The sequence below is a fragment of the Globicephala melas genome, chromosome 1 (genome assembly GCF_963455315.2).
Source record: "Globicephala melas chromosome 1, mGloMel1.2, whole genome shotgun sequence".
NCBI classification, from domain to species: domain Eukaryota; kingdom Metazoa; phylum Chordata; class Mammalia; order Artiodactyla; family Delphinidae; genus Globicephala; species Globicephala melas.
Window position 1 is genome coordinate 22,620,358 of NC_083314.1, and position 134,809 is coordinate 22,755,166.

Consider the following 134,809-nt stretch of genomic DNA (forward strand, 5'->3'; position numbering starts at 1 on the left):
GCGCGTCCGGAGCCTGTGCTCCGCAACGGGAGAGGCCATGACAGTGAGAGGCCCGTGTACCGCCAAAAAAACCCCTAAAATTATTTTCTATTTGAGGTGACTCAGTACATATTACTTTATTTTGTCATTCTTGATAATCTCCCAAAAGATATCCTTGTAAATTATCTTGTCTATTGTACACGGGCAAGTTTCTAGAAACTGGGGGTTCCATTTGTGTTTCTTTATTGGTTGTTTGGTTGTGTTGACGGAAAAAATCAATAAACCAATCTACAATAGGAGTAGAAAAGAGTTTTATTTGAGCCAAACTGAAGATTACAGCCCAGGAGACACAGATTCAAGTAGCGCTTGAATTGTGTTCTGCCATACTACAAAATGGAGGAGGCTTATGGAGGCAAAGACTGCAAAATTACAGGAGCTGTTTGTCAAGAATTATAATTGGAGCTGGCAAGAAGCAAGGTTGCCTGCCAAGGAAGGATTGGTTGTTGTCCCAAATGGTTGCATAGTTACAAGGGGAGACCTTGAGACCGTGAGGTTGCAGCTGGCAGCTATCAGATATTGTTTTGAGAACGGATGGTTGTGTCCTTGAGTCTGATACATTTCAGAAAATTTAATTCTTAGTAATCCAGGAACGTGTCTGAAACAGTGTCCAAAATGGCCACTCAGCTCCATTTTGAAGGCTTGAACCACAGTTACTCCATTTTGATTTTTTAAACTGCATTCTTTGTGTTAATGGTTAAAGCAGATGTACAATGAATGTTTAATAGGCCACAAACAAGCTGTCCTTGTTAGGCTAAAGTTCAAGTTAAATCATGTATAAGCCAGAATAAGTTCTTACACCTCACTATGTGAAAATCTCTTCCATTAGTTGGGGTAGCACCGTATGCTAACAGATGACTGTTAAGTATACTTGATTATAAAAATGATGAGAAATACAGATATGAAATAATTCTGTGTAATTGATTTTCTTACAAAATGCTCTCTCTTTAGGGCATTTTGTAAAATAGCCATTTGGTATCCTCACCTCCACTCTAAAGTCCCAGGGGATCTGTAATCTGTTCATTTTGAGGTAGATAACACTTTTGTGATGAGTAGCAGGTGATATGAGAATCTAACTCTAATAAAATACATACAGGGTCTGATGCAATCAATAATCTTTCAGTTGGCATCGGAAAAGGAACTTACTGGTAAGCATCCAGAGAGCAGAGAGTGCAAGGCAGGAGCCCCATGGTGAATAAATGTGAAGGAAAAGTTTGAGTAGAAGCAGAAGTAAACAGCAGTTTATTGGAACTGATATGAGCCTGGAATTGGGAAGAGTGCAAGTCATGCTTTAGAAATCTAGGGAGAAATGCAACGAATCTGGAGTGTCCGATGGCCTTAGAAAATAATATTTTTAAATGAATTTCTATTTTTATCTGTACATGGTTATTGAGAAATCAAATAATCAAGGCTTAGAATAAAATATAACAATCCCCTTCCCTCACTTTTCTCATTCTACTTTCAAGTCTTTTGGCATTTACCTCTGAATATCTAAATAATATGCCTATAATGCATATTTCTTGGTTTGTCAATTTTAGACATGACCTATTGATTTTTTCTTATAATAAAGACTTAAGTATTATACACCTGGCCCTACTGCTCCCACTGCATCCTCCCAAGATAGTAACAATAACTTTGTGTTAAATCATTAGTGGTTACCTAATGATGACTATGTAAATATGCCCACTACCCAGCCAAGCAGTGTACCATGATTAGATTTGCTTTCTTGAACAACTTTCTGTTTTTCCTGTTGTTAATCATTTTCCTCCTTCACTTATTTTTCTATCTACCTATCCTTAGTTTTTTTCCCATCTTCCTATCCTTAGTTTTTTTCCCCCTAAATAAGCCATCAGATCTGACAAATATCTGTTCATGTTATTTCCCAAAAAGTTAACTCAGTTAGTATATAATTTCATTTCTCCCCTGGAGACCTGCCTCCTAGCCATTTGTCTTCCTCTTTCAATCTGGACAGGTTGCTTTCTAAGCCTGCTGCACAGTTGTCAGCCCAGGACTCCTATTGCTGCTCCTTTATTAGATGCCCTGTTTCCCAAATACCATGTCTTCCCCTGTCATATTTGACCCCCTTGTTTTGCTGGAGCACATCCTCTAGTAATATCCCTAGAAATGGGTGCATGAGAAGTAAAAATATATTTAGTCCTTATATGTATGAGAATGTCCTTAATTTGCCCTCACACTTTATTATATAATTCTTCTTTGGAAATAATTTTCCCACAACTTTTGAAGGCCTGGCTTCACTATTTTATGGCATCCAATGTTATTGCTAAGAAGTCTGAGGATATTCTGATTATTGAGTCTTTGTGTTGACTATTTTTGGTTTTTTGGGTCCCCCCCCAACCAAAGCTTTTAGGATCTTCTCTTTTTCTTTAGTATTCTGAAATTTCACAGTGACTTGCATTGGTGTGTTCTTCTTGCTTTTTATTGTGTCTTTTTAATCTGGAGACTCCTGTGCTTTGGTTTGGGAAATATTCTTGGATTATTTCTTTAATAATTTCCTTCTGTCTATATTCTCTTTTCTCTCTTATGGAGCTCTTATTAGTCTGGTGACTTCCTGGATCGATCTTCTGATTTTTCTTTTCCTTTTTTTTTTTTCTTCCACTGTCTATCTCTTTGATTTGTGTTCTGTTTTTCTGGGAGAATTCCTCAACTCTATCCTCTGACCTTTCTCTTAAATTTTTAATTTCAAAAAGTGCATTCTAATTCTCTGCATGCTTCTTTTTTAATTGTGTCCTGTTCCTGCTTCAATTCATTTTTTATCTCTTTGAGGATATTATAGTTTCTTCTGTTACCTGTGAGCACTTTCTCTCTCTAGTTTGGACTCTGCCTTTTATGTGGGAGACTTTTGCCAGTGTCTGGTGATCTTTTAACGTTTAGGAGTGAGGCACTAAAACACCATTTGGAAGTTCTGTGTGCGTGGGGGGCAGTAGCCTGATTGACCTCAATGGAGGGTGGTCAGATGGGGAGCCAGCTGTTTTGTTATGAGGCCCCCAGATGTCACTATCTGTGGCTCTTTCTATCTGTAGCTATTTTCTCCAGGACGGCTCATTTAGTTCAAAGGCAGATCCTCTGCTTCCTGCCTTGGGATTATTACTTGGAGACAGTGTTCTGTGAACTCAAGTGGGAAGGGGCTGAGGAGGGACTCACAGGTTAATGGGAAGACTTTCACTTGGTTCTACTGTTTTCAGTCGGTGCCTCATCCCTGTTCTACTTGGGCCTAGTGCCCCTGGGGTGGAAGCCTTTCAGTTCAGTCTCCAGAAAATAACCCCCTGGTCAGCCACAATGAGGGAGGACTGGTCGCTGGCTTAGACTATGAACAAGGGACAGGAGATATAAATTCTCCTTATACAAATTTTAAATTAATCCTCCTAGGGTTTTTTTCCCCCCAATGTGTGTGTGTGTGTGTGTGTGTGTGTGTGTGTGTGTGTGTGTGTGTGTGTGGTAAAATACACATAATATAAAATTTATCATCTTAACCATTTTTAAGTGTACAGTTAAGTAGCATTAAGGACATTCATTTATATTGTCATGCAACCATCACCACTACCCATTTCCAGAACTCTTTTCATCTTGCAGAACTGAACTTCTATACCCATTAAACAGCAATGCTCCACTATTGAGTCTTTGCCTTGCGTTCTCGGCACACCCAGCAGGAACATGCAGGGACACTCAAGGTCTATGGCAGATGACCATTTCCCACACCATCACACCCCTGCCTTCAGAGACTCCCCATACCTCTAGCTCCTAAGACTTTGCAGGGCTCTAAGGTAGGGATTGGCAAATGTTTTCTGTATAAGGGTCAGATAATAAATATTTTAGGCTTTACAGGTAACTACTCAACTCAGCTATTGTATGAAATCAGCCATAGACAGTATGCAAACAAATGAGTATGACTGTACTCCAATAAAACTTTATTTACAAAAACAATTTACAAAAATAAGTTGTGGGTCCTGTGTGGCCCATGGGCTATAGCTGAATGATCTCTGCAAGACTAGGGCAGGAATCTGCTTGCTTCTGATTGTAAAAACCTTTTTAGCTTTATCTGTTCTGCTAAGTCAATCATCTGACTTTTCATCTTACAAAAATCTGTTGCCATTTCTCCTCTGCTGTTATCTTTTCTCCCAATCACTTTCTCCTGGTGGAATTTATAGCTTTTCTACCCCTCTGTAGTTATTTCCACGGCGTTTTCAGTAGGGAACTGAGATAAATGTATATGTTTATTTAACCCACATTTTTTAAAACTTTTAATTTCAAAATAATTTCAAACTTACAGCAAAGTTGTTGCAAGAATAGTATAAGGAATTGCCATATATGCTTTACCCAGAGTTACTAGTTGTTAACATTTTGTTGCATTTGCTTTGTAATTCTCTCTCTCCATATATATATATATATATATATATATATATATATATATAGAGAGAGAGAGAGAGAGAGAGAGAGAGAGAGAGAGAGTGTATCTATAGTGTATGAAATGAAAGGACATTTCAGCCCTGACTCCTTAAATAATTCAGTGTGTATTTTCTGAGATCAAGGATATTCACTTAGAAAGAATTCATTCTCAAAATCAAGATATTTAACATTAATATAATACTATTATTTAATTTATAGATTTTCTTCAAGTGTCCCCAGTAGTCCCAATAATATTCTTCATAGAAATGGTGTCTGGTCCAGGATCCAGTCTAGGATAGAGCGTTGCGATTTGTTTTTATGACTCTTTAGTCTCCTTTCATCATGAACGTTTTTATCTGCCTTTCCTTTCCTTTCATGACATTGACTTTTCTGACATTGACATCTTTGAAAAGTACAGGCCAGTTATTTTGTAGAATGTTACTTAATCTGGTGTGTTTTTTTTCCTGATGTTTCCTCATGATTAGATTTATATTATGCATTTTTGGCATAAAAGATGTTTCCTTCCAGTGAATCAGGAATTGATCTACAATTTTTAGCCAAGATTGTTCCCCCCAACACATTATTCTTCATTCTCCCTGATGTACCTGGAAACTCTCCAGAAGTTTGTACAGAAGAACAGCCTTTGTTCTGACTTTTAAAAATACATAATTTATTCTAGAGATCACTTTATACCCATTCTTTCACTCCATAAACCTTTCAACAGCTTTTGACCAAAAGCTGAAATCTGATTGCCTAAATTTTGCCCTGCTGAGTTGGACTCAGTGCCTTATTTATTTACTGACTGTGTATATATAGACTGTACTTCGAAATATCTTGCACTGTCCTGGATTCCATATTCTAATACTGGAGGAATATCTAACCAAGGAGGAGGATATTAAGATACAGGAGTGAGGAGTGAGGTTACAACCTCAGTGCAGTTTTTTTATATAAAAATAACAGTTTTCTTGAGATATAATTCACATACCATAAAATTCAATAATTCACATACCATAAAATTCATCCTTTTAAAGTGAACAGTTCAGGGCTTCCCCGGTGGCGCTGTGCTTAAGAATCTGCCTGCCAATGAAGGGGACACGGGTTCGAGCTCGGGAAGATCCCACATGCCACGGAGCAACTAAGCCCATGAGCCCGCGAGCCACAACTACTGAAGTCTGCCCACCTAGAGCCGGTGCTCCGCAACAAGAGAAGCCACTGCAATGAGAAGCCCGCGCCCCGCAAGGAAGAGTAGCCCCCGCCTTCCGCAACTAGAGAAAGCCCGCGCGCAGCAACAAAGACCCAACGCAGCCAAAAATAAATTTTTAAATTTATATAAAAAACTAAAGTGTACAATTCAGTAGTTTTTAGTATATTAACAGAGTTATGGTGATACACCATCACCAATATCTAATTTTAGAATGTTTTCATCATCACTGCAGTTTGAAGAGTAACAAATTTGAGTCCCTTGGTAAAATGGCCAGAGGCAGAGCAGCTTCTGTCTGAAAGATGTGGGGGAGGGATGGAGGGATCTCACAGGCTGCACGTTTTCAAGAAGCACAGAGATGCCAGACACTGCAGGGATAAGAGAAGGCTTTTGTAGGAGGGTGTGGAATTAAAGAACAGTAGGATTTCATGTTTGGATGCAGGAGAGCATCCTTTCCAGGCATGCTGCACGAGCAAAGGTTGGAGATGTGATTGAATTGAGTGTGTTTGTTAGCCAGGAACAGCCTCTCTTCACTGAAATGGAGAGTTCTTGGGCCAGGGTGAGCAGTAAGGTTGGAGGCCAAGGGGGTGAACTTTATCCTGAAGTTGTATACAGGGTGACAGTGAGAAGTTTAATATCCCTGTAACAGGCCCTGGTTCTGGTCTGCTGGCTGTGATCTTGAGGACGCCGGGTGTTGAAACGGCATCTGTGAGCACATAAAAACGGTGTCGGAGGAGTTGTGAGGCGGTGACGAGGAGCGATGACAGAGGTGACAGGGTAGGTTTTCTAAGGATGAAGGTCTGGGGATTAAACGCTTGTTGCAGAAGTCAAGAGCCAAGCATCCACTGGCCTGAGCGCCCAGCTTCTGCTGAACTGAAGTGGATTGATTAAGCGCTACTGTCCAGGGGTTGAACTACCCGTTGTAGACCTAATCCTCACCACGAAGACCTCTTTGGGTTTTGTTTGTTTTTGGTTTTTTTTTTTTTTTTTTTAATTTTTTTAAAATTTATTTATTTATTATTATTTTGCGGTATGCGGGCCTCTCACTGTTGTGGCCTCTCCCGTTGTGGAGCACAGGCTCCGGACGCGCAGGCTCAGCGGCCATGGCTCACGGGCCCAGCCGCTCCACGGCATGTGGGATCCTCCCAGACCGGGGCACGAACCCGGGTCTCCTGCATAGGCAGGCGGACTCTCAACCACTGCGCCACCAGGGAAGCCCCTTTGGTTTTGTTTTTACATCTTTATTGGAGTATAATGGCTTTACAATGTTGTGTTAGTTTCTGCTGCACAACAAAGTGAATCAGCTATATGTATACATGTATCCCCATATCCTCTCCCTCTTGAACCTCCCTCCCACCCTCCCTATCCCACCCCTCTAGGTGCTCACAAAGCACCGAGCTGATCTCCCTGTGCTATGCGGCTGCTTCCCACTAGCCATCCATTTTACATTTGGTAGTGTATATATGCCCATGTTACTCTCTCACTTCGTCCCAGCTTACCCTTCGCCCCATCCGTGCCCTCACGTCCGTTCTCTACGAGTGCGATGAAGACCACTTTGAATGGGTCGTACTTTCACCCAGACTAATGCTTCTCAGACTCTGTGTGTTGAAAGACAAATTTGTTTGTTTTTAAATTTCCCAATCTGTCCTGGACCAATACATGTGTAAAATACAATAGCAATGAACGGCTAGAAATATGAAACAAGTCATACAACGTGCAACCTTCGGGTTTGTTTTCTGATTCAGTGGACAAAGTTACTGCCTGAGTTACTAAACACTTCGGCTTCGTTTCTGTCCTCGGGTCCGCGGGCAGCACTTTGAGAGCCCTCTTCCAAAGCAGAGGCGGAGCTTCGGCAGGTGCAGAGATTCGCCCGGGTCGCTCAGGTTCCAGGGGCGGAGCGCGACTGAACCCGGGTAGCCTCGCCGCCCTGGGCCCGGCCCCGGCCCGCCCCTCTGGGAGGCCGAGCCGGGGCGGGGTCAGCGTGGTGTTGGCAGGGGACGCGCGGATAGGGAGCAGGGGAACCCGGGGAGCCAGAGCCGGAGGGACCGCGTACCTGCTGCCGCCGAGCCCGGGAGCCAGGAGCAGACGACCGTAAGCGCCCGGGGGCGTCGTGCGCAGTTTCCGGGGCCCGGGCGGCCGTGACCGCGCTCCCGGGGTGCAGGGGCGGATCGCGATCCCGCGGGCTTGGGGACGCTGTCGGCCGGCGCCGTCCGGCCAGGGCTCCAGGGAGACTTCCAGACAGGCCTCCGCTCCCGCCCGCTTCCCCGCAGCCCGCAGCTCCGTCGAGACCTAGGCTCCGAGCGCGCCGCTCGGCCCCCGCCCCCTCTGGCCCGCAAGCGCTCCGGGCTCCGGGAGAGGCCCGCGTGAGCCCTGCGAGCGGGCTCGGGCCAGCGGGGGAGAGCAGCGGGACCCCGTTGCTTGGCTCTCCTGGAGAGTACCGCTTCCACGTTGCGTCTGGGTCACGCAGTGCAACTGCACTTGTTTGTCACCGGAGTCCTAAAACCGATCTCAGGTCTCTTAGCTGAGACGTGCTCTCTCGCCATCTCCGTGCGCCGCTCCAGTGTTTCTCTCCCTCCCCTTGCTCTTCTTTCGGGAGAGAAGGCCAACCTGCTCAGCTCAGCGCAAGGGAGAGGAAACCTGGGCCCGGGGTTAAGAGTTCACCATGTAGCAGGAGCCCAGGGATGTGATCAGTGTAAGCGCAGCAGAGGCCCGAGTCTCCTTTAGCCTCCCTCCCCGCAGGAAGCTGGGGAATTTAAACCTCCGGCCCCTCACTTGCCCGGCCCTTCTGACGCCTAAGGGGTGGAGGCGCGGTCAGACTCTAACAATGTTGTGATCCTAGTTTTGACTTATTTTGAAGCTTCGTCCCCCACCCTCTTCGCTCTCCTCCACTATATAAACTTCAGGCTCCACAAAGCCTGGGTGGGCCCCTGGCGCCCGGATGCGCAGACAGCCTTCTCTCTGCCCTGCCCCACCTCCCCGCGCTGTAGCTCCGTGCCGGCTCCGCCGTGGAGTAGGGGGGACTTCTGCATTCGGCACCTCAGCACCCAGTACATCGGATTCACGAGCTGTTGCGGGAAATTGCTGAGAGCATTGGGATTTATGCCTGTCTCAGTGCCGCTCCGCAGACTCCTCTGAATTCAGCGTTAAAAATAAACTTCGGCAAGAAGCGGCACCGCTCCGGGAAGTAGCATTGTCTTCTGGCATGGTGGTTGCTTCCTTCAGGGAGTGGGGGCTTGGGGATGTTGTAGGAGCCTTTCACTAGCCCCAGCAGGTCTGATTTAGCAAAAAGCAGTTTTTCCTTCCCACATGTCCACACCTAGGCGTGGGCAGTGCGAGCGTGCTGACCACTGTGTGTAGGCTCTGCCCCTGCACCGGGGCTCAGCAGGGAGCATGCCTTCACGGAGTCTACCGTTCTGCTGGGGGAAAGATGGACGATACGCACAATAGATTTGTAAAATATAAACTATGTTAGAAAGCGATGTGGGAGCAAAATACAGCACTGAAAAGAGAAGTGGGGGGGCGGGTAAAAGAAGGCCCCCCTGAGGGGATATTTGAATAATACTGAGGAGTAAGGGGGTGGCAGACTGCTATCTGGAGTGATGGTGCACAGGTCAAGCAAGTGCAAAGGCCCCATGGCAGGCGTGTGGCTGGCATGGATGAACTTTATATCTGTGTTTGCTGAGTGTGGGCCAAGCTGCCACCAGGGTCCTTTGGTGTGAGTGGGCTACTGGATAAACTTAACTGGCTCAGCCTGAGAACAAGAGGCTCCCCCCACCTCCAGTTCCAGGAAAGGAAAGTCTTGCATGGGAAATAACTGCTCAGCAAGGCCGCCAGGGTGAACTTCAACACCACCTGCTCCCACCACATGCTCCCTGTGTAATCCCACCTGCCTCCCGGCTATCCCTTAAGTGCATGGGCTGGTACAGACTTATGGGAGTGGGATGTCCGTGGTAAGAGACTGAATGGGGCCTCTTTGGGCAGAGGGACCTTTAGAGAAAGGGCATCGGATCACTGGAGGAAGTGGAGTGCCTCCCCCAGCCCCCTCCTGTAGTGTCCTCGTTCATGTCTGAGGTCTAAATCCAGCACCAGCTGGAGGGCACAGGGGGCCCCCATGTTATCAATACACGGTGACCCTCCCATCGACATAACCTGACATGCCCAGGCTTAGTGATTGCTGACTTGCACCTTGACTTTCCTTCCAGCATCCTGGCCTAGCCCAGACATGGGAAGGCAGGGGCTGCCCAGATTCCAGTTTTCCATCCTTGAGCTGAGTTACTCAAAGACATGGAACCCAGCTGGGCTTACAAAATAAGGCAGGGCTCAGTGTGAGCTGCTCACTACTGCCGAAGAAGGAGCCCAGAGCATACCCACTCAGGCTGGAGTGGACACAGACAGAACAGGCCTGTGGTGACTTGAGGGGTCTCTAGGATCCCATGCTCAAAACCCACCTCTGATAGGACCCTACATCCCATCATAGTGATTCATTCCTTTGAGAGGTGATACAGTGATGTGGAAAGAGAATTGGCATAGGAAGACTATCTGGCTGGTATCCCAGCTCTGCCAGTAAGTTCCCCTCTGGGGACCTCATCCATGAAATGAGGTTGGGGTATATAATCTGCAAGGCTTCTTACAGATCTAATATGTGATGATTCTGTGGTTAAGAATCCAAAGGGATCTTCAGAAAAGGAAAGAGTTTACTGGGAAGCTGTCAGTTTTGATGGGGCCTAGGTGGTCCTGCAGCCTACGCCGGGTTCGCTGCGGGCCGCGTCAAATAAGAGTGAAGGGCCTGGCCAGGGTGTAGGAGGCAAGACCCCAGGCAGAGGTCGAGGGCCCAGGGTGGAGGCAGAAGAGTCACTACCCAGGTCAGCTGGCCCCACGGGTCACCTGTGGGCTGCTGGTGGGTGGTTCTTGGCCCGAGCCTAGTGGTTTAGGAGCAGAGGCTCCAGGGGCCGTACGGTCAGGTGGGGAAGTTGCAGCAGGGAGATGGCACCGCAGCATTTCCCCCAAGAGGGAACCAAAGCTTTGCCAAGGATCCCCTTCCCTGAGGAGGGAGTGCTGGACGCTCTCTTATCAAGGAGAGAACGGCACGATCCTGCCCTTGGTTGCCTAAGTGAACACGCCATTGTGCAAACCAGGTTCAAACCGAAACTGCCTCTTCTGCCAACAAGGTTACAGTTGGCCCTCCGTATGCCTAGGCTTTGAGGCCGTGGATGTGGAACCCAGCCGTACGGAGGGCAGACTGTACTCTGCCATTTTATATATGGGACCCGAGCATCCACCGATTTTGGTATCCGGAGGGTGCTGGGACCAATCCCCCACGGATACTGAGGAATGACTCTATGTTTACTTCCTGAGGGAGGTCATTGTTCATCCTTTGTCACCAGAGAGCAGCTATTTTCACTGTCTGAAGTCTAGCCTGTGAACATTCCTTTAGACAGGCTCAAGGACCTGCAGTGGAGTCTTCCTGTCCACTGGACCCCATGGTCTGTCTTGGCTTTGCTGTCAGGCAGCGGATACCGTTCTCATGAGGAGCCATTTGAATGCACAGTCCAACTACTGCTAAGCCACACCTGTTAGGCTCAACTGAAAGTGCTTGCGGTAGGAAAAAAAAATGCTCTTCTATTTGGGGATTTCAAGGACTTTCTGGAGGAATCTATAGCTAATGGGAACCATGGGTCTTGTTCCGAGTCAAGAGCAGGAGTTTTTACTACCTTTAGCGTTTGGGAAGATTGATAAACAGACTGAATCGAAATATCTTCTTGGCACTTGCAAGCTGGGTTAACTTGGGCAAACTGTTTAGCCTCTTGGAGCTTCATTTTTCAATCTCTTTAAAACAGAAAACAATTACGCCTTACTTCTTAGGGTTATCGTAGCATGGGAGATGCTGTGCTTACGGAGTCTTCCCACCACCATGTCCAAGTCCAGGGCTTCTTTGGGCTTCCTCAGAGGAGGTGGTGCTGCCCAGACGCGTCCTCATGTTCTGGAAGGGTTCTGAGCGTCCCCGCCGTGGGCCTATCGGGCTGGCTGTAGCCAGGGTGTGGCCTGCGCTGTGAGCCGTGAGGGCTGCAGGAAGCCAGTGACCAGCAGCGGGAGGCCAGGTGCCTCTGAGTCAGAGACCCGTGTGGTGCTTCTCAGTGGCTGGGCGTGGGCCTTCCCCGAGGACCACCATCTCAGGGTGTCCCCCGGCGGCTCAGCCTGCCACTTGGCTTTCCAGGTGGCATGAGTGGCCTTTGCGATACTGGGTGCGACTTTCTGATTGTACTACCCTTCTTGTTAGAACTGGAGAGACTTGGACCTTTTGGAAAGTAAGAGAAACACTGATTCCAGCACCAAGCTCCATGATTAACCCCTGAGTGCCAAGGGGTCAGGGAAATCTGACGCTCTTACCAACTCTTTAGGAGAAAATGGATGTATTTTCCTGCTTTCCGGGTTTTCTGCCTGTGAACCAAGTTGTCGCTGTGAGGACGCAGGAGCCGGCAGGCTGGCCACCAGGTGGGGGAAGGCGGCCCCCTGCCCTCGGCCGGGTCTGTGCCCCCTTCCCACAGGTGGGTCTCAGGGTCACAGTGATACTGTCAAGATGGAACACCTTAATTTCAGAGTTGCCCCCTGGACCTTTGGTTGAACTTCAGAAGTACTTTTAGCCTTTTTTGACTTTTTATTTCTTTTTGCAACCTAGACATTTCCACAAGCAAACTGACCTCACCAAGACACCAGCAACCCAGAATATTCCTCTGAGCTCAGACTCTAGTCCTTAGGGCTGCAGTACGTGAGGCACAGGGACCCTTTCAGTGCGTTTCAGACAATAAAGCCAGCTCAAATGACTGTGCTGTGGCCCAGCTCGAAGTGCTATCCTGTTACACACTATTGAGGAAGCTTCCAGACCGGGAGCACGTCGCTGAGGAAAAGCAGACTTGGGGAGGGGAGGGAGGAGAGAGAGTGTGGTTAGTGGTGGAAAGGAAATCAAATCGGTGTATTATACACCTATATAATAGGCCCACGCCTATTATCTCCTGAAATAGGAGTCTTTCTCTCCTCAAATAGAGAATGTCACGTATTGAAATTCCAGGAAGGTAATGTTTTTTCCTCATAGGCAGTGAACTGTGTTCCACTTGGGTTTTTTCTCTGGTAATTTAAACCAGTGGACAACTTGACAGAATGCAAGATGGAAAGGATTCAAATGAAACTCCCAGAGCATGAGTGTGTGAACCCTGCAGGGTGGAGAGAGTCTGCTCCCCACTTGTGTTGTTTAACTAAAAGTCTGCATGGCAGCTTGTGTAAATGAGTTTGTGGTGGCCCCTGCTCCCCCAGCTCAGGGGCGTTTAAAATCTGTGGAGGTCAGCATCCCCTCTCTGAAGGTGCTCTGGGCCAGGCAGCCCACCCATATGATTCCCCCCCTTCACCCATCCAGACCCTCCTGGCAGGTGCTGAGGCTGCCTTCACTCAGGCCCCAGAGCCGAGAGCCCCCTCCTTATCCTAGGCCGTGCTTCCCTCACTTTCTGCCTTCCAGCCACACTGGCCTTCAGGCATCCTATCCGCCCTGGAACCCTCTGCCTTTCTGTCTTTCAAGGATCGCTCCTAACTTCCCTTCTTGGTTCAGATAACACTTCCTCAGGGAAGGTTCCCTCAGCTTCAGGGTAGGCCTCTCTCCCCGACCTTTAGTGTCCTCAGGATTTAAAAACAAAAAGCAAATGCCTGTGACAGCTGTTCCCTGTGCGGCCACTTTCCCTGTGTTCATTCAGTAAGGGATGTACTTTATTCCACCCATTTTGCAGGTGTGGAGACTGAGGCTCGGAGAAATGAAGACACTGGCCTAAGTTTACCTAGGCTATGGCTGGTAAGGGATAGAGCCAGGATTCAAAGCAGGCCCTGAGTGCCTGACCACCAGCTGAGCTGGCTCCTGAGTCCATAAAGATTTTCGTCAGATCAGATCAGCAGTCAGTAATTGTATTCTTTTTGTCTGTCTATACAGGTGTGTGTATGTGTGTGTGTGTGTGTGTGTGTGTGTGTGTATATATATTATATATATATATATATATATAATCGTTGGGGGCATGGGGATGGGGGCAGGGGGCGGGGGTGACCCTCCAGGGCATACAGTGATGTGCCTTCACTCAGGCCCCAGAACAGGGTTCCCCATAATAAGGCTGCCCCCCAACACTGTTTTTACTTTTTTACTTCCCCTTGTTTTTGCCTACAAACGACGTGTTTCTTTTCCTGCCAGGCTGCTCTCCCGGGGCTTGGTTCCAGATCTTTCAGGGAGATAAACATGGCCCTTGTCCCAAGTGCGGAGCGTTCTAATCTGTCCAGCCCAGCTGACCTTGCCCATGGGCCTGGCCCACCCCAGCACCGCTGGCCACTGGGGTTCCGAGAAAAGCCTGTGGGTGGAGAGGCTGGTCACGTGCTGGGCTGTGCAGAGTTGGGGAGGCCCTTCACGTAGGGTATTCCCCCATCTATCCTGGGCCAGAGCGGTCTCCGCTACAGTGAGCTTGCCTGGGAGTTTTGGGCATCGCTGTTGGGGAGCCCCTGGGAGCCCCAGGCTTTGGCCAGCCTTTGGTGCACGTTGCTTGGAGGGACGTTCCTGGTCTGGGTGGCCTTCCTTGACAGGCCCACCTGGAGTGGAAGGGAAGCCATCTGTTTTCCCCTTTCTGCTGGATATGTCTCTCCCCAGGGAGGAGCAGCAAGGCTGGGTAGGGCGGCGAGGGGCCGAGGCCGAGGAAGCACACAGACCCCCAGCCCTGCCTTTCTCTGGCCTGGAATCTGGGGGCACACAGTGTACCCCTCTGCCCTGCGCTTGTGGACCACTGGCCGACTACTTCCCCAGAAGGAACACAAGGTTATTACGCTCCTGAGTCTGAATCCCTGTCAGGAAGACATCAGACAACAGGCTGGAGGGAGGAATCCCCCGTGCAGTCCACAGCTGGGCCTTCTCCTGGGGCTCAGGTCTGTGTCCACCCTCTCGGCCTCTTCTCTCTCTTTTTTTTTTTTTTGCTGTATGCGGGCCTCTCACTCTTGTGGCCTCTCCCATTGCGGAGCACAGGCTCCGGATGCGCAGGCTCAGCGGCCATGGCTCACGGGCCCAGCCGCTCCGCGGCATGTGGGATCTTCCCGGACCGGGGCACGAACCCGCGTCCCCTGCATCGGCAGGCAGACTCTCAACCACTGCGCCACCAGGGAAGCCCTCGGCCTCTTCTCTTGAAGGACATTTGGGCATCCAGCCCAAGGCCAGGTACATGGTAGGAGTTGGAGTTAGCTAGTAGCTTTCTATGACTTGGGGAGCATTTTCAGATTGTGAGTTTCTCACCACCTGCCTGGGTCCGAGGGAGGAGACTCTCCGAGGGCAGGCTGGCTGGCCCACCCCTCCCCCCATCGTGGTCAGCAGGATCCTGAGGCTGAGCCTCATCTTTCTAGATCCCAAACCCTGACATTTACAGTGCGCCTGGGATACCGGCCCATCTCTACAAACTAGGCTCAGAAGTAGGTCGTCTATAATTCCTCAAGGAGAATTCAGCCATCTTTTTGCTCAAAAGGTCTGATCATTTTCAACGCTGTCATTCAAAGAACTTTTAAATTCATTCATTCAACAAATTTTTTTTTTATCACAAGTTGTCAACAGCACTTCATTTTGTTCGAATGCTTCTTGTTGGCAGCTGCCACCCGTCCAGCGATTCTGTCCAGATCTCTCTGTCCCTGAGGTGTCAGTTTGTAGCCCCCATCTTGGTCCTTTCCCACCTTTTTCAGCCCCTCCAGGGCTTGGAGAACCCGACAGACCATGCTCTTGGAGCCTCTGCCGAAGTGGCTGGGCATGACACCGTTTCCCTGACACCCACCATAGATCTTGGTCACGGAGCCCCCGCCCCAGCCCCGGGGCTGCCCCAGAGATACAGGTGCCTTGCTGTGGAAGCAGCTCATGTGTAGAGCCCGTTCTTATCGTAGGGAGTGAGCTCTTTATGCTTGGCCGGCTTGACAGTGTCCACCCATTCAGGGGCTTTCAACTTCCTGGACTTTCGGAGGAAGGCTGCCAGCACTCTGACGAACTCCCGCTGGTTCACGTCTTTTACAGTAACTCCAGGCATCATGCAGCCTCCGAGCTGCCAGCCAGGGGAAAAGGCCATTCAACAAATATTTACCGAGCATCCAGTAAGTGCCAGGCACTGGGGACACAGGGGAGCCAAAGCAGCCCTAGTCTCTACCCTCAAAGAGCTTCCTTCCAGTGGGGGAGACCCCTACCAGTCACATAACGTCATGGACAAATGTGACAGTGACGAGGGGTAGGAAGGAGAGGTGCGTGGTGCTGAAATAGGCTTGGAGGAGGGACACGATCTGAAATCGGAAGGATGAACGCAAGTTAAGGAGCTGAGAAGGGACGGGAAGAGCGTTGCAGACAGAGGGAACCAGCATTTCCGCGAAGCCCTGCAGCTGGAGGGAGCAGGTGAGCACACACGCCTGAAAGGACATGGGGGTCAGGGCTGAAGCCTGGGAGGGGTGTGGGCAGGTCAGACCACACAGGCCTTTAAGGTCACCTTAACCAGCGTTGCTTTGTCCCCAAAGTAGCAGGAAGCTATTTAAGAGTTTTAGCAGGGGGTGCGACAGAGTCAGATTTGCATTGCCAAAAGATTGCTCTGGCTACAGAGTGTATTGTGGGGGCAGAGCAGGGGTGAGTGGACCGGCTGTAGTCCAGGGAGAGACGGGCACCTGGGCACCTGGGCGGGGTGGTGGTGGTGGAGAAGGATTGGGGATATAAGTTGGGAGGTAGAGCTGCTGGAACTTGCCGAGAGATTGGATGTGGATGAAATGGAGGAGGGGGCTTTCAAGGACATCGCCTGGGTTTTTGGCTTGGCAGGTGGAAGGTGGCTACTGCCAGCTACAGTGAGAGGGAACCCCAGAGGAAGACAAAGTTTAGGGAGACAAGTGCAACTTCAGATGCACTGGAGGAGGTTTTGAGACATTGAGGAACTATCGACTTGGCAGGTGGGTGCCTGGGTCTGGAGCTCAGAGGGGGTCTGGGTTAGAGATGCTCATGTCTGTCATCTGTCCAGAGGTGGCAGTGGGAGCCATGTGCACAGAAAGGACAGCCCCGTTTGGACACCAGTTCTTCGGCAGCCAGTGTTTCTCCCACAGCCCAGCCAGCTTTCTTCACCCTATTTCACATGTTCGCCAGGCCCCCGGCCCTCAGATGCCCGTGGGTTTCTGAGTTTCCGGATTCACCTTTGTCTCCAGGCCTTCTTGGCCACTGGGAAGTCACACCTCAGCTGCTGAGTGCGTTTGCGCAGTTCTGGTGCTGCGAGGTGTCTGACTCACTGTTGGAGCTGGATTACAGGGAAGACTCACTCTTGTGGTTGTCCATATTTTTTAAATGTATAATTATTTTGTTTTGGGGTAGATAGTACATGCATTTGGTAAAAAGAATTTTTTTTTTCAACATGCAAAAGCGTATTCAGTGAAAGTTTGTTTCCTCTTTGCTGTCTTTTGAGAACATACCTTTATGTGATTGGGGCAGCAGGAAAATGTTTATTTATCATATAAATGTTCCAGAGATGGAACAGTAATAGAGCACTGAAAATTTTGAAGACTGGGCATTTGTTCTTAAGAGTGTGCGCCCTGGGGGAACTTGATATATTTTCTTTCCGCCCTGACTTTCTCAATTAGTTGGGATTATGTTAGGCTTTATATAATAGAAAACTCAAGATAACAATGGATTAAACAATATAGAAGTTTATTTTCCTGTCATACAAAGGAAGTTTGGGAGTAAGCAGTCCAGGCCTGGGCTGGTGGCCCCATGGTGAATACAGGATCCTTCCATCATCTCTGATTTCCATCATCAAGATCACTTCATGGTCCAAAATGGCTACCAGAGTCCAGCCATCATGTCTGAGTCCCAGGAGGCATGAAAAGAAAGGGGAAGGGCAAAAGGGTGTGCTTCCCAGCTGAGTCAGGGCTCTCTACATAGTCTTCCACACACATGCAGGACCCATGTACTCTTGTGTAGGTTGTTCACTGGACAATTCATATCATCAACATCAAGGATTTATATTTTATTTACAAGTGCTTTCTAGCATATGGCAAAGCAGTATATTAGGTTCATCTTGTGATAGTATTTTGAGGAATGGATGCCTTTTCCTAATTCACACAAAGGTACTGTCTGGATCACAGATGGCTCTGCCTCAAATACACTTCCAGCTCTTTGTCAGCACCTAATCACCCTGTCATACTGAGCTGCAAAGAGGGCCAAGAAATGTAGTGTTTAGCTGCGCTTCTCCAACTAAAATAAAAATTGCAGTGCTGAGAACGAAGAGGAAAACATAGCTGGCAGTCTGCCACACTATCAGTCTCAGGGCATATTTGCTGAAGCAGCCCAATCACTAAGGGCAGCTGGGGTGGAATGTTGGTTTTGAGTAATCTCTTGCCCTGGCCACCTTTTTCTCATGCAACCATGAAATACTCACCTCCCAAGTATATTTCCTTTCCTCACTCCCCTTGGCATCTAATTTACAGAAGCGTCATCTGAATTGCAAACACAATTTCTAAGTTAAACTCCTGAGTCAGCTTCAACATGATGAAGTAACAATTCATAAAAGAGATAAGGCAGGGACTCCTTTCAGCTAATATAGAAATTAAATGACTGCACTCCAAAGTTTGTAATCGTCAGCTCTACACTGAACATGGATATAGATTCTTGTGGTTCTTTGCTTACACCATGCACTTTCTTACTTCCATGCCTTTGCACATGCTCTCTTTTCTCCCTAGATTTATCCCCATTCCACCATTATTTTCTGCCTGGTAAACTCCTATTCATCCTTAAAAACCCTACTCAGTGACCCCCTCCTCTGTGAAACCTTTGTGGCAGACTTACCACTCTAACTTTGCACACTTCTCTTCCATCTGTGCAGATATATTGTATCTATCATTAGAAAGGTGTTATTTGTTCATCTGTTTGTTTGTCCTACTAGAGCATGCACTTCAGCAGGTACAGGACTCTGTCTTGTTCCTTGTGCCTGCAAAGACCCCAGCTCATAGTCATAGGTAGCGTCTACTAAACCGCCCTTTGATCCAAAAGCAAGTTTATACTTACTTTTCCAGCACCAATACAAATCTCTTATTTACTTTAAAAGAACAAAATGACTTCTTGATACTTTACATATTCAAATTACAAGAAAAGAGTTTTCACTTGAACTTTCAGTATCAATCTAAAAGTGAATTGTGGGCTTCCCTGGTGGCGCAGTGTTTAAGAATCCGCCTGCCAATGCAGGGGACACAGGTTCGAGCCCTGGTCCGGGAAGATCCCGCATGCCACAGAACAGCTAAGCCGGTGCGCCACAACTACTGAGCCTCCACTCTAGAGCCCACGTGCCACAGCTATTGAGCCCGTGCGCCTAGAGCCCATGCTCCGCAACAAGAGTAGCCCCTGCTCGTCGCAATTAGAGAAAGCCTGTGCACAGCAACAAAGACCCAACACAGCCAAAAATAAATAAGGTAAAGGAATCGTATGTTTTTCTTTTTAATTCCATCGGTATTTTTATTTATTTATTTATTTATTTATTTATTTATTATTGTTGGCTGCGTTGGGTCTTCGTTGCTGCAGGCGGGCTTTCTCTAGTTGCGGCAAGCGGGGGCTACTCTTCATTTTGGTGTGCGGGCTTCTCACTGCAGTGGCTTCTCTCGTTGTGGAGCATGGGCTCTAGGTGTGTGGGCTTCAGTAGTTGTGGCATGTGAGCTCAGTAGTTGGGGCTTGTGGGCTCTGGAGCACAGGCTCAGTAGTTGTGGTACACGGGCTTGGACCAGGACTCGAACCCATGTCCCCTGCATTGGCAGGTGGATTCTTAACCACTGTGCCACCAGGGAAGTCCCAATCGTATGCTTTAAAACTTGTGTTTTTGCCCCAAGCATAACAGAAACACTATACATTCAGTGAAATTATTAGACTGGGTTTCCTTTTAGCAATCCTAGAGAACTAAGCACCCTTTTTACTTGATCTCCTATAGTTAAAATTGTCCTTTTCGAGTAAGACCCAGAAAGACAAAAGAAAAGTAAAATAATAAATTGCTCTATTTGCCTCTTTTAAGGGTAAAGGTCACCATATTGCACAACTGACTTCTTCAACTTGAACTAATTCCTAATTTTTTCCCAAGTTTCAGAAGCGCATGCTCAAAGCTTCAGTATAGAATGTGGGGACTTAAACTTCATATAATCCCATTTCTTATGAGTAGCCAACTGCTGCTCAGATTTACTTCTCAGCTCAACATTTTAGAACTAAATGACCACTGTCCTCCAGTTACTGTGTCTTTAAAAAAATTAGGCTAGTTTACAACAAAAGCTGCATTTTCCTTACTAGACAAACTAATCATTTTTTAAGGAAGGGTACTGTGGCTTCAAGAAAAAAATTGCTTTCATTCTGAAAGGCTACCACCCACTCTCCCGTTCTCTCAGCAAAGTGTTTTGCCAGTATTCTGGAAAAGTGCATTACAAACAAAACAAAACAACAACTTAATCAGATAAAATATATTCTCTGAACTTTTGGAGTAGATGAATTACCTTCCAGTTTCGGGTGCTAGCATAATAAAGCAGGCACTCTCGTTTTGCATTGTATTACTTCTGAATTTTTCATGGTGTCTCCTAAATATTGATGTTTTGAAGTAGATAGAATATTTTCTACACCAGCAGGAGCTGACCACACAGAAGAGATAAATATAGCTTTCCTTGGAAACGGGGAGGCTTAGTAAACAGAATTCTGCTCCCTTACACTGAGAATGTAACTTCTCAGAAGAGTGGGGACTACCCAGGTGCACGGACTGCAAAACACTGGTAGCCAAGATGTACGTGACCTTGTGCTTTCCTTATCCTTCAAGTCCGTCCTTGGTGAGGGCACATGGGGAGGCCAGCAGATGCCCACGCCATGCACTTTCCTGCTCCCAGCCTGCTTATCCCTAAGTCATCTCATAGGGATAGGGGTCCTCTGGGGTCTCTTCCTGCATGAAGATTCGGCACAGTAATAAGGGCTTTGGGAGAAGGGGAAGGAACACACATCGGTAGAGTACCTGTTTTGAGCCTATGAGATTGGCGTTATCCCCATTTTAGAGAGGAGTCCACAGATGCTCAGAGCAGTTTGGTAACTTGTCCAAAGCCCCCCAGCTGGTAAAATGGCAGAGCTGGGCTTTGAACTACTCAAACAGGGAAGCAAGCTAGAAGATCCTTTACTGTAAACTCCAGAATGTTCCCGGTTCTTAAAGTCAAAGGTAGTCCGAGTTGCTGTTGATGGGACGATGTCTCATGGAACAGGGGTTCTACCAGGAAAGCCAGGCTGGCTCTTCAAATGGGAACACCCAAGTGGGCCACCAGGCTTCCCCAAACTCACAGGGTGTTTGCATTTCCTCGATGTATGGCAGGACGGGGTGACACTTTGTTCCCAGGGACCCAGTGACTAGGTCTGCCCTCTAATGTCCCACCCTCCTCCAGGAATCAGGCTTACCCGCGGCTGACTTCTGAGTCAGTAGTTCTCACTGAGTAGAGAATCAGAGCCCGGGTGGGGTGCCACAGTGGAGGGGCAGCACACAGGCTTATAGGGAGGCCTGCGACCGTGGTCACCCCACACTCGTGACTGCTCAGCGCACCCCTGCATTGTTAAGTCACACGCCCCAGTCTCGCTCTTGAGGCCTCTCTTTTCTGGGCTACATGCGGACCTGTCCCCTGTCTGCACACTGTATTCACTGGGGAGTTGACAACATAGCGCTTGGGCTCCAGCCCCCATACCAAAGGAAAGCGCTATCCTCAAGTCTCTTACTACAGATTCGGTTTGCTTGTCTATGTCCTTTATATAAGTGGAGTCATGCGGTGTGTGCTCTTTTGTGTCTGGCATCTTTGGCCCAGCACTGTTCGTGGGATTGATCCCTGTCACTGTGTGTAGTTACAGATCGTCTGTTCTCATTGTATGGTGTTCCCTTGTGTCAAGAGACCATCATCTGTGGTGGAAGGACATCTGGATTGTTTCTAGTTTTTGGCTTCTACAGATCGGATCGGATCGTGCTGTTACGGACATTTCTCATTTGTGACTTTTGGTAAACACGTGGACACACCTTGGTTGGATCTATACCTAGGAATGAATTGCTGAGTCATAGCGTTTGTATCTGCCCAGTTTTAGGAGATTCTGCCAAACAGTCTTCCAGAGGGATTTTACGAAAGTCTCCTGTTACATTTTGATTCATCCTAGTTTCTCTCTAGCACTGTTACCTCAATTCCAGTTTTGAGGGGACCCTCCACAGACCCTTCCATCTTAAAGGTCAACATCTTACCTGAGTCCAGTGGTAGGACTGAGGCCCACCAGCCAGAGGTGGGCCTGAAACCCCAGCCCTGCAGCTTCAAGTGTGTGCCTGCACTGACACTGAGCGCCTCCGTGGGCAGAGCCCCGTGCTTGGAGCCACGGGGAAGACAGAAGAAACAGAAGATCTCAGTCTAGCTGGAGGGGGCGGAGGGGTTGGGGCAAGATAGGAAAGACGCCTGCAAGGAAGGTGACTTGGATGGCGTCTCCCCAGCTTCCTTCCAAGCTCTCGGCAGTCCCCCTGCCCCAAGCAGCCCTGGTGACCTTGAGCAGAGCCATGTGGTCTCCCTGAGCCTCCGCCAGCTCTCTGTCACGACGGGCTTGGCTATTACAATATTCAGTTCTGTGGTTGTTCGGCCACCTGTTACAAACAAGCCATGGTGGGTGGGGGTTTGGGGCTGAAAAGGACAGAAGCCTTTGAGAAGCACACAGTTTCATCGTACAGAAAAATCCTCCCCAAGTAACAAAGCATAAGGAATAGAGGCGGTCTGGGGAAGGGGGGGTTGTGGGTCTGGCTGTCATTATTAGAATCCTGCCACATTTCCTCTCCAACCCCACCCCCTTCACTGGCTGTGATCTCAGACGAGTTACACAACCTTGGTTTTCTCATCTGTAAAGTGGGACTGTTGTGAGGATTAATGGGTCCAATGATACAAAGTGCTCACAGCAGTGTCCGAGGAAGCCCTCCCTAAGATGCCTGTTACCCTCAGGCCTTGAGCCCACTGGGGTGAGAGTTCAGGGGTGAACATAAATACACACTGCCATGGGGTCAAGGGCGGCTCACGGACAAGAGATTTTGCGGGCTCCTGAGGGAGGAAGAGCAGGGTTCTGATGGGGGAAATGGAGGGTTGTCCCAGGATTTGGAGGTCTGTTTGTGGGGGACAGAGAAACTGCCTTGCATGGCTTCAGGCTCCAGAGTCGGGGTGCCTCCTGGGGCTGGCTAGGAGTTTAGCCTGTAGCTTGCAGGCTGTGAGAAGGACAGATTATGGAATTTCTCCTCCCTAGGAAAAGAGGGTTGGTAAAATGTGATAGTTAGGCTGCTGAGACTTTCACAGGCCTGGCTGTGGGGGCAGCAGGCCCCCCTGGAACTGTAGCATTTTCTTCAAATTTCTAACTGGGATCTTGGACACCATGGATGTGGAGTCATGGGTCCACCCTTCCCCCTGAGAGTTACAACCAGGAGGGCAGCTTGGGGAATCCAGCTTTCTGCACGGGACCAACTTACCAGTCTGTGTGCAGAGAGAGGCTCTGGGATTGTCTGCTCACCTTGGAGATAGCATTTTCTCTTTGCTTCTTGATCCTATAGAAGGGCCACAGTCCCTCCCACCTCGGTCAGGCCCAAGTGTTTATTCAACAACTGTTGGTGAGATTCCTGCATCTGCCAGAACTGGGCTCGGTGCACACTGGGATACCTTGGGGAGCAAGACAGATAGCCAGCCTTCTTAGAGTTTATAATTCAGTCTAGAGCAAAGGTTCTCAGAGTGTGGTCCCCGGACCACCAGCAGCAGCATTACCTGGGAACTAGTTAGAAATGCAGATTCTCCGGCCATACCCCAGATCCCTTGAATCGTTTAACAGCTTCTCAGGTGATTCTAACACATCCTGAAGTTGGAACCGCTGATCTGCAGCATGGGTTCTGCACTGAGGGCAATTTCCCTCCCAGGGAACATTCGGCCATATCTGGAGATATGTTTGGTTGTCACACGGGGCGTGGTGGGGTGGGGGTGGGGGTAGGGGAGGAGGTGGAGCTGGTATTACTGGGTAGAGGCCAGGAATGCTGTTAACACCCTACAATGCACAGGACAGGCCTCATAACAAAGAACTATCTGGTCCAAAATGTCAGTTGTGCTGAGGTTGAGAAGCCCTGCCCTAGAGCAGTTACAGTAGAGGGCAGCGAGGGCAGTGGTCCTTTTCTCCCTTTGTTCCAGATGTGTTGCTCCCTGGCCACATGACCTGGGGTGAGTCACGGCCACCCCTGGCCTCAGTTTCCCCAGCTATGAAGTGAGGGGGGTGAACTCACGTTGCTGAGTTCCTCTTTAGCTTGGAGGTTCAGTGGTTCCAACCTAGCAACTGGCCGACCCAGGGAGGTTGGGCTGATGCAGCCCTACTCTTCGTCTCAGGTGCCAACTGGCCTAGAGAGGCCTTGGGGGAGGGGAGGCAGGTAAGGGCTCTGTCATCTGCCTAGTGCTACCGCCTCCGCAACCCAGGCTGCGGCAGCCAGAGTGCAGCTGGCCTTGGGTTTCCCGGTGAACGGTGCTTCTCCCCACTGGGGGAGATGGGGAGTCCAACCCCAAGGAGCCCGCCCTGGGGAGGAGAGTCACCAGCTGGCTCCACGCCCTGGCCTGCACTGTGCAGGGAGCTGGGCAGGCAGAGCGGCGCCTTCCCTCCTGAGCCTCAAACTTCCACTTTCCTCATACTCTAAGTAAACCAGCAGTCCTGGCCAAGGAGGGCCGGAGGCCTAAGGGCAGCCGCGGCACCCGGGTAGCCGGCCCGCCGGCGCCCGGCACGCCCAGACTCTTCACGCCCCGGGGGTGGGCGTCTCGGCTCTCCCTCCCTACCAGGGAGCGTGGGGGCGGAGTTAAACCTGAGGACGCAGGGGGCCCCTGAACTCTGATTGGTCGGACTCTGAGGCCCCGCCTCTTCTCGGAGCTCGCTGACCTCCTTCCTCATGGATCCCCAGCTCCTGTGCACCAGCAAGGGGAAGGTCTTGTTTATTATTTAATTTTTCGGAAAAAACATGTGCAGGCCTGAGAGACCCACTCGGGTAGACGGCCGCGGCCCGCGTGCAGTCGTGGCTCCTGTGCTCTGAGGGTCCCAAAGAGCAGGTATGAAGGCTTGAGGCTGAAAACATGCTGAAGGGAGACAAGATGGGATGGGGGCGGGGTTGGCAGGAGCAACATGCCCAATGACAGACAGGGAATGAATGCTTTGACTACAAATTCTAATCCTCACAAGTGCGATGCGATTTGGGGCAAGTCCCTTGCCTGCTCTGACTCTTACCTTAAGTGAAAAGGAAAGTCAAGTTCAATGAATTTTGACTCCTTAGTGGGTGGATTTGTATGGGCCATGGTTTATCACATCCCTGGAAAACCCACCTGCAGACAGTCAATACCTGTTACACCTGGCTAACCTAGAGCGCCTTACTTCGTGTGCGTTAGTACCCACCATTAAATAAAGGGCGGTTAATAGGTGGCAGATTAACACACTGCAGTAAAGCTCGCTTTGTAATCCGAGATCAGTGGCTCTAAAGCGCCCTCCTTGAACCAAGGACTAATATTCTTATTATCTTAATTAGGATGCAAGAGAAAGGGCTTTAAACTTTCTCCTTGAATCTGTTATGTTGCCCTGGGCTGTGGCCCATCATGGTGACCCTTGTCCTGGTTCCCTGAATTTAGATGCAGTGCTTGAACACTGATCATTTCAACATTCTCTCTCGTGGTTCTGTTTGCTGTCGAAGTCCGGGGACATAACTACGCTGCACACACATCAGATCTGCTAAGTTGGTAGGACCCAGTAATTGTTAAAAGGCAGTGGGGGGGCTTCCCTGGTGGTGCAGTGGTTAAGAATCTGCCTGCCAATGCAGGGAACATGGGTTCGATCCCTGGTCCGGGAAGATCCCACATGCCGCGGAGCAACTAAGCCCGTGTGCCACAACTACTGAGCCTGTGCTCTAGAGCCCGTGAGCCACAACTACTGAGCCCACATGCCACAACTACTGAAGCCCGCATGCCTAGAGCCCGTGCTCCGCATCAAGAGAAGCCACCTCAATGAGAAGCCCACGCACCGCAACAAAGTGTAGCCCCCGCTCACTGCAACTAGATAAAGCCCACGCGCAGCAACGAAGATCCAATGCAGCCAAAAAAACCCCTAAAAAACAAATAAATTAAAAATTAAAAAAAGGCAGTGGGGAGTGAGGGTGGCGCCTGCAGCCGCCCCACCTCTCCTGCAGGCCCCTAACTCCACAGCTCTGCTTCCCTGGCTGCTTCCCAAGTAGCTGATCAAAGGGTGAGAACTCAGAGCTCATGTGGACAAGTGAAAGCACTGGGATAATTCTATGCAGAAAAGGGAAAGTTGGGCATTTATATCCCAGCAGCAAGTGACAACTGTGCTCTTGGCCTCTCTGTGCTTGACAACATCCTGCAAAATTTATCTTATTTGCTTTTACCGTGTATGCTGATTTCACAGATATTGGCAAAGTGCCTTTCTGGGCAGGCATTATGCTGGGCACTGGGGTCAGGGCAGGGACCAGGATAGACACAGTCCTTGCCTTCCCAGCTCCAGACTATTGTGTCGTGACCCTCCCACTGGGTGAACTGTGTCCATCTGCTCCTGCTGCTGGGGGCAGCTGTGCTCTCTGCCTTCTGCCTTTTCCCACATGCTCCCCAGTGCCCCACAATCCCTAAGCCTAGTCCTGCCTTCGAATACCACAGAGACTAGCAGCTGGCTTTTCTCCCTGTTCTCAAAGGGTAGGATTTCCTGGGAGGGACAGAGCGTCTCTCTGTGGGAGGCGGGAGAAGCCTGTGCATGTTTTCTTTTCTTGGCAGGAGCAAACCTCAGAGCCTCAGCAAGCCCCCAGCAGAGTCCTGTGGCAGATAGAGGGCACCCTAGGGTGGGTTTGCTAGCAGCGTCCTCCTCCTGCCCCAGTTTTCCAAGGCAGAGTCCGGATGGGCCTGGGAAGTGGGTCTGCTGAGGCCTCACCTGAGATCCATGCTTTCTCCTCCGGTGGGGTCCTGACTGCCCTGCATCCAGCAGACCCTCTGCTGGCTCAGGCCCGAGGACGGTGCCCGTATTCACGCACATTTCTCTGAATGTGAACCTTCGGGGGGTTACTTCCCCTGGGAATGTGCAAGATGAGGAGCTAGATAATAATGCTGGGCCAGTGTCAGCCTGGTATTGGTTTGCAGGAACTAAGTTCTTTCTTCCCCTTCTGAGAAAGAAGCAGGGGAATCAGACTAATGAGGGTTAAAAGAGCTGAGCTGATATGAAATGTAATAGGCAAGTCTGTAGAGGCAGAAGGTAGATTAGTGGTTGCTTGGGGCCTTGGGTGGTATGAGGGACAAAGCAGGGTGATAGCTAAAGGGTACAGGGTTCCTCTTTGTGGTAGTGAAAATGTTCTAAAATTGTGGTCATGGTTGCACATATCTGTGAATATACTAAAAACCACTGGGTTGTACACCTTAAACAAGTGAATTACATGGTATATGAATTATATCTCAATAAAGCTGTTGACAATCAACTGAGATATGTAGCCATGTTTGGGCCACTGAACACTCCCCCACCCCGAATGAACTTAACTTCCCAGCTCTTCACACCTCCCCTCTTACCCCTATGGGTACCCTGAGGACAGACCCCCCCTCAGAGAGAGACAGCAAGGGGCAAGCATGGCTCTATCTCCTCTCCTGAGCCCACCACTCAGAGAAGTCCCTGCGCCTCCCGTTGGGGAGGGTGTCACGAGGGTGGAGAGAAGCTTCTCTGAAGCGTCTGGAGCCAGAGGCCCTTCAGAGAACCATGAGGCCTCAGAAATGCAGGCCCACCACCCAGGGCTGTGCGGAAGCCAACACAGCTTCACCTTTTCCAAATTTGACTCATGAATTTCATAGCTCAGTAGGATTATGGGTGATTTTTGTGTCTTTTCCTGTTGTTTTCCAATTTTTCCATACTATGCTTATAATATTATTTTTTTCAGGTCAAAAGTCGAGGGTTGGGTGGGAAAGAAGTCGGGGATCTGGCGTTTCCGGCCAGAGGTCAAGGTGATTCTATCCCCCTTGCAGGAGTCATGTGGCTGGAAATACTCCTCGCCTCAGTGCTGGGCTTTGTCATCTACTGGTTCGTCTCCAAGGACAAGGAGGAAACTTTGCCACTTGAAGATGGATGGTGGGGGCCCGGGGTGAGGCCCACAGCTGGGGAGGACGAGAGCATCCGCCCATTCAAGGTGGAAACGTCAGATGAGGAGATCAATGTAAGGCACCTCTTTCCAGACGAGGCAGCAGTGGGGAGGGCGGGGAGGTCCCTTCTGGGGCTGCGCCTCAGGCTGGGGCTGGGATGGGGAGGGGCTTGGGAAGTGCTCCTCTGGGGCGGGGGGTGTTTTTTCACCTACTCTTCTCCCACTGGGCTCTCCCGCTCTGCCCACCCATCCCTTCTCCTCCTTCCCTCCCCTGTTTCCGCCTTCCCCTTCCCAAGGCCCCAGCAGTACCCAGGCCGGCAAGTGGGTGCCAGCTGGACCCAAGGGTCACAGAAAGCAGCTGGTTTTGCCTCCTTGGTGCCCCACCTGAAACCCTGGGAGTGAGCTTGTCGGCTCAGGGCCTGGGTGGAGATCGTGAGTGAAAAGCAAGGCCGTGGTGACATAAATGCTGCTGCACAGAGAACCTGGCACAGGGCCAGCCGTGGCCAGGCACCTACTGTGTGTCAGCCCCCTTGTAGTCACGTGCAGTCCCTGCGGTCATGCAGAAAGTGAAGCTCAGAGAGGCAAAGCAACTGACCCAAGGCGACCGAGATAATAAGCAGAGGGTTTAAACTCAGATCTGTCTAACTCCAAAGCCTAGGCCCGTCCTCTGCACGGGGCTGGAATCAGGATGGATGGACATGATCGTGGGGTGGGCTGATCTGAGAGCGAGGCTTGAGCAGGGCCAGGAGGGTGGGTGGGACCTGCGATGTCCCTACTCATCCTTTTTTCACTTTGTGGGTGTGGGAGCACCTACTGTGTGCAGGCCCTGTGCTGGGTGCTTAGAAGAAGAGGGAGAGCCTTCCCTCAAAGAGCTCCTAGTCAAGCAGTTGAGAAATGTGGACAGAGAAACATTAATGATTAATAGAGATAAATGCGGTAAGAGGTGCCGATAAAAAGTCATGGGAGCGCTCAGGAGGATGGGATTAAAGAGCAGAGACAGCTGTACCCAAGAGAAGCCAGACTGAGGCTCCCTTGGTAGCACTTGACGAGGTGTCGCTATTGAGGACAGAGGCTGAGCCCTGTCGATACCTCCTTTAGTGGGTTCCTAGGCTCAGCGTCTGACATTCCTAAAATCTGTGTGGAGGTTACTGCAGTGCTTGGGAGGACACTCTGGGAAGGGTAACACTTGAGAGGCTCCGTGGACCAACTTGAACTTCCCCAGCTGGAGCTGCTCTTTCAGCTTGATGCACGCCTGCCCGTGAGACTTGTACCTTCTCTCCGGGTCTGTCATTTTTATCCTAACTGAGTTAGGATATACTGTATCGTTCAGTGCTGCGTATCAGAGTCAGCAAATCCATCCTGCCACCTGTTTTTTTTTTAATTAATTAATTAATTTATTTATTTGTGGCTGTGTTGGGTCTTTGTTTCTGTGCGAGGGCTTTCTCTAGTTGTGGCAAGCAGGGGCCACTCTTCATCGCGGTGCGCGGGCCTCTTAACTATCGCGGCCTCTGTTGTTGCAGAGCACAGGCTCCAGATGCGCAGGCTCAGTAGCTGTGGCTCACGGGCCCAGTTGCTCCGTGGCATGTGGAATCCTCCCAGACCAGGGCTCGAACCCGTGTCCCCTGCATTAGCAGGCAGATTCTCAACCACTGTGCCACCAGGGAAGCCCCACCTGTTTTTTTTTTTTAATTTAATTTTTATTTTATATCAGAGTATAGTTGATTTACAAGGTTGTGTTAGTTTCAGGTGTACAGCAAAGTGATTCAGTTATACATAGACATATATCCTTTTTTTTTCAGATTTTTTTCCCATATAGTTTATTGCAGAATATTGAGTAGAGTTCCCTGTGCTATACAGTAGATCCTTGTTGATTATCTGTTTTATATGTAGTCTGCCACCTGCTTTTGTACAGCTCCCATGCTAAGAATAGTTTTTACATCTTTAAATGGTTGGAAAAAAATCAAAAGAAGAATAATACTTTGCGACATGTGGAAATTACGTGACATCGAATTTCAGTGTCCATAAATAAAGTTTTTTTGGAACACAGCCATGCCCATTTGTCCATGTACCATCCACGGCTGTCTCCACACTACAAGGGCAGAGTGGAGTAGCTGCAGCTCAAAAAGCCTAAGATATTTATGATCTGGCCCTTTACAGAAAAGTTTGCCAACCCTTGCTGTATATAAGCCTCGATAAATTAAAGATCTGTATTGTTCATACATTTAAAAACTGAAAGATGAGAAGTCAACCTGAAGTCGAAAGTGAAGAACATATGTTTGGGGAACAGCCACCGCTGTGGGAAGCCAGGAGGTTTCTTCTGGGATAAACCTAACAACCCAGAGCACAAGTGTGCAGACCAGGAGTCTCCTCACCTTGTCTGGTGAAACTTTGCTTTGCCTCTGCTGTACATATTATATATAATATATATTAATATAATTATAATATATAATACATATTATATATCATATATATTAACTATATTAATATATAATTAATATATTACATATAATATCTAGGATATAATATAAAATATATTATATATAATATAAAATAAATATAAATATATAAAAATTATAAATATATAAATAAAATATAATAATATAAAATATATATTATACATTTTATGTAATATAATAATGTTATAAAATATATAATATTTGGGTCTTGTGGCTGCAGGGTTTGGAACTGTCTTCTGGAAACAAACTTTCTCTTGTGCTCTGCCTCATTCACCTTCTCTACTTGGGGTCCTGCATTTTGCTCCAGGATTTACACCAGAGGATTGACAAGGTCCGTTTAACCCCACCTTTGGAGGACAGCCGCTTCCACTACGGTTTCAACTCCAACTATCTGAAGAAAGTCATCTCCTACTGGCGGAATGAATTTGACTGGAGGAAGCAGGTGGAGACTCTTAACAGATATCCTCACTTCAAGACTAACATTGAAGGTATGTTTCCAGAACACCAGCTGGAGGGGGATGTATATCACAGGAACGGCCTTCTTAGGTACTGGACGTGACTTAGGGACTTCCCTGGTGGTCCAGTGGTTAAGACTCTGCGCTTCCACCACAGGGGCATGGGTTCCATCCGTAGTCAGGGAACTAAGATCCCGCATGCCTCCCAGTGCGGCAGAAAAAAAAAGAACCACCTTCCTTAGATACTGGACATGACTTAGATAAAGCCCAGAGACCCAGAATTCAATTATTGGTCACTGAGATGTATTTGGAAGGTATAACGCCACGAGGATGCAAAAATAATGCAGAACTCCAACAAATCCAATGGTCTTTAGAGCTAAACAGGAAAACATATAAATAAAATAAAAACCAAAGAAATGCACAGTCCACTTCAGTGATAGAACAATCTCTGAGAGGATGGAGATAAGATTTAGATCTGGGCGTGGCCTCGGTCAGTCAGCCCCTCCTTGAAGCTTTGGAGTCCATGATGCTGTGACTGTTCAAGGGTGCTCAGCCTGTCAGTCAAGGTCCGAATAAAAACTGTCCTGTCTCTGCAGCTCTAGATCTCCCGTCCCAACAGTATCACAGGTTGTCACCCAACTTCATCTGGAAGGGAAGGTATCTCTCAAAATGTTCTTGGGAAAGTAACCTAAGATCATTTGGGATGAGATAATAGTTTCCTAAGTGGAAAAACATTTTTTTAGCCCCAGAAAGATTTAGAATCAAATATAGAAATGCTTAAGAAAATCAAACTCATGCTGTTAATTTTTACAAATTTATCTGTTTTTAATTATAGTAAAATACACATAACATAAAGTTGACCATTTAAACCATTAAGTGTACATTGTTATGTGTAACGCCACAGTGGAGTAAGTACTTTTATATTGTTATCCAGCCAGCACAGCCATCTATCTTCAGAACTTTTTTTATTTTGCAAAACTGAAACTCTGGGGACTTCCCTGGTGGCACAGTGGTTAAGAATCCGCCTGCCAGTGCAGGGGACTCGGGTTCGAGCCCTGGTCCGGGAAGATCCCACATGCCGCGGAGCAACTAAGCCTGTGTGCCACAACTACTGAGCCTGCGCTCTAGAGCCCGGGAGCCACAACTACTGAGCCTGCGTGCCACAACTACTGAAGCCCGCGTGCCTAGAGCCTGTGCTCCGCAGCAAGAGAAGCCTCTGCAGTGAGAAGCCTGTGCACCGCAACGAAGAGTAGCCCTCGTTCACCGCAACTAGAGAAAGCCCGAGCACAGCAATGATGGCCCAACGCAGCCAAAAGTAAATAAATAAATAATAAATAAATAAATAAACTGAAACTCTGTACTCATTAAGCAATAATTCCTCATTCCCTCCCTCTCCCTAGCCTCTGGAAACCACCATTCTGCTTTCTGTCTCTGAATTTAAATATGATTCTGAATCTAAGTATCTCATATGAATGAAATCATACAGTATTTGTCCTTTTGACTTGCTTATTGCACTTAGCATAATGTCCTCAAGGTTCATCCATGTTGTAACATGTGTCAGAATTTCCTTTCTAAGGCTGAATAATACCCCATGGTATAGATTTTGCTTATCCGTTCATCCGTCAGTGGACACTTGGGTTGCTTCTGCCTTTTAGCTATTGTGAAAAATATTGCTATGATTATGAGTGTACAAATATCTGTTTATGTTTCTGCTTTCTGTTCTTTGGGTGTATACCCAGAAGTGAAATTGCTGAGTCAAATAGTAATTCTATGCTGATTTTGGGGGGGAACTTTAATACTGTTTTTCCTAGCAGTTGCACCATTTTAAATTCATCTTCTTAAAAAATGTTCAGAGAGGTTGTATTTACCTTCCCAAGGCTGAAAAGTGTGGGAATTGCCCAGTTTCCTAATTTTCCACCAGAGGAATATGTGAGTAGAAAAGTCCTAACTGCTTACATATATTGTGTGTGAGTATGTATAAAACTGCGTGTGAAAGAGCTGCATACTGATTTTCATATGAGAATGTTTTGTAATGTAAATGTAATAAATACTACATTATAGGCAAGGACCTCCCTGCATGTGAAGAGTAGGTTTTCATTTATATGTATTTGGGGATGAAAAATAATAAAATGAGTAAATATTTTTTGAAGTGTACAAGATTCCCAGTTTCTCCATATTCTTGCCAATACTTGTTATTTTCTGTTTTTGTTTTTGCAACAGCCATCCTAACGGGTGTGAAGTGGTAGTATCTCATTGTGGGTTTGATTTACATTTCTCTAATGATTAATGACGTTGAGCACGTTTTCATGTGCTTGTTGGCCATTTGTTTTTCTTCTTTGGAGAAATGTCTACTCAAGTCCTTTGTTCATTTTTGAATCGAGTTCTTTGTTTTTTGTTGTTGTTGTTGAGTTTTAGGAGTTCTCTATATAGTCTGGATATTAATCCCCTATGAGATAATGTGATTTGAAAATATTTTCTCCCATTCTGTGGGTCGCTCTACCAATAATTTTTCATGTTGAAGAAATTGCACGTGTTTGGAATTTTAGATATTTGTAATGTTTAAGAGAATTTGGCCTTTGTAAGTAACAGATACGACTTTTCAGTACTAATTTAAAGTGGGTAATTGAGTCATGGATTTAGACCTGTGATTTTATATGAAAATCTTCCTGAGTTTATGTGCAATATTGGAAGATTTAAGCCTCACCATATTTATAAATTTAATTTATTAAAATTCTGAGAGTTACTTAAAGTTTGTGGAAGATATACTGGTTAGTCAAATCAAGTAAAGTTCTTATAAAGGAAATTGAAATTATACAGTGTTTAAGGGAGTGTCATAAAGCAAGTATAGACATGCAGCCCCATTAATCAAAGGTTCCTGGGGAATGACTGTCAACATTTGCTAGATTAAGAAATATATAGAATAATATCTGTAAGTTGAACTCACATGCTTAATGAAGAGCTTTAAATTTGAAATTTGTAACTTCAGAAAGTTGAAGGATAATTTTTAAATCTGTAACTTCAATAAGTAGGAGAATACTTCTAAATATAAACCAGTTGTAGCTGTGCACTTTAGAGGACTTTGATGCCTTCTGTCATGAGCCTAACAACAGGATCTAAACCATTTTATCTAAGCCAAAGTACCTACAGGTCCTTCTATGTAATTTACGAAGGTTGCCTTTTGTTTTTTGTGGGTTTTTTTGCGGTACGCAGGCCTCTCACTGTTGTGGCCTCTCTGTTGTGGAGCACAGGCTCCGGACGCGCAGGCTCAGCGGCCATGGCTCCCGGGCCCAACCGCTCCGCGGCATGTGGGATCTTCCCGGACCGGGGCACGAACCCGTGTCGCCTGCATCGGCAGGTGGACTCTCAACCACTGCGCCACCAGGGAAGCCCCGAGGGTTGCCTTTTGGATCCCTGGTGCCAGAGGCCTGGCTCCCTTGGGTTTGACTCAGCTCCTTCTGTTACCCCAGCTCTTCAGTGTCCATCTGGCAGCTATTGACAGGGCACCTCCTGTACCCAAGCATTCTGCTTGTGACACACAGTCAGAGAAGACAAGGTCCCTGCCTTCCCAGCTTACAGGCTCTCGGGGGTGATTATACCATGTGGTAAGGGGTGCTATGAGGGAAGAGGCTCCGGGAACTTTGTGAGCCCCACATGCCACCTGGGAGTGTAAGGGAAGGCTTCCTGGAAGAGGAGGCATCCAGGCTGAATCTTAAAGGATGGATGGGAGTTTGCCAGGTGTGTATGGGGAAGGTTGTCCAGAGGAGGGAACAGCATGTTCCAAAACCCAGAGGCAAGAGGCATTAAAGGGCTGTTTCCTTCCTGGAGGCTTGCAAGCTTGAGAAAGCTTTACCCCACTGGACCGTCTCAGGGCTCCTCACGACATCACAGGATATCAAGTGTTTATAGCACAAAACCTTCTCAGGGTACAAGTGCTCCAAAGGGGGTAGTTTCTTGCGTGGAGTTTATCACGGAAGCAGCCCACTGTGACTGAACCCGTGTGCAGTTCAGTCACTTCCCTAGGCCTGCAGCTTGGCCTTGGCCCTGGGCCCTGCAGTGTGGGTCCTCCTGCTGGACCCGGCTTCACGTGCCATCTGCCCCCGCCCCCCCTGCCACAGTGCTGAGCTGGCCACCTCCCAGCCCTGGGCCCAGCACGCCTTCAACGTGTCTCTTTTCCTGGCTCCCCAGCCCAAGGAAAAGCCTTCTTGGCCCAAGAAGGCTCCCTCGTCACTCTCTCTGCTGCTATCCTCCTCCCTCACTTTTGAACCTTTTTGGGGTCCTTTCTGTCTCTGCACTGACCCCTGTGCTCCAGGCTGCTCAAGGCTCAACCTCTGACCCCTCCCCGATGTTCTGTCCTCATCTCCACTAGCCTCCTTATTCGGCCTCCCTGTTCCTGCCACTTCCTTGTTCTGTGATGAGCTTCTGGCTCCAGCCCATGTCCTGGGCCTCCTGCCACAGACCAGTCTCTGTTCTCAGAGAGTCTGAGACATTCAGGGGCTTCAGAGGCCTCCGGGGAATGCAGCCCATCGCCTCCAGACGGGAGGGGGGAATCGCCCGAGTCGCAGGGAAGTGGAGGTTCAGGGCCAGAACCCAGCTCTCCAGCCTCCCAGCCTGTCTGTTCTTCCTTCACCTGTGGCCACAGTTTCAGCTCGGGCCCTAGGCTGTGACCACCGCCTCCCCTCACCCCCTGGCCAGGCCCAGTGCTACCCTCTGAGCCCAGTTTGGCTTCTCGATTCTGACCCAGCAGCTTGGGCACAGAGAACCTACCGGTACCACGTAAGGCAACCGAGAGAGTGTTTCCTCCCCAAAGGGAAGGGGGGCCCATAGGGCATATTTTAACATTTTTTTTAATTTTAAAAATTTATGTATTTAAAATTCAAAAAGTACAGAAGGAGACAGAGCTAAAAGGAAGTCTCCCTCTTGTCCCTCCCCAGGGACAGGGTCTGCTTCCGTTAAACACATGCTTCCAGGGGTTTCCCTGGTGGCGCAGTGGTTAAGCATCCGCCTGCCGCTGCAGGGGACACAGGTTCAAGCCCTGGTCAGGGAAGATCCCACGTGCCACGGAGCAACTAAGCCCGTGCACCACAACTACCGAGCCTGTGCTCTAGAGCCCGCGAGCCACAACTACTGAGCCCACGTGCCACAACTACTGAATCCCGCACGCCTAGAGCCCATGCTCCGCAACAAGAGAAGCCACCGCAATGAAGAGTAGCCCCCGCTCACCGTGACTAGAGAAAGCCTGTGTGCAGCAACGAAGACCCAATGCAGCCAAAAATAAATAAATAAATAATGAATAAATAAATAAATAAATTTATTAAACAAAAACATATGCTTCCAGGGATAGCCCATGCATACACAAGAATGGATGTATATGTGTGTTTTTTCTAACTTTAAACTCAAATGATAATGTGATTGATAGAATTCGAATCAAAAATAATCTCACATCATGCTCTGTGTTCCAAAGGAGATAAAATTACCTACTAAAATAAACTTCAGGAGTAAATTTAGCAGCATAGAAGGACACCCAGGATATATTGTTAAGTGAAAAAAATGAGGTTCCAAAATAGAATGTATGTAGGGTTCTATTTTTGTTAAAAGAAAGTTATGTTCTCTCTTTTTAAAAAAGTCTTAACTGTCTGAATGGCCAAAGAGGAGCCTAAGGAGACATGACAGATAAATGTAATGTGTCCTGGATGGGATCCTGGAACAGAAAAAGGACATTGGGTAAAAACTAAGGAAATCTGAGTAATATTCCATTGTTTGTATGTACCAATATTATTCAGCCTTTAAAAAGAAGGAAATCCTGCAATATGTGACAACATGGATGAACTTTGAGAACATTATGCTCAGTGTTATAAGCCAATCACCGAAGGACAAATACTGCCTGATTCCACTCATATGAGGTATCTAAAATTGTCAAAGAGAGTAGAATGGTGGTTGCCAGGGGCTGGGAGGTGGGCGAACTGGAGAGTTGCTAATTACTGGGTACGAAGTTTCAGTTACAGGAGATAAGTAAGTTCTAAGGATCCGCTGAAGGACGTTGCGCCTGTAGATAATGATACTGTTCTATATATACACTTAAAACTTTGTGAAAAAACAAACAAACAAAAAAAAAAACAAAAAAACTTTGTGAAGACAGTAGGTCTCATGTTAGATGTTCTTACCACCATAAAATTAAAAAAATTAAAACTTAAAAATAAATAAGGAAATCTGCATACTTAAAGTATGGACTTTAGTTATTAATGTATCAGTACTGGTTCATGCATTGTAACAAATTACCATCCTAACATGAGATATTAATAGTAGGGGAAATTGAGTAGTGGTATATGGGAACTTCCTGTACTAGCTTCACTATTTTTCTATAAATATAAAATTGTTCCCCAAAAAAATTTGTTGTAAAAAGTTGGACAGACAACACAATGTTCTCTTCAGATCATGGGGTTACAATGTGATTTCCCCCCCTTTTGATTTACCTTTGTTTCCTGTTTTCTATAGAAAACATGTATTGTTTGTATAATGAATAAACAACAGACCTTGCTATCGGTGCCAGCCCTCATGGTGGAGGGTTCCAGGTGTGCCAGCAGCCCTGGCTGTGTTTGCCTTGGACACCCAGGCACAATCCAGGCCACTTGCCTGGGAAGGGGCTGCTATCAAAGGGACTCTAGTGGGGCCTGGAATCCACTCACCTGTCCTTGGCCAGGATGGTGTTCCAGTGCCCAGCACTCTACCTTAGAAAAATTTTCTCCACTTAAAAAAAAAATAGTTATGCATATGTCCATTGTAGAAAAATTTAGTAGTTCCTATAACACAAAAAAGACAATAATTTACTTGAAATTCTATTGCTCAGAGAGGACTACTTCTTATATTCTTGTAGTTTATCTCTTCAGACTTTAAAATTCCTATGCACACGGTGCAAACATATGCATACATGTGACTGTTTATGAAAATTGGTCATACGATGGATATGGCTTGGTAGTTTGCTTTTACCACTTAGCCGTGTATACAGAACTGATTTCCATATTCAATACACGTTGACACTGTCATTTTATTTTATTTATTTACTTTTTGGCTGCACCGCCCGGCATGTGGAATCTTAGTTCCCCGACCAGGGATTGAACTTGTGCCCCCTGCAGTGGAAGTGCGGAGTCCTAAGCACTGGACCGCCCGGGGAGTCCTGACCGCCAGGGAAGTCATTTTAGATGACTGTGTTATATTACAGTATACTGTTAAACTATAATCTATTTCATTCTCTACTGCTGGATATATAGGGCTTTTTCCCCCCGCAATTTGTAAATTATTAAAGAGGTATTCATTGAGTGCTGCCACGAGCCAGGACCTATTCTGGCCTCTGGGAATCCAGCCGTGCGTGAGCAGCCTGGCCTCGGCCTTACAGACAGAGCTCACGTTCTCACGTGAGAGGGGCACGCTGCAGGTGGCCGTGAGGCCGAGCGAGCTACCCGGGTATCTGGAGCTCCGTGTAAGCACTCAGCCAGCACTAGCGGTGGCGACTGTAGTCAATACCATGGGGGCGCCGAGGGTGGCAGCCCTGCTGTGGCGGTGCAGAGCCTGATTGGCTACCCTGAGAGCTGGGACTGTGGCGTCCACAGCCTCAGGGCCCTCTCCTCCTGATCCTGACTGTGCTCTGTCTCCCTAGGCCTGGACATCCACTTCATCCACGTGAAGCCCCCCCAGCTGCCCTCCGGCCAGACCCCAAAGCCCTTGCTGATGGTGCATGGCTGGCCTGGCTCCTTCTACGAGTTTTATAAGATCATTCCGTTGCTGACTGACCCCAAGAACCATGGCCTGAGCGATGAGCATGTTTTTGAAGTCATCTGTCCATCCATTCCTGGCTACGGCTTCTCAGAGGCATCTTCCAAGAAGGGTACGGGCTGCTGCAGGCTGTGTCACTGCCCCAGGGGTGGGGAGTCGGCTGGGACAGCTTCCTTCAGAGCCTAAGGAGGCTGAGGAAGGAGGGGTCTGAGACCAGAGGGAAGAGAAGCAATGGGGGCGATTTTATTGCCAGAGGGCCAGTGCATCTTCTCAGGATGTGAGGGGCGTGGCAGGCGGGGGACCGGGCCGAGTCACGACTGTTCAGAGCTGGCTCAGGGCCTGGACTCTCGTGTCCTCAGGAGCTGCCAACTCAGGGCAGGTCCACGTGTGGGCCCTGCACTGTTCCGGGCCAGCGAGGCCGACTAAGCCCCGCACGCAGCGTGGGCCCACGGACGCTCTGCCGGACCGGCCTGAGCCCATCACACGCCCTCACTGTCTCCTGCACCAAGGCCAGCACCAGGGGCACTGCCTTCTGCGCACCGGGCACCCCACCCTTGGGCTCCAGGATTCCTTCTCACCCCCTGTGAGCTGCTCTCCCCTCAGCCTGGGGCGGGGGTGCTGAGGAATCTCAGAGGGCCTGGGAGGACCCAAGGCGTGACCCCCGCACGGTTCTTCTTTCCCCTTTACAACCAGGCTTCGACTCAGTGGCCACTGCCAGGATCTTTTATAAGCTGATGCTGCGGCTGGGCTTCCAGCAATTCTATATTCAAGGCGGAGACTGGGGAGCCCTGATCTGCACCAACATGGCCCAGCTGGTGCCCAGGTGAGGGTGGCTGTCAGGCGTGTGTGTACGTGTGCAGGTGTGTGTGCACAGCCCATGTGAGGTGGATGTGCAGGGAGGCGGGTTATGCACGCCAGGCCCTGCCTGGGAGTAGTGTCTGAGCCTTGGAGCAGGGCCCACACAGGCAGGATATGTGTGGACCCAGGGGAGACAAGGGAGGGTCCCTGTCATTCAGCTCTGCCTGGGGCACTTCGACGTGGCTCTTCCCTCCACTTGATGTCACACAGGATTGGTGACTCTGGGCCAGGTTCCCAGGCAGAGAGGGCCAGTTAGAGGAGGGGAAAGTTGGGGAGTATACCTTTCTGATGGACCAAGTCCCAGGAGAGGCCTGACCGGGACCTGCCCTTCCACCATGTGGTCACCCCAGGGGGCAGAGGCCGAAGAAGGCTGGCCCTGTGCTCTTCAGCCCTGTGGCCTCTTTCTCCTCCATCTCTGCCCCTGTCGCTTCCCCATCCTTGATGCCACCCAGCCTCCCCTGGCCCTTCTCTGCCCTCAGCCACGTGAAAGGCCTGCACTTGAACATGGCATTCATTTTAAGAAATTTCTACACCCTGACCCTTCTCCTGGGACGGCGTTTTGGGAGGCTTTTTGGCTACACCAAGAGGGATATGGAGCTGATGTACTCCTTAAAGAAGATCTTCTTCAACTTATTGAGGGAGAGCGGCTACCTGCACATCCAGAGTACCAAGCCGGACACCGTAGGTGAGTGGGCAGGCGGAGGGAAGCCTGGCTCAGTGGTTCGGGTTGGGTGGGCTTACATCCATTCCATTCAGCAAGGCTCCCAACCGGGGGGAAGCCTCACCCACCCCAGGAACACGGTTCACGGGGTGAAAACCTCTTGTGAGAGACTCAGAGCTCCTTCGACCCTTACACGGCATTTCTCCACAGACACGAGTGATGCATGGTCATAAAATTCCCAAACAACTCCATTGAGCGGCATCAGTGTTCCTGTTGGCTTTGACCCCTGGTCCCTCCACCCCTGAGCCCAAGTCCTACAGTGAGAAGCAGAGGGATGGACAGGGATGGAGGGAGGACGAAGCCTAGGGCTCTTTAGGCCTGGGGCTTTGGGGGCAGGAGGGTGCCCCAGGGCCTCGGGGGAGTGTCCCCAAGACACTGAGGAGGGCCCAGCAACCGTTTCTGCCATCAGGGCCCTGTTAAGGAATAATTTTTTTTTTTTTTTGCGGTACGCGGGCCTCTCACTGTTGTGGCCTCTCCCGTTGCGGAGCACAGGCTCCGGACGCGGACGCGCGGGCTCAGCGGCCATGGCTCACGGGCCCAGCCGCTCCGCAGCATGTGGGATCTTCCCGGACTGGGGCACAAACCCGTGTCCCCTGCATCGGCAGGTGGACTCTCAACCATTGCGCCACCAGGGAAGCCCAGGAATAATATTTTTTTTAAGATATTAATCACACAGCTATACTTTGTGTGTGGGAGGGGTATACTATATTTTTTGTCAATAAAGTAATTTACAAATGTAAATTAAAACCCCCCAAATATTTAAAAAGATAAAATCATATAAATAAAAAATGAACACGTGTCAAAGATTTTATTTAACTCATTAATTAATAAAGGAGCTAGTAAAATGTAAAACAGAACAGTTTGAAGGCAACTGGGAACACTAAAGTAAATTTGCTAATAGATGCAAAACTTGTCAAAATCCACAGGGTAAAACTCAAGTAAATCTCCACGGGACAAATTTATTTTTCTTTTAGTTTTTTTGAGATATAACTGACATACAGCACTGTATACATGTAAGGTGTACAGCATAATGACTTGACTTACATCTGTTGCAAAATGATTAGCACGATAAGTTTAGTTAACATCCAACATCTCATAGATACAAAAAAAAGAGAAAAAAAATGTTGTTTACTATGTGATGAGAACCTTTAGGATCTACTTTGCTTCTCTGTGAACAAGAATCATTTGCATTCCTATCAGTTTTCAACAATTTACAGAGCTGTAAAAATAGCTCTAAGACAAGGGAAGAGGGATCCCCTTGACAATCACATGACCCCAGAAGGGTCCACTAGAAACTCTTCGAATTCCACTCAGAGGATACCCAGAAATTGTTTTGCCCATTTCCAAGTCTTTTAGAGTTTCCATGACAGTCTCATGCTCACACACGTTAGGCAGCTCATGATAATAATAACAGTGTTTTATAAAACCAGTTTTTTTCCTCTGATTATAAAAGTAATCCATGTTCATTGTCAAAAAATTGAAAGATGCAGAAAAGCACAAAATAGAAAAGACAGTCACCTGAAACCTCTCGTCCTTCCCTACCTCTCCTCTCCCAGACCTGCAGAAGAACTTGCTAACATTTTGGTTGATGAATTTTCGCAAATGGGATCTGTCCATATAACCAGCATGCACTCAAGAAACAAAGCATGACCCACCAGCCCAGAAGCCACCTGTACCCTCTTCTGGACACTACCCATCACGCCCAGGGCAGCCAGCCTCCTGACCTCTGACAGATAGATTGCTTTTGCCTGTTTTTATACTTTATATGCCTTGGAATCCTCAAATAGGTGCTCTTTTGAGTCTGGCTTCTTTTGCTGAATATTTTGTTTGTGAGATCCATCCATGCCATTTTTAATGCTTGCTCAGTCTTTGAGCTTATGAGTGGATCAATATTATCTGTAACTGGTTCCCTATTTTGGACTTTTAGGTTGTTTCTAATTTTTCACTAATCACAGAATAGAAACCAAAAAAAGCCCACTTTTTAAAAACAGCATTCATATGTATTTCTCATTGGGATCCTACAAAACCTGGAGTCGTAGACCCTTCAGTTTGAAGGAAGTTGCCCATGTAGCGTATGGATCCCTAAGAGGTAGTGGGAGAGGTGTTACCCCTTTTGCCATGAAGGATTCCAAGGCCAAGGGTCAAGGAAGTGAGGTGCTCCTAGAGTTAGGGCAGGGCTGTGCTCTGACGCGGGCTTCCTGCCCACGGTGCCGCTCTGGGGGACCGGCACCGCACCTCTGTCCTGCTGGCCAGCTCCCTGGCCCCAGGCCTGAGCCGCTCGCTTGCTTCTTCCCGTGTCAGGCTGTGCTCTGAATGACTCTCCCGTGGGACTGGCTGCCTATATTCTAGAGAAGTTTTCTACCTGGACCAATCCAGAGTTCCGAGACCTGGAGGATGGAGGCCTGGAGAGGTGAGACCCCGTCCACCCCTGCTGCTGACACCGCCTTCCTTACCCACCTCCCTTCTCGCCATCTTCATCCCTGCTTTATCTGCTTTATCTGGGTGGGATGGTCAGCAAGTTCCATCTGTTGCTGGATGTCCCACAAATCCTCACCCTGTGGCCAGCCTAACCCTGATTTTTGGATAAGGAAGCTGAGGCCCAGAAAGGTCTAGCCTCACAGTGGAGGGGTCAAGAATAGGATGCAGGGCTCAAGACTGTTCTGGTTGCTAAGCAGCCTCCTCCTGGGACCGGGGCGTCCAGAGGGCAGCAAGAGCCTCTTATTGGCCAAGATGTGGGAGCAGCCCACGGCCCCTCCCCCCAAACCCCGGAAGAGCCGGGCCTCATGGCCGTAGGAATGCATGCTCTGTGGAAGCTGGTCCTGCAGGGTGGCTGCAGAAAGAGTGGGGAGGCCGTCCTGTCTCCCGAAGCCTTGGAGCCTGCAGCCTCGACAGCGCAAGATTCCTGGGTCCCTGGTCTGACCTAAGCTTCATCAAGGTTGGTCTTGACCCACCTTCTCCAGGGCCCATCCCTTTTGTTATTGCTTCAGAGACACAGAGAGTGCCCAATACAGTGCTAAGATGTGGAAAAGAGTGAATGGATCTGGCCCTGGAAGTAGGGACTTTGTCTAAGCCATGCCCTAGCCCCAGCACCTGGAACAGCACTGGGCATATAGTTGGTGCTCAATAAATACTTGTCTAATGAAATGAGCTCTAAAGATACATGCCAAGAACTGTGGGGCATAGAGAAAGGAGGATTCACTCTGTTTCAGGGACAGGGAGGGGTAATGACTGGGAGAATCTATTTGATCTGGGCCTTAAAGGATTAGTAGGAGTTTGCCAGGTGGAAAGGGCGAAGAAGGGAATTTAGGCAAAGAGAAGAGCAGAAGCAAAGGTTGGAGTGATTAAAATGCATGGTGTACTTGGAAGGGGTAACTTGTCCAGAGGCTGGAGCAGGTACAGTGGAGCCAGACCACAAACTCATTCCTACAGGCGGGTCCTCCAAGAGCCTCACCCTGGGATCTGTCTCCCCTGCCCCACACTGGGCAGCACCCAAAGGTCGATGGAGTGCCACCGGGAGCACCTTGGCGAGGGGTCCGGCCCTGCTTCTTGCACACAAGTGCCTGGAGCCAGATGTGAGACCGGCCAGACCGCCCGCGGGCTTCCCCCTTCAGCTTCTGCTTGGCTGCATACCAGAGCACCAAAGCTTTGAGCAGGGGACAGACGTGATCAGATCTGTGTTCCATAAGGGACACAGATCTTTTTGCAGGAGGGTGGAAATGGTTGCTGTGGTAGTTTTCAAGCTGTGGTCAGAGCTGTAGGGGTGATGGAAGCACTTGGCCAACTTGCCAAAAGCCAGTTCACCAGTTTATTTATTTTTAAAAATTTATGTATTTATTTTTGGCTGTGCTGGGTCTTCGTTGCTGCGTGCGGGCTTTCTCTAGTTGTGGAGAGCGGGGGCTACTCTTCATTGCGGTGCGCAGGCTTCTCATTGCGGTGGCTTCTCTTGTTGTGGAGCATGGGCTCTAGGCACGCAGGCTGCAGTAGTTGTGGCGTACGGGCTCAGCAGTTGTGGCACGCGGGCTCTAGAGCGCAGGCTCAGTAGCTGTGGCGCACGGGCTTAGTTGCTCTGCGGCATGTGGGATCTTCCTGGACCAGGGCTCGAACCCATGTCCCCTGCACTGGCAGGTGGATTCTTAACCACTGCGCCACCAGGGAAGTCCCAGTTCACAAGTTTAAATGCTTCTTTTAACTGTTCAGTTTCCATTGACTGGTTTTCATTTTGTTATCAAAATTGCATTTAAAAAGACGTTCAGGACTTCCCTGGTGGCGCAAAATGTGGTTCTAAGGATAAAAATGTAATTGACCAACTGCATCTAAATAGCTGAAGCAAACAAGTAAATTAAGCAAACTGACCATTTTGGGCCAATTGGCTTCTGATGAATCAACGAAGCTAACTGCATACAGCTGAGGAGCCTGGCAGGCGGAGCAGCAAATGTTCTTTTTTATTTTATTTTATTTTATTTATTTATTTTGCAGTACGCGGGCCTCTCACCGTTGTGGCCTCTCCTGTTGTGGAGCACAGGCTCCGGATGCTCAGGCTCAGTGGCCATGGCTCATGGGCCCAGCCGCTCCGCGGCATGTGGGATCCTCCCGGACCAGGGTACAAACCCGTGTCCCCTGCATCGGCAGGCGGACTCTCCACCACTGCACCACCAGGGAAGCCCGCACATGTTCTTTAATCCAGGCAGCAAGGATGGGGTGGGAATGCAGGAGTGAGGGCAGCAGGGCTTGGCGGGGACACAGACAGGCTGAGCTCATTTTCGTCACAGACATGCCGAGCGGGAGATGCTGGCAGGATGCCCGGGCGCAGGTGTCCACTTGGTAACTGGGCTCACAGATCTGGAGCTCAGGTGAGGGGTCGAATTGGAAGGAGTTATTTCCACTGTCCTCTTGGTGAATTCGTAGCTGGAGCCACAGGGTAGATGTCCTCAGACAGAGTGCAGCAGGGCAGCATCCAGGGATGCTGGGAGGAGGCTTATTGGCTGCTGAAGGACCAGAAGTGAGAGAGTCTGGGAGGACAGACCTGGTGAGAGGGCCCTACCTGCGAGGCCTGGGCAGCAGGGACAGTTCCAGTGTGCAGGGTCAGGAGGCATGGGAGAGATGGCAGGGGTGGGAGAGAGGGGACAGGGGTATGGAGCGAGGGGAAGGCCTGAGGGCATCCGGGGTTGGGGGGGCGGGTGACTGACGTTTGGGCCTGAAGAGGCAGATGGAGGCATTTAGGGCCCAGGACAAGGGGCGAGAGCTCTCCTAAGCCCCAAATCTGGACTCAAGCAGGGAAGGGTATGGGGGGTGGGAGCTGCTGCCCCATGAACTTGGATTTCCTCAAAGAGGCAGGCAGGGCAGGCGGGAGGCTGTGGGTGAGCACACGGCCGTCAGGACCTGCTGAGGAGGTGGCAGCTGAGGTTGGAGAGCGTGGCGTCAGTAGTGCTGGAGTCCCCTCACGTCTGTGGACTGTCGGGTGGGCTCAGGGTGGCAGAAGGCCCCCAGGGTGAGGGTACTGAAGGGGTGAGTGATGGCAGGGGAGCGAGAGGGCAGGGGAGGCCACATGGAGGGCTCCGGGGGCTCTGGACGCAGGCCGGGCTGAGGGAGCCCAGCAGCAGGAGAGAGAGAGGGCCGGGTGGGCCCAGGAGGAAGTGGGGCTTCCAGAGTCTACAGGCCACGTGCTCCAACATTAGGTACCAAATGATTATTTCCTTCCAGAGTGTGGGGCTCTGCAGTCTGGGTGGGGTTCACCTGCTCAGCAGTTCCCAGGCTGGAGAAGAAAAGGGGTGTCCCCTGCTGAGTGGGTGTCGCGGGTCTCTGCAGGAGCCCATGGCTCCCTCCTGGGGTGACACAGGTTTGGCGGGAGGCAAGCTGGGGGCTAGTGAATAAAAATGCCCTAGGAGCTGCTGACCCTGCCCTGCTTCTCCTGGTGTCTGGTCAGGGCAGGATCGGGGCTTCTGAAGCCTGCCTGGAGATCAGGTTTGGCTCAGGGCCTGGCAGGGTGGGCCCCCCTGAGGATGGTCTGAAGGTGGCCTGCACTGAGGTCCCAGGAGTGGGCACCACCTCTGAGCAGGGTTTGCAGCATCCTACCCACCGACCTCCTGGCTACCCAGCGGTGACCAGCCAAAGCCTCTGGGTTCAGTTGCCCTCACCTGCTTCACCCCTTCTGGCCTGAACCGTTAGGCAGGTCAGGGAGGGGGCTGGCTGACACCACCCAAGATGACAGCCTGCCTTGTACGTAGCCATCACTCTGCATTACCTGTCATCACGGTTATGGTGACGCTGGGCCAGGCCTGCCTGTGGCACGGGGATAAGATCGCCAAGCTGGCAGCGAGGCCTGAGGAGGGAAGCCAGGAGGGCATAGCGCCTGGCGTACAGCTTGAAAGTGGCGGCCCTTGTTTGTCATACAACTGCACCTGGCACTGAGAGGGGCCTTCCGGTCTGCTTTCCCAGGAAGTTCTCCCTGGACGATCTGCTGACGGGTGTGATGCTCTACTGGACGACAGGCACCATCACCTCCTCCCAGCGCTTCTACAAAGAGAACATGAGGCTGGACAATAGGCACGAGGGGTAAGTCCGGCTGAGCCCGGAGCGGGGCTTCTGAGGAGGGTGGCTCCGAGGCAGGGAGCAGGGGAATGGCCTGGCCTTGGACTCGAGGGAGGAGGGAGGACGTTTGATGCGGTAAAGTACAGCCTAGCCTTAGGTGTGCACCGGGAGTGTAAGATGAGAACACAATTGAAAGGCCAGGGGCGTTGGGAGAGATTCCTGTCATTAGAAGTAGCTCATGGAGGGAACACCAGGCCTGGCCCCCAGACATCCCGAGGGGCTCCCGCAGGGCCGGGAGGCTGTCCTAGGGTGGCGGTGATGGCTCTGGGACTTCCCCGGAACCCTTTCCTGATCTCACAGGGAGACTCTCAGGCAGCAGCAGAGGGAAGGGGGGGGACAAAGGTGGGAGTTAGAGGCTGTCCCACCCCACCTCGGTGACGCTGTCCAGCTGGGGCAGCCCTTCCAGAAAAGAGGGCCCCAGAGAGGGCTGGAATTGAGGTGGGCGGTTAAAACCCTGGGTCTGTCCTTCTATGGCTCCACGTGGGCGAGCGAACTGAACCCCCAGCCCCCTGAAGCCCTGCCTTGGGGGAGAGGGGGACCAGGACACAGCTTCCCCCTCAGTGGGATCTCTGTCTCTTCCAGGATAAAGGTCCACGTGCCCATGGGCTTTGCTGCCTTCCCTTGTGAGGTAATACACGTCCCAGAAAAGTGGGTGAAGTCCAAATACCCGAAACTCATCTCTTATTCCTACATGCCCCGTGGGGGCCACTTTGCTGCCTTTGAGGAGCCAGAGCTGCTCGCCCAGGACATCCACAAGTTCGTGGGGCTGCTGGAGCGGCAGTGACCCCGGCGGGGACCGGCTGTCACCTCGCAGGCAGCCCCTGCCCTGGCATGGCAGGCTTCCTCCCGACACCCACTGTTTTCCCCGGAAGCCCCCGGTCTCCCAGCCCAGCTCCCAGTAGAAGTGAGGCTGGCAGGGAGGCCCCCTCCCAGTCCTCTGTTGGCGGAGTTGCCCCTTTCCCCAGGAATGTGCTTGCTTCCATCCCCTGCCCGTGCTGGGACCCCGTGCTCACCCCTCCACACACACTCCCCACACACTTTGTTAAGCAACATGGCTTTGATGATAAATGATTTTCCTTCTAAGAGCGGCTGGAACAAGTGACATGTTGAGCCCCTGCCCCACGTGGGGTGCCCCTTCCAGCAGAGCTGCCAGGTCTGCACTGGGGCCCTTGCTCCAGCCTGGCCAGGAGAGGCAGGATGGGCCGCTGGGGCCGGCGGGAGGCCACTCTGTCTTCCCAGGTGCCGCCCGAGGCAGCTCTGAGCAGAGGCAGTGAGGCCGAGTGACTGCCGGGGACCTGCCCACCTCGCCTGGGCGGGGATGGAAGCGGCCTCCCAGCTCTGCCCACCGGCACCCATCACACCAGCTTGTGCCTCTGGCAGTAGGGAGGCAGCTTCTCTGGCAAGTGCCCAAAGGTGCGTCCCAAGCCGCAGGATCCCGTGGGGCGAGAAAAAGCAAGAGGCTGTGCCCCTCCTTCTGTGGCCATAGCTCTCCCTTGGCTTCAAGGAGGCCCTGAGCACTGCTCCCTTTGGAGGGAACAGACAGATGGAATCAAGGGCTGGAGGCTGAGCCCCACGCACTGGGCCCCGAAGAGGCAGCATCTCACCAGTCTGGCTGAATGGGCATTTTATTAGTGGTCCTCATTGTCTCTGCCAGCTGCAGGGGACCCTAACCCAGCCACAGTGTCACTGGCAACGTGACAGAAAAACACAGAACCATGGCAGGGACGTAGAGGAGACTGGGGCAGCCCAGCACCGGCCCGCTCCCGTCCTGTGCCCTGCGGCTCGCTCCTGGGGGCCAGGGGCAGGGGTGTGAAGGGCCTGATAGCCAGAAGGGGAAGCTGGGATGGACCTGGACCATCATCTGGCACCCATCTCAGGCCTGTGGTTGCTGCAGACTCTTTGGTTATCAGTTGCATGTGTGCCCGGAGGAGGGGGGCAGTGTCTGAATGCTCAGAGGGAGAAGGTCTTCCACATGGTACCTCCCCCTCTTGCTTGATACAGTCACCACACTAATGGGTTGGAGGAACACAGTGCCAACACACGATCCTGCTGAAAACCGTCAGGGGCACCATCCCAGCCACAGAGCTGAGCACTGATGCAGAAGGGGGACTTGGAAATAAACAGAGCCTCGGGCAAGCAAGGGAGAGTCCAGAGCTGCACATCCTGCCCTTACCACTGCTAGGACTGGAAAAGACCACCACCTGATGGCAGTCCCGCACTTCCGCCTCAGCCAGGGGCCAGAGTCCCTTTCTGCTCCCATCTTGTTAGAGCTGTTGTGCTTAAAACAGGTGGAAAGAAGTCCTGACTTGGTTGAGGTTGGAGTCAAGCCACTTCTCCACCTGTGTCTCTTCCCCTCCCCACTCCCCGGGTCTGGACCAGCCCGGCAGCTCCCCGGCCCTCAGGCCTCCTGGCGGGCGGCCGCCACGCCGTCCGCAGGGCTCTGATCCAGGCACTGCCGTGGGACAGTCCCACTGATGTTGTGGATGGCGATGGCACCGTAGGTCTGCTGCTGCTGCGGGGACAGGGCTGTTTTCTCCGAGGACAAGCTGTTCAGAATCCGGGGCACGTAGGACTGCCAACAAATGGGGGTGTTAGTGCTTGGGTGGGGTGGGCACGAGAGTCCCTATCCCGTTCCTCCCCTACCGCCCCGCCTCCCTGCAGCCGGAAGACACACAGAATGCTCGTGAAGGACACATAAAGAAATAACATCAACCTAGGACATCAGGACCTAAACTACGCCAACTGCAGATTTTCCTAACAGCCAGAGCAAATCAGAACACACAGTCACAGTTCTCCTGGTCATAGAGAAGAAAGCGCACACACCAATTTCTCAGAGGAAACAAAACTCTTCCTGGCACTGGATTCTAGAAGAACTTCTCACTCTATGTAGGAAACAGCTCTGTCTACACAGGGCAGGCTTAGAATGCTGTCAGCGGGACTTCTGAGCAGCTGACCGACTCTGCAGGTTCTGTTTCCTCTCAATCCCAGACTCCAGCTGCCGACCTGAACCAGGCTGGGAACGAGGGATCTGCATCATCCCCCTGCCCTGTCTGGCAGGCACAGTCACAGGTGTGCCTCTGGGTAATGAAGCTTCCTGAAACCTCCTCTGGGGCTGGTCCAGAGACAGACACTGACACCCGAGAGGGAGCCACTGGAAAGAATGCCGCTGCTGATCTAGATCGGCGCTGTCCCAGCCCTGTCTGTCAGGCCGGGCGGTCACAGCTCCGGGAGCCTGTGGCTCCACGCTCCTTTCCCAACCCCACCCTAGGAGCAGGACCCTGGAGGCCGGAAGCAGGGAGAACCAGGAAGGAAAGGAGTCCTGGTGTCTCTCTAACACTGTGCCTCCCCTCCATAGCAGGTAAAATGTTCATTTGTTGAATTCAGAGGGGAGTTAGTGTGACACCCTCTAGGTGCCTAGCAAAGGACCTCACACAGGCAGGTGCTGGCGAAATGCTCTGATAAAGCTTCATCAAACCGCAGGGCCTTGCCATATGGCTTCGCTAAAGGCCCAAGCTCACCAAGCATTAAATATGCAGAGAAGGAAAGTGAGCAGGCAACTGAAACCGAGGGAGATGGGTATACATCAAGGCAAAACTAATTATCTTCTGGTGATGGGTGTGGCTTCACACATGCAAGAGAAAACATCCGGAGGGACCAGGGATTCCTTCTCAAATGATGTTAATTCAGAAACCCGCCTGGCACGTGATCAAGGGACTTCTGTCTTAACAGGAGAGGATCAGAGCAGGTTTGCAGGGCCCATCTGGTCGGGGCCGGTGCAGATGCTCACGCTTGGCTAAGAACCGCACTTACTGTGAACGGTGATGGCACGTGGGCCCCTGCCTCACTTCCTTTGTCACTTGCCGATTCTTCCGTCTGCAGACAACAGCAAAAACTTGCAATGATAAACAAAACCGATCTTCCTGAACTAACACCCTCTAAACAAACAGACTATTAACACCCAGAATAATAGTACCAGCTGGCACAAAGCTCCCCGCGGCAGCCCAAGAGAGGATGGTGTGGGCAGTGCAGGGAGCAGGGAAGGGGGCAGGGAGGGAAGCTACACATCACACCCAGCTACCCACGCCTTGCCCGTGGATAAATAAAATCTGGAGAGGGCCGTTGATCTGTTGATCTGGGAAGAGGTGGAGACGGGATGGAGAAAGAAGCCACCATCTTCTCCTCCCAGACCCTGGCTGGGCAGCAGGGGGGGAGGGGCCCTTTACCTTGTAGTTCAGAGGGCTGAGGTGCTTGAAGCATCCAAAGCAGGTGTAGGCCAGGCAGACCAGGATGGTAAGCAGAAGCACCAGGAAGGTGAACACGGTGAGGGGAGCCTTCAGACCTGCGGACAGAGAGATGCCAGCCTTGGCGGGGGGGAGGTCACACCTGGTGCAGGAACCGTGTGTGGCTTCTCCCTCAGGCCGAAGACGAAGAGAAGGCATCAGCCACCCCCTTCCCACCATCTCCAGCAGCTGGGATGGCATCTTCACAGGCAGGGGCACAAAGAGTGACCCACTGAACAGCTGGCGTTATCCCTGGTCGGATTTCAGGTACTGGGGCACCGGGTCAAAGGCAAGTTGCCAGCTTCCTTGCCGGGTCAGTTCCCTCCAGTCTCCAGTGCCCTCGGCAGAGTCACACATCTCTTCTGCCTCTTCCTTTTTCTCAAGAGTGGCAGTTCTCCCTCCTGCGTGTCCCCACTGCCTCCACACCGTGAAGTGTGAGGACCTGGGCCCATCCACACCCGCAAAGAGCATCACGGACGAGCTTCCCCCTCTCTGGTTCAGCCCCTTCATAGCTGGTAAAGGGACCATCTTCTCTGTCAGGCTGTCTGGGGCAATCGCCCTGGCCTTCACCAGGTTACACCTGACCTCAGGATAGCTTGGAACTGGGCTGTCGGCGCTGTACCCAACCAGCCCTCACCCTTGGGGTACCACCTTCTGATTGGACACCGAGTTGATGCTCTTAAAACAGGAAGGGATTTGAGTGGCTGGTGTGGATACGGGAATAGGAGGCTGGGTGTTGCCTCCTGCCCTCCACCCCCGCCCTAGTCAGGCCACTCACCCAGGCGCAGGAAGGAAAAGAAGTAGAGCCAGAAGAGGCACAGGATGGGAGCGGCCAAGGCCTGGTTCACAGCTGCGAAGTGGATTCTCTTCTCCAGCTTTGCTGGGAGGTAGGCAAAGTAGAGGTTGTGCCGGTCGACCATGTGCTTGAGCAGGATGTAGATGAGGCCTGCAGGGCCAGGGCTGTGAGCTGGACGGTGGCTGGGCCGCAGGGGCCACTCAACGCCCTTCCTCCTGGAGGTGGCTACTTGTGCCGGGAGCTGGGCTGGGGCTGCGGCTGGGCTACGTGCACACGTGCACGTCCTGGCTCCTACTGCTTTTTCTCCTTCTCTTTCTCTCCCCGCCCCGCCCCGCCCTGTCCACCTCTCCCCCTCTCTCCTTTCCCCACCTCCCCTCCCTCCCTCCCAGCCTCTTTCTGACCCAGGGAGTAGAGGTGTCTGTGCTGCTGTCCCCACGGAACATTGAAATTCTAGGACCATTTTGGGGAAAGAAGCGATTTTACACCCAGAGGCCTGGCCTCAACTTCCTCCCACGCTGAGCCCCCCTCCTCTTATCCCTCAGTGCTCCCATGCTCCTTTCCTTCTCCCACCCAAGCTGACCCCCTGTACCGTCACTGCCAACAGATGCCCAAGCGTCTAAACCCAGGGATGGCACAGGAGGTGGGTGGGTGCTGCCTTTTCTATCATGTCAGGTTCTTTAAAAACATTTTTTGTTGTTGTTTTGAAGGAGTAATACTATCGTAGATCTTTAAAAATAGTACGAGGGCTTCCCTGGTGGCGCAGTGGTTGAGAGTCCGCCTGCCGATGGCAGGGGACGCGGGTTCGTGCCCCGGTCCGGGAGGATCCCACATGCTGCGGAGCGGCTGGGCCCGTGAGCCATGGCCGCTGAGCCTGCGCGTCCGGAGCCTGTGCTCCGCAACAGGAGAGGCCACAGCAGTGAGAGGCCTGCGTACCGCAAAAAAAAAAAAAAAGTACAAGAGTATACAGGGAAAACTAAAACTTCCTCCTTTCCCTAAACCACAGCTATCACTGCCAACAGTCTCCAGGGTGTTCTGTTTCCCTCCAGACGCTTCCATTTGTCTGCCAGCTCCTGATGGTGTATTTTAATTGCAAGACCTTGACCTTGTAAGTCAAACAGTCCTAAGTTCATATCTGGGCTCTACTCCTCACTAACAAAGCGTTAAGTGCTTCATCTGTGAAAAGGGGACAGAAACAAGACCTGCCTTGAAGGATCGTGAGAGAATTAAGTGTGACAGTCCACGTGGAGAGTGACAGTGGCTGCTAGAGCCAGGACACAAACACGAGAGCCTCCACCAGTGCTGCTGGCACTGTGCTAGCCGCTGCCGGAGGGTCAGCCAGGAATGAAGTGGTCAGCCGGCAGAGGCCCTCAGACCAGGAGGGGTACTAAGAGAGCTCGCAGTTTGGAAGGCCCGCGGAAGGAATCCACGGGAAGTGAAATTAAATGTGGCGTCCCCTGTGGCTCCCTGGCAGCTTCTGGTTCCTGTGGCCACAAGAGGCCCTCTGTTTGTGGGGCTCCAGGACGCCCTGCTGATGGCTGTCAGCCATCCGCCTACCCGGGGACCGGCCCCAGGGCCACTCACCGAACGGCACGATGATGGGGCAGGTGATGCTGTAGGCCATGATGACGGTGAAGACGCAGAGCATCCACGCGTACATGGCTCCAAACTCGTACTCGAAGGCCTGGTTCTGGGAGGGGGAGGTGGTGAGGGGCTTAGGGGCTTGGTCCACACCAACCCGCCTCTGTGCACTCCAAGTGGGCGGGGAGAACACAGTGCGGGAGGACTTTGGAAGTGGGAGGCTCACCGCGCCCCTCACCTCTCAAGGCCCCTTCTGTCCCTCCACAAGCCTCCTCCAGCTTCACCTGGCTCACGCACAGACCTCGAAAGGCACAATGACTCGTGTTTTCGTAGTGTTTCTCTTGTTCTAATCCTGTCTACACAACAGGCCTGTGAGCCCCCAAAGGGCAGAGGGGCTACATCTGACTGTAGAATGATACTCCACAGACTCTGTCAGACCCAACATCACTCCGCCCCTTCTAGCCGTGTGTCCCGGGCCAAGCACTTGACCTCCAGGTGGCTTAGTCTGTGCGTCTGCAAAGCAAACTCCAGTAGCGCCCATCTCACGGCGGGCTCTGAGGATTAAATGACAGGATGCAGGGCTTCTCCTCTTATGGTTCCCACAGTGGCAAAGGAGAATAAAAGAGAACCCCACACACCCAATTTAGAGAGTCCTGGAACAAATGCCACCAGCCCAAAATGCCCTGACCTCTGTAGTAATCTAAGAATTTATGCAAATGAAGGTCCATGGGAAAGGGTGTGTGTGTGTGTGTGTGTGTGTGTGTGTGTGTGTGTGTGTGTGTGTGTGTGTGTGTGTGTGTGTGTGTGTGTGTGTGTGTGTGTGTGTGTGTGTGTGTGTGTGTGTGTGTGTGTGATCAGCCCGGTTAAAATGCAAAAATCCCCACTCTCTCCTCCAGCCCGAGTCAGTGTGGAGGATGACCTAGCCAGGCCCTCACCCAGGCTCCTTACACCTCCTCTCCTCACAGCCCTGGGCCCAGCTGAGAGGCCCTGAGCAGAGTGCCCGGCACTTAGCAGGCGGCTGGGTGAACGCGGGCGGCGGGGAGGCTCTGGGACGAAGGCGGCGCCCACACCCAGCCTCTGTACCTGCTTGATGTTTCTGCGGTCGGCTGCAGTCTTGGCCATGACCATGCGGAAGGTGTAGAGGATGAGGCCGGGCAGCCGCAGCAGCTCCATGCCGTTGCCAATGAAGGCCGAGGCGATGACATAGTTCACAAAGAAGGCGCCCTGGTCGGGCAGGAAGACGCACCTGCGGAACCACCGGGTGGGCGAGCTGAGCGCCCCGAGAGGGAGAGGGGCCCGTGACTGAGCAGAGACAGGACTCAGAACTGACCACGGATTTGGCCATCTGGAAGTCACTGTCAACCTAGACCCGAGCTGGTTGGGTATGGGTGTGTCTGTCTGTGGCTGCCAGCTCCCAAGTCCTCAGTTTACCCAGCGAGAACCCATTTAAGAAAATTCACTCTATCCTTTCAGATAGGCACGGCCAGGCTTCCCTGTGAGCAGTCCTTTGGAAAAGTCTATCTTGGACATTCGGGCCTACATTAGGACTTAAAGTATAGTACAGTAGGGGCTGGGAATGAATCCCAGCTCTGTCTCTTAACTAGCTGGGTAGCCTTTTTTTCTTCAGCATGTCTGGGCCTCAGTCTCATCTGTAAAATGGAAATAGTCAAATTTCTGACTCATAGCTTGTTTAAAGATTAAATGAAAGAAAGAATCAAGCATTTAGCATAGCATCTTCTTAAATAACCGCTATTACTATTAAGTGGGTTCGGTACAAGTTGAAAATACTAACGAGGACACACATTAGAAATAAGTTCAACTCCTCTCTCCTAGCAAAAATAATCCTGGACCAGACAGTCATTCTGGTTGCAGTGTTAATTATTATTCTCCTTCCCCCTTCCCTGGCACCACTGAGACCCAGCAGTTCCTTCTCCCCAGGTGGTTCTGTTCTCAGTAAGTAAGTTTCAAAGAATGAATGAGAACGCCACTAATTGAGTTTCAACCTAAAAGATTAACCACATTTCTGCACTTGTAGCACAAAGTGGGTCAGTTCCCCCGGTGCAGCCCCGCCAGGAACCTGTAGTGGTGCGGGGAGTCCACAGGCCCTGAAGGACAGACAACCCTCCCCCCACTGCAGCCCCAGCCCCAGCCCCTGGGGGACGTGGCTCCAAAACTCAGCGTGGCCGATACTTACTCCAACCTGACAGAGGCCTCCGAGGAAGTTTTATCAAAGAGCCACCGGAAGAAAAAATCCAAACTGAAAGAAAAATGAATCCCGTAAGAACTTATTTCCAACAGTCCATGTGATCACTGCATATGTTTTCATTTTCTTCTGCTTTTTTTTTTTTAAAAAAAAGGCCAAATCTCAAGATCTACCCTGGTTCTCTAAGATGCTACTTATTATACCATAACTCATCAGGGCCTGCTTTGACAGAAACTTCCTTCCTCAAAATAACCAAAGCCATGATGAGACCCTCTCCCTAAGTGGAAGGTCCATGGTAAGTTTCATTTTCAAGCTTTTTTTTTTTTTAAGGCAGAAAGATCATATCTCTGGAAGAATCAGTGGGCCGGCACAACTGCATGCCAAGTGAGTGTGACAGGTTCAAATGTCGTCAGGAATTTGCAACCACTCCCAAAGCATCTGCATTTTCTTGAGGACAGTGTTCTCTGTTGTGACCCTGGTTCTGAATTTAGAGCAGGAGGTGGTAATATGTACCTGGTGAGGCCCAGGGAGGGCAGAATCAGCACCATGAAGATCAAGAATATGTAGACCTTGGTCATCATGATTCGGTTTTCCCCTGACCTGCAGGAAGTCAGAGGTGAGCCGTCACAGTCCCTCAGGTGCACCGGGCGTCCCCAGTAAGGCCCCGGCTGTATGCCCATCGTGCTGGCGGGGAGGGGGCATCAGAGACACCCACCTCAGGGGCGAGCCCCAGGGAACTCACTTGGTCCAGTGAGACTCCAGCACCGTAGAGTAGTAAACGACGGTGGGCAGCAGGGCTGAGAAGGACCACAGGAGGAGGGTTGGGAAGAACTGGCTGATGATGGGGTCCTAGAAAACAGTCCACAGCAGAGAGAGCTGTGAGCCCTGGGGGCTTTGGGCCATGACCTGTTGGCGTGGTGACTCAGTGACCTCTGGGATTTTGGTCACTTTTGTCCCCCAGAAGCAACACTGTACCTGATACAGGGTAGATAATGTCGGCTGAACAGACAATAACAGCACCTGACATTTGTACAGTGCTTTCTTTTTCTTTTTCTTTTTCTTTTTTTTTTGGCGGTACACGGGCCTCTCACTGCTGTGGCCTCTCCCGTTGCGGAGCACAGGCTCCGGACACGCAGGCCCAGTGGCCATGGCTCACGGGCCCAGCCGCTCCGCGGCATGTGGGATCTTCCCGGACCAGGGCACGAACCCGCATCCCCTGCATCGGCAGGCGGACTCTCAACCACTGCGCCACCAGGGAAGCCCCAGTGCTTTATTTTTCTTATTTTTATTTAAAGAAGATTTTTGGCCACGCTATGTGACATTTGGGATTTTAGTTCCCCCACCAGGGATCGAAACTGTACCCCCTGCAGTGGAAGCATAGAGTCTTAACCACTGAACCTCCAGGGAAGTCCCTTTATAGCTCTTTAGAGTGAAGAATGCAACTTCACATACAACTGAACTCCACTTGTCTTACTGACCAGAGAGATAACCTCCTCCATTCCCTATAGAAAGCCAATGACGGACGCCAAAGGAAGACAGAGCACTGACGGCCAGGGCCCTTCCCCAGCCACCTGGCCCAGTCGTAGCTTCCCAGAACTGCTTCGTGATTGTTCCCAATCTCATCTATGCCTGTTGTACTTGTTATTGCAATTACATGGTTCGATTAACTTATTACCTTCTCTGATAAAATGAGCATAGCAATAGAGAGATTTCTTTGAAAACTAAGTTGGGTACATTGGAAAGACTTGATAAAGGCCAATTTCTCAAAAACGCTGCTGAATTAGATGAGAGTGAATTAACTGTAAAAGACCAAGGGAAATGAAATCTAGGAGGGTTCTATACTTTGAACGGCTTTGCAGGTATCTTTAAGTTCTTGCTTGACTGTGAGAAAGCAAAACTAGAATCACAAACAATGAAATAAGCGTGTATTTTATATAAAATACACAAAGGGGAAATCCAGTCAGCAGATCCTTCCTCAAAAGAACAGGCCTTGACCATACATCAAAAGACTGGCAAAGGAATAAACATGTAGATGCTTTAAATCTAAACAAAACTTACATATTTTTTATTATCTATTGAGTCATTTGATCATCACAACGGCCCCATGGGTATAACGTAGCAGAGTGTTATAGAGGACAAAGCCAGTTTTTAGAGGAAAAACCAAGGCTCAGAATTCCTCAGCTAGGGAACGGCAGAGCGAGGACCAGGCCCTCAGGCCCCCCAGCCCACTGTGCTCTCCCAGAGTGTGATTAACCAAATGCCAAGTGGAACTGAAGAAAAAAGAAAGGATGTGGAGTGATATTTCAGCAAAGCCAATTGTGGGAAACCAAGTAGATGCCATTTTAGGGAGTGTTCAGCTGTTATCAATTCATCTAAGGTCCTTAAAAATCATTCATTACCTATCTAGAATAAGGACCTTTACAACAGGATTATCAGAAACTGAAATATAAAAAGAAAACTTGATTCATGACCCTGCCACCCCAACCAGAGAAGCGCTTTGCATTCTTCGCTACCCACTCCCCGTAGCAGCCATCCTGCACACACATCACTGGCACACCACTCTAACCACTGCTGAGAGAGAATTTCATATTCTGCTTTTATCGTAAAACCCCACGTCTGCCACAAAGTCTATACAGTTTTTTAATGGATGCTTAACAGTCTGTCAGACTGAATATACCTCATTCAACTCCTAATTTTACCCCTACTGTTGAACATTTAGATTGATTCCACTGTATCTATGTCTCTATAGTTAACACATATACACACACACATACATACACTTACATGTACACATAAAGTATATACACACATGTATATCTACATAACGTTACTATAAAGACATTGTAATAAATGTGGCCACGCCTGCTCAGGGGCTTCAAAGCACATGAGCCGAGTGACACGGCCTCTGGCTTCAGCGGCCCCCGCGGCTCTTGGTCTCATTCCTCCCGCACCTGCCATGCCCTCTTGGCAGAGGCCCTGCAGAGTGGTCACTCACATTTAGCGCATGGATGGGTTTGGTGACGTTGAACTTGTCCATGGTGGACAGGATGATGGAGGGCGTGGTCAGGAAAAACAGCCCCAAGAAGAGAGTGAAGTTGATGCCCAGCCATTGGAACCACCAGCGGAGGCCCTGGATAGAGAGGTTCTTCCTGCAGAGGGGAGGACACAGGCCTTGGAGGTTTATCTCTCAGGCTCTGGCCACCTATGACACCTACAGTGCCCACGGCTTGGGTGAGTCAGAAGGTCAAATTTAGGCAAGGCAAGAGACTAGACTGAGGGCTCTGGCTGAGGGCCCATCTTGACCTTGGGAGCACAGGCAAGTGTCCTGCACTGACCTTCAGCTATAGGAAGGTCGAATTTGGGGTCCCTATGAGCTCAGAGGGAAAACAGGTTATCTGCAGCTAGAGTCTGGGAGCCAGAACCTACTCGAAGAGATGCCATGAGCCCCCCAGCAGACCAAACAGGCTGCAACATGGCACTTTTCAGGCACACTAAAGACACGTGACTCCCCACGGGGCCATGAGCTGTGGTGTGAGCTGGAGGGAGGCGGGGGACAAAAGCAAAAGGCGCAGCTGGAACCCGCCCTGGCTTCTCACCCCACCAGGAGCAGATCGACAAACCAGTCCCAAGTTTAGAAAGCTCAGTGAACCAAAGAGCAGAACTGCCAGGGGCTGAAGTACAGCCCGGTGGAGATGAGCGCCCAAACCCTGCTCTGGACCAGGAACTGAGGCCAGGCCGGATGGCGAGCCATGCTGGGGCCTCTGCGGGGCTGTCCTCACCCTCGGCATCGTGCTTAAGGCTCCTGTGAACACAGGTCGGCTCACCAGCTTGGGGCCCAGGCTAGAGAGGCGGCTGGCACCTAACCCAGGGCTGCACTGTCTGTTACAGCAGCCTCGAGCCACAGCAGGCTACTGCGTGTTGAAATGTGGCTGGTGCAAACAGAGATGGGCCAGAAGTGGCACATACATGCTGGATCTCAAAGATGCTACGTATGAAAAGGAGACTAAAACATCTCAATTAAAAAAAACTGATTACATATTAAAATGATAATATTTTAGATACAGAGGGAGAACTCTTATTAAAGTTAATTTTAACAGTTTCTTTTTTTTTAAGACCTGTTTTTTTGTTGTGGTTTTTTTGGTGTTTTTTGGCCTCACCGTGCACCTTGCAGGATCTCAGTTCCCTGACCGGGGACTGAACCTGGGCCATGGCCGTGAAAGCCTGAAATCCTAACCACTAGGCAACCAGGGAACTCCCCAGTTTCTTTTACTTTTTTTAATGTGGCTAAAAGGAAACTTAAAAGTACATACATTGCTCCCATTATAATCCTACCAGACACTGCTGATACCGGGGAGAAACAATGGAGTGAAGTCCTGGCTGTGGACACACCACCCACCCCCATCACACCTCCCACCCCCTGCCCAGAGGGGTGCAGGAGAGTCTGAGTGTCTCTCTGAGTGCCAGGTCACACCTGTGCTTCCAGGTGACTTGGGCAGCCCTGCAGGGCTCCCAGGCCCCATTCCCACCCCTTGCCGGCCTGGGGGCTCACCAGCAGATGTCTTCGGGGTAAGCGGCGAAGCTGACCGTCCACTTGGAGATGCAGAGCTCTCTGCTGTGGGAGGATGGCTGCGGGTCACTTTTGCACTGAAGGCCCTGACACTTGCAGGCGTTGAAGTCCTTCAGGATGCTGCCAGGAAATGTAGAAATGGCCAGGGTCCAGACCCCTCGGGGTACCACGTACCCACACAGCAAACAGGACCGTGTGAGAGTGGGAGCCCCATGGCACAGGACCTTTGCTTTATTATTAGTTTATTATACTTACGCTATAATTAGTGCTATGAAAGAGATGCCATTCTTAGCACATTATGTGCAGAATTTTGCTGAATCCTCAGGACAACCCTCTAAGCCGGGGATTACCATTCCTATTTTACAGATGAGGAAACTGAGGCTCTCAGAGTTAGGTTTTGCACCCTGTCTGTCTGACCCCAGCTCCCACGCTGTTGGCATTGCCCCAACATAGGGTTCCTCCTTGCGGCCCCCCTCTGCCCTGCCCATGAAGCTGGACATCCCGCTGCCAGGCCCGGGGCCTCACTTTTCCACTCCCTCACCTCTTCCCAGGCCCCATAGCAGCATTAGACTGCATCACCTACGACTCCAAGATGCCCCTCCCTAGGACTCCCACCCCCACCCTCTCCACACCTTCCCTCTTTAGTCTCCCAAAAAGAACCCACCAGCACCCCTACTCCTGTCTCAGAACACTCTTCCTCTTTCCACCGGCCTCGTCCCCACCCCAGCCTCACTTGAGAGTCTGCAAGGCACAGCCAGGAGTCTGTTCCCAGGGTTCACGATGCACAAAGCAGGGAAGGCAGGGGAAGGAGCATTTGCTGGGCCAACTCCTTTCCGTCTCCCTCTACCGACCCCATCCCCTGCTGCCCCCGAGGCGAGACGACATGGAGATCCCAGGCATGAGAGCGTTTTAGGAGCTAGAGCTCATGCCAAGGTGCACTATGAAAACCCACTCCCTTGGGCCAGGCTCTCAGCAGCAGTGAACATCCTGCAGTGCCCAGAGGTATTCCCCCACAGCAGTGCATTTGTAGACAGATGGGAAGGCCACGCACAGAAGGAAGATCTGTGGTTCCAGAGTGGGTACATGAAAGAGGGTGGCATCCACCCCACCTGGTGAAATGCTGGCTCACAGAGGCAATGGGATCCCTGGGGCAGCTGGTGAGAGCTCGGCAGTGGGGTAAGGCCATATCAACCCAAGAGGGGCTCAGCTGGAATCACAAACATCAGCCAGGCTCCCCAAGGGAGTGGGTGTGGATGGCTGCCCCCAATCCCAGCCACACCGGCAGAAGGAGATGGAAATGCTACAAATCCCAGCAGTGGCGGTTCAGCAGTACTGTCTCTATCCAAGAGGGACAGCAATTTAGCTGGAGGCAGACAAGGAACATGCCCACACTCACTAGGTGGCCATGGACTTTTCCTGGAAGGTGACGAAGGCCATTCCCAGGGGCTGGTCCTGGACCCTGCATTCCTCTTCTGTGATCCTCTCCGTCAGCCTGTCCTTCATGCGCGTGTAGTAGGCGATGGCGTCCTCCTACCAGAGGACACATCCCCTTGTGATGACATGGCCCTGTGCAGGTCTCGGGGGACCCAGCGCCCATGTTCCCGGGGGGTGTGGGCCCTCACCCACTCACACCCCTTCACTTCACAGCAGCAGAACTGGCCACAGGGCTTGGGGTTGATGAGGGTCTGCTGGCCTGTCTTCATCTGCAGGTTTGTGTAATAGGTCAGGCTCTTCTCTGTCTTTTTTCTGCAGTGGGAGGGACAAACTTCAGACTCGCAATCCTGTGGTGTGACTCACAGAGCCACTCCCCTCCTTTCCTCCCTAGCGGATCCGAGGCCAGCAAGGAAGGAAGATGGCATCTCAGAGGGAAGGAGTCAGAAAGGTGCAGGCCAGCTCGGCACATGCCCGCCCACCCTGCCAGCCCTCCCTTACCTCTCCCTGCACAGGTAAATCAGCTTGGCCACGTTGTAGCACAGCTGGACCTCCACCACTTCACACGTGGGATACGCGTCCCTGTGCCCAGGGCAGATCAGAAGCAAAAGATAGCCATTGGAAAAGAGAACCCCCCCAGGCAGGAGAGACCCCCAAGACTCCAGGGGTGGCAGAGCAATTACACTGCTCATTTCTGTGCCAGGGGAGACCTCCTTCCTCTTTGTCTTTTACCAAAGGGGGAAATTTTGAAATGTAATACAAAGAGGTCCTTTTAAATAGCGTGAAAGTAACTGCCTGAAACTGACAAGTTTATACCCACTTGGCTTTAAATCAGTCAGTACTTCTCCTGAAGAAAAAAAATAACACTATTCATTACCTCCTCTACCCATGCAAAGGAGCAAATTTATTGTTTGCTCTAGGTCATTTGTACTCTGGACCATCACTGAAATCCTATTCAGTTTGTGACCCTTTTGAAGATCACAGACCTTTTTGGTCTCATGAAAGCAAAGGACCCTCAGCCCAGTAAATGCATTAACTTATTTGATCCTCGCCATAACCTGTGAGGTTTGTGTCCCCATTTTACAGATGAGGACAATATGTGTCGGAGAGGTAAAACGACTTGTGCCCAAGATCACACAGCTAGTGAGTGTCTGAGCCAGGAAGTGAATCCAGGCGGCCCAGCTCCAGGGCCCATGCCTGTACCCAGCGTACGATGCTCCCTCACCATATACGCAAAATCCTATGTGCAACTCCTGGGCATTCCTGAACCGTGTACATCCCCACCTACTACTTGCTAGGCACTGGGATGGAGCCTGGATAAGTTTACATTTTAGTGAGCGAGAGAGAGACAGCCCATAGACATGTCAGGCAGACAATTTCAGGTCCCATTACGAGCTTTGCGGAAGAGAACAATGGCGTAAGCATCCCTTCTACAAGGCAGATTCACACATCAATCCCCATGGATTGCAGCAGTGTTCACTAAAAGGGCTGCCTGAAATAGGAGAAAGTGTGATCCAGTGTTTGTAATGGGAATGAGAGGACTTTTTTTTCTCTTTAAGGTAATATATTAAGTGGAGCTACTGTTTCCAAATGTTGCCTAACAGGAAACTTCGGGGAGCTGTTTCAAGGAATAGAGAAAAATGATTCCAGTACCCAATGTTTATGTATAGAAAAATATTTCTAAAATACTTAGAGTTTCTAAAAGAGAGGTTCGTCAATAAATTTTAAACATTCATTTTGCAATTCTGTTTATACTAATAATTTGCTTAGCAAGTGTTCTTCATAAATAGTGCCAAGTCAAGCCACAGCCAGCCCCTAATCCATACTACAAATTAACGACTGCTGATGAGGAACGAATACAGCCTGAAACCTCGGCTCCCTAGCCCAGGTGCAAGTCCTCCAGCCCAGGGTCCTGGGAGCCTTCCCGGCCTGCTCTCCCCCGACCATCCCCTTTCCCGAAGCTCCATGAGATGCCCTGCATTCATCGCACCGTACACACAATTTCCTTCTCACAGGAAGGCCCTTCCTCTAGCCTCCACCTGCAGGTATCCCCGGTGCAGGTGCTCAGAGGAGGCTGCTGGAAAGGAGGTTCTGCTGGGAGAGCTGTGAGAGAGCTCTGTGAGGACAGGGCTCCGGACCCGGAGTGCTCACTCGAGAGACACGTGCTGAGCAGAAGATTGAACCACGAAATGCAGAGCGGGGCCCGGGTCCCTCCCCGCCTCCGAGACTGCTGTCTCTCGGGCATCTCTTACTCTGCAAAGCTGACGCTGAGAAGCCCAGGGTGAATCCTTTTCTTTTTTTTTTGTTTGCAGGGAATGTGTGGGCGTGTTGTTTCTATGAATCTTTTTCTCTGCCCCTGAGCTCTCAAGATGTTTATCTGCCCCACACCCTGGCCTGTATTCTGGCTACTGCGTTCACGTGGGCAGCCGTGGCTGCCGGCAGAGGACGTGCCGCCCCAGCCCAGGTCCTCACAGCCCCAGGAGAGCCTGCCCAGAGCAGCATCCGCGGCTCTGTGGCTGGGCCAAGTCCTCCTAGGGCGTCTCTCCCCTTCCCTCCCAGTGTAAGCGGCCCTGCTCACCGGAAGTGGCTCTCCACAGTCTCCTTCTTCGCATCTCTGGAGAGTCCTGTGATGAACAGGGTCCGTCTCACCTGCGGGAGAAACACACCAGGGAGAAAAGTCACCAGGGCAAGCCAGTCTGCCAGGGGGACACACCCTGTTCAAGCCTCCTCAAGGAAGACGATGGGGACTCAGAGGCTCAGGTGCTTGCCTTCCTGGCCTGACAGAGCCTTGAAGTCTCTTCTTTACATAGCATCTTCTTCTAGGCAGTCAAGAATAAATTTCCAGGGAATTCCCTGGTGGTCCAGTGGTTAGAGCTCTGCGCTTCCACTGCACGGGGCACGGGTTCGATCCCTGGTCAGGGAACTAAGATCCCGCATGCCACGCAGTGTGGCCAAAAAAAAAAAAAAAACATTTCCAAAGCAATTTCGATGAGCCTCCTTTGCATGACAAGAGACTGAGAAAGAACCCAGAAAGGGGAAGTGACTCAAATGAGGTCACACAGCAGATCAGAGGAGGACCCAGGCCTGGAACCAAGTAATAGAAACTCCCTCTCCCCCCATCAAGTTATGGGCTGCAACGAGAGAGGGAGCTGCTCTCAATTCAAACTTCTTGGAAGTTACTTAGAATCCGTAACTACACGCCCAAACCCCACAAGTCTAAAGGCTAGTTGGCAAAATGGGGGGAAATAGCCAAATCCTAAAACAATCTACCAGACAAAAATTTTAATGCCGATTCTGAGCACACATTTGCAAGCCTGAGGCCCCTCCTTACCCTCACTGCCATCGTGGTGCTGGGGAGTAAGCCTGGTGCCACTCCTCCCCAGCTCCCACCTGAGACCCTCCCCAGCACGTGTCCAGCCCCCCACTGCCCCTCACTCACCAGGTTCTCCTCTTTGTACTTGATGGACCGGGTATGGTGCCGCATGAAGCCCACAGTGAGGATGAGGTAAAGGATAGCGAAGACGGTGTGCAGCCAAAGGAGGTCGTTGCTGCGGGGGAGGGGAGGGACACCACGGGCCATCAGGGCTGGGCTCCCAGGCAGGGAGTGAGGGTGCAGGGCTGGGCACTGAGCTGAGGGCCAAAGGCTTCAGCACAACAGATTCCTCCAACAGAGGTTGAGCGGCCAGTGCCCTTTAGAGAGGGCACTGTCCTGACTGATGAACCCCAGCTCCACGGGGCCCTCTATGTTTCCTAAAACCCGCTGCAAAACAACGGCGGCCTGGGGTGTGTCCATGCCTATAGCCCAGCAGCGGGCACCAACGGCAAAGAGGCTTTCAGACATTAACTCGCTCACTTTGGACGACCTCTGGCCTATCCCGGGCTCCAGAATCCGCCCTCTCCTTGGTCTCACCCATCAGCACCCTCACGCCCCCCAACTTCGAACTCACTCTGTCTGTAGGTTTGCGATGGTCGTCCTCCCAAAGCTGTAAGGGTCTTTGTCTGCAGAGAAGCACAGATACTCAGTTGCAGGGTCACACTAGGGAAGTGGGAGGGGGGCAGCACAGCCTTGGTCTGTGGAGCTCTGAGAAGCAGCAGCATAAGATGTCCGAGAAGTCAGAGGACTGTATCCGGTCTTTTCAGAGCTACACCAACCAAGGCCTCTGCTTTACTCCAAGATGCTTCTGGCAACTTCTCAACCTACCAGGTGGGTAAAGTCAAAATCTGAATTCATCTTGCTTTGAGAGTCTTGTGGCATTCCTTGAGAAATCTAGAAACACCCTAAGCTGTTCCCAAAACCAAGGCTGGGAATCACTGGGCGTAAGAAGTGGATTCGTGATGGGGACGCTGGATTCCTGTGGGTGCTTGGAAATAGAACGCCATGCTCTGATTTTCACTTTGAACATCACAGACATCTTCTGGATCCAAGACTTGTGGCCTCCTGATTTGGGTGGGGGCAGGAAGCTACAAAACACACTCTGAAAGCCCCCGATCAGTCTTGGGGTCTTCCTCCTACTTGGCCCCAGCTCTTGGCCCAGGTTTGGGGTGGCTTCTTCTCCAGATCTTTAAGCAGATGGAAAAGTTCAGAAAGTCACCCTGAGACCTTCTCACATCTGAATTTGAGCATGAATCCTGGGGTTCTGATCCACCACAATGAGGCCCTTTCCCCAGGGCTGCTGCTCTGCCTGGGCCCAACTCAGGCAAGATGAGGAGTCCTTACCCAGCAAGCTCCCCGAGAGGTTGACGGGCAGGATGACACACAGAGACAAGAAGCTGACCACCACCAGCAGGAAGATGATGTGTCTCTGGAACGACAGGTAGTGGATGGCGTCCTCCCCACACCACTCCAGGATCTGGTCATCTCTGGCCAAGACACACATGGAATCCTAGTGAGTAGTGGTAACGGGCTGGGATGATCTCATTTAACCGTCATGACCGTCCGTGAGGTAGGTCCCAATTTGATCTCCACTTTTTTAAATATGAGGAAACAGGTACAGAAACAGCACATTAACTTTTACAAACATCCAGCCTGTAACAGCAGAGCTATGACGTGAACTCCAGAGCCTGGAGCTCTCAGCCCTCGCCCCACACTCCTGGACGAAGGAACCTGCCACTGCTCCACTTTAGGTCTCTAGAAACATCTGTGCCCACGTTTGTGTGTAAATACAATTATCCCTCATCCCTTTCCTGCACCCGTGGACAAGCAAAGCCACTGATAAGAGGGCTGCTGAGAATCTCCCGAGCAAAGCTGTGTGTGTCCAGGCTCACGGCTCCCACCCTTCCTCCCGTCTCCTCCTCAGGGAGACTGGGAGACAGAGGTGGAGCCACTGCTTTATTTTACTTATCTTTGAATATTTATCTATTTATTTGGCTGTGCCGGTCTTCGTTGAGGCGTGTGGGATCTTCGTGACCGCGTGCGGACCGTCATTGCGGCACGCGGGATCTCTAGTTGCCGCGTGTGGTATCTTTTAGTTGTGGCACGCGGGATCTAGTTCCCTGACCAGGGATTGAACCCGGGCCCCCTGCATTGGGAGCGCAGAGTTTTAACCACTGGGCCACCAGGGAAGTCCCTGGAGCTACTGCTTTAAACATTCTAAGGCTCAGTCCATCCCGCTGGCCCTGCCTCTTCCCTGTGTCCCTGCTGTGGCCCCAGAGGCGGGGGGCGACCTGCTCCACCCTTTCCCACCCTCAGTGCTGTATTTGGAGGCTCCAGGTCATTTGGGGACCCAGAAGATTCTGGGTTCTGACAGCCAGACTTCCATGCTACAGAGGGAGAAGGGGAGGGGGATGTCTCCTGTTTTCCTGTTCTCCTGACAGGGAGCTACCCTGAGGATCCTGCTTCCAGAAGACAGGGAAAGCCCTGCACTGGGAAGAAGAGCTCAGGGAAGCAAGGGCCACCGCATAAAAAGGCAGGTGTGAAAGGTGTGGTGCGAGGGCTCTGCAGCCAGCCAGCCAGACCACAGTGGACTCCAGCTCAGCTGCCTCCAGAGAGGGCCACAGCGCCCACCTGAGGCTGGGACCTAAAGCAGGGAGGCTACGACCCGCTAGCTAGCTGGTCACTCAGCAGGTGCACAGGAGGCAGTGAGGATCCAGGCCCAACGCCGTGCCTGGTGCCGGGTGGACGCTCCATACCATAAAATTACGCATACCCTTTGCTACTGTTACCAGTTTGGCACTGACTACCTGATTTCAAAGTTCTGCCAATGCACCAATACACTGTTTTCACACTTCTAAATACACTACCAAAATGCATACACTTTGCCACAATACGTGCTACTAAACATACATTGGTGAGTTAAAACTCCATAAGTGGACTTCCGCCATGTGGGCACAGTCGTAAAGACTTCCACGTTCCCAATGCAGGGGCCGGGGTTCGATCCCGTCGGACCACGTGCACGCCGCAACTAAAAAGATCCCGCATGCCGCAACTAAGAAATAAATAAATAAATAAATATTTTTAAAAAATAAAACCAATAAGTGAGTAATTTTCATCAACAATTTTTTCTTGAGATACACCTCGAATTTCCCTATCTTGCTGGGAAAGGCAATCTGGAAGGAAACTGAGAGGCCTCTTTAAATGTCAGTTGTAACGCTGGGCGTGAGCAGCTGTTAAAATTTAATTGCAGGGCTTCGCTGGTGGCGCAGTGGTTGAGAGTCCGCCTGCCGATGCAGGGGACACGGGTTCGTGCCCCGGTCCGGGAAGATCCCACATGCCGCGGAGCGGCTGGGCCCGTGAGCCATGGCCGCTGGGCCTGCGCGTCCGGAGCCTGTGCTCCGCAACGGGAGAGGCCACAACAGTGAGAGGCCCGCGTACCGTGAAATAAAAAAAAAAAAAATCTAATTGCAGCCTTAAAAACAGTCAAAGGGTAGTCCTTTCTGTGGCAGGAACAGAAGAGAAAAAACAGTGGGAGTTGAAATGGAAAAATATGTCTGATACAGCATTAAAATGACAAAGCAGAATACGCAACTGTACGGGTATGGCCTCACTCAATGAGAAGTGAGGTCCTCGCAGAGAGGGCTGGAAGGGGACATGGAGTGATAGAAACAGTGGGTATGGACTGCGGTGCAAACCGTCAGCAGCCTTTGCTAGTTAACGTGAAGATGATGAGTCAAAGTTTCTGGCTTTGCCCCACCCGATGGAGGCAGAGAGTGGGGGGCACAGCCCAGGGTAGGGGAATGGCCTAAGTCCCAACCAGCGGTGCCATGGGCAGTGGCTGAGCAGAGGGAAACATGCCGAGGGCATCTTTCAGAGGTAGGGGTAGGGGTGACTTAAAATTTCTTCCTATGAATTCTGTTCTGTACGTGATGGATTTTTGCACAGAACATGCATGACTTCCGACACTTCCGGAGGAAACGCTGACATGATTTTGGAGTGGGCAGGGAAGGGCGAGGCTGGCAAACCTACCTCTCCCACCTCTGTCCCCTCCCCCCTCCCAGAAACCTCCCCTCCTACTCCAGACCAGAGTTCACTGGTTTCTTCTGCACAACATGCCTTCTGCCAGTTCCCCTGGGAACAACTCTCACCAGCCTGGACTCTTCACAACACGCTCACGCGTGTGAATGCATTTGAACTAGACAGAGCAGGTGTTATTCTCAGCCTGCTTTTATAGTTGGGGAAACTGAAGCCCAGAGAGAGGGACTTACCCAATGTCCTAGAACTGTCACATTTCATCACTTCTAAGATGGCATTTCCATATTTCAACACCTCTGAAATGGGGGGCACCCTGGGATCATAGCCAATCACAGCACAATAGGAAGCATTTTCTCATTCTCGGTGCTGTGCGTCTTACAACGGCGGTTTCTCAGATAGGATGCAATACGGCCGCAGGCAGCAGAGCTGAGACTCGCAGCTTGGCTCTCCCACCACATGCAAGGGGACTAACTGGCTTATAATCACCAAGCGCCTCTTTCAGGATTTCTCTCCAAGGGGCCCAAGTTTTAAGGAAAAAAAGAAAACTTCTAACCACGTGAGCTGAATATATTAAGCAATCATTATTTCTCCACTTTTCACTAATTCAAAGACATGACACTGCCTAGAAGAGCTTCCACCCAAATATATCCGTGTTAAATAGTACGTAGATATAATTCCTGCCTAAAGCAAAAAATTAGCTTTAATTAGCTTGCACAGGGGCTCCCTGGGCCACCTTTATTCTCAGCCCCCAAGTATAGCTTTGGGTCTGAACTGGAAAGTATCTGAGAGACTCCAGCTCAGGATCAGGCAGCTTGGCTCTCTCCTGCTGACGGGCCGAACACCCAAACAAACCCACCCAGACAAAGACACCTCCAGCCACCCGCGCTGTACTCACTGCAGGCGGAAGACCGCAGTCAGCCAGGGGCAGCATCCCTGGAAACGGAGAACAGGGATTAGCTTCCAACAATCTCTGTTTTTCGGAGGCAGACATAATCATCATCTTTGACTCTAAACAACCACCTAACCTCCCGTTTTATAAAAAGCAGTGCTTTGGTCCCAAATTCAGCAAAGCAACCCTCTTGTCCAAATGCGACAGAGTCGGTGTGTTCCCAGTCCTCTGTCACATGCATCCTGTGCCTGGAGATCTTGTGAACGTCTCTCAAGTTTTGACAATTTGTGGAATTATACAGGCTCCTGGGTCAAATGGTGCAACTTGAATGGAGAGCTGATGAAAGTTCAAGGCCGCTCTGGAGAAGCTGACGGGGGCTTCTGTTTGTTTCAAGATGACTGAATGAGATGCAAGACAAAAGCAAGGAACCAAGCCCACTCAACTGGACAGTTCCCTGGGGCGGGGTTTAGAGAGGGAAAGGGTTTCATGGGTTTTAGTGTCCATCGTATCTCTTCAACTTGATACCCCTTAAAGCTGGACTACCAGCTGGGAAAAACAAATATTTGCTCGTCATTCATTTGACAGTCACTTAGCACCTACTGGGTGTCAGGAGGTGGGGAACAGGGCTGGATAAGATTCGGTTCCTGCCCACAGCTGGCTCATAAGCTAGCAAGCAAGTCAATAATTAACTGTCACACAAAGCCGTTAAGTATGATAACACAGACAAGAGCTGTAGCCAGGTGCCTGAGAATTAATCAAAGTCTCACGATCCTGGATCACGCAGCTGCCACCTTTGCTGTGGTATTTCCCAAGTTCAGGTGTCTTTGTCAAAGCAGAGAAGAGCTCTCACCAGCATTGCCACTCAAGGTCAAGGGTATAGAGTTAGCAGCTCTGCAGGAGTACAACTGCCCTCTACCTGCCAATTCTTTACTGCCCATCCTTGCAAGCCCCCATCCCGCAGCCACAACCATACCTGCCCCTTAAATACCAACCAGCTCGCTTTCAAAGTCCTGCTGCCCTGAGGAGGAAGATGACAGTCTCTGGAATCTGGACTCACTAGAAACACAAAAGGGAAAAATGGCAGATAATCCTTTTAAAAGGTCTAAAAACTTATGTCTAGTATCTCGCTGCCTCTTAGAGCTCAGGACCAAAGCTACTGGTGCTCGGTGGCTGGAACAAAACATAACTCACCCTGTGAAAAATACAGGCAAGGGCATCGACCGTTCCAAGGTTTGGTGAGACGTCAAACTCTATGTTACGTGGGATGAATAACAGGGGGTCAGGGTGTCAGCGGACCATCCTGTGCTCCACACCCTTGAACCTCAGCCCTGTGACTGGTCTACGTAGAGTGACTTCAAAGTGTTGCCTGTTTACGATATATTTCCCAATAGAGCAAATAAAACTTGGAATAAATACTGTATTTTATCAAATCTAAGACACCACTGGTTGTAAAGGGCCCAATTATTTTTTGAACCACTAAGGAGTAAAGGATGCTGTCAATTAACCATGATCACCATCGATAATAAGTTGCACCCAATTTCATAGATGAGAAAATGCCAAACATGAGCATTTTAGACTTGATGAACTGGGGCATTTCACATTGCTAATTCGGGCAGATCCTTGCTTCTGAGTAACCCATAAAAACACCCCGTGCGCTGTGAATTTGAGGTGTTTGCAATATGCTACGTTTTGCTTTTCTCTCTGTTTTCCTACTCCTGGCTTCACCATCCCACTTCTCATGGCATAAGGCCTGGTGAAGCTCAACTTTCAAAGCCTTTCCAGAGAACTGCCTCAATTGACCTTCATGGTAACCCTACGGGCAAGAAGAGGCAAGAGGAAACAACCCAACGAGCTCAGCGTCCTGACCAAGATGACACAGCCACGGAAGTGTGGAGGCCCCTGATTTCCAGGTGCTCTAGTCTCTTGTAGTACTCAGCCCTCCTAGGAGTGAATGTGCCAAAAAGGCACCAGGTGTTTCAAACGTTTCCCCCCAAACAGTCCAAGGCTGGCGCACAGCTGAAGCAGAGGCCCCAGCACCTTACCCCAAGGTTAATACCCTTGGGCTTCCGCAAACACCAGGGTGGAGACTGTGGGGAAAGAAGGTGCATTTACAGACACCCCCATCGCCCTCCTGCACAGACTGCATGTCAACACGGGAACCCCCTGAGGAACAAGGGTGGGGGTCTGCCTGCGGAGCCCCCGGGGAGGCTTGGGCGGGGCAGCCCGGGCCAGTCTCTGTTTCCCCAGTCGCTTCCTATTGCTGCATCTGGCACAAGATCCTGGGGTGTGGGACAGCTAGCTGGAGCTGGAAATTCCAGTTGTGCAGACCTGGAACTCATTCTCCCCCTTCAGGTGACATGCGTAGAGAGCCCAGGGTGGAGGTGGAAGGACGTGAGTCCTGGCCAAGGCAGTCTGTGCTGTGTGACAGAGCGTCCGAAGCGGGCGGATTAGGGCCACTGGCTGACCCTGACCCAGAGGAGAGGAGCAGCTCACCTACGGCCCTGCTGCCCTTCTCAATCCAGCTCGCCTCATCCCCAGCCCCGAACTAATTAATCTCAAAGGAGATACACTTGAAAATGTCCAAGGCGAGAAAGCAAGCTGGCGTCCTCCTCAGCTGATGATGAAAGCCTTAAGTATCTAAGGCAACTAGATTTCTTCCGTAGCCCGAAGCAGCTGGCTCACCGTGGGCCAGCTCCGAGCCCCGGGGGAAAGCTGGGTGTGTGGGCAATGGTTTTCTTACCGCCACCAAGAAGGTACCAAGGCTAATCTCACAGGTCTGTGGTGAAGAGCAGAGAGAACAGTTTCTGGTACAGGCCTGGCAGACACACTAATGAACACAATCTAATATGAGCATCATGTGTGGGCTGTGCCTGGTGGGCCTCACAAGCCCCCAGCCCCATCCCAGCCTCTGTTTCTGTCTCTGTCTCTCTCTCTCTCTCACACACACACACACAGACGCTTGACGTAATGAGTCTTTTTTACCTGTTTGCTTCTGACACCAGGGCAATGCGGCCATAATCCCAGAAGTTTCTTCTTATGATGGAAAATACCAATACTAAAAACTAAAAGTAGAAAAGAAATCAGGTCTTGTAAAAGCATATTGGATGGCTTCTAATTAGGGGCAATTGTCTTAGGGGCAAAGCCCACCCCTCCCCCAACACCCCCCCCCACCCCGACTCAGGAGGGCTAAAAGGGCCAGAGAAGGCACGGAGCTGCCCCAGGCCGCACAGCTCAAGGGCTCAATGCTGTGCTCACCCCCTTCACCAGCTCCTGTCCCCTGTGCCCAAGCCACAGAGGCTGTCAACACTGACACGGAGCTTGCCCCAGCAGCCCCCTAGTCAAGCACTCAGGTCCTGCTCTTTTAGTCTCAAGGCAGCCCTGACAGCCACGGCCTTCCTCAGCCCTGGTTTGCCTGCAGGGTCTCCTGAGCAGGAAGGCCCTCACAGCAGCCCTGGGGACCAGCTCCCTCCTTCACTTTACATAGAGCTGCATTTTTCATTACAGAACAGAGGTAGCAGAGCTCCTGGAAGCTGAGCCAGAAGTGGTCAGATCTTTATCTTGAGTTTGGTTCTCCTGGAGGCAAGCCCCGGGGACGCCTGGTGCAGAGCACGCGGGGCCCTCGGCAGGCCTGTGTGCCCAACAGCAACGCCAGGCGCTGGACTCAAGTCTAACCCCCTTTCCGCTCTAACTCTGTCGATTCTAGACTGTCTCCTTGCTCCCTTCGTGTCCACCTTTGCAGGTCCTCTGTCTTGCTCCTGCCTGTCTCCCCTCCCTGGACAGGCTCCCTCCCTTCAGGGCTCAGCGTTTTAATCAGTATATCCCTGCCTGCCCTAGTCAGGAACTGTGGTTTTAAATGTGGGTTTTGCGTAAAATAGCTAGTGGGAAGCAGCCGCATAGCACAGGGAGATCAGCTCAGTGGTTTGTGACCACCTAGGGGGTGGGATAGAGAGGGTGGGAGGGAGGGAGACGCAAGAGGGAGGAGATATGGGAACATATGTGTATGTATAACTGATTCACTTTGTTATACAGCAGAAACAAACACACCATTGTAAAGCTATTATACTCCAATAAAGATGTTAAAAAAATTAATGAATGAATTGGCTAAATGGAATTTATAATAAAGAACATTGTATATTTAAAAAAAAGAAAGAAAGAAAGAAAGAAAAAGAAAGAAAGTTGTTGAAGTTAATGAGCACCCAACGCTGTAGTGAATCAGGGCCTCCTACGCTGAGTTGCACATGCAGAAAGGAAACATGGAAACTGGCATTTTCTCCGTCCTATTTGTCCGTGTTGGACATTCCCTTTATTCATGTCATGATACGCTTTCTGGTATTCCTTCATGCTTAAGCACAAATAAAATTGCTCTGTTTCTCAAGATATAAAAAAAAAAATGTGGGTTTTGGACCCCAGAGGGGCTGAGTTCCAGCAGAATTTTCTCAAGGTTAATCTGGAAGTTGCTGATATATTTTCAAAGGCAGGTGAGTCCTGCTGTCGGATAAACATGAAGGCGGCTTGGCAAGCGCCTGCCCTCTGCCCTGGCTGCTGCTCCCTTGGCTCGAGCGGTGTGGACATTTCCCACGCATCTCTCTCCTCCAGGCCCCTCTGGCTCTTTGGTGGGTCCCTTCCTCCACCCCATCCCCAATCCCCGTAACTTCCTGCAATACAAATCCACCCCCACCAGCACACTCCACCGGAGAGCTACTCTCTCTTCTCAACCAAGACATACCCACCCCAGCCCGCCTCTCCGGACTTCTCTCCTTGGCCCAGACCCTCCCCTCCCTGGAGACGCTGGATGGATCACAGCTCTAGGGCCACCCTCCTCCATGAATCCCACCAACCCTCACATCCATCACCACTCTCCTGCCTCTTCCCTCCTCCCAACCAAGGCTGGTAGATATGACTGTTCTCAACCTACAAATGGGTTTTGGCTCCAAGACGTGGGTTATTCGGCACTTAAAGAGCCCTTTTTCGTAAAAGCAACATGAGTAGCACACGGGTTCCCACATCTGCCCTTAGAGGACCAACAAATGTAGCAAAAGTCTAAGGCAACAATTTAGACTTTAATCCTAGGGAGGAAAATGCAAAGAGGAGTTAGGACTCCCTTTCCCTCTTCCTATGAACATTTTTCCCCCCAAGCAAACTTGGGTTGGATACCCGCCTCCTTCAGGGACGGGGGCCCTCGGGCTACCCTAACCCCCCTCCCCCAGGCCCCCACCTAACCTCTGGCCCAAAGCAGTCCAAGGGGTCTACTCCCTCCGTCCCCTCTTACCCTGTTTAATCAGATGGCCTCCACTACATGGGAGGAGAAGGTGACAAGAGGGACCAACCATCCCATGGGCACTTGTCAAAAGAAGGTGCCCCTGAGCCCCAGTAAATCTCACCTAGCATGTCTGAGCCAGTCTAGGGGAGAATACGGCATATTTCAGATTGGGTTGGGGGGGCGGTCTTTGGGAACAAGGAGGTCTGAACTAAAGAAAGGCCACCTATGAGGGTCGGCACTGAGCTCACCTTTCCCCAGTTTTCTCCTTTTCTCGTCTGATCCTCTAAAGGCCCAGGGACCCCAGCGGGGAACAGGGGGGTGACATTTATAAATTGGGAATTGCAGCTGCTCTAATGCTCATTCACATCTCTCATCCCTGTGGACTGACCCTTCCCAGGGGCCTTAGACACATGACGGGCTGGTAACTCGGTAACAATGGTAATAATCAAAGAATCGTAATGTGTATTCTTTACACACATTGCCTTATTTAATCTTGTCCCAGAATCTTCGAGGTAAAAATTATTACCTCCATTTACAGAGCAAAAACCTGAGGCCTAAACAAGCTACGTAACACGCCCAAGGTTACAGAGCTGCGAAGTAGCGGAGCTAGGACTTCAACCCAGGGATGTCTGCTGGCTCCTCACCTGAGTTTCCCAGAAAGCCCTGGGGTGGTGGGGAGTTGGGGGATGGAGGTTAAACAAACAAATAACTGACACGATTCCCAAGGAGTCTCACCAGGAAGCAGCTGACGTCTATGAACAGGACAGTGGGGATGCCACCGAAGGTGACCCCCTGGAGCACGGTGCTGTTTTTGGCCGAGTTGTAGCAGTAGGAGTCATTGGGCTGGTCCCCGATGCCCAGCCGCTGGCGGATGGCCACCGCCCTGGATCGCCACAGCTCCAGGAATGGGGAGTCAGTCATCGTGCTGGTCCTCCCTGGAGAATGGGACCCGGCGGAGGGTCAGGGCTCCAAGTCTCCCGTGGTTTCCCAGGCCAGCGCGGGCAGAGCCAAGGGCGGGTGTCTCCTCCAGGGGCTGGTGGGGCACAGGGATCGGGGAGAGGCAGACACTGGCCCCGAGCGCCCGGCAGAGCCTACAGAGAATAGCTCCATTGTGGGAACAGCCCGGAGGGTCAGATGGACCGGGCGGATGGCTCACCCAGGACACAGCTGGCTGCCTCCCCAGCGGGGGTGAACAGGAGGACAGGGGAGGACAGGAGCTGCTGTGGTGCCTGCCTAAGGGGTGCCAAGTTCCTCCAGCCTCAGGGATGACTGCCGGGAAGTCATTCCTGCAGCGGGACCCTGGGAGGTCTGGAGGGCAGGCAGGGGAGACCAGGCAGGGCACAGGAATCAACAAAGGAGGAGGAAGAGTGTCCAAGTGCAACAACTCTTTTTTTTTTTTTTTTTGCGGTACGTGGGCCTCTCACTGCTGTGGCCTCTCCCGCTGTGGAGCACAGGCTCCGGACGCACAGGCTCAGTGGCCATGGCTCACGGGCCCAGCCGCTCCGCGGCATGTGGGATCCTCCCGGACCGGGGCACGAACCCATGTCCCCTGCATCGGCAGGCGGACTCTCAGCCAGTGCGCCACCAGGCAAGCCCAACAACTCTTGAACATCTGAGCCACAGACAAGAGTTCATAGGATGTCAGGCCGGGGCCTCAGAGACAGGCCCACTCCATACACTTGGAAAGCGAGGCTCAGAGATTAAGATTAAGGAGCTGGTCGGGGCAGAACTGGGTCTCAGGCCCAGCCTCCTGGGTCCCAGACGCCAGCTCTCTTTCCACTACACCACACTCCTTCTGCAGCCGGCTACACACATGGGTTAGTTTAGTGAGAGATTAAAAGCCAGGAAAGGGGTAGCGGAGAGGAGACAGAGAAGGCAAAAGGGGGTGGTCTAGGGTGAGGAGGATGGGGTCCCAGGCCTCCTCAGGGACCCCTGAGTCGCCCACCGTGCACCGCTGGAGCACTCCCCAGGCTCTGCCCTCTCATTCCTACACCCCTAGCCTTACTGGAAGGTCCAGCATTTCCAAAGCAAATATCGCTCCAGGCTGGTTGTTGACTTTTCCTTCGAGGCTCCTGGTAACCCAGGTGAAACTAATGGAAATCTCCAAACACCAAAGGCCCCAGAGTTAGTAGCCAAGTTCTGGCCTGCTTTTCACACTGTCTGTGGCTGAAGAGCCTGGAGAAGTGCTCAGCAACACCTTCCTCTCAAGGTCCCACCTCCTTAAATCTGGTTAACCTAGATTCCCAGGGGACTTCGGCTAAGTCTGGTCTTTCTACCTGTTAGAGGGACAAAAATCTTGGGGACAAGAAGAGGAGGTACAGAGAACAGACAGATATTTGGACTACCCGGTAATACTGGCAGGATGTGTGTTGGGAGAAGGTGATTCCCAATTCTGGCCCCTGGGACGGCTGGGTTGGGGACAGTCTCTCTCTCACACACACACACACACACACACACACACACACACACGACAGGAAGTGCAGGGTGGGTGGGGGGAGGTGGCAGGTCAAGGGCATGGGAGGACTCCTCAGAAGGCCAAGTCACTCTCTCATCCCTATAAGAGACTGGGCAATGGCCAGAGGACGTGATGGCAGAGCCACAAAAGCTGCCTCGGGCAGACAGATGGTCTTAGCTTCCCTCCTTTAAACCCCACCCCCTGGCACCACCCCAGCGGAACGCCCAGCCTGACACTGATTGGCAAAGGCCTGCCCCTCCTTCCTGTCCCCCGCACTTACCAGATGCCAGGGGAAGGAAGTGTGGATGAGGACCTCAGTTGATGCAGGCTCTAGCAAAGGCAGTGGCAGCCCTGGCCACCCTCCCAAGCTGCCCCAGGTCCGCCACTCATTTCCTGCAGGGCTTTCCTGACTGGGGTCATGGGCCACCAGCCTTTACAGACTTCCCTGAAGGAACACAGACCGTCAGAGGCACGCGGGAGCTGCCCTCTTCCAGTTCAGGGCTTCTGGTCTGAAACCCTGCAGCACACTTCCCCTGCACTCACACGTGCCCCAACGTGTCGGAACTCAAACGCTCGTGCGGAGCCTGTGGTTCTTTCCAATGCGCTCCCTCCTGCCCTGGCTCTCTCCCCAGACTCCTAGCACTACGGAGGGTCCACGCTCCTCTGTGCTGCCCTACTCCTCTCTCCTCTCTCTTCCCCAGCACCACCTGAGGGTCCAGCCTGCCCCCTCTTGTCCAACGGCTCAAGGCCCTGCTGAAGCCAGGGCAGTGGACCTCCCCCCACAGAAGTACTGGCAGCTGTAGGCTCCAGGAAGACTGAGTCCAGGACCTCATACAGGCCCCAAGAGGCTTCCCCAGGGCCCCCAAAGGCTAGAATCAGGAAAAAGGAATGCAGCAGAACAAACAAGGAAGGCTTGAAAAGTGAAGTGGAAAGAAAAAAACCACCCCCATAAAATGGTCACAGAGGGAGCATTGTTCCTGGAAAGGGGCAGCTACTGCAGTGGTGCTGGGGCAGGATGAGCCCCACCAATGCTGCTTTGTGTTGAGCTTTGGGAGAGCAGAGGCCCCGCGGGAAGCAGGTACCTAGGCTCCTCTCCCCCCTTCAGCCCCAGTCACACCTCTAAGTCAAACAGGCTCCCCTGGGTGGTTTGACAAGGTTTGATAAGAAGGACTCAGTGAGGTCAGCCATCAGGTCCCAGCAGCCTGGGATGGAACCTCAGGGCTCCCCAGAGGTGGCCTGTCTTGCCTTCCCCCTCCAGGTGAGGGCACGGCTTTGGGGGCCCGCATTCTCCCTCAGAACTTCCTGCCTCGTTGTAGTCTGTTACCCATGGAAAGTCCAGATTCTGCTGAACCATGACGGTCCCTCCAGGGCCAGCCCCCTGCATCCTCCCAAACGGGCACGCTCTGAGAGGGCAGCTGGAGACACACGCACCACAGGGCGGCCCCGCCAGGCTCAGAAGGAACGGGACGAGGAGAGAAGGGAACTCAGCTGGTGGTGACCGGGAGAGAGCTAGCTCAGTGGGCAAAAGACTGGTGGTGCTGGGCAGGGACCAAACCACCAAGTAGGCCCTGTGGCCAAAGGCGCCCTGCCTGGCGATGTTCACTCATCCCATATTTGTCAGATATGCATGTGTGAATGCCTAGTCTTGTCCATGCCTTTCAGAGAGCTCTCTGCTCATCACCTCATTCAGGAAAGGCAAGATATACTGCTGAGGCCCGGGCACCAGGTGAGCAGCAGGTGACTCAGGCCCCAACGCAAAGTTCAGCCCACATACACCGTACAGTCTGGTTGTGGCCAGTGAGACTGAGAGCTCAATGCCATGGCTGGTCCCGAAGTTGCCAAAGAAGTCAGCCGCCAAGGCTAACCCCCTGCCCACCTGAGCTGGTAGCTGCTGGCCCCTGTAGCACACCTGAAGACTTTTACGCCGCCCCTGCCAGGAGTGGCAGCACAACGCTGCAGGAAGCGTGCGAGCATCGTCAGCTCTTGCAAATTCAGGGTATTTTTATCATCACCAAATTTTCCGACCTTGTTAGGATGACAAGCAGCTCCAGGCCTTCTGCCACAGGAGGTGACTCTGATGTTCTAGATGGCAGGTTGCAAACCTCTCCTTAAAGCCCCACCAAACAGGGCCCAGGAACCTGGACAACCCTTTACTTCCACAGACACGAGCCCTGGAGCGCCAAGGAAACGGCACAGGGTCTGGCTGCAGTGGGAGGCGGGGGCAGCCGGCAGTCACCTGAGCAGGCTCTGGAGTTAGGGTCTCAGCACCACGTGCCTTTAGACAAGTGGCTTAAGCGCTCTGCGATCTGGCTTCCTTCTCCATAAAATGGGCACAATGACGTCTCTCCTGCAGGGCTGGTGAGAGGCAACGTCCATAAGGCACTGAGCCTTCGTGGGCACTCAGAACCTCCTCTTATTTTGTCACCTCTCCAGACAGTGGGAAAGACAACATGAGGGATAGCAGGACCCCATCCGATATTTTTCCTGTTACAGCCCAGTGAACAGCCAAGGGAGACCTTTGCCCCCAAACTAAACAAACAAGAGGTGAATGAAGGCAAAAGGAGGCCTCTGCTTCTGTACACATCCACCTCAATGCAGAAGCAGACTCAGGACTACCTGACAGCTGTCAGAGGAGGGGAGAAGGTAGAGACAATGGGCGTGCAGAAGGGAGAAGGGAAATACGGGTCGTTTCTCCAATAAGCGACAACCTGGAGTCTTTCCTTCTTGCCAACGACTGTCCACAGCCCTGCAGGAGCCAGGGCCTGAGAAAGACCCCAGGATGCCGCCTTGTACACACTGGGCCTGGAGTGGTGAGCACAGTCCACTGGCTTAACCTCAAACCCTGCACGCTGTGGGGCTGGGACACAGCCACACAACTTCAGCGTGGAAGGAAGCTGGCGGGTCATTCTGCGTACCGCTGTGGCCTGCCGCCCTTCAGGACACCGCCTGAGCTGAAAGACAGAGGCCACGCCAGAGTCTCAGGTGGCCGGGTTTATCAGGTACTGGCACCTCTGCGTTTTGGGTTTCCTGGCAGAGCTCTCCTCGCCCTCCCCACCCCTCCCCAAACCCCCAGCTTCCCTCCTCAGGACTCCACCAGGGCTGCAGGGAGCGGTCACCGGGGAGCAGCCCCAAGGTGCTTTCTACCTTCCCAGCAGCAGGTGACTCAGATGCCTGGCCCCTTCCCAGGCCCACCTCGCAGAGTCGGAGAAGGAAGGGCCCCCAGCCTGCGCTCCGGGTTAGGCTGGGAGGTCGACACCAGCTGAGAAAACCCCAAAGAGAGGGGTGGGAAGAGAAAGGGATCAGCCATAAAAGCGAAAAGTTGGAGCCTTGGAGGGGGAAATCCCAAAAAGTCGTTAGGAAAGTGGAGAGGCGCGGCGCTGGAAGAGGGGCGCGGGGTCTGCGTGGCCCAGGGACGGACCTTCTCCTCCCACCCACCCGGTCACCCCCTGCTCCGGAGTCGGGGCTGCGGAGGCCGGAGGGCCGCACCCCGGAACCGGACACTAGACATGGCACCCTGACGTAGACCCCAGGCCCTGCACGTCCCGGGAAAGGCGGAGGGCGACATTCCCCCCTCCCAACGCTTCTTCCCTTTTACCTGCGGCGGCGGCGCTGCGGCCCGGCGCGGCCCGGGGAGGTTGTCTGGCTCCACCTGGCCGGGCGGGGCGGCCTCCAGACTACTTACAAGTTACAAAGTGAAACTCCGGCACTCGTGCACATGCGCAGACCCGCGCCCACTGCTTGCTCAATTTGCAGCTTCAGCGGGACAGGCGTCTGCGCTGCCGCCGGCTCCCGCGCCCCGGACCGTGCGCCCCTCGGCGATCCTCCGCCCTGGCTTGGCCCCGGGGCGGCTGCTCAGCCCGAGCAGCTCCTCCTGATGTTCTGCAGACCCCGGCCGGGCCGGCTCGCATCCTGGGACCGAGGAGGGCGCCGCCACGGCTAATTCCTCTCCCCAGTCCCCGGCGCGTCCCCCTTGCCCCGGCACCTCGGGGAACCCCGGGCCTAGCACAGGGGGAGGCGCGGGGAGAGCATCAGCAAATGTTCTTGGTTGTCCTGTATTGCACTGAATTTCCGCGACTGGCTCCTCGGCCCGCCAGGGGGAGTGGGAGGATGGGAAGCTCTGCTGGGCTCAGCCCGCACCTCGGCTCCACGCAGTCCGCGGTCACCCGGATCCCAGTGTGAAAGGCCGCGGCTCCCCCACCGCTCTGGGCAGCCGGACGGGGAACGCCCTGTGGAGGGTGGGTGGGTGCGTCCTACGTTTGGCCCCAAACGGAGGTCGCAGTATTTTCAGCGGTCCCCTGGAGCCAAAGCGGGTACTGGCAGGACCAGGCCGCCGGGTGCCACCCATCTAGCCCAGCTGTTTCCTATGAGCCAGCGGCCTCTGCAACTGGACTGTAAGCTCCCCGGGGGCGCCGGGGTGTGCGCTGGGCCACACGCAGGACAGGGTTCAGTGAGGACTCCGCACCCTGTGAAACCGAAGACCACCGCCTGCCTGCGGCACCAAACTGCCCTCTTCTACAGGCCTCGGTTTCCTCGTCTGCAACACGAGGGGGTGGGACCGAAGCTTCCCCTCAGGTCCCTTCCGGCACTAGAAATCAGTAAATCTTGAACAGGCCTTCACTCCGCACGTGTGCGGCTTTGCAGGGCCTCTGACCTGTCTTCCATTTCTGGACCTTCCTCTTTCCTGGAAATGGTCAAAGTGTTCTCCTTCCCTCCCTGCCCACACCTCCAGCACCAGCCTGGGGCTCTCTGGAGTGGGGTGGGGTAGGGGATGTCTCCTGCTTCTCTAACAGCTCCTTTTGTCCCATCTGGCTTCCTCCCTCTCCTCCACCCCCAGCCGCTAGTTATTTCCCACAGTTTGCCCTTGGCCCCTGCGCTCAGCTCAGCCCGGCCCTTGTCCTTCTGCGCAGGTGCCTGACTATCTCATCTCTCCTGCTCTCACCTCCGGCTGCCAAGGGCCTACGCCTGACCTCCAGCAGGTTCCTGGGTATGGCCGCTGGACTTGCCCCTGGCTTCTCAGACTGCCTCTGTCCAGTCTCTGCCCCGCCCCCCGTACGCCCCACCTGCGTGTCCCTATTCCGTCCCTGCCTCAGTTAATGGAGGCCCCCCTGCCTGGTCTGTGCCCTGGGGCCCAGGGAAGTGCAAAGTTCTAACCCCTAACCTGGTGGAGCCACTGACAAAGAGAAAGTTAGGATCCTTGATTTCAGAGAGGGAAGGGATTTCTAAATTTGACTTTCCGTTGATTATTTCAAAATCAAGAGAAGGCCAAGATAGATCAGGATGTGAGTTGAGATAACCATAGCCCCCATTATGTGTCAGGCACTATGTAGAGTGCTTATAAAAATACTATTTCTGGGACTTCCCTGGCGGCGCAGTGGTTAAGACTCTGTGCTCCCAATGTAGGAGGCCCAGGTTTGATCCCTGGTCAGGGAACTAGATCCCACAAGCATGCCACAACGAAGGAGCCCACCTGCTGCAACTAAGACCTGGCACAACCAAATAAATATTAAAAAAACAAACAAAACAAAACACTATTTCCTTAAATCTCCAGTAAAAGTACAGGAGTCAGGGACTGTCTCTGATAGACAAGAAAATGAAAATTTAGAGGATATAGAATTTATAGCTAATAAGAGCTGTGCAGCCTGGCTGGCAAGGAATCCAAGACATCCACGCCCCAGGCCCAGATCCTACATCAAACTCAGTTTAAAAGCCAGTGTAATCTTGGCATTCAAAAATCTTATATTCACCATTTTATCATTTGCTCCCTTTATCTGCCCCCAAATCTAAAGGAGTGACCCACATTCTTGTAATACTGATGATGATTTTGATCACAGATTTTTAAAAATTTTGTATCAAGTAGAATTGAAACAAAGCCCACTCCCTGTGCCCAGAAAAGTAAAAATGTCAACAACAATGACCAAAATAAATTCTGCCTTAATCCTAAGAGGACAGGCACCTTAGAATCAATGCGTTTTGATCCTAGCACCCTGTATCACTTAACTGAGACCTCGAACAAGTCTTTTTAAGCTTTTCCCTTAGTTTTCTAATCTGGTTGACCTAATCCCTATAGAACTTTCTGTTCCCTCACAATTTGCAGGATTCTGGGTAAAACACAGCAATACCGAATAAAATCTGTTTTATTTGTTTCTTGCAGAATACCCTTATTATCTGAGTTGGGAATGCACAACCCATACTTGACCCTAGGTTTTAAGTCCAGAGTGGCAGCTGCATCTCCCACCCATACCACAGAGCTCAGCCCAGATCCAGTGACAGGACAAGGAAACAATGAATGACAAATTGTGGTTTCTCCTCTTAGGTTACAAAATCTACACAGATAAGTGCTTAGGATACAGTGCAGTGAATAATGTCAAGAAAAGGTAGACTGGGCAGGGGTTACCCAGTGGCCAGGGAGACTTGTTCCGGGGAAACAAAAATCAGAAAGTGAGCTGACTGGTCAGAAGAACTCAGGAGAGAGCACAGAACATGTGCCATCCACGGTTCAGTAACCCCCATCTCTCCCGGTACCTGGAACACTTCTGACACACACACAAGCCAAGTCCCTCCATGGCTGCACCCCACACCTACGGCTCCAGCTTCCTTGGTACAGGCGCCCCATCCGAGGCACAGCTGCACTTCTGCACCCTCATGTTGGGCAAGCTGACCACCTGGGGCCTGGGCTTGCCTCCCTCCGGGATGCTGACAATCATGGGCAGCGAGGTCGTCTCTGAGGCGATGCACTGTCTCGGCCCCAGAAATGGCCACTTGAAGGTCAGGGGCTCTGGGGGCTGCTGGCAGGTGCCCACACACTCATAGGCCAGGAAGCCTGGGGGCTCCAGGACCCAGTTCTCAGCCCACTTCATCCCCTGCAGGTCAATGTACACCTCCCGGCGGCAGCAGTGGGTGCCCTCGGTCGCTGGTGCCTTAGGATCACAGTTTCCCTGAGCTCTGTGGGGGGCAAGGAGAGGCAGAGTCAGAGGTCAGCTGGGAGGGCAGAGGTCAGCTGGGAGGGCAGAGGTCAGCTGGGAGGGCAGAGATCAGGGAGCCCAGGGCGGGGCTTCGTGGGGCATCTGGAGGGAGATTTATGGTCCATCTCTTGTTATGTTCAAAATGCTGGATATTTGTGTAAGGATGGATAACTAGAAATAACCCCCAAATAAATAATTCGATCTGATATTACTCCTAAGACTGTTAGGAGAAATTTTATATATTCATCTATTCCCATAGCACCCTGTAAAGTTGCCCATTTCAAAATAAGTTTAATTCCGCCATTTGCCTCATTATTCGAGTTCACCCATCTGACCCACAGCACCTACCCGTAATCCCTGAGGTCCAGGGTGTGCAGCTCCAGCTGGGGCTCCCGCTGCCCGGCGCCCGACGGCCCCTGCGAGGCGAAGCGGACCAGCGTGTGGGCGCTGGAGGCCAGCGGGCCCAGGTGCTCCCGCTGCACCGACACCTGCAGCAGCAGCGGCTGCCGGGGCCGGCGCAGCTGCTGCCAGAAGTTCACGGCATCCGTCACGTCCAAGGCCTTCCAGCCGCTCTCGTGGATGGACACCAGCCTGCGACACCACACGGAGACACGGGCCCGCGCTGAGGGGTGGGGACTGGGACGGCTGGGGTGGCCCCGGGGGGGAGGCCCTCTCCCTCCCCCTCCCCTCTCCTCCCCCTCCCCTCCCCGTGCAAGGGGCCCGGCCAGCCCGGACCGCGCTGCCCCTTCTCCCCCAGGGCACCCCTCCTCCCGCGCCGGGCCCAGCCCCCCTCCTCATCCCCCGCCCCACACCCCAGCTGCCACCTCCCCACCTGGAGTCGATGAGGGAGGTGCGGTTGGAACCGTCGTCGCGGACGTGCAGCCACTGGACGGTGACTCGGGCGCGGTCGCTGCGCGGGAAGAGCCGCTCGTGGCTGCGGAGCGCGGCCTTAGGAACCGGCTCCTGGAAGAGGCGCAGCACGGCCTGCACCAGCTCGCTGTGGGGCGGCAGCCGCTGCTCCATGTCGAACACCAGCAGGTGCGAGGAGACCTCGGACACCAGGAACCTGCCGGCCACCTCTGGGGACACGAGCGGGGTCAGCGGGGCCCCTCCGGGCACCAGGGGAGCTCTGAGGGTGGCAGGGCCCAGGTCCAGTGAACAGGGTTTCCCCAGTAATCCCTAGGGAGAGTTTGGGGGCTGGGAAACTGATGGGCCAGGCCAGAAAGAGAGCACCTCCACTCCTAGAAAAACGGTTAGGGCCAAGCAGGCTCTCCCCCATCATCTGAGGTTGGGGCTTGTTTACTAGTGGCATCTGCCCTCACCTGGTAGGGGCAGCTTTGAGACATCCTGCAAAGACTGGTGCTTCCAGTGAGGACTACAAACCCACAGCCTTCTTTAGGCAAAGGGGCAGGAGGGGGAATGGAGCACGGGCGGCAGAAGACCCAGCTAGTGAAAATCTATGGTCACCGGCTGAGACTGGCTTTTCCTAAGAGCCAGAGGAAGAGCCCAGAATTTACTCTCATTTCCCTGCTTATGCCCAGTGAAATGTCCCCCAAAGGAGGAAGAGTAGCCAGGGGCCTGTAAACAACTTTTGTGGGACTGCTGAGCCCTGAGGGAAATGGTGAGGATGGATACAACAGCCTCCTCAGAGGCACCAGCAACAGGTCCCCAACACCTGAGGCTCCGGGTGGGCAGCACGATCACCTGACCAGCCAGCCCCGTGACCACAAGCAGTCACCCCCCCCACCCCCAGGTGTCCAGGTCTCCTCATCTCCCCAGACACCTGGCCGGGTCTATCTCTGGGCACTGAGGAGGAGAGCCCCAGCCCCAGGGAGGTGACAGGCTGCAACAGGATTCAGACCTGGTACCTCCCGTCTCATAGAACAGCCACAACTCTGGGAAGCAGTCAGAGCTGCTTTAATCTCACTTCCAGAAACGCAAATAGGCTAGAGTTGTTCGGTGACTTGTACAAAGTAAAACAAATATCACAACTGAGACCTGAACTCAGAGGTTCTTTCTCTCTGAGGCAACAGTCTCTGCTGAGGCCAGCCTTTTTGTCCACCAGCACAGAGTTCCCTTGACAGTCTGTCTTCTCTTCTCTGTTCTCCCTTCTTTCCACTTTGCTTCCCTACCCCATGATATCTGGTCTTGCCTTGGCCTTGGTAGCGGGTCCAGCCTGGCCCAGCTCCTGCTGGCCCCGAGGGGGGGGGCCCTCAGTGCAGACAGAGACCAGGGTCCCGGGCCCAGCCTTCCTCACAGTCCATGGTCCCTCCTCATCGCCCTGTGGACCCTGCGCCCCCAGACCGCCTCCCCAGAGCAGCCCCCCCACCCCCACCCCGCGAGGACCAGGCTGCAGCAGGGAGGGAGGGCCTCACCTCGGAAGTTCTGGCTGAACCTCTTCCCCCGGGAGCGGACCCCGTGGCTGCGCTGCAGCAGGGCCACGTACTGGGCCCTCACGTGGGCAGGGATGATCAGCCTCTCCACATCGGCCCCGTCCAGGACGGGAGCCTCGCTGAGGCGCAGCTGCCGCAGCAGGCTGCCCAGGACCCGCTCCTCGGTCAGGGCCGCCCCGGGGCCGGCCAGGGGCAGCGCCCAGAGCGCCCAGCAGAGCCAGAGGGGCCGCATGGTGCTGCTCGGGAGACGCAGGGGCAGAGCGGACGTGTCCCCGGACGAGGCTCCGGGAGGGTCCCAGCTGGGTGTGCTGAGGGCCAGGCTGGGCCAGCTTTATAGCCAGGCCTGGGCTGGGCCTGGGTGGTGGGAGGGAGGGAGCCCGGGAGGGAGGGAGGTCACACCCCTCGGACCTCCTGGGAGTTCAGCGGCCAGACAGGTCCCTGAGCCCCGAGGAGGGGGCTGTCTGGACTGTGGACAGATGGCTATTGTTGTGGGTCAGAAGCCTCTACCTTGGCTTGGGGTCCCTCACCAGTTAAAGTTAAAAGCTTGTTTCCTGAAGCAGAGGCAGGGATCTCATTCTGTGCTAGCTCCCCTGTCCCACAAGTCAAAGAGCAAACTCCCGTCCCTGGAGTGTGGACGTAGAGGCCTGTTCCTTGCAGCAGCTAAACCGCCAATTCAACACCGGGACTCTCTGCCTAAGGACCGATCCTGCCTGCCGGGATGAGCGTCTGAGCCTGGCGTTCAAAGGGCTCCCGGGAGCTGTTGAGCTCCTGGGCTGTCCGCGGTTGGAAAACCCATTATTCTCCCCGGTGTTCTGGGGGGGTCTTCCTAGGCAAGGGAGCCTGGGATAATTTAGTTCCAATGGGGTTTTGTCCAATAAGGAAGCCCATCCTCTCCCTCTTCCTGGCTGTTCATGGATTCAGAGGTCAGAGTCGAAAAGACCATCCAGTCCATCCCGTCCTCCAGTTTTTGAGCCAAGAAAACCAAGGCTCAGAGAGGCAAGTCATCCCCAGGCTCACAACTGTTCTCGATGGACACCTGCGTAAAGTCAGGTCTGCTGATTCCCAGCACACAGTTCTTTCCACAGCCTCAGCTATTTCCAGCCAGAGTCCTGCTCAACCCCCTGAAGCTAGCCAAGTGGACGCAATCCAGGTGATCAGGGCTGGGCAGGGGCAGGGGACATGTCCCCCAGTTTCCTGAGACTTCCCCGCGTGAACGTGGATTTGCCTGGTTGAAGAGTTTCACTGGGGAAGTAAAACAGTTGGGCAATCAGCCAGGGATTGGGCTTCCAGATGAAATACCCAACACAATTTGGGATGTACTTTAACAAATGATTTGTTGTTTATCCGAAATTGAAATTTCACCTTTCACCGGGAGTCCTATATTTTTAGTTGCTAAATCCGGCAACCCTAGCCAGAGGCCAAAAGAAGAAATCGAATGTGGATTGGGAGACTTTTGACAATGGGCTGATTAGCGGTCGGGCGGGAGGGCAGCCCCCATCCTTTGTCATGCAGAAGAAGGAGCCAGGCCTCCCCCACTTCCACCCCAACCTGTGTCTGGCCTAACACCCTGCCAGGTCAGGACGGCTGGAGATGGTTAAGTGGCCCCTTAGCCAGATCTTGAAGGGAGGAGAGGGGCCAAGGGAACAGGGCGTCACTACCCCTGATTACGGGCCAATCTGGACCTGGCCCACAGCCGAGGGTACCCCGGAGGGCAGTGGGCCGGCCGTCTTGGAGTGTGGGCAGCAGAGCTGGCCCCCAGAGGGTCCAGGAGAGATGGATGATAGGGACTGAGGCAAGAGGGCAGGTGAGGAGCGGGGCCAGGTGCCCACTACCACCCTCTTGCCCCTAATAGGGTGGGATTTGACCCCAGCCCGAGTCCAGACTGCCAGCTGAGGGCCGTGAGAAAATGTGAGGTCAGAGGTCATCCTGCAGACTCTGCAGATGGAGACAAACTGGACCAGAGCCTGGGCTTGGAACTAAAGTGAGCTGTGAGGTTGATGAAGACTGGAGGCCGGGAGCCAGTTCACCTGTGGATTAGAGCATCTGGGGGTCTTTGGGGGAATAGGGACTCCTGTCCCCTTCCTGAGCAGGGCAGGCACTGCTGTGGTGCTTCTGAAATTCCCCGAGGCCCAGCCCCAGGTGCCCTGGGCTGCCCCAGCCCTGCACCTATTATCCTCCCCGACCCCAGACCTGGGGGCCCATGTGGCTCCTTGGGGTCTCCAGACACGCCTCTGGGTGGGCAGTGGGCCTTCCCTGTCCTCCCAGAGCAACTTGGCCTCCGCGTTAGCAGGGCCAAGCCTTTCCTGGGGCTCCCTGGGCTGAGAAGGGTGGGGAACAGGAGAGGACTAAGGACCCATGTTTCTGTTTATCCACACCTTTCCGGCAAGGGTGAGCCCTGGGTTCAGTCCTTGCTGTGCCACTAATCAGCTGTGTGGCCTTAGATGGGTTTTCTATCCCCTTCAATGTAAGTCTCCTCCTACAAAATGGGGATAATGTACTTTTTTTTTTTGCAAAGAACCTGTCAGTATTAGTGAAGATGTCAGCAAAGTGCCTCTCACAAACTCACACACACACACACACACACACACACACACACACACAATAGGTGCTCAATAAATGGTAGGGGTCTTTCAACTGATACTAACTTACCACGTTTAACTTTTTAAATTTTTAAGTTAACAATGTTTCTTGATTATTTTCTAGTTAATACACATAGTACAAAAGTCAAAAGGTGCAAAAGATGTTCATGAAAAATATCAGCCTCAGGAGTTCCCTGGTGGTCCAGTGGGTAAGATTCCACGCTCCCAATGCAGAGGGCCCGGGTTTGAGCCCCGGCCCGGGAACTAGATCCCGCATGCATGCCACGACTAAGAGTCACCGTGCCACAACTAAGAAGTCCACATGCTGCAACTAAAAGATCCCACATGCTACAACTAAGACCCGGTGCAGCCTAAATAAATATATATATATATTTTTAAAGTCAGCCTCCCTGCCTTTGCTACTCATCTCCCACTTCTCCTCCCCAGAGACAGTCTGCTTACAAAGAAACTCAGATATTTTTCCCACCGTATGAATCTTACTAATCTATCATCGTGATCCATACCCCCTTTTCAAAATTATAATTTTATTCTGTAAATGGTACAGTAAAAAGTCTCTCCCATCCCTGGCCCCAGTCTCTCTATCAACCCCCCACCCCCACCCCAGAGGCACCAGTGTTGTTAGTTCAATTGATTCAAAGGGGTTTATTGCTGTCTCTGACACGCTGCCTCTTTGAAATCAGAATTTGTCTCATAATCACTGACAGACAGGTGGCAGTTAGGACACTCTTGTGCAACCACTTTCTGATGACATTTGGTGTCTCAGGCTGCTCTGGCGGCCATAAGAAAATGTTAGTGGGGAGAGGGGAGGGGGCAGTCTTAAACAGCAGAAATTTATTTCCTCACAGTGTGGAGGCTGGAAGTCCAAGATCAAGATGCCAGCAAATTTGGTTTCTTCTAAGGCCTCTCTCCTTGGTTTGCAGATGACCACCTTCTTGCTGTGTCCTCACATGGTCTTTCCTCTGTGCACACACATCCCTCGTGTCTCTCCATGTGTCTAAATTTCCTCTTCTTAGGACACCAGTCAGATTGGTTCAGAGCCCACCCTAAGGGCCTCATTTAATTTAATCACCCCTAAAAGCCTCCTGCATCACCATCTCCAGCTACAGTCACGCTCTGAGGTACTGGGAGTTAGGACTTCAACATATGAATTTGTGACACAGTTCAGCCCTGGTCAGATGAAGGAAGGTCCAGCATCAAAAGCTCTTAGGTTTGAGGAAATACCATAATTTCTTAGGTATCCTTCAGAGATATTCTATGCAAATATATGCAGATACATTTTTTCTTTCCTTTTTTAACTCAAAGATTAGCATACTACACATATTTCCTACAGTTTTCTTCTTTCACTTAGCAATATCCCTCGTAGAATCTTCTATATAGTACTGCCACATTCTTTTATTTTATTTTACGGTTACATAAATTTTTATATAGATGTACCATAATTTATATAACCAGAATCTTTTGAGTGAATATTCAAATTCCATTTCAATCCTTTGCTATTACAAATAATGTTGCAATAAATCACCTAGTATAAATGACACTTTATACATATAAGAATGTATCTTTTGGATAAATGTCTACAAGTTGATACACTGGGTTACAGTGTATGTGTAGATTTCATTTTGATAGATAGTTAAATCAGTTACTGATAGTTTATATTTTTTATGGTAGTTTATAGTAATAGTTTATACTTTTTGTTTTTGAAAATGGGATCTTTTATTCCACAGCACTGCCAATTATTGTTTGTATCATTGAAGAATGTTGATTTCTATGGACCAATTTTGAACCCAGCCTCCATACTGAATAGTCTTATCATTTGTAGTAGTTCTTAATTGATTCTCTTGCATTGTCTAGGTACAAAATCTTTTTTTTAAATTAATTTTTATTGGAGCATAGTTGCTGTACAATGTTGTGTTAGTTTCTGCTGTGCAGCAAAGTGAATCAGTTTTTTATATATATATATATATATATATATATATATATATATATCCACTCTTTTTTAGATTTCCTTTCCATTTAGGTCACCACAGAGCATTGAGTGGAATTCCCTGTGCTATACAGTAGGTTCTCATTAGTTATCTATTTTATACATAGTAGTGTATACATGTCAATCCCAATTTCCCAATTCATCCCACCCCACCCCCCTTGATAACCATAAGTTTGTTCTCTGCATCTGTGACTATTTCTGCTTTGCAAATAAGTTCATCTGTACCATTTTTCTAGATTCCACACATAAGCGGTATTATTCGATATTTGTCTTCCTCTTTCTGGCTTACTTCACTCTGTGATCCTCTCTAGGTCCATCCATGTTTCTGCAAATGGCACTATTTCATTCCTTTTTATGGGTGAGTAATATTCCATTGTATATATGTTCTAGTACACTTTTTTTTTTTTTTTTTGTCCACGCTGCCCACAGCATGGAGCTTAGTTCCCCAAACAGGGATCGAACCCACACTCCCTGCATTGGAAGCTCAGAGTCTTAACCACTGGACTGCCAGGGAAGTCCCTAGGTACAAAATCTCAATGTTTGTTAATAATGATAATTAAATTCTTCTTTTTAAAAATGTATTCCTCTGAGAAATGCAAATCAAAACTACAATGAGGTGTCACCTCACACCAGTCAGAATGGCCATCATCAAAAAAATCTACAAATAATAGATGCTGGAGAGGGTGTGGAGGAAAGGGAACCCTCTTGCACTGTTGGTGGGAATGCAAATTGATACAGCCACTATGGAGAACAGCATGGAGGTTCCTTAAAAAACTAAAAATAGAACTACCATATGACCCACCAATCCCACTACTGGGCATATACCCTGAGAAAACCGTAATTCAGAAAGAGTCATGTACCACAATGTTCACTGCAGCTCTATTTACAATAGCCAGGACATGGAAGCAACCTAAGTGTCCATCGACAGATGAATGGATAAAGAAGATGTGGCACATGTATACAATGGAATATTACTCAGCCATAAAAAGAAATGAAACTGAGTTATTTGCAGTGAGGTGGATGGACCTAGAGTCTGTCATACAGAGTGAAGTAAGTCAGAAAGAGAAAAACAAATACTGTATGCTAACACATATATATGGAATTAAAAAAAAAAAGGTTCTGATGAACGTAGGGACAGTACAGGAATAAAGACGCAGACGTAGAGAATGGACTTGAGGACACGGGGAGGGGGAAGGGTAAGCTGGGATGAAGTGAGAGAGTGGCATGGACATATATACACTACCAAATGTAAAATAGAGAGCTAGTGGGAAGCAGCTGCATGGCACAGGGAGATCAGCTCAGTGCTTTGCGACCACCTAGAGGGGTGGGATAAGGAGGGTGGGAGGGAGATACAAGAGGGAGGGGATATGGGGATATAAGTATGCATATAGCTGATTCACTTTGTTATATGGCAGAAACTAACACAACACTCTAAAGCAATTATACTCCAATAAAGATGTTAAAAAAATGTATTCCTCTGGTTTCTTTTTATTGTCTTATTTCATTAGCTAGTATCTTCAGAACAATGCTAAATAAAATTGATGATAATAAATATCATTGTCTTGTCCCTTGTTTTTACAGGGCTACTTTACTCTTTCCCCATTAAGTATGAGCTTTACAGTTGAGATAAACACATTTTGTCATATTAAGGAAGTATCCGAAGTAGGAGTTTCTAAAAATCAAGAATGGATCTCGCGGAAGATTGGTGAAGATCTAGAGAAGCAAGAACTCTCCTATGTTGCTAGTGAGAGTGTAAAGTTCTACAACCACACTGGATAATTCTTTCCCAGTATTTACTACAGTTCAAGACACCAAAAAAAAAAAAAAAATCACATTACCCAAAGACCTAGAAATTCCACTCAGTTGGACAGAGATGCACGTGTATGGGTGATTATAACAGCATTGCTTGTAAGAGCCCAAACTGAAGCAACCCACCAAAAACATCCATCAACAGTGTCACGGATAATAGAATGTAGTGTAGTCCTGTAATGGAATATACTGCAGCAAAGAAAATGAACCAAACTATAGACAATATCGGTGCTGATCACAAACAGAAAACTGAGCAGAAGCCGCCAGACCCGAAAGACATATGATACCATTTATTTAAATTCAAACCAGGCAATACCATAGTGTTTAGAGATGTATTCCTTTGCTCTCCTAGGAAAGAGAAAAAGAGTTATTTGCTAAGAATGATAATTTTGCTCCTTGTTTCTAATATTTACTTCTGATTTCTCTCTACAGTCACTCACTTGAGTATTTGCAGTCATCGTGTACAAACTTTTTAGGAAATACCTTCAGGCTAGCAGTGATTTTTGACTTATCAATTTCCTTCTTCATACTTTATACTATAATTCTATGATACAAATACTGTACCACTGTTCTCTTACCCTCTACCCACCAGTGGCCTGGAGAGAAGAGGGGAGTCAGCCCTATGAAAGCCCTGAACCCCATACCCATCTTCTGTCCATGGTCTACTAAGAACCAAGCTGTTAGCAGTTGTGGTGGGGCCTCATTCCTCGTATATCACTGTCCTCTTGAGGCCCAGCTGAGGGCAGGCCTGGCTCCTGGACGGTGAGTGACACTGGTCCTGCCCTGGTGGAGAGCCTTTATCCTAAGCTGAGCCCCCAGACACAGAGGGTTTAACCCTGGCACTTGGCAAGAGGGGTGGTGAGCGCCCTTCACATGGCACCCAAGACCTTCTACTGAAAACCCCAGGCCGCCCTCCCTCTCTACTCCACTTCTCCAATATGCTCCCACAATTCCCCATGGAAAGCAAGCTCTTGAAGAAACAACCTTGAGTTGTTCACTGATAGATCCCCAGGACCCAGCATGGCGGCACGCAGCAGTAGGGGCTCCATCAATATGGAGTGAAAACATGTCCTGCCCTCTCCTGCCTCCAAACATATGCTACCATTCTCTGTGAGTCATACTACCATGGACTGTGTGAGTCATATGGGCCTGCAATTTAAAAACTGTACATCTTCCAACTGAAACCCCACTGTCCTGCATGGAGCAGGACATGCTTCTACCAGGGGACACATCAATGGTTCCACTGAATCCTCAGATGTGACATCTACTTGGCCATTTTAGGCTCCTTATCACTGAACCACCAGGTCAAAAAAGGAGTTACTCCCCTGGCTGGTATGACTGATCCGACTACCAAGGGGAATAGGGGACTGTCACACAGTGATGGCAAAGAAGACTATGTCTGAGGGCTTCCCTGGTGGCGCAGTGGTTAAGAATCTGCCTGCCAATGCAGGGGACATGGGTTCGAGGCCCGGTCTGGGAAGATCCCACATGCTGCGGAGCAACTAAGCCCGTGCGCCACAACAACTGAGCCTGCACGCTACAACTACTGAAGCCCGTGCGCCTAGAGCCCGTGCTCCGCAACAAGAGAAGCCACTGCAATGAGAAGCCTGTGCACTGCAACAAAGAGTAGCCCCCACTCGTTGCAACTAGAGAAAGCCCACGTGCAGCAACAAAGACCCAATGCAGCCAAAAATAAAATAAATAAATAAAATTTTTTAAAAAAGAGAAATATGACATTAAAAAAAAAAAAGACTATCTGAGATCCAGGGAATTCTCTGGGGACCCACTTGGCACTTGCTTCCCAACAGTAGAGGTGAGTTGAAAACTACAGCAACCCCAAAAAGGCAGGATAACTGAGGACTCAGACCTTTGGGGAATGAAGGTGTGGGTCACTCCAGAACCCAAAGCAGCTGAAGTTCTGGCTGAGGGCTAGGGAAACACGGCATGAGTCGGTGAAGACGGAAACCATAGATACCGACTATGACCTGGTGACTGTTACAGGAACGAGCATGGTGGTAGCTTTGTCTCTCTATGCTTGTTTCGTGCATGTACTGATCTGTAAAAAGTAATCCTTCTCCTCTCTCCTTCATCCCTTTTCAAAAAATTGTATACATGAGTTATTGAAGGTCAATTTTGCAATTTAGTGGGAAACAGAATATTTAGTGAGACCATCACCAAATTGGAGGAGGAACTAATAGAGCCCGTGATGGATACAATAACTATTGGGATGGTGGGTCTTCTCATTTTGGAGCTGAGAGAGAATTGCTTCACGGGTAGGAAAGACAGGTGGATCCTGTTACGGAGAAACATACAGTCGTGTTCTTGTTGTCAGGCGGTTCCCATGTGTAGAAGGGGCACATGGAGGCTGAGTTACAAGGGGTGGATTGTGTAGTCATCAGTTTATCGCCTCAGCTCTGGGTGCAATCTTCAACAGATACTCTGTGATGAGCAAAGGAATTTCATTAAGCATTTCCTTGAAAGCGAGCATGATATTCAGCTCATTGAGAGAGGGCGCTGGAGGGACCCTGCAGGAAGAGGCTCTCCTGCAGTTTCCAGTGCAGGCCGAGGTCAGCGGTGTGGGAGTCCACCCGGTAGAACACTGCCCCAGCCACAGGCCCAGAACAAAGCCCCTCTGTGACCTTGTAGCCTTGGCCTGGCAACCACCTTTCCGCAGCCCTCTCACCAGAAGGCAACCGTGGAGGCCTGGAGGGAGAGCATCCAGGCCACAGGACCCAGGCCCTCGCTGAGTGAGATGCTGTGCCCTGACTTTGGGAGTCTCAACGGCTACAGGGGCAGTGGGTGGAAGCTCACTCCAGCCGGAAGGCGGGACCCACATCAGACTAAGCGAGTCAGGGGCACCATGGAGACGCGGTTGTGTGGTCATCTGGGCACCCATTTTCCAGGACCAGGTCTTCCAGTAGGGCTGGGCAGGCTGGGCAGCTGGAGGGGGCGGGTGACTGTGTCACAGGGAGATGTCCAGACCCAGATTAAAGCAATGGCATCTCCTTCACTGCCGGCTGCTTCTCCCACGTGCAGGGAGCAGTTGTGTTGTTTTTCCCCAGCACGAAACGTGTCTCTCAAGAGTTCATCTTTTCCTTTCTTTCTTGGGAGCCTTACTGGGAGAGCTCTCACGCCTCTGCAGTTTTTAAAGCCAAGACATTCCCGGATTCAGAAAATCACAATTGTGATTGTAACACAGGTTGTTTCCTTCCTTCCCCTCTCCCTCTCTTTTCTTTTCTTTTCTCCCCCGCCCCAACCTCCACCAACCTGCCCTGAGGGAGTCGTTAGCAGTATTAGTCTCTGATTTGCCCCCCAAATAAAAAACAGCCAGGGCTTCCCTGGTGGCGCAGTGGTTGGGAGTCCGCCTGCCGATGCAGGGGACACGGGTTCGTTGCCCCGGTCCGGGAGGATCTCACATGCCGCGGAGCGGCTGGGCCCGTGAGCCATGGCCGCTGAGCCTGCGTGTCCGGAGCCTGTGCTCCGCAACGGGAGAGGCCACAGCAGTGAGAGGCCCACGTAGCGCAAAAAAAAAAAAAAAAAAAAAAATCCGAAAAGAAAAACACCCACATAGACTATCCTCAAATCTTGCCCTGAGGAAGGACCTTCTAGAAGCCCTACGTCTCCAATGCTCCTCTTCCTGCCTCTCTTTCTCTTCAATTAATTAAGCAAATGTGTATTGGTGATTTTGCCTCTTCTCTGAAGCCTGGGGGCAGCTGAGAAGACAAAGGGGCAGCTGATACAAGAGGAAGCTTGAGTTCAGTGGGGCTGGAGGCTGTGGGCCAAGGGCACCCTAAATGCCATGCTTTGGGTGGTTCCACAGCCTCACCCCTGCCCCGGTTGGGCTCTCCCTTTGCCTCCCTCGCCTCCCATTTCTCCCTCCCTCCCCCTCTCACCCTTGGGAGGAAGACATTGTTGACATTGCAGGAAGGAGGCTCAGAGCAGTTAAGACCCTGGTCCAAGGTCATAGATCCTTAATGAGAGCACGGAGGGGGGCCAATCCTGGCCGATGACCTTGGACAAGTTCATCACCTTGCCTGCGCCTTGGTTTCCTTATCTGTGAGGTGGGAACACTAATAATATGTATTCCACGAGCTCACGGTGAGAGTTCAATGAGGTACAGGCCCAGAGTAAACACCCCATCCAGATCAGCTACTGTTACCTGGCTGCAAAGGTGTCCTTCCTGGCCCTCTTTCCAGAAGACAGGCCTCTCCTTGCCTCACCCAACTGACCAGCAGACAGCTGTCAGAGGGCTCAGTGATCCTCCTGAGGCCACACAGCCGCCCAGCAAGGACTGAACCCAGGACCCAGCCTCGCTGGGAAGGTGTGGATGAACGGAAACGCGGGCCTCCGCCACACCCTCTTCAGCCCAGGGAGCCCCGGGGAAGGGCCGGTCCTGCTGATGCTGAGACCAAGCTGCTCTGGGAGGGCAGGGAGGGCCCACCTGTGGGCAGGGGTGTATCTGGAGACCCCAAAAAGCCACATGGGCCCCCATGTCTGGGGTCGGGGAGGCCAAAGGGTACAGGGTTGTGGCAGCACAGGGCACCTGGGGCTGGGCCTCGGGGTGTCTCTGGGGTTCCCAGAGTGGTGTCTGCCCCCGGCTGGAAAGGGAACAGGACCCCCCTGGAGCTCCCAGATGCTGGGCTCTAGTCTAGAAGGGACCCTGCTCCTGGGCTCCAGCCTTCACTGACCTGAGTCCTCTTTGGTTCTGAGCCCAGGCCCAGGTCCAGCTCATCCCCACCGATGGAGCCCATGGGATGAACTCTGACCCTCATCTTTTCTCATGAGGCCTCAGCTGGCAGCCGGGACTCTAGCTGGAGTTGAATCCTGGCCTCTAGGGGCAGGAGGGTGGTCAGGGCTCCCACCATCCATCTCCCCACAGCGTTCTCAACCTCAGGCCCACGGCCAGGCCCGCAGTCAGGGGTGTTGAGCTTTCCTCCTTCTTCCCCACTCCCTCCCACCTCCTGTCCTCTGGGAGGACAGCAGATCTGGCTTTGGGATGAGTTCACCACCTCTGGGCCTTTTAGGACAAAGCCAGTCTGCAGAGGGCCAGACTCTCCCCCAGACCCACAGCCGGAAGCCAGGCTCCTTCCTCCGCATGACAAAGATTACCCCAGAGGGCTAATCAGTCCATTGTAAGAAGCTTCCCAATCCACACTGACCTTCTTCTGGCTGATCGCCCAATTATTTTACTTCCCCAGCAAAACTCTTGAACCCATGTGAAATCCACATTCAGGAAAGGGGCCTGTGTTTGCAGAGGGATAATAGGTCTGGGGGATTTGCTCGTTGTCTGGTTCTACTGATCAGCTTCCCAGGTCTGCACTCAATCAGTCCCCTGTATTAATGGCGTCTCACCATCTCTCTGACCTCAGGCCAGAAGGGCCCCGGGGCTGACCTGCTATTACAAACAGCCTGAGGTCATGGAAAGAACCTGCTGCTCTTTCTTCCGAAGTGATGCGGTCCAGTCTCCTGGCTTCTGTCGCCATCCAATCGCTGATGGCTCTAGGCTCACACCTTGAGCCTGCCCACTTCACTGGGTACCAGAACCACATATCCAGCTGCCCTTCCACCCTGACCTGTTCCCATCTCAGTAAATGGCTCCACCCTACACCCAGCTAGACCTCCAGACCTAAGGGTGATTCTTGATTCCTATCCCACATCCTTCAGAGTCAATTCCCAGGAAGCCCCGTTGGTCTCACCTGCAAAATAAATCTTGTATTTGTTCGTGACCTTCCATCACTTACCTGAGCGACTGTCACTGCCATCTCCCTGCTCCCATTCCCCAGCCCCTAGTCAATAGTAATCTTAGGCAAACTTTAATCAGATGAACTCTATCCATTAAAATCCTCCAAAAATTAACTCAAAATGCACCATAGGCCTAAATATAAAGCCCTAAACGATAAAGCTCCCAGAAGATAACATAAAAGAAAATCTAGATGAACTTGGGTTCGGCAATGATGCTTTGGACACAACACCAAAGGCGAGATCCATAAAAGAAAGAATTGATAAGCTGGACTTCAGTAAAATTAAAAACTTTGGCTCTGTGAAATACACTGTCAAGAGAACAGTAACATGGGACTTCCCTGGTGGTCCTGTGGGTGAGACTCCATGCTCCCAATGCAGGGGGCCCGGGATTGATCCCTGGCCAGGGAACTAGATCTGGCATGCATGCCGCAAGTAAGAGTCCGCATGCTGCAAGACCCGGTGCAGCCAAAATAAATAAATAAATATTTTTTATAAAAAAAGAGAGAGAGAGAACAGCAGCACAAGCCACAGACTAGGAGAAAACATTTGCAAAGACACATCTAATTAAAGACTATTATTCAGGGACTTCCCTGGTGGCGCAGTGGTTAAGAATCCACCTGCCAGTACAGGGGACACAGGTTCGAGCCCTGGTCTGGGAAGGTCCCACAGATCGCAGAGCAACTAAGCCTGTGAGCCACAACTACTGAAGCCCGTGAGCCTAGAGCCCATGCGCCACAACAAGAGAAGCCACCACAGCGAGAAGCCCGAGCACCGCCACGAAGAGTAGCCCCCGCTCTCTGCAACTAGAGAAAGCCGGGCGCAGCAACAAAGACCCAACGCAGCCCAAAATAAATAAATAATTTTTTTTTAACTATTATTCAAACTATACAAAAATCCCTTAAAACTCAGTAAGAAAATGCACAACTTAATTAAAAAATAGGCAGAAGGTCCAAACAGACATCTCACCAAAGAAGATATACAGAAGGCAAATAAGTATACGAAAAGATGCTCAACATAGTATGTCATCAGGGAAACGTAAATCAAACCACAATGAAGTACCACTCCTCACCTAGTAGAAGGGCCAAAATCTTGAGCACCAAATGCTGGCGAGGATGTGGAACAATAGGAACTCTCCTTCATTGCTGGTGGGAATGCAAAACGGTCCAGCCACTTTGGAAGACCCTTTGTCAGTTTCTTTCAAAACTAAACATACTCCCTTGCTGCCTGATCCAGCAATGGTGCTCCTTGGTATTTACCCGAAGGAGGTGAAAACTTCTGTCCACAGAGAACTTGCACATGGATGTTTACGGCAGCCTTATTCAAAATCACCAAAATTTGGAAGCAACCAAGATGTCCTTCAATAGGTGAATGAATAAATAAACTGTGGAGCGTCCAGACAATGGAATATTATTCAGCGCTCAGAAGAAATGAGCTATCATGTCATGAAAAGACATGAAGGAAACTTAAATGCATATTTTACCAAATGAAAGAAGCCAATCTGAAAAGGCTACATGCTGTATGATTCCACTATATGACATTCTGGAAAAGGCAAAACTATGGGAATAATATAAAGATCAGAGGTTGCCAGGTTGGTGGGGGAATGAATGGGGGAGCACAGAGGATTTCTAGGGCAGTGAAACTACTTTGTATGATATTGTAATGGTGGATACATGTCATTCCTCATTTGTCTAAACCCACTGAATATACAACACCAAGAGCGAACCCTAATGCAAACCATGGGCTTTAGGCGATTATGATGTATTAGTGTAGGTTCATCAGTTGTGACAAATGTACCACTCTGGTGGGGGATGTTGATAAAGGAGGAAGCTGTGCATGTTGGGGCAGAGGGAGGGGATTATAAGGGAATTCTATTGTGTTTTCCACTCAGTTTTACTCTAAAATAAAGTCTATTTCAAAAACCAAAAACCAAGTAAGCAAACAAAAAACCTCCAATGAGTTCTTACTACCCTTTGAATAAAATTCAAATTTCTTACCATGTCACCAAAGTCCAGGCTGACCTGGGCCGGGTTCATCTTCCCACCTCAGATCCCACCACTCCTCACGTGCTCCCCAAGAGCCAACCACACAGGCCTTCTTACTGTCCCCAAACATGCCATGCTGGTCCCACCCCAGGGCCTTTGCACTAGCTGTTCCCTCTGCCTGCAAGGCTCTGCACGCAGACCTTTGCAGGGTTTAGCTACCTCTTATCATTCAGGACTTAGAGCAACTGTCACCTCCTCGGAAGGCCCTCTCTTGCCCATTCATGGATACCTGTGCAACCCTTCCTGTCTCTTCTAGTCACTATCTCTCCTTTCACCCTGGTTTATTTTTTTCATGGAACTTAGTACTATCTAAAGTTACTCTCTCCATCCATTTGTTTAACTGTTTATTGACTGCTTCCACTTTAGAATGTAGATTCCAGGAGCTCAGTGACTTGGTCTACTTGTTTACTGCTGTGTCCCTGTGCCGAGAACAATGTCCAGCCCTTGTGGTGGGTACTCCGATACTTGTTGGATGAATGAGTTAATTAAAAAGTGAGAGTTTTAGCTGTGCAAGCTTTGTTTTTTGTTTGTTGTTTTTAAATAAATTTATTTATTTATTTTATTTTTGACTACGTTGGGCCTTCTTTGCTGTGCACAGGCTTCCTCTAGTTGCAGCGAGCGGGGGCTACTCTTCGTTGTGGTGTGCAGGCTTCTCATTGTGGTGGCTTCTCTTGTTGCGGAGCGTGGGCTCTAGGTGCTCGGGCTTCAGTAGTTGTGGCTCGCAGGCTCAGTAGTTGTGGCTTGGGGGCTCAGTAGTTGTGGCACGTGGGCTCTAGAGCGCAGGCTCAGTAGTTGTGGCACACGGGCTTAGTTGCTTCACGGCATGTGGGATCTTCCTGGACCAGGGCTGGAACCCGTGTCCCCTGCATTGGCAGGCAGATTCTTAACCACTGTGCCACCAGGGAAGTCCCTGTGCAAGTTTTGTGAATGTCTCTGGATCTTAATTTCTTTGTAAAATGAGGGAGATAAACTAGATCTTCCTTCCAGCTCCAAAGCACTGGAAGAGAGAAGAAGGGTGGATTGGGCATCTTCCTGGACAAACAGCCACCAGTGTAAGATGCTGCCAGACTCCTGCCAAGGCTGGTCTCCCCAGGACCAGGAAGGGCTGACCATGTCCCAGCTGTGGGCTTCCTGCCCGGCAGCCCTCTGAGTGTCAGGCCCGTGCCCGCGGGCAGGACTCTTCCTTGAGCAGTGAGCCCCGCTGCTGACGGGGAAGTTTCTGCACCTGCCCAGGGCTCAGCTCCAGCAAGGAATGGAGCTCAGCTACACACAGTGGCCCCAGTTGGCTCTGTGCTGTAAAGCTGACCCGGAGCCTGCAGGATGTTTCTGGTGAGGAGGTGGGCTCAACTTCATCTCCTCAGGAAAATAAGCTCTTCATTTAAGTGGTTGGTCTCCCTGGGTCCAGGAAGGACTCTGGCCACCCGGGACCTCCCAGAGTCACCCTCCACCGAGGCATCTCCTGACAAGAGGGCACCCTGTGCTATTTGTGGAGGCCTCGCTTGGTGAGGGAGACAGCATCGGGGGCCTGGCCTCCCTCAGCCCCAGGGTGGCAGGTCCTGCTGAAATCCGTCTGTGCTACAGCCACAGAGAGCTCCCTGGGCCTGAGGTGGTGAGGGGCTGGGGACAGGGCATGACATGGCATGTAGAGCAGCCCTGGACACCCCAGGGGCAGGAGTCTGGAGACCTGGCTTTGACCTGACTCTTCACCAGCTCATAATGAAGACACTTCTGCGCTCTGGGCCTGAGGGACAGACATCCTGGAATTTCAAAAATAAGTATCTGTTCCCACCTTTTGGAGCAAGAAAGCTGCATTGGGCACAGAGAAAGGAGGAGGGTCAAGCGCCCGTGGGAGGGCGGGGAGGAGGGGCCTTCCCACCCTGCGGCAAGGCCCATCCTCCTGCACTCCCTGGGCCCCAGGGCACAGACCAGGCAGGGGGGGCTCCATTAACTGAGGCAGGGACGGAATAGGGACACGCAGGTGGGGCGTACGGGGGGGCGCAGAGAGTGGACAGAGGCAGTCTGAGAAGCCAGGGGCAAGTCCGGCGGCCATACCCAGGAACCTGCTGGAGGTCAGGTGTAGGCCCTTGGCAGCCGGAGGTGAGAGCAGGAGAGATGGTCAGGCACCTGCGCAGAAGGACAAGGGCTGGGCTGAGCTGAGCACAGGGGCCAAGGGCAAACTGTGGGAAATAACTAGCGGCTGGGGGTGGAGGAGAGGGAGGAAGCCAGATGGGACAAAAGGAGCTGTTAGAGAAGCAGGAGACATCCCCTACCCCACCCCACTCCAGAGAGCCCCAGGCTGGTGCTGGAGGTGTGGGCAGGGAGGGAAGGAGAACACTTTGACCATTTCCAGGAAAGAGGAAGGCCCAGAAATGGAAGACAGGTCAGAGGCCCTGCAAAGCCGCACACGTGCGGAGTGAAGGCCTGTTCAGGATTCAGAGTTTTAGTGCAGGAAGAAACCTGAGGGGAAGCTTTGACCCAATGCCTTACTTCACAGATGGGGAAACCGAGGCCTGCGGAGCCAGGCTGGCGTCCAACGTCTAGGTCACAGAATCCCCCGCATCTCCAAGCTGCAGGCTGCACTGAGCCCCTCACTCCGTGTTCCATGCAGTGGACCCGCAAGGCTTTCCATCAGGAGAACAGAAGTCAAATTAGAAAGCTTACTATTTCTGGCTCAGCCTCGGAGGCTTTGCTGCCTGGCTCTGTAATTAAAAATGAAAGAACAGGGCTTCCCTGGTGGCGCGGTGGTTGAGAGTTCGCCTGCCGATGCAGGGGACACGGGTTTGTGCCCCGGTCCGGGAAGATCCCACATGCCGCGGAGCAGCTGGGCCCGTGAGCCATGGCCGCTGAGCCTGCGCGTCCGGAGCCTGTGCTCCGCAACGGGAGAGGCCACAACAGTGAGAGGCCCGCGTACCGCAAAAAAAAAAAAAAGAAAGAACATGCGAAGTGAGGAGGGAGCCGGTCCCCAGGGCTGCCGGGGGACCAGCCTCTCATTTCCTGCAGGGGAAACTCCCTCCCGGGCCTCAGGGCCTCCCGAAAGAGGTTGGAGGCTGTGTGGGAGGCTGGAGTCCTCACCTCGAATCAAAGAACCAGGCGGGAGCACCCCAGCATCTGTTTGTGGGTCAGCGTTGACAAAGGTAGACTTGGGGCTGGACTTCGTGGCTTGAACTCAAACCAAGAGGGCCTGAAAGAGGGAGTGGACGCAGGACAAGCCTTCCAGCTGTGTGATCTCGGGCAGACCAAGACCCTCTCTGGACCAAGAGGCATTTGACCTACATAATCTTCACATCCCTTCAGACACTGGCTCTTGACCATGGCGGTGTCCTCTAGTCGGGAATCATCCAAGATGTGTCTGTTTTATTTCCACTCCAGTTTTACTGTTGCTGTTTTTCATAAGAAGATCCTGAGATGTGTTAGTTCGGCGTCAGCAGCAATTGGGGAAAAGAGAAGCATCCTCTGGGTGTGCACGTGTGTGTGTGTGTGAGTGTGAGAGAGTGTGAGTGTGTGTGAGAGAGTGTGTGTGTGTGCATGGGTGTGCAAACCCCTCCCTGACTACAAGCTGACCAAGGGCAGGACCTCGCGCTCTGTAACTGCACGATGACCACAGAGGAGCTCATGGTGGTCCCAGGAAATGTTTTGTTTGTGTTTCAGTGGGAAGGCCGGTTGCTCCTGGCAGGTACCCCTGAGGCCCCCAGAATGCGTCTAATAACAAGGCCAGGGTCCCTTGGTCTCCACATGGGAGCGGCTATAGGTAGATTCTAGACATGGACAGGATGCGGAAAGAAAAGGAACCAAACTGGCCCCTTCGGAAATGGTGAACACACCTGTGTTGGGCTGGCGTTCTGGGTCCTGTAGTCAGTAGCTCAGCGGCTCAGTGATGCTTGGACCACCTTTGTCCCAGGCTTGGGCTGTGCTTGAAGCAGACTGCGTGCTGATGGGAGTGGACACACCTGGAGAGAGCCTGCTTCCCTGTGGCCTGGCTTTGCAGCTGGCCACGCCAGCAGGGGTGTGGTCAGTGCAGCAGGCGCCCCTGGCCCCCAGCTCTGGGGAGTGGTCTTCATCCCCACTGATGAAGACACCACAGTCCGCAATGGCAATTGACCAGAGGTGCCTCCACAACTGTGTTGACCTTTGTCTGAAGCAGGTCTGACTGATGCTTTAGCTGGAGGTGTGGCCACTCCAGCCACTTCCTCCTCCTCCCGAGAAGCCTCCCATTTCTCAAAGTTCTGGGTTCAGGAACACAGCCCCGGTCACCCTGGTCCCCTCTCCCTGGATCACCCGGGGCCTCCGTCATTTGCCAGCCTCAGGGCTTCTGTTCCACCCCTTCCTACGAGCTGCCACTACACTCCCAGGATGTCCTCTCCCACCTCCCAGGCTGTCTCTGGTCTTTCTCCCCTCAGCCTTTGAACCTTCATGATCCCCAGACTGTGCTTGCTATGGGCTGAATTGTACCCCCAAATTCACATGTTGAAGCCCTAACCCTCAGTGCCTCAGAATGTGACTGTGTTTGGGATCTCCAAACACAGTCAGGGCTTTTATTTATTTATTATTTATTTATTTTTATTTATTATTTATTTATTTATTTTATCTCCAAACACAGTCAGGGCTTTTATTTATTTATTATTTATTTATTTAATTTATTTATTTATTATTTATTTATTTTATCTCCAAACACAGTCAGGGCTTTTATTTATTTATTATTATTATTATTTAAATATTTATTTATTTATTTGGCTGCACCGGGCCTTAGTTGCAGCACGCGGGATCTTCACTGCCGCACGTGGGATCTTTAGTTGCCGCCTGTGGGATCTTTCAGCTTCAGCATGCAGAATCTAGTTCCCTGACCAGGGATCGAACCCAGGCCCCCTGCACTGGGGGCACGGAGTCTTAACCGCTGGGCCACCAGGGAAGTCCCAAGACAGGGCTTTTAAACGGGAATTAAGGTAAAATGGGGCCATTAGCGTGAGCCCTAATCCAATCTGACTGGTGTCCTTATAATAAGGGAAAGTAGAACACAGACACAGGGAAGACCCTGTGAGGACACAGTGAGAAGGCAGCCGTCTACCAGCCTAGGAAGAAACCCACCCCGCAGACACCTGGATCTGGGGCATCCGGCCTCCAAAATTAGGGGACAGTAAATGTCTGTTTCTAAGCCGCCCAGTCTGCAGCGTTTAGTTAGAGCGGCCCTAGCAAACTACTATTCTGCTTTTCCCACACAGATGCCCACAACGCTCCAGCTCTGCTCAGCTCTAAAGCATGGCGCTGGGTCGCAGATCCACACCTGGCTCTAAAGGCTTCTTCTGAGGCTGCACCTCAGGGGTCTCCACCTAACCCTCACTTCACCCCAAGTGGAACCCCTGACAGCAGAGTGGGGTGAGCACAGGCTCTGGCCTCCACCGCTGCCTGCCACAGCCCCAGGGCAAAGGGGTGAGCCTCAATTTCCTCTTTGTAGAAGTGGGGATCGAAACACCCACTCAGCAGGGTTGCTTGCAAGGATTTGGGAAGATTGTGCAAAGGCCCAGGCCTGGGTCTGACCCTTACTTGGGACTCAACGAATGGCATCTGTTATTTTTATTATTTCTCTCAAACCTGACCCAGTATTTCCCAGGTCAGCTCCTGGAGCCACCAAGCTGGGAGCCTCGAGGGACCTCCACACCTGCAGCACCCTGCCTGCCCCCGCCTCCTGGATCTGACCTGTGTTTGCTTCAGTAACTCAACAGTCCTCATCCAGCACCTACGAAACAACAGCCATTGTGCTCTGCTGAGCGCCGGGGCCTGAATGAAGCCTGTGGGCAGGGAGGAGCTTCAGCTTATCTGCACATTAATAAACAAATTGAGTTTTAAACAATCGATTACTATGGAGAGCGGTATGCTGGGGGAAGAGGGGGAGGGGTCCTTAAGCCAGTGAATCACCTTCTTTGGCTGGCTTGTCTTTTACCCAGATGGCTGCAAGACTCAAGCTACTGTTCCCAAAGGCTTCCAGAATTTCCTTTCTTAAGCAAAAATAGACCCGATCCTTCCCTGCTTAAAATCTTCCCTGGCTGCCCCTGCCTTCAGTGGGCCCTCCTCTACGTGGTGCAGCCTCACCTGTCTTCCCGCCTATCTCCTCCAGCACATCCTTCACTCTTTTTTCTTTTTTAAAATTATTTATTTATTTATTTGGTTGCACTGGGTCTTAGTTGCAGCTCGTGGGTTCCTTAGTTGTGGCTCGCCAGCTCCTTAGTTGTGGCATGCAAACTCTTAGTTGTGGCATGGATGTGGGATCTAGTTCCCTGGCCACGGAGGGAACCCGGGCCCCCTGCACTGGGAGCATGGAGTCCTAACCACTGTACCACCAGGGAAGTCCCACATCCTTCACTCTTGCCAGATGAGAGACACTGGCCTCTGTCCACCTCCAGACCTGGGCACAGGCAGTGCCCATCACCTGGGTGTCATTCCTTAGCGCACCTTTGCTCTTAGCTACCTCTTTCTATCTGAAAAACTCCCCTTATCTTTCAAGAACCAGCTCCAACATCACTTCCTTCACCAGATCTTCCCAAACACCTCCTCTCGGCTCCCAAGGCTTTACTGTGTCCATCACAGCATTTATCACCTTGTAGTGTGGAGTTTGCAGCGATTTCTTTCATATCTGTTTTCTCCACTAGATCAGGAACCCCATCAGGGGAGGAAGAGATCAGGTCTGGTTACATTTGCTGCTCCAGTGCTCGCCACACAGGGGCGCTCCACATGTGCAGAGTGAATAAATGACTGACAAAGGCGGGCGACTCAGACTGAGCCAGATGCTCCTTACACCTCCTCCCATTTAATCCCCACACAGCTGAGGAAGTACAAGGTTACAGGAGAGCCAGCTTCCCTCTCTGCCCTGAATGGCTCAGGATACTGACACCAAACCATGGAGAGTCCTGGTACCTGAATGATTTGCATTTCATGTGCCCATAATAAGCTCTAAGTGATACGTGTTGACTGGTGATCATGCAGCTATTCTTCTCTGGTCGTCGTCTTTTTTTCTGGTCTATCTCCATGGATACCCGGGAACGTTGGCTGTGGCCACAATCAGCTCAATTCAACAACCATTTGTCAAGTGCTGGGCTGTGGCTCCCACACTGGCTGAGGCTTGGAATCTCTGATTCTGAGGTTTTAGTGGGAGATGAGGATCTGCCACATTTAGAGAAGAGAAAAGAGAGGGAGAAGGCATTTCCAGTGCAGGAAAGGGGATGAGCAAAAGCAGTGGGGGGCATATGGGTAAGGGTAAGTCTGGGCTCCAGATTTTGGAGAGTCAAGAGTAATAAAATTAGAAATGGAAATTAGAAAATGCTAGTTTCCTCTACATTTCCCTTAGTTAAAAAGGCAGGTGGGGCTTCCCTGGTGGCGCAGTGGTTGAGAGTCCGCCTGCCGATGCAGGGGACACGGGTTCGTGCCCCGGTCCGGTAAGATCCCACATGCCGCGGAGCGGCTGGGCCCGTGAGCCATGGCTGCTGAGCCTGCGCGTCCGGAGCCTGTGCTCCGCAACGGGAGAGGCCACAACAGTGAGAGGCCCGCGTACCGAAAAAAAAAAAAAAAAAAAAAAGGGCAGGTGACCAACTGGTTTGAGAACCAGGTCTGGAGTCAGTGGTGCCAGGGAACAGGGGCCATGCGCGCACCCAGACCTGAGCCTGACTCTGGCTCCGCCAGGCCCTGGCTCTTGGGCCTGTTCTCACGCTTAACTTCTCTGAGCTTCAGGTTCCTGAACAATTATAGTAAAAACAACAGCACCTCCAGTCATTAGCACTCACCTCCTGCCAGACACCAAGCCCAGCCCTTTATCTCATTTAATCCTCATCTCAACCCTTCAAGGTGGGGACTGTTATCATCCTTATGCAGCAGATAAGTGCCTGGAGGGTAAGTAACTTGCCCAGGGTCACAGGACCACTAAATGATCTGACTCTCAAGGCCGCTTGTTTTTCTCCCCAGTTTTATTGAGATATAATTGGCATATAGCACTGTGGAAGTTTAAGGTGTACAGTGTAATGATTTGACTTACATACATCATGAAATGATTACTACAATAGGCTTAGTGAACATCCATCACCTCATATAAATATTAAATATATTAAAGAAATAGGAAAAAAATTCTTCCGTGTGACGATAACTCTTAGGTCTCTCTTAACTTTCATTTATAACGTACAGCAGTGTTCCCTTTATCACGTTGTACATTATATCCCTAGTACTTATTTATTTAAGGCTTCTTCTTGAGCAAGGCTGGTGTGTATTGACTGAGATGACCTATGAGAAGCCTGGACACAGGGGCCCTCGAGAAGGCTCCTCTCCCTCAGCCCAGGATGCCCAGGGGAGGGACCCCGGTGTGGGCAGTCAGGTGTCCCGCTTTTCCCACCAGGGATGATGATGCTGAGGGGAAGAGGGCAAAGGCTGCTCAGAGGAAGATGATTCAAGTGCTTCCCTCTGTAACCAACACTAAGCTGCTTTGTTATGTGAATACATGAAATCACCTGCTGCAGCTGGCACGCGGGGCACCGAGCTGGATCCGTGTTTCTGACCGAGTTTCTCCCCAGGGCACAGGCGTTCCGCGTTTTGCAACTGGAATCAGGCGGCCTGGGTGCTCAGCGGCTGGCGCCTGGCGCCCTCTAGTGGCGCGATGGAGCCTTTCCTCTGCAGCTGAGCCGTGGGGGCCCCGGGCAGCCAGGACAAGCTTTCCTCAGGGCCTACTGTGTAAAGGGTATTTTTAGGAGCCACCCACTGTCCCTGAGAACCCATCTGTGAAATGAGTGGGGGAAACCGGAAAGAGGACTTGGAATCCGAAAGCTGGGACCTAAGGCCCCCGGTTGCTTTAGCTCTTCCTGTGTGAGATGGGGATGCTCATACCCTCCCCACCTGCTTCCCAAGATCTTGTGAGAATCCTATGGGATGTGATGGGTGACAGCAAATTACTGCGTTCATAAGAAAATGACCAACAGAGTGACGTCCAGGATGCTAAGGACCAGTGAAGGGCTGGGGCAGAGGGCTGAGGAGAGGGGAGGCAGTCGAGGGATGGAGTGAGCAAGACGGTGGGGGGCACGGGGTTCAGCAGAGACAGGCACATGTGTGCAGGGCAAGGGGAGACTTTGGGGGGAGATGTGGGCAATGGCGTTGGAAAAGGAGATGCGTAAATACTCATTTCTCATTCCTTTCTCTTCATTCAAAATGATGGTTATATTTGCTTCCATACTAAAATGAAAAAATTAAAATATCTACTTCTCTGAGTGGCTTTCCCGTGGCTTGGTACCCTCAAAAAAAGGTCCCTACCCCCGCTGAAGGCTGTAATGAGGCCAGTCCTGACCCCGCCTCTGTTCCAGGTCTCCTTCCCGGGCACCCGCCAGGGACCCCTGTACATTATCCCCCGTTTGCATCCCCCCTCAGCCTAGTTTTCCGGTCGTTCCTTGTGTTCCGGCAGGAGGGCCCCTCAGTTAGAGCAATGAGGAGGGCAGCCATGCCCGCCTGAGGCAGGACATTCAGTGCTTCAGAAAAAGAGTCTTGGTTTCTAGCATCCAGGCTTTTCCCTTCATTGGCTTTGTTCCTAACATCTCCAAACCTCAGTATTCCCATCAGTAAAATGGGGAAATAATAACTACATCATAATTACTCAATTAAGATTCAATGAGATCATGTATATTGCATATATAATATTGTGCCTGGCACTTAGGAAGAAAATACATGTTAGTTTATTAAGAAAGTTTCTATGTTTTAGGTTATAAATGAGAAGCTGCTTGACAAGGAATGTCAGCCAGGCTTCCCATCTCAGGAAAGAGGAAACCTTGCGGCGTGGGATTGCAGAAAGGGTTGGGGGTGGGGTGGGGTGATGGGAGGGAGACAGGAGGGAGGGGAGGGGGGAGGGGTGGGAGACACACCACTGTGTCCGGGCAACACTGTCATCTGCCGAGGTGCCACCTGGCTGCGCGGTGACTCAGCCTTCACTAAGGCTTTACCCAAAGCAAAGACCACCCTGGGAGAAGCACATGCAATTATTATTATTTTTCCATTTTAATGTAATAATAATAAATTGAAACCAAAGCAGATGAATGACTTGTACGAGGTCACCCGGCCAGTGAAGATTAGAACCCAGACCTTTGTTCTTTCTGTTACCAGAAATGCATTAACCAAGCTGGCAGAAGGAAAACAATCTTTACTGTGATGTAATTGAAAACATACTACAAATGAAATTCCAGTTCAATATTCAGGTCTTACAATTCAGGTTGACCAGTACCCGAGAGGTGCTGGGGTTTCTCAGCTTCTCCAGGTCACCACTATCGACGTATCTTGATTGACAGAAGAAGTCTCTGATGTCTAACCAAATATATTGCTGCTCCAGCCCACCGAGTGCATTCCTGGTTGTTTTTATCTTCAAGGAAGAGAGAACACTTATCCATGTAACCCTTTCTAAAATTGAAAGCTGTTATGAAATTGATTTCCATCCCAATCCCATTTTACCTAAACATTCCTGAGGTGCTTCCCTCTTACCTAAGGAACCCCAGAGCTGTATGAAATTACAGATGGCTTTGAGGTGTCCACATGCTGAAAAAGCTCTCAGGCAGCCCTGAGGGAGGAACAGGGTGAACTATTAGAGATGCCCCCGAGACAGAGTGGCCAGGATAGAAATTCACTAAGAGTTCCCCACAACCCAGCCAATCTAGCACGAGCACAGCATCTCAGAAGTGCTCAGCAAACACTGGCTGATTGAATAAAAGAGTCAGAACTCAACAGTTGAGGGTCAGGCTGGGAGCTGCACAGGGCTTTCACCCCAGTAAACCAGAAGCTTCTCGAGGCACAGCAAGTAAGAGCCCAAACTGACATTTAAGCAGAAGAGTTGTCATTCATTCATTCATGACTATATGCATTCATTCAGCTGTGTTTACTGGGTATCAAGCATTAGGACCAGGAGGGATGGCCTACAACCCAGCCTGTTCCCCATACCTGGAAGCACCCAAGTTGGTGGTGGAAACAGACAGGAAAACAGATGATTACCACACGACGTGGTCAGTGTCACTGGGGAGGAGTCCCAGGTTCCACAGGAGCCCAGAGCTGGGCTCCGGCCCACAGTGACACAGAAGGTGGGCCCAGGTGGAAGGAAGAGGCTGGGCCCAGAGCACCCATTTGTCCACCTTTGCCAAGGAGGACACACTCATGCCCAGAGTGTTCCTGGATGCAGTGCAAGACCAGAGTAGGGCACTCGGGTCGCTCCAGCCCTGACTGACCGCCTTGGGGCAATGCGTCCTGCTAGAGCACTGCACAGCCAGGGCAGCCCGGCAGCCCCCTGAAGGTCTACAGAATGTATTTGGTGACTAGGTAACACCCTCGTATGATTCCTAAATCAGTACACTGCAAAAAGGTTTATAATGAGATGTTACTCCTGTCCCTGTTCCTGTCAGCCTCCTTCCCTCTGTCCCCCCACAAGTACCCCTTCTTGGTGTCTTGTGTATCCTTCTAGAGTTTCTTCATCCAATTTCGTATTTCCTCCTTTTCTTACATAAAGGTAGCAAGCTATCCACACTGGCTTGGACCTTGAAAAGAGGTGCATTTCATTTTCAAAACACTACTGATCTCAAGTAGACACGATATCCATTCTGCCTACGTTCTGGTTTATTGGTAAACCAGAGCACAGGTCAAGGCTTTAAGTATTTGACTAGATATGCAGAAAGGCCTGTCTATACCATCTCGAACGGTGAGGGAAGAAGCACAGTCAGGCTCTCTGGTGTCCCTCCCCAGAGCGTTGCTTAGTAATGGTCACGTGCGGACAAGGATGAAGAAGGGTGTGTTTGTGCCCCACGCGGCCTGCCAGTGGGGATCAGGGGAAACATTTTAAAATCTTTTAACTATGGAGATCATGCCTGCTTATTGCAAGCAACAATCTAAAGCAAAATAAACAGAGAAAGAAATCAACTGAGAAGTCAACCTCAATCCCACTTCCCCAAAGTAACTATTGCTAACTTTTGGGCCGGAGGTCTGTGCCCCCATTTCACAGGAGAGCAAAACTGAGGCAACAGATGATGGAGTGTTTGGGGGGTCCTGAGAGAAGTCAGTTATGAAACGAGGGCTGTGCCTGCTCTAGGCCCGGCTGCCCCCAGAGTCCAGGTGGAGAAGCAGAGAGTGGGGGAGGGCGGGCAGGGGGTTAGCTGGCGCCCTTCCTCACTCTTACCCATCTCCGTGCTTCCTTTTCCTCTGCCTTCCCGTGTTTTCCACTTCTCCTCCCTGTGTCCACATCTTTCCTCGGCCCTTGTGCAACTCAGAACAAGGACCAAGTCTTCCTGACTGCGGCACACCCCGGCCTCACAGGGTGCTCGGCGCAGAGGGAGTGCTGCGCAAGTGTTTCTTGGGAAGGCTGCCCTAGCCTCTCACACCAGCTTTTACTCCTACAAGGCGTCAGGAAGCATTCACGGGCTTTCCTGGTGGCTCAGGCCCCAGCCGCTAGACCCTCTGTCCAGGGTGTCCTCTGCAGCTCCATCCCCCGCACCCATCAGCCCTGTGAGGAGGCGGGCAGCTGAGAGGGGCCGGCCTGAGGCCCCGCAGAAAGGCGACCGGAACTGGTTTCCAAGGGGGGGCCCTCTTCGCCTACGCCCTGGAGGCCTGGGGCCGCAGCCACCTTGGGTGAAATCTAGTCCTGACCACACCTGGTCAAAGCTCAGAAGCAAAGGGCAGGGGGTCCTGAGCAGGTGGACTCACATGAGCCAGGTGGACCCTACACACCAAAGCATGAGCCAGGGCCTAGCAGTTAGTAGGTCCTCAGTAAATGTATGTTGGTGGATTTAGGCCTGGGAAGGAGGTGGCCTTGCAGGGGGGCGGAGGAGAGGAGATGAAGGGCAGTCTCCTGTCACCTAAGACAGCTTGCCAGCAGGCTAGGTGCAGAAAGGACAGAATTTGGTATCAGACTTGGATTTGAGTCCTGGTACCACTTCCTAGCTAATTAAACCAGGGACTGAACTCGGGCCACAGCAGTGAAAGCCCAGAATCCTAACCACTATGCCACAAGGGAACTGCCTATTTCCTTTTTTTTTTTAAGTTTTTTTTTAAAATAAATTTATTTATTTATTTTTGGCTGTGTTGGGTCTTTGTTTCTGTGCGAGGGCTTTCTCTAGTTGCGGCAAGCGGATGCCACTCTTCATCGCGGTGCGTGGGCCTCTCACTATCGCGGCCTCTCGTTGCGGAGCACAGGCTCCAGACGCGCAGGCTCAGTAGTTGTGGCTCATGGGCCCAGTTACTCCGCGGCATGTGGGATCTTCCCAGACCAGGGTTCGAACCCATGTCCCCTGCATTGGCAGGCAGATTCTCAACCACTGCACCATCAGGGAAGCCCCTTTTTTTAAAGTTTTATGAAGTGTAACTTACATATCCTAAAATTCATGCACTTTAAGTTTACGATTCAATAACTATGTCCAGAGTTGTGCAACCATTGCCATAATCTGATTTTAAATCACTTCATCACTCCAGAAGAAACCCTGTCCTTGTCCCATTCCCACCCCAGCCCTAGGCAACCAGTCTACCTCTGTAGAGTTGCATTTTCTGGACATTTCATGTAAATGAAATCATATAATTTGTGGCCTTCTGCAAGCAACCTCCTTAACATGATGTTTTTGGGGTTCGTACGTTGTACCATGTGTCACTACTTCCTTTTTATTACTGACATAATATCCATTGTGTGGGTATAACACATTTTATCCCTTCACCAGTTTTTCAGCATTTGGGTTGTTTTCACTTCTTGGCTATTTTGAGTAATGCTGCCACAAAGAATCATGAGCAAGTTTTTGTGTGGACATCTGTTCTTCTCTCTCTCGGGTAGGTATCTACAAGTAGAATTGCCTGGTCATACGGCAACTCTGTTTAACCTTTTGAAGAACTACCAGCCTGTTTTCCAGAGTTGCTGCACCATTTTACACCCCTACCAGCAATACACAAGGGTTCTAACTTCTCCACATCCTTGCAACATTCGTTATTATCCTTTTTATTTTTAACTAGAAGTCACACAGTGGGCGTGAAGTGGTATCTCACCGGGTTTTGGTTTGCATTTCCCTCATAACTAATGATGTCGAGCATCTCATTTGCCATTTGTAAATCTTCTTTGGTGAAATGTCTATCATCTTTTTGGGCCACTTACTTAACCTCTTACTCTTAATTATACCCAGCTCCTAAGGCCATGAGACTTTATGTAGAGGGTTTGCAAAGGGGCTGCCATATAATGAGGGCTTAAAGATGACAGCTTTTAGTATTGTCGTACTCGTTGTCACTTTGGTCCCCTAGGAATACGCTGGAGTTGGGGCCCAGCTGCCCTCCCTCCTCAGGGGAAGGTGAAGGATGAGCTCCACTGGCACAAGGGTCCACATGTTCTAGATGTTCTGCTGAGCAGCTCCACACGATCTCATTTCATACCCACCAGAACCTTTTGATGAAGCATGACCTCCATATTTCTAGGGATGAAACCTTGAGGTCCAAGATATTCAGTACCTTCTCCAAGGTCGCCTAGTTGAAAGCGGTGGGAACTAAGATGTGAACTCAGAGCTGATGTTGAAGCCAGTGCCACAGGCAGGAGCTGGTGGGGGCAAGCACCAGGGACACGGCCTGCAGGGGGAACCTCCGGGCTCAGTCCGGCTGTGTAGACGGCCCCACGACTGATGAACAACTCAACTGGAGTAAGCTGCTTATCCCCTTCAGGCCTCGGCATCCTCTATAAAGTCAGAAAAAGAATAGTTCCTCCCTCGGAGGGCACGTGTCTGGATCCGATGTAGCGCCCGGCCCAATACAAGCAGGCAGCTTCCTCCTTTGTGGCCGGGCTGCGGCCAGCCCCCCACCAAGGCCACTTGGCTCTTCTTTGCCCTGAGCTTTGGCCCATCCTAGAACACAATCTCCTAACCCTGACCCTGACCCTAGGGGCCGGGCTGGAGCAAGGTGTCATTACAGCTCTCAGGGCCTGGCCCCTTATTTCCTCTCATCCCTACTTCTTGCCTTTAGGCAGTACTCTCCCGAAGCTGGAGCACCTGGAGAGGGCCTCGAGTTCTCTAGAATGATGACTTAAGATAAAGCATAAGAAAAGCAGGGTAATAAAAAATAAAGCTTTATTAAAGCAGCTAAGCTTAGCAGCACTGAATAACACACTTTCAATGGTATACCTCGGAAGCAAGAGTTAAATAGAACAGTCTAATAGGTGCATTTCTGATTAACTGTGATCATTCTAAGTCACTCTCTTCTTTTCCATTTACCGATTCAAAGAGAAAAGCTCTTGTCATGTTTTGTACCTCTTACCTCCTTGACTTGGCAACAAACTGACCCTGCCTTGGGCTCCAGCCAGAGGACCCCAGTTGAAGGGGTCATCAGCTGAAGGTCTCCAGACCTCCCTATGGAGCTGGGGCTCTGACTGGAGTCCCAGCCTCTCTCTCCTGTAACCGTGTGAGGTGTGCAAGGCTGCATCTGGTTTCCAGCATCCACCACCCCTTCAGAGCACCTTCTAACCAGAGACAGGAGGGGAAACTAGTGCTGCTTGGTCTGAACAGACTTGAGGAGGTTTTATCACAAGGACCTGAAGACTGACTGAGTCTACCCCTGCACTACACAGCGTCCCTCATCCGAGGGCTCCAGTCACAGAGAGGAGGGCAGACCGAGGCTGCCTTAGTCTCTTTTGCCTCCTGGGACTGGGCTTCTCGTGAGGAGCTTCCCTGAGCTGGAGGGGGTCAGTGAGGTCACTGTGCGGGAGTCCAGCTTCACTCTGTCCAGGAGGGTCTTCTTGAGGGCAGCTGGGGAGATCTTTTCTTGGTCGGCCATGGACTGCAGCTCTCTGCAGACAAAGCCCCAAGAGGTTGAAGGAGGAGCCAGAGCTGCATGAGGCTTCCCCATTCACTTAACCCCCAACCCTTGTTGACTTGGTACCAGCCAAACTTAGAACCCCAAACCAAAAACTCCCCTAAGCTTCCTAGAAGTGCTATTTAACTAAGTAGGGTTACTACATAGATGTAGAGCTTTAAGTGTTATCTGTGATCAGATGGGGAGAGAGTGTGGAAAAATCACAGGACTGGAGGTCAAAGACTTGAGGTCGAATCCTGCCTCCATCACTTACTAGCTGTTTGACCTTGGGAGAGCTGTATCTCTAAGCCTCGACTTCCTCATCTGTAAATCAAGCTAACGCCAGCTATCAGAACTGTGTGAGAATTAAATGAAGGCCTACAAACCCTTACCTAACAAAGTCTAATAAATCGTGGTTATTAACAGAGCACATAAAAATAAATAAATTTTAAAAAATTTTAAAAATTAAAAAAATAATAATAAATTAAAAAATAATAATAAATTCAAAACAAAACAAAACAAAACAGAGCACAGACTCCAGCATTGGTAATGGGACCAAAGATGGCAGATTCTGCAAGATGGTGTGCAGCCCATACTGGGGCTGGCAGGGAGTAGAGGGCCTGGGCAGAGGAGGAGAGAGACCCACCGTGTTTGGATGCAGGAGGCCTCAACTGCGTTGATGAGCAGGGAGCGGAAGCCCCCGCTCTCTAGGACGTGCAGGGCGTGGATGGTGGCCCCCCCAGGGGAGCAGACATTGTCCTTGAGCTGGCCCGGATGCTGCTCTGAGTCCAGCAGCATCTTGGCAGCACCCTAGGAGGTGCAGGAGGGAAGCATTAGAGCAGAAAACTGCTGGTGCCCCTTGAGATGAGCTTCTCCACACCCACTGCTCCTCCCCAATCCTTATCCCAGCTTCCCAACCAAGCCGTGCCCCGGCCCAGTGATCCCTAAGAACCCCATCCCCACACTGTGGTCCAGAACACGCAGGCGGAAGATACTGACCAGCAAGGCCTGGGCCCCCAGTCGGACAGCCAGGCGCCTCGGCAGGCCCATCTTCACCCCACCGTCAGCCAACGCGTCCAGGGCCATGAACGCCTGTGGAGACACTCACTGAGCCCTGGGGCAGCAGGCACTCAGGGGCACCCCCTAGGGTCTACTTTTCCTGATGACTGGAACTAGCTCCAAGGGTTGACCTCCTCCACCAGCCTGCCTTGCCCAAGAGGTGGGTGATACCCCCAGCCCAGGCCTGCCTGCCAGCCCATCTTGCGCCCCTGGGTCCCCGGAAGGCTGCGTAAGTATATGAGGGCCTCACATAGGCAGGCCCGCTGCCGCTGAGCCCTGTGACGGCGTCAATCAGGTCCTCCTCCACCTCAGTGCAGAAGCCCACGCTGCTCATGAGCTGCTCCAGGAGCTGCCCATCCTCCACCAGGGCATGGGTGCCCGTGGCATACACTGTCGCGCCCTCTCGCACCAACACGGGCGTGTTGGTCATGCAGCGGATCACCTTGGGGGCCGGTTGGAAGGCCATCAGCTTCTGGGGTTAAGGCAGAGGGCCGAGTGAGTGGCCAGTCCCACTAGCACCCACCCCTCCTCCCCTCACACAGGACTGCCAGGGCTGAGATGGGCACCTTCTCGACAGAGCTGATGGTGACACCTGCCGCGCAGGAGACCACAATGTGCCTGGCCTGAATGTCGGCCCCGATCTCGTCCAGGATGAAGGGGATGATGTGTGGCTTCACGGCTAGGAACAGGACGTCACTGTGCCTCACTGTCTCCTTATTACTCCGGGTCAGGTTCACACCCATCTTCTGCGGGAGGAGACCACTGGGCTCACAGTGTGCAGCCTCACTAGGCCCAGGAACTCCCAAGGAGCAGCTGAACCCCGCAACAAGCCTGGAATTCCCTGCCCCAGCCCCTCAGGGTCTGCCCCTACCGCCACCGGCACAAAGTCTTCCAATGTTGCTACCGGGCAAGTGAGCATAGGTGCTGGATGCGGACAAGCTTCCCCATGGCAACCAGGAAATAGCTGTCCCCCATCCCCACTTCTCTGGCACCCAAGGCACCCCTCTGCCAGGTAAGAAGTCTCCATGGCTGGAAAGTGGCAAAGGGAAAGGTGAAATGCTAGTAGTGCCCAATGGTCGGAAGCGAGGCCGTATTCCAACTCCAGACACTTGTTCATCAGAGTGCAGTCTCTGTGTGGTCCAGGGGTGGGCTGGAGGATACCCATCTCTCTAAGACTCCATATGGAGAAACAGGGCCCTCCAGTGCTGGTAACATCAGCCATCCCAGGCACAGACACTGCCTGTCGCCCGCCTCATTAGACATCCTCTCCCACACTGCTCAGGTTTGGGGTGAAGACTTGGGATATTCTTTTTTTAGACAGAGGAACGACTAACCTGCCAGGTTCTTTCCCAACACACTCTTTTATGCCTCAGAATAATTCAGCTACGTGGCTATTGTGGTCTCCATTTTATAAATAAGGAAACTGAGTCTCAGAGTAGCCGAGGACCGTAAGGCCACTTAGCCAGTGGATGAAGAAAAGTGAGTATTTTATTGGATACCTACTATGCGCCAGGTGCTTTCCATACATAAAACCTCAACTAACCTTCTAACCACCCCAGTATCTGGATTAGAACCCAAGTCTGTCTGCCTGGGCGCTCCCACCACCCTGAGCTGCCCCATGGAAGGTGGAGGATTATGCTCCTGGTGGGTAGGTCAGCGCCGACCATGGACCAGCACAGGGGCTCAGCTCATCAGGCCATCCTTCTCCTGGGCCTTCACCCTCTTCCCCAGTTACCCCCCTGCCCCACCTACCCTGAGCGCGGACACTGTGGGCAGGTCCATGTCCGGGGAGCTGGCTATTATCTTGTGAGCCGACAGGATGCCTGGAGAAGACAGGGCTTTTCAACTGGGGATCATGGCCCACCCGGTTCCCATGCTTTCCCTGGGAAAGCAGAGTCAAAACCCACGACGTTCTGACCGATGTGGAGACGGCTGCTAGTGTCCTTCTCCCCGCTCAATCCCTTATGCGGGCATGACTCTCTTGCTGCTTAAGAGGAGTTTCCTCTCCCCCAGCAGACACAAATTCCCCTTTCTTCATTCATTCACGTTCGTGGGGTGGAGGGCGGTTCACAGGGTAGGCTAGGAACCGTCCGCACATCCGCCTCCCGCCTCCCGGCGCTTACCTGCGGCCGTGAAGCCCCGCGCCAGGGCACAGGCCAGCTGGCCAGCGCCGATGAAGCCCACGCTCATGGTTCCAGGCTCTGCGTCTGCCGGGCCGCCGCAGAAGTCGGCTCAAAGGTGCCCTAAAAGAAGAGTGGAGAACGGAGGGCCCAGCGGGCGCAGAGCCCCGGACCCGAATCCCGGTAGCTGCCCGCAGCTTCCGGGCCGGATCCCGCCACCCCTCCTCATTCACACTCACCGACTGCGCCGCCGGAGCCCAAGTGTCCCCGCCCCTCCAGGGCGACCAATCCTCGGCCGGGACGAGGCCGTGTGCCCGCCTCCTGCGCACGGGATTGGCGGGTGGAATCTCGGACGCGGCGGGTGAAGCCGGGATTTCCGCCTTGTGTGGGCCCCAGCCCTGGGGGCCCGAGAGCCCAGCCATTGGAAGCCGCGTGGGGCTCAGCGCTGAGGCCGGGCAGAGGTCTGGCTAATGTTATTCTTGGTGCTGGCCATGAGCCGCACCTCGAGGGCAAGAGGAGCTCTCCAGGTTGCTGATTTGTGGGGACGAATGTGACGCTCTTGGCGGGGCTTCAGACAGGAGCTTGGGGACCTGTGGGCTCCGGCCCGCGCGGGGAGGCAGCGGGGGAGCCGCGGTTACTCACTTGAACTTGCGTTGTTCACGCGATTGGTCTTATTAACTATATTGCGAATAGGGTCAGTTCCTCTGTTTAGGAAATGATGGGCTCCTTAGAGCCTGACTAAAGTAACCCCGACCACCGCCACTTGCTTTAAAACGCTCCACAAATGTGATGTTTACGTTTTCATCAGTAGTAAATATAAGTAGTACGGGGGACAGGTGACAGAGGAAGGAGATGGCATCTCAAGAGGGAGGCGTCTCAGAACAGCAGGAGAGACAGTTGGTTCACCACCGCCTCTCTCAGTTTTTCTACAGGCCTTTCCGTATAATCCACACCCCACCCCCAGGCTTTCTGCAATGTTCCTCCAGTTGATCACGTCCAGGAGGACAAGTCCCTGGTTCTTGAGTTTCTGGACCCTTAAAAGTGAGGACCAGGGACTTACCTGGTGTTGCAGTGGTTAAGAATCTGCCTGACAATGCAGGGGACGCCGGTTGGATCCCTGGTCCTGGAAGATCCCACATGCCCACATGCCGCGGAGTAACTAAGCTGGTGTGCCACAACTATTGAAGCCGCGCGCCTAGAGCCCGCGGGCCACGACTACTGAGCCCGCGTGTCACAACTACTGAAGCCATAGCAATGAGAAGCTCGTGCACTGCAATGAAGAGTAGTACCCCCCTTCCTTTGGCAGCAAAGAAAACCCAACGCAGCCAAAAATTAATTAATTTTTAAAAAGTGAGGACCAAATATTTACTGTGAAGCAAAATTACATTTCTATAACTTTCTCTGATTAGGAAAGTAATACATGTATATTGAGAAAAAATTTAGAAAATACAAAAAAAGGAAAAGTCAAAATCACCCATAGCCATACTTCCTAAGGATCATTTTCTGCAGACATTTTTTGTGTGTTTCCTTACACATTATTTTGTATGCATACATACCTTTTCCATCGTTGGAAATAAATGATATACATGTAGTCTTGAAATTTCTATACTAGATATACAATAGTTTCCAATGTCACTGAAAAGTTATTTAAAACAAGATTTTAGTGACTACTTAGCCTTCCATTAAATGCATGCACTGTACTAATTTAGCCATCCTCTCAAAGATCAGCATTAGGTTTATTAATTCATTCAATATATATTTATTGAGCCAGTTTCTGGGGATCCAGCCATGAACAAAACAGACAAAAGTCCTTATCTTCATAAAACCTATATCAATTTTTAAAATTATTGTTCATACTACTGTGAGAACGTCTTTGCCTAACTCTTTGACTATTTCCTTAGCTTGGATCCCTGAAAGTGAGATCTTGTGGTTCTGTGTGTAGAAGCCTTAAATGCTTCCCGTAGTGGCCATGTTGCAGCCCAGCCTAGTTGTCACCAGCGTGGGCTCTGACACCAGAAACCCTACAGCTCACACTAGCTGAAGGAAGAGGGGGACTTATGACACAGCCCTTAGGAAAGGTGCCGAGGAGCTCACTAACCAGAAGGAACACCTACATCACGAGGACCTTGGGGACTGGAACCAGAACTTCCTAACGGTGCCTGTGCTTCTGAGGGATGCTCGGGTTCCCCACGGTCCACTGGGAGGCTGCAGGGCCCCCTGGCCGTCTGGTTCTGGCCTGCAGTACAGAAGGTTGTGCGCCGAGTGTGTGTGTGCGCGTGAGTGTGTGTGTGTTGGAGTGGGGTGAGGTGTAGGAGACACCAGTATCTCACACCTGTCAGTCCCCTTACACACATCCATCCCTTACCTGATTGCCTTGGTAACTCCTGCCTCGGCTTCCAGGAGTGGAGGTGAAATATGAGGAGGACTGGAGAGCCTGGGAAAGGAGGCCGAGTTGGTGGCCCCCAGTGCTGGCTTGATTCCCAGCCAGGGCAGGCCACGTAAGACAGGAAGCAGCCAGAGCACTTGGTCCTCCTGACTAAGCTTGAACATGTGAACTCCTGACCAGAAACTGGCTTTTTTTTTTTTTTTTTGCGGTACGTGGGCCTCTCACTGTTGTGGTCTCTCCCGTTGCAGAGCACAGGCTCCGGACGCGCAGACTCAGCAGCCATGGCTCACGGGCCCAGCCGCTCCGCAGCATGTGGGATCCTCCCGGACCGGGGCATGAACCCATGTCCCCTGCATCGGCAGGCGGACCCCCAACCACTGCGCCACCAGGGAAGCCCGAAACTGGCTATTTTTAGTGGTACTTTGTGATCTTTTTTTTCCCCAAAGTTTAAAGTTTATGCGTACAAAGTTTTAAATATACATTTTAATTGTAGGCAGTCCCATTTCATTTTCTTGTAATGACCTTGCTGATTCTAAAGGCTCATTTCGTCTGCACAGCGGCCCCTGCTGTGGCTCCCATGGCCATTACATTTGATGCCTGTGAAGTTCCTTTGGGTACAAGTGTTGGATGGATGAGATGAGATGAGATGAGAAAAGACCCGTCCTCCCCACCCGGCCACTTAGGACATACCCTCAGGAAGCCTGGTGCTGCCATTCTGCCATGGACATATACTCTCCTTCTCTGCCACCTGCCTTCTTGGGTGCCTACTCTATCACTTTACTCCATCTGAACAGACAGAGAAGTCCAGAGAGAAAACAGGGAGTTCACTAAGCTTCCAGGACTGCCCACCTCACTCCTCTCCTCTGATCCTCGCATCCACCAGTCAGATGGGTTGGGCTGTTCCTGCCCTTCCTCCCTTCTCACCCCCAACCCCACGGTCCTGCCCCCTCTTCACCTCCAGCTGTCCCAACAAAGTGGACAGTGCTTCATTTCTGCTTTCACTTGTCCAGGGTCTTCACTCTCAAGGCTTCAGGACATCCTTCCTGGTCTGTCTCTGGATAGCAGGCTCATCTTCCTAAGAACGGAGATGATTCAGGGAATGAGGGCGAATCCTGAGCTGCTCCCAGCCAGTCAAATGGCAGGTCCCCTTGACTCCTTCCCGATATAGGAATCTCCAGGGAGTCACACTTTGCATGCATATTTGCCTTGTTGTTGTTGTTCTTATACCAATAATCCATGTTTACTGTAGAACAATTAGAAATTAGATCAAATGGAAAAATGAACACTGCCTTTAATCCCACCACCTAAAGAGAATCAATGTGACTCTTTTGGAATATGACTGTACACCTCTTTTTCATATGCGGTAAGGCACACCTTAACCTTGATTTTTCTTTTCTTTTCTTTTTTTTTTTTGGCTATGCCACGCGGCTTGCGGGATCAGGCTTTTTCCCCGACCAGGGATCGAACCTGGAGCCCTTGGCAGTGAGAGCGCTGAGTCCTAACCACTGGACCGCCAGGGAATTCCCTTAACAGGTACTCCTGTTGTATGTAAACAGGTCAGGTTGTGTATGAACAGGAGATTCAAAAACCGAAACTATTTTGTTTTAGGATGGTGGGATTATGGGTAGTTTTCAATTCATGCAAAATTAGCTGTAATGTTGTTACTTTATTCAGTGGAAAAAAATTGTAATTACAGCTCACTTCTAATGGGATTTGGTTCACTGTCTGTATTAGTTTTCTGCTGCTGCCGTAAGAATTCACCACAAAGTTAGCAGCTTAAAACAAAACGGATTAGTTATCTCACATTCTGTGGGTCAGAAATCTGAGTGGGCCCAACTGGCTTCTGTGCGCCAAATCAAGGTGTCAACTGATCTGGGTTTTTATCTGGAGGTTCTGGGGGGAAATCGGCGTCCAGTCTCTTTCAGGTTGTTGGAAGAATTTGGTTCCATGTGGCTGTAGGACTGAGGTCCCTTTTCCTTGCTGGCTGTCAGCTGGGAGTCATTCTCACCTTCTAGAAGTTACTCACGTTCCCTGGCTCATGGTCCTTTTCATCTTCAAACCAGCATGGCAGATTGAGTCCTTCTCAAGCTTTGAATCGCTTTGACCTCCCCTTCTGCCTCATCTCTCCTGCCTCCAGCTGGAGAGAGTTCTCTGCTTTCATGTGATTAGATCGGGTGCACCTGCATAATCCAAACCAATCTCCCTATTATTTTTTTTTAATTATTATTTTTTCTTGCGCTACGCGGGCCTCTCACTGCTGTGGCCTCTCCCGTTGCGGAGCACAGGCTCCGGACGCGCAGGCTCAGCGGCCATGGCTCACGGGCCCAGCCGCTCCGCGGCATGTGGGATCTTCCCAGACTGGGGCACGAACCCGTGCCCCCTGCATCGGCAGGAGGACTCTCAACCACTGTGCCACCAGGGAAGCCCCAATCTCCCTATTTTAAGATCTGTAAACTTAATTACATTTGCGAAGTCCCTTTGCCATGTAACAGAACATACTCACAGTTTCTAAGGATTGGAGGGCATGGACGTATTTGGGGAGAACATTTAGTCTACCACATTGTCTCCCTGTGCTGATGAGCACATCCTTACTTTTTGAAATGAAGCCGATTTCCTAGGTATTTTTAGCTCGCATGGGATGATGTGAGCAGGCCCATCCTTGCCACTGATTGCATGTGACTGGTTGGGAGTCCACAGACCTTTTAGAGCCACAGATACGTCACTGAGAAGCTGGTAGAATTCTTTAGATGATTTTGATAACATTCTTGTAGAGAAAGCGACTGTATGCCCTGGTACCCACAACATGCCAAGTGGCAGTTCTTCATTTTGATGTCTTATAGAGGTAAGATAGCCATTTACAAGTCAGAGACAAATCTTCTCTCCCCATCTCCAACAATATTCTTGCCAAGTCCTCAAGTCCTGGCTGTCCACAGACTAGCTCCTTTTCCCCTTTGCTATTCAGTTGCTATTAATTAGCTTTGTACACCAAAATAGAAAATCCATGAACTTCAATAAGTCAGGCATGAGGAAACCCCGTTGAGCGGGAAAGGTAAATGTAGGGGAGTTGCCAGATGTGGCAGCTTCCAAATGACATGTTAACTAATGCCTGTGTCATCAGCAGAGCATGGGGCATGCTGAGCTCTACCCCATAGATTTGCATTGCCTCAGCCTTGATTTCTTCATCTGAAAAATGGGAATAATAATACCTACCTCAAGGAGTAGTTGCAAGAATTAAGTCGTATAATGTATATGAGGTTGCCTAGCATAGGTCCCAAGTTCAGAGTGAATGCTCAGTAAACATTCGCTTGCCTTCCCTGTCCCCAGAACCACTAATACAATAATTGTTTACAATACTATTTTTGGAATGAGAGTTGGAGGGATATAAATATTACAAATAAAAGCAGAATCTAAACCGTTATTACAGTCTTCAGCGCCACCTAGGGGTTGGGGGACCTTGGTCACGCCCATTCTTCAGATCCTTATGTCGCTCTCATTCCCCATTATTGCTCCCTCTCTCCTACGTCAAGGACACTACAAATTAAATACAGAGACACAGAGTGAAACATCACTTTTATTTCAGCAGATTATCTACATTCGATTGTTTTCTTTTTGCTAAGTTAAAAGAAACAAACACGTAAATACACGTGGGTTCTGGTGATAAGTTCTCTAAAATAGTGGGGGAAATAACCTACATATGCACAGGCAATGCTCTGTCTCTGGAGGAGCAGAGGAGTGGGTGAGTTTAGGGCTGTCTGATCCCCAGGGCAATGAAGTCCTAGAGCTGAATCCCAAATCCTCCTTTTTAAAAGGAAATGGTGGCCCAAAGGCGTCTGCATTTGTTTGAGGTCACAGTTTATGGCCCTATTAGATCCAGAAACCAGGTGTCCTGATACCCTGTCCACTGTCCCTAGCCTAAAGCCCTTCATCCTCCCTTCTAGCACCCTCTCAGGGGACTGGGGACCCAAGTATATGTACAAAAGCCCAGAGCGGATCAACATTTTGGTGAATGGGGCTTCTTTTTAGACCTCCTCCCTACCTAGGGGAAACAGAGGGATTTTTTGTTTTGTTTTAATTCATCGTATAATAGAGTAAATCAGTCTGTTTTCCCACTTCTCATTGTGGGGTCTGTTGTCCCATACTCGGTTGAGAATCTGCTAGAGAACAGAAGCTCCTAGCTGACAATCTGTCCCTGCTCAGCTATATCCTTTAACAAGTAGACTGGGATTTCCCTCTACAGCTCTGCAATTGGGTTGCATTAATTACTCATGTAAGTGCTTAGGGTGGGTGACGGACAGGAGAGCAAGAAATGGAAGAACACACGAGACAGGTAAAATAGGGGCACTCAGCTGGGGCAGGGGTAACTTGCTAAGTAGAAAATTAAGACCTATGTTAAGACCTGCTTTGTGCACGTGTCTAGTCAGAGCCTCCATGGCTGCACCCCACACCTACGGCTCCAGCTTCCTTGGTACAGGCGCCCCATCCGAGGCACAGCTGCACTTCTGCACCCTCATGTTGGGCAAGCTGACCACCTGGGGCCTGGGCTTGCCTCCCTCCGGGATGCTGACAATCATGGGCAGCGAGGTCGTCTCTGAGGCGATGCACTGTCTCGGCCCCAGAAATGGCCACTTGAAGGTCAGGGGCTCTGGGGGCTGCTGGCAGGTGCCCACACACTCATAGGCCAGGAAGCCTGGGGGCTCCAGGACCCAGTTCTCAGCCCACTTCATCCCCTGCAGGTCAATGTACACCTCCCGGCGGCAGCAGTGGGTGCCCTCGGTCGCTGGTGCCTTAGGATCACAGTTTCCCTGAGCTCTGTGGGGGGCAAGGAGAGGCAGAGTCAGAGGTCAGCTGTGAGGGCAGAGGTCAGCTGGGAGGGCAGAGGTCAGGGAGCCCAGGGCGGGGCTTCGTGGGGCATCTGGAGGGAGATTTATGGTCCATCTCTTGTTATGTTCAAAATGCTGGCTATTTGTGATAAGTGGTGAATGAATAAACACATCCAAAACATAAATTATAAATCAGTTACTGTTCACTAAAGGTTTCCTATTATGCTAGGCACTGAACTAAGTACTTTACATATATTATCTCAGATGATACTTGCATTTCATCCTCAGATGAACCTTGAAGAGGTTCCAGTATCATTCCCATTACACATGAGGACACAGAGACCCAAAGGTGTTAACTGACATGCCAGAGTTCCTGCAGCAGTAGAAGGCAAAGCTACATTGACCCAGACTGTATGATTCCAAAGCCCTGTTATTAATCACCCTACTACACAGCTCCATCCACTCCAAATAGCTAACTTGTCCCAAGAAGAAAGAATTCACCAATGCCAGAGGAAAGCTGTTTAACCCTAGTAACCGCTAATGCTAATATTTTTCAAAGAATTAATCAGGGAAGAGGGTGGAGTGAAGACAGGTGATTACAATAATGTATACGTATCAATGACAACATAAAGCTCGTTGAAAATACCTGAAGTTTTTTGGTTTTTGGTTTTCAGTTTTTGGTTTTGTTTGTTTTCTTTTTGCCAGTTGGTTGGCTTACGGGATCTTAGCTCCCCGACCAGGGACTAAACCTGCACCCCCCTCACCCCCCGCCCACAGTGAAAGCAATGAGTTCTAACCACTGGGGTTCCAGGGAATTCCCTGAAGATATTTTCAATAAAATATTTGAATAATAAAAATTCCTACCATTAGAAACTCTTAACATGTAGTGGGGAATCAGTTGCATCCTGGGGCTATCTGCATCTGCCCCCCAGCTTGTCCCCGCCACAGTGGGCCTGGACCACCCAGTCTACTAGAGTCCTGGCCCTGCACCTACCCGTAATCCCTGAGGTCCAGGGTGTGCAGCTCCAGCTGGGGCTCCCGCTGCCCGGCGCCCGACGGCCCCTGCGAGGCGAAGCGGACCAGCGTATGGGCGCTGGAGGCCAGCGGGCCCAGGTGCTCCCGCTGCACCGACACCTGCAGCAGCAGTGACTGCCGGGGCCGGCGCAGCTGCTGCCAGAAGTTCACGGCATCCGTCACGTCCAAGGCCTTCCAGCCGCTCTCGTGGATGGACACCAGCCTGCGACACCACACGGAGACACGGGCCCGCGCTGAGGGGTGGGGACTGGGACGGCTGGGGTGGCCCCGGGGGAGGGCCCTCTCCCATCCTTCTCCTCCCCCTCCCCTCCCCCCCAGGGGCCCCCCGCGCCGCCCCTCCTCCCCCAGGGCACCCCTCCTCCCGCGCCAGGCCCAGTCCCCCTCCTCATCCCCCGCCCCACACTCCAGCTGCCACCTCCCCACCTGGAGTCGATGAGGGAGGTGCGGTTGGAACCGTCGTCGCGGACGTGCAGCCACTGGACGGTGACTCGGGCGCGGTCGCTGCGCGGGAAGAGCCGCTCGTGGCTGCGGAGCGCGGCCTTGGGAACCGGCTCCTGGAAGAGGCGCAGCACGGCCTGCACCAGCTCGCTGTGGGGCGGCAGCCGCTGCTCCATGTCGAACACCAGCAGGTGCGAGGAGACCTCGGACACCAGGAACCTGCCGGCCACCTCTGGGGACACGAGCGGGGTCAGCGGGGCCCCTCCGGGCACCAGGGGAGCTCTGAGGGTGGCAGGGCCACTGAGGCGGTGGCCAGGAAGGGAGAGACCAGCCCCTGTTCTGTCTCCCTGGGCCAAGCTCAGTTACCTGAAAATCCCCCTATGTGTCTGGGCCTTGTTTGTAACAATCTCCGCCCAGCAGGAAGGCTGGCATGGCTGACAGGGCTACCTCAGCTGAGATGCTGAAGATCAGAATCCTCCCCTGGGGGCACCTGGCCTTGGGTCTAGCTCTGGGCACTGAGGAGGTGAGTCCAGGCCCAGGGAGGTAAGAGGCTGAATAGGACTCAGGATGGCTGCATCCCTGACAGCTGAATAGCTCGGCGTTACGCTACAGTGTTGTCCCGACACCTTTTCATCCACAATAACACACTTTAATATTCACAGCGCTGGGAGGTGGGTCGGCTACAGTCACACCAGTGCTCCGGAGGAACAAACAGAGAAGCAAAAAGATGATTCTAAAACCATTTGCTCGGGCTTCCCTGGTGGCGCAGTGGTTGAGAGTCCGCCTGCCGATGCGGGGGACACGGGTTCGTGCCCCGGTCCGGGAAGATCCCACATGCCGCGGAGCGGCTGGGCCCGTGAGCCATGGCCGCTGAGCCTGCGCGTCCGGAGCCTGTGCTCCGCAACGGGAGAGGCCACAACAGTGAGAGGCCCGCATACCGCAAAAACAAACAAACAAACAAGAAAAACCATTTGCTCAAGGTCAGGCTACTGGTGGCAATGTGAAAACGGTACCCCAGAAGCCCTGACTCTACGCCTCTCCCTGAGACTGTGCCAGGGTTCTTGCCACACCCACACGCTCCCATTGGCTCTGCTTTCTCTTCTCCATCCTCATCTTCTCTGATGCCTTAGCTTTGGCCCAGCTCCTCCTGGCCCCGAGGGGGGGGGGCCCTCAGTGCAGACAGAGACCAGGGGCCCGGGCCCAGCCTTCCTCACAGTCCATGGTCCCTCCTCATCACCCTGTGGACCCTGCGCCCCTAGATCGCCTCCCCAGAGCAGCCCCCCCCACCCCCACCCCACGAGGACCAGGCTGCAGCAGGGAGGGAGGGCCTCACCTCGGAAGTTCTGGCTGAACCTCTTCCCCCGGGAGCGGGCCCCGTGGCTGCGCTGCAGCAGGGCCACGTACTGGGCCCTCACGTGGGCAGGGATGATCAGCCTCTCCACATCGGCCCCGTCCAGGACAGGAGCCTCGCTGAGGCGCAGCTGCCGCAGCAGGCTGCCCAGGACCCGCTCCTCGGTCAGGGCCGCCCCGGGGCCGGCCAGGGGCAGCGCCCAGAGCGCCCAGCAGAGCCAGAGGGGCCGCATGGTGCTGCTCGGGAGACGCAGGGGCAGAGCGGACGTGTCCCCGGACGAGGCTCCGGGAGGGTCCCAGCTGGGTGTGCTGAGGGCCAGGCTGGGCCAGCTTTATAGCCAGGCCTGGGCTGGGCCTGGGTGGTGGGAGGGAGGGAGCCCGGGAGGGAGGGAGGTCACACCCCTCGGACCTCCTGGGAGTTCAGCGGCCAGACAGGTCCCTGAGCCCCGAGGAGGGGGCTGTCTAGAAAGGGCACAAAGGGCTGTCTGGATGCCACACGGGCCTGGGGCCTCTGACCGCTGCTGTCTGGCAGCTCAATAATAATTTTAGTGCCTATTGAATTTGCCTGACCCCACCTCAGTCCTAGTCTATGAAAAAGTGAGCCTATTCTGTGGAAACGAGTGTCCCATTAGCCGGCTGCTTAAATCTCTTTCCTGCAGGCCAGTCTGGGTCTAGGTTTGCTCACTGAGAGGAAGGAGGGAAAGTGTTCTGCACTCCTGCCTGTTCTGGTCCAGGCCCCGTTCAGGGCACTTTCACAGAAGCCCCTTGAGTCGCCTCCCTCCATTCTCCAGTCCCTGCAAGCCCCCTCCTGCTCATCTCCACAGTCCCTCAGGTGACCCCGTCCTCCCCGTGACAGAAGGAAGCTAGACGCTATCAGGACAGGGAAGCTGGCAGCTCGGCTCTCTGCCAGTCCCAGGAGAAGCGATTTCTGCACATGTCTTTGCAACCACAGGACTGCAGTGAGGGAGCCCTCAGGTGCAGCATCCTCCTGGAGAGCCAGCCCTCTGCATGGTGAGCCGGCCGCAGGCTCACAGCAGCAGCGCAGTCTGAGCCCAGGTCATGCCCGGATTCAGAACAACAGAGCTGCCCAGAGTCACGTTGGTGGGAGCCCCCAGTGCCTCCTCGCGCACACATCTGAGGCTGGCTGGGCTCAAGTAGGGGGCCTGCTGCTCGCTGGCTATTTGGCCTGCTAACAAGTCCCCCAACTTCTCAGTGCCTCAGTTTCTCCTCTGAAGGAGGGGGCGATGACAGGTCTACTTCACGGACCAGTGTGAAGATTGAGTGGATTACATGCGTAAGACGCTGGGTGCAGCGCCTGGTGTGGTGAGCACCCTAGAGGGTTTGCTCTGGTTACATCTGCCTGCTCTTGCAGTCTCGGGGGCACCTTTCTAAAAATGACGATGACAAGAAGAGCAGTCATTTCCTGAGTGTCGCTCTGTGCCAGGCAGTGTTCTGGGCCCTGGACGTGTTTTCATAACAGCCCTAGGAGGCAGGTGTCAGCATCTGCAGATCTTCCAGATGCGAAGTCAGAACACTGCGCAGCGAAGGAACCTGCCTGCGCTCGCTCAGCAAGTCCCCGACGCCCCTCCTGGCACAGGGGATTTGAGTATGCGCAGGAGGAAGCCTTTCCCGAAAGGAGACAGCCTCACCTCCCCGTGTCCTGTCACGTGGGAGGTGAGCAATGACGGTGGAAGAGGACGGTGGTTGGGGGCCGAGGGGTCCAGTGTGCAGGGAGCACCCCTGAGCCCTTTCCCAGCAGGGGGCACTCTGGCCTCCTCTGTGGGTATGCTGTGTCACTGACAGGTCTCTCATGCCATCCCCCTGCCTCTGTGCTCCTCACATGTCCCAGGCAGAGGAAGAGAGAACCTTCTGCTGCTCGAGGGTGGAATTCCCCATGGATGAGAGCACAAATTGCACCATACGCCTATGTGCGTACATATATATAGATAGATAGATAGATGTATGCATATACCTGCGCATGTGCATTTGCTTGGGTTTTAGTAGTAAGGGGGAGGCTTTGAATTCGAGGAAGGGAGAAATAATAATAACGCTGATAATAATCATAATGGCTAATATTGTTTATGGGCTGCACACTGTTCTGAGTGCTTTATATACATTAACTCTTTATCCTCACAATTTGCCATGATTGTTCCCATTTTATAGATGAAGAAACTGAGGCATAAAACTGGGTACCTGACTTGCCCAAGGTCATACAGCTAGTAAGTGGCAGAGCGTGGGTTATTTGAAGGGAAGGAAACAAGGATTCTGTCAAACATGCTCACAGGACAAGGTAAGAGGAAATACAGAAATCCTGATAGTTGAACGGGGTAGGAAGGGTAATGGATGGGGGAGGGCTGGGAGCCTCTCAGGGGGCAACACAATCATGACCTTTACTGCTTCTCTGCTCCCCTTTCCTTCTCTTGCACCTCTGTTTCCTCAGCATTTGTGTAATTCACAAGGCAGAATTCAAATCCCATCTTGGAGTTCATATATCACGTTGTTCTGACACCCCCTGAAATATAAGGCGCCACCTCTGGGTCCGGCCTGAGGGGGCCCTCCTGCTCTCCCTGTGAAAAGTGTAGCCTTCTTCAAAAGGAGAGCTGTTGCCTTTCTTTGCAAGTGATTAGCAAGGAAAGGACTTACTTGATGCAAACATTTGGGCCTTAAGTCAGGCCAAAAGGTGCAGAAGTGTCACATTTACAGGAGACCCAGGACTTGTGGCCCTCAGTCCCTGGAAGTTGTTCCATAAATATGCAGTAGTCCACCACCCTCGCTGCTGGGTGAGAGGAAGAGATGTGGCTTATCACTGGCCAGGGTGGTGCCAAGGATATAACACCCAGGCTGCCCTTGCAAGCCGAGGCCCCCTCTCCAGGCCCCCAACATCTAGACCCCCCGGAGCTCCCCGGGGCTGGAAGCTCATGATGAGGCCTTGCAGGGCCCCTGTGCTGCAGCTCCCTGAGATCCAGTGCGCCGAGGAGATGCCTCAGGGCTGAGGACCTCTGGGAGTCCCCCTGGTCAGAAGCCGCTTCTGCACCTGGAGTAACTGACCAGCTAAACTGAAACTTAGTTTTTCAGATAAGAAAGTAAAGTGGAAGCACCCTCCTCTGCTGGATTCTCTGCCTTTCCCAGGTGTCTCACTGGGCTCCTAGGCTGGCCTCCCAGCACGGAGCCGACTCTAGACTGAGTCCTTCATGGGAACTGGAACTGACCAGGACCAGTCCTGCCTTCGTGGATGGGCTTCTGGGGTCCGGTGCTCAGGGAGCTCCTAGGGCCACTGGTGCCTGGGTAGATGGTCCACGGTTTGGAAACTGAGAATCCGTCCCAATCTCCCTTAAGGCGCGAGAGCCTGGGAGCATCTGTCACCCTCAGAGGATTTGTCCAGCAAGGTGCCCCATCCCCGGCCTTTTCCTGGCTACTTTGTAGAATCAGAGGGCTTAAGGCTGAAGTGGACCACCCCATCCATTCTCTTGCCCCCTGGTTTTTAGAGCTAAGAAAACTGAGGCCCAGAGAGGTGACAGCATCTCCAAGCTCACACAGGTAATGATGGATGCCTGCATAAAGCCAGGTGTTCCGATTCCCAGCCCCAAATCTTTCCACACCTTCAAACTATTTCCAGCACATGGTCCTGCAGGACCCCCTGAAGCTGTCTGGGAGCATCCATAAGCCCCAGGCAAGCTGGGGACTCAGTCAAGCCAGGGTCGAGTCTGGGCTGGGCAGGGGAGGCAGACAGACAGAGGGCAAGTCCCCCAGACTCCTGAGGCTTTCTGGACACAGCCTCCTAGTCCTGCAATGTGGATTCCAGGCGGACTGAAGAGTTTTGTTGGGGAAATAAAATAATTGAGCAATTAGCTAGTGGTGAATGTGGATTGGGAGACGTTTTTCAAGGGACCTATTAGTTGCAGGGAGGAAGGGCAGCTGCCCCTTGTCATGCAGAGCTGGGAACCAGGCCTCCCCTCCGACTGTGGATCTGGGGGGAGAGTCTGGTCAGGCAGTCTGTGGGGTCAGGTTGGGCTTGAAAAGTGGAAAAATTGTAAAATAGCTTCCACTGACCTTGTGGGAGGGGAGACTACTTACAAAGCTGTCTGATTTCTCAGGTAGAAGGAGTGCATACTGTTTACGAACCTGTGTCGTTAGGGGTTTGAAAAGTTTGTGAAGACTTTTTTTCCCAGAGATAGTACGTTGTGAATGCTCTAAGTGTAATCGTGTGAATTCTGTACAAGCATGCAATTACTCCACCTCCGTCTGTTTTGTTGGCATGTTGTTGGCATGCACGTGCGTTAGGACTGGGGACATTTACGACCAGTCTCCTCCCCGCCCCCGGTGGCCTTTAGATAACCTAGACTGGCAGGCTTCCTCTGTCTTCCCCAGACCAGAGTCCACAGCTCCTGCAGCCGCTTCCCCTGACCTGGCGTCACCCGGCCCGGCCACCCAGCACAGCTTGGCCATCATGGGGCCACAAAGCCCGCAGCCCCTGAGTGTTAGGAGTGGCGTCCCCATGCCTCCCCTCCCTTCAGCCCCAGACAGCTTCTCTACAACTCCTGTTCGGGCACCTCCCACCTTCCGCCAGGTCTGGGTGTTTTTCCACAGGAGACTCTTGGGGGCAAATCATCTGAGGAGCTGGTGTTAACTCTGGATTCCTGGACCCCAGCCCAGACCTCCTTAAGGGCTCGGATGGGGGTCCGGGGCCAGGAATCTGAATGTTAGAGCTTCTGCGCGTGCACATGAGGGTGC

At 51.7% G+C, this 134,809-nt stretch overlaps 5 protein-coding genes and 1 pseudogene across 18 annotated transcripts; 1 reads left to right on the top strand and 5 right to left on the bottom strand.

The window, feature by feature from the left end:
- Positions 1-7,506: 7,506 nt before the first annotated feature.
- On the top strand, positions 7,507-51,785 carry EPHX1 (epoxide hydrolase 1). Of its 5 annotated transcripts, none has more exons than XM_060302476.2 (9): positions 7,507-7,732; positions 27,722-27,909; positions 30,511-30,778; positions 38,397-38,624; positions 39,206-39,335; positions 39,823-40,055; positions 42,393-42,501; positions 46,527-46,643; positions 47,262-51,785. In XM_060302476.2, exons 2-9 carry the CDS (start codon positions 27,727-27,729, stop codon positions 47,461-47,463), a joined length of 1,470 nt encoding a protein of 489 aa, XP_060158459.1. In that variant the 5' UTR covers positions 7,507-7,732; positions 27,722-27,726; the 3' UTR covers positions 47,464-51,785. The 5 variants fall into 5 exon arrangements, with proteins under 5 accessions (XP_060158459.1, XP_030724302.1, XP_060158610.1 ...); XM_030868442.2 differs by having other exon boundaries at positions 7,510-7,732; positions 39,850-40,055; XM_060302627.2 differs by having other exon boundaries at positions 7,513-7,732; positions 30,598-30,778.
- LOC115859556 (small ribosomal subunit protein eS19 pseudogene) lies at positions 15,248-15,738 on the bottom strand (annotated as a pseudogene).
- TMEM63A (transmembrane protein 63A) lies at positions 47,730-81,686 on the bottom strand. Of its 5 annotated transcripts, none has more exons than XM_060302276.2 (23): positions 81,229-81,686; positions 75,827-76,026; positions 72,814-72,893; positions 70,824-70,887; positions 69,838-69,875; positions 66,252-66,394; positions 65,482-65,533; positions 64,974-65,082; positions 64,113-64,183; positions 62,036-62,116; positions 61,726-61,849; positions 61,500-61,633; positions 60,086-60,223; positions 58,532-58,685; positions 56,279-56,385; positions 56,050-56,136; positions 55,528-55,590; positions 54,417-54,579; positions 53,337-53,442; positions 51,738-51,905; positions 50,903-51,018; positions 50,490-50,552; positions 47,734-49,251 (listed from the first exon to the last, which is right to left on the bottom strand). In XM_060302276.2, the coding sequence occupies exons 2-23, from the start codon at positions 76,010-76,012 to the stop codon at positions 49,078-49,080; spliced, it is 2,421 nt and encodes an 806-aa protein (XP_060158259.1). In that variant the 5' UTR covers positions 76,013-76,026; positions 81,229-81,686; the 3' UTR covers positions 47,734-49,077. The 5 variants fall into 5 exon arrangements, with proteins under 5 accessions (XP_060158377.1, XP_060158259.1, XP_030724287.1 ...); XM_030868427.3 differs by having other exon boundaries at positions 81,142-81,686; XM_030868421.3 differs by lacking the exon at positions 81,229-81,686 and adding an exon at positions 77,827-80,602.
- Positions 81,687-84,124: 2,438 nt separating this feature from the next.
- Positions 84,125-87,133, bottom strand: LOC115859456 (left-right determination factor 2-like). Of its 2 annotated transcripts, XM_030868450.2 has the most exons (5): positions 86,884-87,133; positions 85,559-85,587; positions 85,341-85,456; positions 84,857-85,099; positions 84,125-84,488 (listed from the first exon to the last, which is right to left on the bottom strand). In XM_030868450.2, exons 1-5 carry the CDS (start codon positions 87,131-87,133, stop codon positions 84,125-84,127), a joined length of 1,002 nt encoding a protein of 333 aa, XP_030724310.2. The 2 variants fall into 2 exon arrangements, with proteins under 2 accessions (XP_030724310.2, XP_030724309.2); XM_030868449.2 differs by having other exon boundaries at positions 85,341-85,587.
- Positions 87,134-111,127: 23,994 nt separating this feature from the next.
- Positions 111,128-120,295, bottom strand: PYCR2 (pyrroline-5-carboxylate reductase 2). 4 transcript variants are annotated; one of them, XR_009564754.2, is made up of 8 exons: positions 120,053-120,295; positions 119,682-119,752; positions 118,496-118,675; positions 118,180-118,401; positions 117,870-117,962; positions 117,517-117,680; positions 111,567-111,642; positions 111,129-111,447 (listed from the first exon to the last, which is right to left on the bottom strand). XR_009564754.2 is itself a non-coding variant. In XM_060302885.1 (7 exons), the coding sequence occupies exons 1-7, from the start codon at positions 120,117-120,119 to the stop codon at positions 111,633-111,635; spliced, it is 807 nt and encodes a 268-aa protein (XP_060158868.1). In that variant the 5' UTR covers positions 120,120-120,295; the 3' UTR covers positions 111,128-111,632. The 4 variants fall into 4 exon arrangements, 3 of the variants coding, with proteins under 3 accessions (XP_060158868.1, XP_030724316.1, XP_030724314.1); XM_060302885.1 differs by having other exon boundaries at positions 111,128-111,642; XM_030868456.3 differs by lacking the exons at positions 111,129-111,447; positions 111,567-111,642 and adding an exon at positions 116,133-116,865 and having other exon boundaries at positions 118,496-118,608.
- Positions 120,296-126,880: 6,585 nt separating this feature from the next.
- On the bottom strand, positions 126,881-130,311 carry LOC115859457 (left-right determination factor 2-like). 2 transcript variants are annotated; one of them, XM_030868453.2, is made up of 5 exons: positions 130,062-130,311; positions 128,932-128,960; positions 128,714-128,829; positions 128,250-128,492; positions 126,881-127,244 (listed from the first exon to the last, which is right to left on the bottom strand). In XM_030868453.2, the coding sequence occupies exons 1-5, from the start codon at positions 130,309-130,311 to the stop codon at positions 126,881-126,883; spliced, it is 1,002 nt and encodes a 333-aa protein (XP_030724313.1). The 2 variants fall into 2 exon arrangements, with proteins under 2 accessions (XP_030724313.1, XP_030724312.1); XM_030868452.1 differs by having other exon boundaries at positions 128,714-128,960.
- Between the last annotated feature and the right edge of the window lie 4,498 nt (positions 130,312-134,809).

Bases quoted from the DNA above. Each gene is read 5' to 3' on its own strand.
- TMEM63A (XM_060302276.2), bottom strand. From the start codon at position 76,012: ATGACTGACTCCCCATTCCTGGAGCTGTGGCGATCCAGGGCGGTGGCC. The intron at 58,686-60,085 runs GTGAGCCCCCAG...TCCCCTCTGCAG, and splicing joins TACCCCGAAGACATCTGCTG to GAAGAACCTCTCTATCCAGG. The intron at 53,443-54,416 runs GTACAGAGGCTG...TCCCCCTCCCAG, and splicing joins ACCGCAGAAACATCAAGCAG to AACCAGGCCTTCGAGTACGA.
- LOC115859456 (XM_030868449.2), bottom strand. From the start codon at position 87,133: ATGCGGCCCCTCTGGCTCTGCTGGGCGCTCTGGGCGCTGCCCCTGGCC. The intron at 85,588-86,883 runs GTGAGGCCCTCC...TCGTGTCCCCAG, and splicing joins GTTCAGCCAGAACTTCCGAG to AGGTGGCCGGCAGGTTCCTG. The intron at 84,489-84,856 runs GTAGGTGCTGTG...TGCCCCCCACAG, and splicing joins CTGGACCTCAGGGATTACGG to AGCTCAGGGAAACTGTGATC.
- EPHX1 (XM_060302476.2), top strand. From the start codon at position 27,727: ATGTGGCTGGAAATACTCCTCGCCTCAGTGCTGGGCTTTGTCATCTAC. The intron at 27,910-30,510 runs GTAAGGCACCTC...TTGTGGCTGCAG, and splicing joins CGTCAGATGAGGAGATCAAT to GGTTTGGAACTGTCTTCTGG. The intron at 30,779-38,396 runs GTATGTTTCCAG...CTGTCTCCCTAG, and splicing joins CTTCAAGACTAACATTGAAG to GCCTGGACATCCACTTCATC.
- PYCR2 (XM_030868454.2), bottom strand. From the start codon at position 120,119: ATGAGCGTGGGCTTCATCGGCGCTGGCCAGCTGGCCTGTGCCCTGGCG. The intron at 118,676-119,681 runs GTAGGTGGGGCA...CTCCTCCCGCAG, and splicing joins CCACAGTGTCCGCGCTCAGG to AAGATGGGTGTGAACCTGAC. The intron at 117,681-117,869 runs GTCAGTATCTTC...TGCACCTCCTAG, and splicing joins TGGGGGCCCAGGCCTTGCTG to GGTGCTGCCAAGATGCTGCT.
- LOC115859457 (XM_030868452.1), bottom strand. From the start codon at position 130,311: ATGCGGCCCCTCTGGCTCTGCTGGGCGCTCTGGGCGCTGCCCCTGGCC. The intron at 128,961-130,061 runs GTGAGGCCCTCC...TCGTGTCCCCAG, and splicing joins GTTCAGCCAGAACTTCCGAG to AGGTGGCCGGCAGGTTCCTG. The intron at 128,493-128,713 runs GTGGGGAGGTGG...GTGGTGTCGCAG, and splicing joins ACCTCCCTCATCGACTCCAG to GCTGGTGTCCATCCACGAGA.